Source organism: Sceloporus occidentalis, unplaced genomic scaffold (genome assembly GCF_023333645.1).
Source record: "Sceloporus occidentalis isolate IW3139 unplaced genomic scaffold, rSceOcc1.0.p SCAF_123, whole genome shotgun sequence".
In the NCBI taxonomy this organism is placed as follows: Eukaryota; Metazoa; Chordata; class Lepidosauria; order Squamata; family Phrynosomatidae; genus Sceloporus; species Sceloporus occidentalis.
In genome coordinates, this window is record NW_028317103.1 from 274,963 (window position 1) to 378,558 (window position 103,596).

The following is a 103,596-nucleotide window of genomic DNA, read 5'->3' on the forward strand; positions in this document are numbered from 1 at the left end:
TTAAAGTGGGGGTGCGGCCTATATTCTATTCGGGGATTTTTTGTTTTTTTTTTCTTTTCCATTTAGCCCTGCTGCGGGTAAGCAGCAGGGTTAGGATCCAGAAGTGCCAGCAGCGGATGTTGTCTGCGCGCATCGCACAGACGTCCACCAGCCGTCCCCACTAGACACCAGGGAGCCTGGGGGTGCATTGGTAAGTTGGAGGGAGGGGTGGTACTTCTAGGAAGCAGGGAGTGGGATATCAGGGGGCAGGTGGGCATTTCTAGGGGACAGAAAGCATATCTTGGGGCAGAGGGGCATATCTATAAGTGTAAGAAATTATGACCTTCTTACAGGGTTATTCTTTTAGGGAATGTGCGACGAATAAAGCACAAATACAAGCGTATAGAAAAATGTATATTGATATTGCATTAGGTCACTGTTACAGGTTATAAAACATATAACATACAGAAAACATTTGATGATAATCCAAAACAAAAGGGATACTCAAGCACATTCTTGAGGAAACTGTCAGCTCACAGGCTTTTCCCGAATGCCATCCTGCGCAGCTTCGTTCGACCCAGCACTTCTGTTCACTGCGCTTGCTTTTCTTAGAGTCTGTGTTGCAGCCCCTAACTAGTCATCCCAGAATTTCTTGTACCTCCCAGAAAATAGTTCACCCGACCCCTCTGTCCAGAGATTTCCTGTATGACCCAATTATGGAGGACATAGACAGTCTATGTGAAAATACTCACCTCTAATACATCTTCTCAAATCTTCCCAAAAGCATTATGCGTAAAATGTAATATCACCTTTTACAGGTATCCATAATTTCTTACATAAGTAAGGTGCATTAAATGGCTATTTGTGTGTGTGTGTGTGTGTATGTATGTATGTATGTGTGTGTGTATATATATATATATATATATATATATATATATATTACAATAATAGTTACCGGCACTTCTGGGACTTCTATAAATGAGATTATATATATATATAATATAATTTTTTTTTTTCTTTAACTTTGGCCACTTACATGCTATCAGTTTTCAGGTATAAAAGGGAAAACGTAAAGAAATGTAGATGTGAGGAATTGTTTAAACTAAAGTCTAAATGTTAGAACTCTGATAGACTTGCTATTCCAAGCTAGGATTTCTCAGTCTGGTCTTTACAAAATCTTGATTAACTTGATTTTCACTGCTTCTGGAACAATATCCTATGGACAGAGACCAAAGTGGAGATGTTTGGACACAATGCACAGCACTACATTTGGTGAAAACCAAAACAGCATATTGGCGCAAGCACAGTGGTGGAGGGGTGCGTTTGGGCTTGTTTAAAAGCCACAGGACCTGGGAACCTTGCAGTCATTGAGTTCACCCTCATTTACTTCATTGCTGCTAAACGTAGTTCTACAAGCTTCACAAGATTAGTTTTCCACACGTGGCTTCTCCATTATTTTTTTTTTATTTTATTATTTTTTTATAAATCATGACACGGTGTAATATGGCATGTGTTCGGAGGCTGTATTTTAACTTAATTTTAGATCTGCTAAGGAACCATTGACCGTTATGTTTGTTGGAGTTGAGATGTTTTTTTGTAGAAATTAAGGCATTAAATTTAATATTTAAATATTAAAAAATTTCAGTTTTAATAGTGTATATAATATTGATAGATGAAGGGTTTATTTCTGTGAATTAGCATATGTCCAAATACACAGGGTTACACCAGGAATATACAAATGAAATGAAACAAAATGGAGAGGCAGGAAACCTTAAGGGGTATTATCCTAAGATAAGAATTTATATATGATCAAAGAAGGTATTCATGATCTAACAGATGCCTTAAGGGTATTTGTGTCTTCCACAACCTATACTGAATAGCTTAATATTAGGATTGGAATTTTTTAAATATTGTCGTTTGTAATGGCATATCCTTGTTATACCCACAATGTCCTAATATATAAAACCATATAATCGAAAGAGGGTGAACTTTCTTTTTCACATAAGTGAATATATTCACTGTGCAAATGAGTAAACATGAGATAACAATTTTGTCAGATTCAAAGAGTTAGAGCAGGGCCCTCCTTAACAATTTTTGAATCTTGAATGGGTTTGGGTATATTACGCAAGAGGTAAAAATGCCACTCATTGAGATGAACCTGTGACACTAGTTAAAAATATTGTTGGATATAAATCCAGGAGAACAAAAAAGGTAAGTTAGGTGAGAGACTGAAGTTGATGTGTCAGTTGTCCATAAAGAAGGGCATTTCGAGGGATTATTTTTCAAGAATTGAAGGAAAAGGGGTAGTCAGATAAGCCAGAGAAGGGTATTCTAGATTGTGGCTGCCTTTAAGAAATCTAAGCATAAATAAGAAGTAAAAGTCAGAGAAGGGGAGTTTATTTAGAAACGTAAGTAGAGGAACTGCTATAAAGAGCTTTGTATGTATTTGATTCAAAATCCTCACTTTCATACAGGCTTGTCAGGTTGTTTGGAGGGTAAAAGGCCACATTTGGGACATACACATTTAATTTTTTCATCTTCCACCCATGTTCTGTTTAGGGCATCTTTGAAGTAGGGCAATTTAATTTATCCCATCTAACCATGGGTTGTTTTCCAGGATTTTACCACCAGCCTTTGTCAAAGTTTATGGGGGTTGTGTTTTTATGTATAGTTGAAAGGGCCATTAACCCCTTCAGGACCGGGGCGTACCTGGTACTTCCTGGTCATACGTTGCCGCCAGACAGGGACGTACCAGGTACGTCATCGATGATGCGCGATCCAGCGTCGCTATAAATGCTGGGATCGCGAGGGGCGGCTGCTACTGACCGATGGGTATCCCCAGCGATCCATAGCAGCCACTCCCCCTCAATCGCCTCAAAGTGATCACGTGCACGGAATTAAAATATTTAAATAAAACTGCGGTCTTCAAGGGAAGACGCAGTACGAGGACGCCGGTCCTTAAATCATCCTGCTGGTTTACCCAAGGTAATGGCCCGTGTCGATTTGCTCATGTGTACCACTAATTCAGCTTCCACATTCAGCTAGCTCAGGGGTTCTCAAACTGCGGCCCTCCAGCTGCTGCAGGACTACATCTCCCATAATGCTCCTTCAGCTAAGGGGCTGGCTGAGGAGTATGGGAGATGTAGTCCTGCAGCAGCTGGAGGGCCGCAGTTTGAGAACCCCTGAGCTAGATTGTAAGCTTATGAGCAGGGAACTCTGATGTATCGGTTTGTCTTAGTCAGTGTTAGTTTTTGTCATATCTTTTTTTAATTTATGTACTAAAGTAAATGATGTGTGATTTGTTGGTGCTGTATAAATCATGGTTTGTAAAGGGTTGTCAGTATTATGATGAATGTTTCTATTACAGCAATCTTTGTCATCAACATAATAATTCAACACATTGACTGCAAAATTTAACAGTAGTTAATTTTTTTTAACCCCTCTGCTCCCTTCAGGTACCCGTTCTCTAAGAAAAAGAAAGCCATCTCCCGAACCAGAAGGGGAAGGATGTTCTGTCAAGATAAATGGCGAGGGACAACCATGGTTGGTATCTGGAGATAGGCTAAAGATTTCTTCAATGACTTCTTCGTTTACAGAGTCTCCTCATTTTAGTCGTACCACACCACCTGACACAGCACAACATGGCCAGTCTCCAATGTCTGCTCTAATGTTGGTGGCTGATAGTGCTGGTGGCAGTCATTCAGCTAAAGATTCTAGCTATGTTAACGCTACAACCAGGAGAGGTTGCAACAGCCCTACATCACCCCCCTCTATGAACCAAAGAAAAATGTTTCCCAGAGATGCACAAAGCCAGTTTCCCAGTGTAGGAACATCATCTATTTCAGGATTAGAATATGCATATCCCCAAAGCATTCCTGACCCTTCTGTACAAAACAGTATACCATTATGCTGTACTCTGTGCCATGAACGTCTTGAAGACACACATTTTGTACAGTGCCCTTCAGTACCTTCTCATAAATTTTGTTTTCCATGTTCAAGACAAAGTATTAAAAAACAAGGAACATCTGGTGAAGTGTATTGTCCAAGTGGAGAAAAATGCCCTCTTGTGGGATCAAATGTACCATGGGCCTTCATGCAAGGGGAAATTGCCACCATACTTGCTGGTGATGTAAAAGTCAAAAAAGAAAAAGACTCCTGACTGATTTTTGTTTCATTTGTTTTAAAGATGTATACTCATTTCTATCTATAGTATGGTATGTATATACTTATATACCCAAAACTAAGTGGTAACCAAAAGCATATTGGATATGGAGATATATAATATTTTTAGAGCACTTGGAAGAAACATGCTTTTAACTTTATTTGTATGCACTTGTGAAAAAATGCTTTGGCAATTTGAACCACTATGGGACATTTATTAAAACAATGTTATTCACTAATGGACTTTCTGTTAACACAGCAATCATTTATAGTTTCTTACGTATAAAATACAAAATTATGTTGAAGGTAGCAATAAGTAACAACATATTGGAGACCCTTTTATATGAATGCTGTGGGCAAGGCAGAAAACAAGCATAACTTGGTGTTTGTGAGATGTTTTGTGCTGGTCCTCAACTTTACTGTCAAAAAAAACATTTATTTTCTCTACAGAAAAAATTGGAGGTATTTTTTCCTAACTTACAAACACTGCCTTGAGTTCTCATATCTGCTTTCATACTATCTCTGTGTACACAGACTTGTGACCTTGAGAATTGTCAGTCACATTGAATGGGGCTCAAAGCTAAGTGCATTATGATTGGACCTTTCTCAGTATGGAGAATAATTCCCATCAAGCTTCATAGTTCAGCATGCAGGAGACGAGGGGGTTGTCGGCAAGTTGTGTGTGTATGTACTGTGGCGTTGCTGCATGATTGTGCTTTTGGGAGGGAGGCTACATGTTGTACAAGAGAAGTGAAAGAAGGAAAGAAAATAAATGCATCCCGTTTTAAAGACAGGCCCACATGATAGTAGTTGTCCTTTACGACTGAGAACATTTAGGATTTTTGAAATATACATAAATATACAACCTATGTATACGTATTAAGACACCTTACCAATCATGCTGGAATAGAAAAGGCCCTTTCCCAAACTGTTCCCACAGTATTAAATCATCAGTAGGGTGAAGCTAACCTGTTTCAAGACAGTCTAAACCCAGCTTACGTTCAAAATTGGGTAAACAATCCTTGCTCCAGTGATGGGAGGAGCGGACATCGAAGGATCAAAATAATTTCTTGGTATCCCTTCAGCATACCGAGAGATTTTGGACGATGCTGTGCTGGGAAAGGAAAGTTAATCCAGAGCCGGCCTTAGGTGTTCTGGCGCCCTGTGCGGACTACTCCTGTGGCGCCCCCCCTCATCCCAAAAAAAGAAAGTGACAAGATTTTTTTCTTATCTACCACCTCTGCCCCTTCTCACTGCCTCCCCCCCCCCGCCACTTCTCATTATCCTTACCTTGTTGAGTCCTGCGGTGGGAGCGGTGCGCGCTTCACAGCTGAGCGTGAAACGCTGGCACCGAGACGGAGTCACGGAGAGTGAGGGGCGCCGAGTGGTTGCTGAAAACTTCACGAGCGACCGCTCGACGCCCCTGCCCGGGACTTAAATTAAAACGGGGGTTTTTTTGTTTGTTTTAACATCCTCCATGTTAAAGTTAAAAAAAAACAACAACAATAATTTAAGTCCCGGGCAGGCGCCCCTGTTGCCATGGCACCCTGTGCGGCCGCACAGGTCGCACACACCTAAGGCCGGCCCTGCGTCCATTTGAATAGGCCTGCGTTAGTGAATTTGCAGGAACAGTTTAAGAAGGTCCTTTTCTGTTCCAGGATGACTGTGCCCCAGTGCCCAAAGACAAGGTAGGATGAGTTTGTGTGGAAGAACTTGCCTCACCTCAACCCCATCGAACTCCTTTTGGGTGAACTGGAATGACAATTGCAAGCTACTCCTCGCCAGTGCCTGATCTGATGGGTTGAATGGGTAACAATTCCCACGGAAACACTCTTAATGGAAACAATCTTATGGAAATTCTTCTCGGAAGAGTGGAAGCTGTTATAGCATTTATATATTATTATAGACATCAAAGAAGAATGGTTTTGGGAAAGGGCTTCCAAACTAATATTACTTGTGCAGTGTGTTACAACATGGTGGTAACAGAAGTTTAGCGAGTGTTAGGAGGAAGGAGATTTGGGTTTTTAGAGAAAACTTGCTGTTGGCTACAGACAGAAGCTATTATAATGTGGAAAAGATGGTTGTAGGGCATTTGAAACTAGAATGAAGTGGGGAAGATGGAGAGATTTAAATAAGTAGCTACTGTCAGAAATTTTATATATTTTGGGGAAATACAGGGTTTACATATGTCAACACACCTCAGTCAATCCATGTAGCGCAAATACTAACGAAAATCCTTCTTTGAAAAGAAAATGGAGGGGCGATGAAGCCCATGAAAGGCCAATACAGTAGGCATAATTAATGATACGGTTACAATGATGTATCAGAGACACAAAGTTCTTATAGGGATAATGACTATATAACATGTTTTTTCAAACCTTTAAGAGACAACTAAGATTTTGCATGTTTACAGCTGACCTTTTTGTGAACAGACTATTTTTACTAATACCTTGAATGCAGTCTTCGAAAGTTACATAGTACATAAGGTTGAAAAAGACCTAAGTTCATCAAGTTCAACCCTTCTACCTAACCTTCCTACTTCTACCTACCTTCCTACTCTTGATCCAAAAGAAGGCAACTTTGAATTCTGCCGACTCCAAAAGGCAATCAGATTTCTCCTTGGATCAAGAAGCTCTAAAATATTCTATTTGTAGCCCTGTATGTCATGCCGTTCCAAAAAAATATCCACGCCCCTTTTAAAGGCATCTAATGTATTTGATAAGGCCACCTGCCTTGGCAGTGAATTCCATACCTTATTGTCCTTATTGTAAAGAATCCCTCTCCGCTCTTCCAGTCTCAGAGGGTGAACGTTTGTTCTCGTACATTTCTGTTAATGAACAGGTCACTGGAGAGCTCTTTATATTGGCCCTGCATATATTTAAATAACTTATATCCCCTCTAAGACGCCATTTTTCCAGTGTATATAATTTTAACTTTTTTAGTCTCTCTTCATAACTAGTATCTTCCTATCCCCTTTTGTAGCCCTCCCTTGCAGTTTTTCTAGTTCCATAATGTCCTTTTTAAGGACCGGTGCCCAGAATTGTACCGCATATTCAAGGTGAGGTTTTAACATTGACCTGTAAAAAGGCAAGATGATATCCTCATCCCATGGATCAATACCTCGTTTTATGCATGCCAAGACCTTATTGGCCCTTTGCGGTTGCCTGCTGGCAATGTGCACTGTTGTCAAGAATGTTGTCTATCATTATTCCTAAATCCTTCTCATTGGTAGTTTTCCCCAAGGGTATACCATTCATAGTATAGGTTGCATTTTTATTATTTTTACTGTAATGCACAACTTTGCATTTATCTATGTTAAACCTCATCTGCCACTTGCATGCCCAGTCCCCAACTCTGCCTAAATCCTCCTGCAAAGAAGAAACATCAAGATCAGTCTCAATCAGTCTATTGTAAGATCTCCATACTGTTGTAAATAGTGATCTATAGTATTTGTTTTAGGTGGTCATCATCTGTCTTCCTCTTGAGCATGATATATCTGGTATAGACCAAATGTTCTTTAGAAAAGGTCAATTTATATGAACAACTTTTTAATATTAAGATTTTATCATGCCTGACATTGTCTTCATGCTATTCCCACAGCGATCATAGATTTATGCCAGGGCTTAGCTTTCAAAAATGGTGGAGGTAGAAGTGGGATCATCACTGGGTAGGTGCAACATGTTAAAAAGTTGATTAACACAAAGCAAATTACCAGAGACTAGTAGTAACCTGACCTAGACCTAGAAAATGCAAAAAGCATGTTGAAAGAAGGGAGTTATAGTTAATGGCAAGTGGCTAATAGCTTGACTTAATTGGCATCACAGAAATGAGGATTGTAACTGAACAATAACTTTGTGGCAAAATACATGTTTTAGGAGGGACAAAACAAATTGGAAAGGGGAGTGTATTATGACATAGTTAGATTACATAGGCTGAAAAAAGCCTACCCATGTGACCATCAATTTCAGCCTTTCCCATTATTATGTTTTAAGGAAAATAAATTCCAAGGTAGGGAATTTGCCACTTACCTAATACTAGGCCTGCACTAGGTAAGGAATTCTTACCTTCTTGGTAGCACAGATGACAGCATCAAGGAGGGTTGGAAAGAACTCTGCGCCCAAACGTGGACAAGGAACAATTGACAATGACAACAAAGACAATGATTGACTGGAAAAAGTCTGAAAGATATAACAATACCAAACCAATCCAATGGCACAAGGCCGAACTATTGCTGATTTGGATTGAGTTTTCAGCCTAAGAGCATATATAGGCTTTTCTTTTTTTTTTATAAATCAAAGTTTATTGTTTTACAACAAATATACAATACAGAAGGGAAAAACAAGGGAACAAAAAAAGGGGGGGTGTACATCTCTGATGAGAGCAATAAGAGATCACAAAAATCCCTGCACAGCAGGGAAATGCGTAATACAATGCGCAGAACAATGACATGAAACATAACAGCATAACTCTCAAGAATGACGCAAGAGAGAGCAGCTCTGAGACTAAGAAAGAGAACATCAGCCAAACAGCAGCCTAGAGGAGGGATCCGCCAGGAACTGGGACCAGTAAAACCAGGTGCGACAGTGTCGCTCACTAAGACCCTCGGACCTGGCCACTAGCTCTTCCATTTCACGAACATGTTCAACCCGCATCACCCATTCCCGCATGGCGGGCGGAGATGACTCACCCCAATGAAGGGGAATCAGAGCTTTAGCTTCATTCAGCAGATGTCGAACTACAGAGCGCCGATACATGGAAATGGGTTGAGAAGTAAGGTGTAGTAAATAGTTAGCAGGGGCGAAAGGAGGCGGGGAATCCGTGAAACGGGGAAGGAGACCACGGATAGCGTCCCAAAAAGGAACAAGTAGAGGACATTCCCACCAGACATGAAGCACTGTCCCCAGCGATCGCCCACATCTCCAGCACTTATTAGAGCTCTCTGGGAACATAGCATGTAACCGAACCGGTGTGCGATACCAGCGCGATAAAAATTTGAAGGACATCTAGGCTTTTCTTATGGCTAAAATGGTACAGCAAATATCGGGTTACAGAGAAGGCGATTAACAGACTAGGAATTTGATCTTGCCAAATAAAGTTGAGGCATTCTCCCCGACCACTACTATTATCATTTGTTCACAGTTACAGGGTTCCTAATTGTATTGGTCTAAAACGAACATTTGCAACAAGTATCATTAGGCCATGCACTTAAGTATTGAAAACTGACACTTGTCTGATCAAGTTTTGCAATAAATGTTTCCCACGTTTTAAAGAAATGTTTGGTCTGTATATTTTTTGCAAAGTTGGTTCTAAAATATGATGTCATGCAGAGCCTATGTTGGGCTAACACAGAGGTTTGGCATTGGAAGGGTTAACCTCGCCAGATGTCTTCTACAGCCAACAGCTCGCCCTCTTAAGCCACACAGACTGACCAACACCTTGTACGTATCAGAGCTCAGCCTCTGTGAATTTAGGGGTCACCCCAAATTCCATATCATAGGGGAGTTACCACATATGGTCACTGAGGCTGAACGTGAGTGAATTTATGGCAGAGCTCTGGAATGTACACTGTGTTGGCCTGTCTGTGTGGCTTAAGAGGGCAAGCTGTTAGCTGTCTTCTATGCTGGGTTTGGGTCATCTTGGGATCTGCCAATCTTAACAGATGTATGTTAAGATGTAGTTTGATATGTGTGTGATACTAAGGGCTAGGCCTGTGACTTTTCTCTGTGATACTGGAGGGGCGGAACATCTCACCAGGGGATAAAATTAACTGGGTTTTTTTTGGGGGGGGGAATCAGAGAACCTCTCTTTTATAAAGCAAGGTTGTATTAAACTACTGGCATTATATCTGAAGCAGATAAGACTACAGCAGTGGTGACGAGGATGGGATTTACAAAGGCCCTACTCAGCCTGAACTAGAAAATAACAAGGGGTATTGTAATCATTACACACTGTCATCCACAGATCATGGCACTGATAGGCACATTATGTGAGTTCGATGGAGAGCAAACCTCCTGGAGTTCCTGGACTGAAAGATTAGAACATTACTTCAGTGCAAACACCATACCACCTGAAAGGCAGGTAGCTGTATTCCTGACAGTGGTGGGAGTTAAAAACATGACACTGTAAGAGACCTTCCCTGCCATCCCAGGTGACACTGATGGGAGACTCCTCCTCCGTACCTGAGATAGGGCAGGACTCAAAAGGTTAAAAGGCCCCTCCCCTCCTAGCACCCTCAGTGTTTTTTCATGCCCTACATCAGGTAGGGAGGACTCGTCTCCCGTTTGTTATTTTTATACGGCTCTAGGTTGAGCCGGTTCTCCCTAGGGCTAAGCCCCCCCGGGTGGGGGTATTCCTGCACCGTAGCCGGATGGCTGGTGCCGCGCTGCCCCCCGCATACTCACCTTGGCTGTGCGGTGGTCCGTCCGGCTTCCTTCTCTCAGCTCCCGCTGCTTCCACTGCCGCCGGTGCCTTCTGTATTCTTAGATGCCGCGGTCCGGCGTCTTGGCGTTTTTCAAGATGGCGTCTCTGCTTCTTTTGGCTAGGATTTCTAGGCATGTCCGGTATGCGTTCCTAGCCTCGTTTTCATGTCAATTCAAAATTTTGGCGCCAAATTTGCTGCTGTTGCAGCTTGTAGCCTGGTATGGCGCTATTTAAGCAGTGTGGTTAGTTGAGAATGGATTGTTATATATTTTTCTAAAAGTGCTGTCTGCTCCAGATAATTCTGAGCCTGTTGAGAAGAGACCTGTGTTGAGGAGAGACCTAAAAAGGCTTTAGCTAAAACCAAGCATGCGCAGTGTTCTGGTTGTCACAGACCTCTGCAGGATTCCAAGAAAAAGCTCTGTTCCGCCTGTCTAAAGTCCATTGCGGATTCTGAAGCCTCTGGTGGGAGAGAGTTTTTAGCCTGGCTTAAGGAAGAGATGCAGTCTACCTTTTCTGCCTTTTGTCAGTCGGTTCCTGCTCCTTCCCATTTTCCGGCAGTGCGGGAACCATCTCTCCTGGGTTACCAGCAGTTCTGACTCAGAGTTCGATTACCCTGAGCTGGAGGAGTATTCTTCAGAGGAAGGTGAAATCCGGGAGGAAAGTTCCTTTTTGTTCCCGGTGGAAAAAATTGATACTCTCGTTTCTGCTGTAAAGTCTGCCATGAACTTGGAGGATACAGCGACACCTAAGAGGGATCACTTTTCCGGCTTCTCCAAGCAGTCACCTTCTTTTCCTGTGCACCCTGCTTTATCCAGCATCATTAAGCAGGAATGGAACCATCCAGAGAGGAGAGTTAACCTGTCCAGGCGGGTGAAACGCCTTTTTCCGTTTGAGGAGGACTTTGCCAAATTTTGTACAACCCCGCTGGTTGACACCGCGGTGATGAAAGTTTCCAGAAAGACTGCCTTGCCGCTGGAGGATGGCTCTCATTTCTCGGATCTAATGGAAAAGAAGGCTGAAGCAGCCGTTAAGAAATCTTTTGAAGCTTCCACTGCTGCTTTTAAACCTGGCATAGCATCTGCCTCAGTGTCTCGAGCTGTAAAAATCTGGCTGTCGCAGATCGAGGAAGATGTTGCAGCAAAAATGCCTAGAGAGACTATCCTCAAGAACATTGTTGCTCTCAAGTTGGCCGTGGATTTTCTCTGCGATGCCTCGATTGAAAATGTCAGGATGTCAGCCAGGGCTTCTGCACTTTCTGTGGCGGTCAGATGGGCCTTATGGCTTAAAGCCTGGGGGGCTGACAATGCCTCAAAGAACAGACTGCTTAATATCCCTTTTAAAGGATGGTCTCTGTTTGGCGAGGAGCTGGAGTCCCTGCTTGAGAAAACGACTGGTGATAAACATTGGATGCCACAATGCAGAACTGCTTCCAGGAGACGGCAGTCCTTTCGTCCATACTTTCCAGGCCAGTCCAGGGGCTATGGTTCCGGTTTCTCTCGCCCTGCAAGGGAACATGCCTTCCGGGGCAGATTTCATCGTGAAAGGGGTAGACATGACAGGTTCGCCTTCCCCAAAGTGGTCTAGGACCCCAAAGGTTTTGCATGACTCGGCATGCATCCCGGTGGGAGGAAGACTTCGGCATTTCATAGACTATTGGTTCTTCATCACCCAAGATTCCTGGGTGAGATCCATCATATGCAGACCAGTTTTTTATTTCCTACCTTCCTCAGAACCTGGAACAGCGGGGATTCCTGTTGTCTGCCGTCCAACAGTTTTTAGATACAGAAGTCCTTATTCCCGTGCCCCTGCAGAACAGGGTCAAGGGATTTATTCTCGTGTCTTTTTGGTTCCAAAAACACCAAAGGGGTTTCGTCTCATTATAGACCTACGTTTCCTGAACCGTCACCTTCATTTCCTAAGGTTCAAGATGGAGACCGTACGATCAGCTCTGGACTCTCTAAACCTTCAAGACTTCATGGTCTCCATAGACCTAAATGATGCGTATCTTCATGTCCCTATGCACCCCTCCCATCAACGGTTTCTGTGGATAGCTATTCCTTGGTGGTGTGGTCGTGGCCTGTTTTATGCAAAATTATGCTAATATTTATACACAATTTAGACAAAACACATCTAACAATACAACAATAAATTTGATTCAGGAATACAGTTAAATTATGTAAAGACGAATACCAACAGATGTTATGATATATAATGATATACTTTATTAATACCTCTAGCAGTAAAAACAATATATCGAAAAAGGTTACCATAACAAAGTTACAGACAGTCAACAATTATATTCTAATAACATATGTACTTAACTTCAGAGAGTATCAGCATATCAAATGTCTCCTTTGGTGTTCAGTTTCCAAAATGGCTCTAGATACCAGGTTCATATAAAAGACTTTAAAGGATTCTTTCAGTAGTTGTTTTCTAATTCTTAGTTACAATACTAGGCACTAAACTAGTCCTAGCTTCTTGGCACTTAACTAGCCCAAGATGGAAGAGCAGCTTTCTATTTCATGCTTTTTCTCTGGCAAACTTTCACAGCTCCCTTAGCTTCTGCCATGCTGCTTCCTTCCTGTCCTTCCAGTCTCCTCTGCTCCTCCCCCGTCTTCCTGGAGTTCCTGATATCCCATTGTTCCTGGTATAGCCCACATAGCTTTTCATGTAGGTAGCCATTATCTATGGTCTTAGATAAACAATAGATGTACACATCACTCACTCTCTAGTGCTACCTGGTGGTAGAGGTAATGCACTTCTAAAACAATAGAAGTATAAACAATAGAACTAATTGATATTGTAATATATGCCACAGTTAGGGGAGTGGTTTATCCAAAGGGAGATACAGATGTTGCGTCTGTGACGTGAATCACTAATAATGGACGACGCAATCCATGTCCACAACACTTGGGGTTCAAGAATCAGACATTTTCAATTTCAGGCCCTTCCATTTGGACTGTCTCCAGCCCCCAGAGTGTTTACAAAACTCCTTGCAGTGGTGGTGGTCCATTTCAGACGTCAGGGCATTTCGGTCATCCCTTACCTGGACGATTGGCTGATTCACACTCATTCAGCAGCTCTCCTTCAGTCTCACCTTTCCCGGGTGCTCCATACGCTTCAGGATCTCGGCTGGATTCTAAATTGGGAGAAGTCCAACTTAGTTCCTTCTCAACAATTGGTGTTCCTCGGCCTTCGCCTGGATTCCTGCAAGGGAAAAGCTTTTCTTCCTTCAAGCAAGATCAGCGGTATTTATTCCCTAACCTACAAGGTGCTTTCTGAACGCAAAAGTCCACTAAGGCTATGTATGTCTCTTCTTGGCAAGATGACTTCAGCAAGGTATGCAGTTCCCTGGGCCCTGGCTCACATGAGGGTCCTTCAGAACCATATTCTTCATCTGCTGGAGGAGAACCCATTCGCCCTGGACAGACTGGTTCGTCTTCCTCCGCATGTCAAAGCATTCCTCTCCTGGTGGCTCCTACGAGACACTCTGGCCTCAGGAAGACGTTGGGCCTGGTCATCCAAGGAGCTCCTTACCACGGACGCAAGCAGAACAGGCTGGGGAGCCACTTATCGGGACAGCTTTGTTCAAGGTCTCTGGTCGCATGCCACTCAGCTCCTACCCTCAAACTGCCTGGAGCTGCTGGCGGTGGAGAATGCCCTACATCACTGGGAAAAGCAGCTCTTCAGCAAGAACATCCGTCTTCGTTCCGACAATCGGGCGGTAGTCGCCTACATCAACAAGCAGGGAGGTACGAGAAGTCCTCGCCTGCTGCGCCTAGCTCTCAGGATTTCCTTTTGGGCAGAATCACGTCGAATGACTTTGTCCATGGTTCACATACAGGGGGCTTTGAATTCCCAAGCCGACTTTCTGAGCAGGACTTCCGTTCAAAGCAACGAATGGGCTTTGCATTCTGCAGCCTTCCACATGATTGTCCAACGGTGGGAAATGCCCAAAATAGATCTTATGGCCTCCAGGGACAATGCTCAAGTTCCAGCCTTCTTTTCTCTCAATCCTCAGGACCAGCCACTGGCGGTGGATGCCTTCGCCCAGACTTGGAGTTTCAGCCTCGCCTATGTTTTCCCTCTGTTTCCTCTAATATCCAAGGTTCTGCAGAAGATCAAGTCAGACCGGGTGTCTGTTATACTGGTAGCCCCAGACTGGCCCAAACGTGTCTGGTACGTGGGCTTAGTCTCACTCAGCCACGCACCGCCCCTACAGCTCCCGGCCTGGAAAGACCTGCTTCACCAGGGTCAGTTCCTTCATCCAAATCCTGCGGTATTTCAGCTGGCGGCTTGGAGGTTGAACGGAGAATTCTGAGGCTTCTCTAAGTCAGTTACGGAAACTCTTCTTCGCAGTCGTAAGAAGGTCACATCCCTCAGATACATTAAAGTATGGAAGAAGTTTTGTAGCTGGTGTGGATCCAGGAAAATTCTTCCTTCAGACAGTTCTCCGGCTGCCATTCTGGAATTTTTACAAATGGGGTTTGACCAGGGACTTCAGCCTTCTACCATCAATGTCCAGATTGCTGCCATCAGTGCTTTACTTGGCTTCGATTTGATTTCTGTTCCAGTCATCAGGCGTTTTTCCAAGGCTATGGTGCGTATTCGTCCTCGCCCTGTCTCCAAGATGGTGCCCTGGGACCTGAACCTGGTCCTTCGCAGGCTCATGTTACCACCTTTTGAGCCTCTTCAATCAGTTTCCCTACACCTGTTGTCTCTGAAGACGGCCTTCCTGGTGGCCATTACCTCTGCGAGGCGTATTAGTGAACTCCAGGCCCTTTCGATGAAGGAACCGTTCCTGCGGGTTTTTCCGGATAAGGTCATCCTCGCTTTGCCCCCAGAATTCTCACCCAAAGTACAGACGGCTTTTCACAGGGACCAAGAAATTGTGTTGCCTACATTCTTCTCATCCCCTCAATCGGCGGAAGAAGAAGCGCTGCATACTTTGGACTTAAAAAGATGTCTTTCAATTTATCTGGAACGTACGCAGCCTCTGCGCAAATCTTCTAGTTTGTTTATAGCCTCTTCTGGTCCCAGTAGAGGTCTTAGCATTTTAAGCGTACGATGGCAAAATGGATTGTGTCAACTATCAGCTTGGCTTACACAGCAGCTGGCGGGGTTCCCCCTCCCGGGATTCGTGCCCATTCTACCCACGCAGTTTCCACTTCATGGGCTGAACGTTGTCTCATCTCACCTGAACACATCTGCAAGACATCTACGTGGGGAACCCTGAGTACTTTTGTACGACATTATAGACTCGATCAGATGGCGCAGGAGGATGCGCTGTTCGGTCGTACGGTTCTTGGGGCTGTTCTTTCCCCCTGAGGTGTTTTGTTTCCCACCCTTCTTCTTTGTTATATCTCTCATCAGTGTCACCTGGGATGGCAGGGAAACATTAAGTTCTACTTACCGAGAGCTTCTTTTCCCTGCCAATCCCTGGTGACACGTTTGGTTCCCTCTCTTCCTTTCAATAAATGTTTTTTGCAGCAGTTCTGTTTTCCTGTGTGGTCTTTGATATTCACTGAGGGTGCTAGGAGGGGAGGGGCCTTTTAACCTTTTGAGTCCTGCCCTATCTCAGGTACGGAGGAGGAGTCTCCCATCAGTGTCACCAGGGATTGGCAGGGAAAAGAAGCTCTCGGTAAGTAGAACTTAATGTTTCTGTTTCCTGAGAAACCAGCAAGCAAAACACTAGTGGAATTACTAAAATTACAAGAGGATCATCTCCAGCCAAAACCTCTGGAAATTGCAGAAATATTTCGCTTTTATCAGCGGCAGCAGCAATCCAGGGAAGATATTAAGGCCTATGTGGTGGCCATTCGCAAACTGGCCTCCACCTGTTCATTTGGGGAGTACCTACCCATAGCTCTTAGGGACAAGTTTGTCTTGAGACTGAATAGTGAAACCATTCAAAAGAAACTTCTGACTGAACAAGGACTCACCCTTCCAATCATGGAAATGGCTATCAGGGATACTGAGGCATAAAACCACCATGTTCACAAAGGAGTGAAAGAGGAGGTTTTCAGAGCAGCAGTTACTTCTGCTACAACCAACAGGAAATACAGATATCCACCCAAACCAAATCAGCTTGCTACCGGTGTGGCAATATAGACCACGACTCCAAAACCTGTCGATTTAAAGGACCAACCTTGTTACCATTGCGGAAAAATGGCCCACCTCAGACGGGTCTGCCGTAGTAAGAACGTAAGGGAAAACAACCGCGGTACACCAAGAAGAACACGTACAGAGTTGAGAAACCTACCTCTTCATCTGAATCAGACAACGATTACACAGATTAAATATACATCGCCTACACTCGTCAAACCCTGCAATGACGGTAGAAGTAACCATTGAAGGAAAGACATTGCAAATGGATGTTGATAGAGGAGCTGCGGTTTCAGTCATCACACAAAGACACTGGAGACAACTACATATTCAGGCAACTATCCACCCAACCCCAATCAAGCTGCAGACATAATACATGCAAGTACTCCACCCACTTGGTTGTGCAGGTACAGGTATCTTACAAGGGTCAGACAAAGAGACTGCCATGGACATGGAGGACCACCTCTCTTCGGAAGAGACTGAATTGCTCATCTGGGAATGCCAGACATCATCAAGAACCCTTGCAACACCATTAAAGTCCCATCAACACAGAATGATGGATCGGTGAATCCTTGAAAAAGCGTTTTCCTGAGAATTTTAAAGACCAATTGGGAAAAATAAAAAATGACTGTGTGAAGCTCAAGCTGAAACCAGATGCCCATCCTAGATTCTTCAAGGCCCGGACAGTACCATTTGCCCTTCTGTAACATTCCACCCTTCGCAGCCTGGTATACACACAACCTGGTGCTGCTCATTTCCGTCAGCATCCACTAGTGGCCGCCCTTGTCACTCTGAAGCACTCAGAGTGATTATCAAGTCCAGCTGCACTCAGACCTGATTGCCATGTCCAGGTGCACTCTGTGTCCTAGTTAACACAGCCTTTATAAACCTGCCCAACCCTTCAGTCTAGGCATTGACATTGACGTTTTAGGACTGCCTGTTTTGGTTCCTGATCTGCTCCTGTTTGGTTCCTGATCTGCTCCTGTTTGGTTCCTGGTCTGTTCCTGAGTTGCGGCCAGCGACCCACAGGTGGACTCCACAGCTGAGTGCCCTACAAGTGGGATATCTGCCGTGTGCCCCATCCAGAGCCATCATGCATCGTGGGGTACAGACAGAGCCTCTCGTATCTCCTGCACCTGGGCTCCTATCAGACCTGATAACCGGTCCGTGACACCTTCGAGCAGGAGTGGAAGCTGAACAGGGCATAATTTCCAAAGTAGAGCACAGTGAATGGGCATCACCTATTGTGCCAGTAAAGAAATCAAATGGGGATTTGCACATCCGCGGGGATTTTCGCATGGTACTGAATGGTCAACTGGATGTAGACCAGTATCCTCTACCCAGAGTAGATGAGATCTTTGCCTTACTTGCTGGGGGACAGAAGTTCACTAAGATTGATCTCCGACAAGCCTACCTACAGTTTGAGGTCTACCCCTCTTCCTGGAAATACCTCACCATTAACACGCACAAGGGCTTGTACGAATACAACCGTATGGTGTTTGGCATAGCATCTGCACCAGCCATCTGGCATAGGAAGATGGATACAATCTTAGCAGATATTCCTTTCACACAGTGTCTCTTAGATGACATGCTCATCACTGGTCATACGGACCAAGAACACAAGCAGAACGTAGAGCGTGTTTTACAAAGACTTCAGGACCATGGTCTTAAGGTGAACTTAACAAAATGCAAATTTATGGTACCACAATTGGAGTTTTGTGGCCACCTAGTAGATGCTGAGGGTATACACACCACTGAAGCCAAGGTTGATGCTCTGGTCAAAGCGCCAGCCCCATCAAATGTCCAACAACTAAGATCATACCGTGGCCTACTCAACTACTATAATAAGTTTCTTCCAGACCTAGCATACACCTTGTTCCCACTGCATAAACTTCTAATGGGAGTGGTCAGCAGAATGTCAACAGGCTTTTGAGATCTCCAAACATAAACTATTGGCCTCACGTATGCTTGCACACTTTGACATCCACAAGCCTCTCACTTTGGCTTGCGGCGCCTCACCTTATGGTCTGGGTGTGGTACTTTCCCACCTCCTACCAGATGGTTCTGAGAAACCAGTGGCATTCGCCTCGAGATCTTTGACAAAGACAGAAAGCAACTATGCCCAAATTGATAAAGAAGCACTTGCGTTGATATGGGCAATTTGAAAGTTTCACCTTTACCTCTATGGAAGAGAGTTCACCATATTAAGGGATCATAAACCTCTACTTCAGATCTTTAGCCCAGACAAAAGAAATCTTTAACTGCAGCCCGTCTACAACGATATGCCCTGTTCTTGGGTGCATATAGCTACCGTATACAGTATCGAAGCTATGATGCAAATGCCAATGTGGATGCAATGTCCCAGTTGATAGAAATGCTTCCAAACTCTTCTCCTTCTGTCAAGGTTTGTGGGTACACCACCACACACCTCCTGACTTCTGGAGAGAAAGCAGCCCATTCGATGAAGGATACTGTTCTGAAAACAGTGTTTTCCTTTACACAAACAGGCTGGCCAGTGACTATAACAGAGGATTATGAACCTTACTACCAGAAGCGGAAGGAATTGACTATGAATGACACTTGTGTCTTATGGGGAGAACGAGTGATCATTCAAAAAACCCTACAGAGACATATCTTGGACTTACTACATGATGGTCATCCTGGTACCACACGGATGAAAAAGAACGCACGAGGCAATGTGTGGTGGCCTTGCATAGATGCCGATATCACAGCCTATGTCAATGCTTGTATAGGATGTGCACAAACTGCCAGAGACCCACCACGAGGATGTATTCAGCCCTGGACTTGGCTCACGGTTCCTTGGGTTTGCTTTCATCTGGATTTTGCAAGTCCAATAAAAGGGCAAACCTTCATGGTTATAATTCATGCCCACTCGAAATGGCCCGAGGTGTTTCCAATAACCCAGCCAACTACAAAAGCTACAATTGTCATATTATTGCATCTCTTTGCCACGTTTGGATACCCTAGAGAGATTGTCACAGATAATAGGGCCCAATTCACAAGCCATGAATTTAAGAGTTTTGTTAATGTTCATAACATCAAGCACAAGTTAACCGCGCCTTACCACCCAGCGACCAATTGCCAAGCGGAACAGTTTGTACAGACTTACTTTCAAGAACTACTTTAAGGCCACAGTGGCTTCAACTAGCCAAAGGTCCCTATCTCCTCAGAAGTTAGACTCTTTTCGCTTACAGAACAACACCGCATGCTACTACTGGTACAACACCAGCCAGTTGCTTTTAGGCAGATGGCCATGGACTGCTTTTGACATGCTTTATCCTATGACCATGTATTGCACTCCCAGGAGAAAATGGTCACGTCCAAAGAGTCTCCCATTTTTGAAGTCCACCAAGCGGTCTGGACACGATCTTATGGATCTTCCAACACTCAGTGGCTTCCCCCCACCATTGTGCAATCTTTAGGACCCAAGATGTGCACAGTCCGTCTGGAAGATAGTTCTGTTACCAGACGACATGTAGACTGATTAAGGTCCCGTTCCCGGTTACCCGAACCCTTGAACCCCAAACTTCCCGATTTCAAATCCAGTGAGACAGAGGACATCTTGAATGGTGTTTGGGTTGGCTCTGAAAACTTGAATTCACCTTCTGGGGTGGCCTGTGATTCTGGTTATGAGGTTCCTCATGGTTCTGAGGTTCCCACCTTGAACCCACCATATACCCCTTCTTGTCCTGCCACCTCTGACACCCTCCTGACCGCTTACAACTAACTAATACTTCCATCTCGGTTTTTAGTGTACCTACACTAATCTTATCTTACCCTTTTCTTATTGAAATTGGCCTTTTTAAAATTATGTTTTAGTATTTCCCATGTGCAATTTATTTTTTGAGTTTAATTCAAAAAACACCGTATTGTAATATACTATTACCCAAGTGCTCCCCCACTTGAATGTTTGACAGTAGATCAATATTGTTTGTAATAACAAGATCCAGACAAGTATCATTTCTAGTTGGTGCTTGTACCAGTTGTGACATGAAGGTGTCATTTAACAAGTTCAAAGACCTGAATCCCCTTGCAGAACTACTAGTCCCTCTATCTCCAATAATTAATGTGTTACCCAGATGTGCAGCTTTCTCAATTTGCTCTAACAGCTGTTCTTCCTCATCAGTATTAACATTAGGTGGTTTATAACATATCCCAACCAGTAGTTGATTTCCTTTTTTTTTGCCCCAAGCTGATATCTACCCATAAAGCTTCTACATTTTCCTTGTCACATTCAAGTTGCTTAATATTAGACTTTAGCTCATTGTAAACATACATGCATACACCATCACCCTTCTTGCTTTTTCTATCCTTCCTAAATAACGTGTAACCATTTAAGTTGACTGCCCAGTCATGCATCTCATCCCACCATGTTTCCATTATACCTATTATTTCATATTGCTTAGTGTATGCTATTGCCCCTAGTTCCCCCGTTTTGTTATTTAGGCTACTTGCATATATTTAATATGATTATGAGTCTCTTGTACTTTATGTGAATGTTTATTATACATACCTCCTCTGTTCTGATCTTGCCCCTCTCCTTTTCTGTGCTATCTACCTTTTCAAGAATTCTGCCCCCCCCCCAACTAGTTTAAAATCCCCTCCAACCTTCTAGCACAGCAGACCCTCTTCCATTTAGGTGGAATCCTAAAGCGCAAAATCACCACCCAGCCTTGTCTACCTTAACAATATTTAATTGCTAGACACTTTTTCTTGCGTCAGCCCATGCCATGTTGTACCATATGCTGTAATGGTTCCTTGAAATTAGCCAGAAGGGGCTCTCTGTCCTTACTAACCCATTTCAGATAATAAAGGACCAATGTTTTTTACCTTTAACTTTACATACTTAAAAAAAATTGTGGGATTAGTTTTACTCTCCTTGGCAATTTGTTTCTCATTCTCCAGTTTAGCCATTTTAATCGCCTTTTTGCAGGCTTTGTTGGCATCTTTGTATGGCATAAATGATACTGCCGATCCCTTGCTTTTATAATGCTTAAATGCCATTTGTTTATTTCTTATTTCTTGTTTTACTTTCCTGGTAAGCCACATTGGTTTTGATTTGCTTCATTTGTTTCCCATAGGTATATATTGGGATGTGTAATTTTGCAATGTGTGCTTAAAGGTATTCCATTTGTCCTCTATGTTTAGTCCAGAGAATAATCCATCCCAGTCTATACATTCCATAGTTGATCTTAGCCCGTCAAAGCTTACCCTTCTGAAATTGAGTGTTTTGGTAGAGTAATTGCCCATTTGCTTTTTGGAATTAATCTTAAAAAATAATGAACAACTTTGCCCAAGATTCTGCACTCTCTGTATACCATAGGAATTATATTTCATACTCCAATTGGTACAGCATGGTAAAGAATCCAAATGGTCACTATTCCCCAAGTGTTCTCTTACTTTGATGTTTGAGATAAGTTCCTCATTGTTAATTATTAACAGATGCAGATAGGCATCCATTCTGGTTGGGGTCTCTACTAACTGTGACATAAATTGATCATTAAGGAGGTTCATAAACATGCTGTCCTTAATGGAACTAGTACACTATTCCAATCTATACCTGGGTAATTAAAATCTCCCATGATTAAAACTTAATTCCTATTTGTAACCTTTTTAATTTGAAATAGCAGTTGATCCTCCCCTTCATTGCTAATGTTTGGTGGCTTGAAGCATACACCTACAAGTAGTGTATGACTCTTTTTACTATCTAGGCTAATTTCCACCAACAGTGTCTCCACATTACTACTGTCATCATTTCTTAATACTGGGCTTTAGTTTAGGATTTGCATATAAACAAATCCCTCCCCCCTTTTTATTCACGCTGTCCCTTCTAAAAGTGACTAACCTTGTAAATTAACTGAGCAGTCGTGCGTATCATCCCACCACTACTTATCAATATTTTCAGCTCACCCATTTTGTTTGCAAAGCTTCTCGCATTTGCTAAAAGACATTTAAGGTTACTACCCATTTTCGGTTCACCGGTTGACAAATAGTTCATGACTGCAGGTTTTGTACTGTGTAGCTTCATATTGTCTATGCTAACCCCATCACTGCTCTCACCCCCTTTTTCCATAGTTATACCCCTTCCCAGTTTACTCTAGCTAACACTTAATTTCTGTCTTTATCCTCCACCCTAGAACCTAGTTTAAAAGATCTTTGATTCCTCTAGCCATCCTCTCCCCTAGCACTGCAGCCCCCTCTTCATTGAGGTGCAGTCCAACCCTGCTACAAAACCCAAATCCCTCTTTCTTACACCACACTCTTAGCCATGCATTGATCTCCCTAAGATGTAGCATGTGGTACCAGTAATATTCCAGAGAATATTCCCTATGTTTCTGACCTAGTGCCCTAAAATCATTTTTAAGGACCCCCACCTGCCCTTAACTTTGTCGTTAGTTGTGTATTAGTTGTGTGCGTAGTGTGTACTAGGTTCGCTGGATCATCTCCAGCCCTCCCCCAAATCTGTCTACCCGCTCCACAAAATGTCGAACCCGAGCCCCCAGGAGACAGCATACTGTTCAGCATTCAGGGTCCTGGCGACAGATTACCCTATCAACCTTCCTTATAATTGAATCCCTTACCACCAGCACCTGTCTAGCCTTCCTTGCCTTATGGCTCCCCACTATGCCTGGCTGCTGGGAGAGTCAGCCTGCCCTAGAAATGCTTCCTCTGAGCTGGTCTCCCCACAAACGGGCAAGCATGTTGGGGTGATCTAGCCCAGAAAAGGGCTCCCTAGCTCTCTGACCACTGCTGCCCCTTACACAACTAACTCAGCTCTCTGCCCTCGAGACCTCTTCTACCCCATCTCCACCCACTTATACTGGCCCCAGCCAATGCTTGCTCCGTAAACAGTAAGCTCCTCTCCATGTTGTCTATGTCCCTCAGTTTTGCCAGTTGCCTCTTTAGATCTAGTATAGTACATTCCAAAGTTGCTACCTGCTCACACATGCCCCCCTGGGGACCTTGCTCCAAGAGCACATACATGTTGCAGGACATGCACTTAGTGGCATTATCCAACATGCTCCCAACATGCTCACACTCAATATGTATAAATATATTCATATGTAATTACAAGGATTTATACTGTAGTCTCCTTATTTGCTTGTAACTTGTCACTTAGGAGATTCGCCAGTTTGTCCAACCAAACACCACACAAACACAGTGCTCCCCCTTGCAATACAGATAAAAATACTCTCCTTCTTTGCTTGTAACTCCTCACTTAGAGATTGCTTGTACATATTATTCACTTAACACAATAATAAAAAAAACACAGTTTAAATTGGATAACAAATGACCATAGCTTTATTAAATGGTATAAGAGGCATAACAAATATTAACCATTTAAATTAACACACAATTAAATATAACCCTTCCTTTAGCCAGCTAATGATGTTTTTGGCCCCTTCCAAATAACAGTAACCATTGTAAGCCGTTAATATAAATATCATTACCAATATCCGATGAACCAATATGAGATGAACTCCAGCTCTAAAATACTCACCAGTGCATCCACATGCCTAAAGCTAAAGCAAAAAGGTCTGTGCTAAATGTTTTTGTTGGTAGTGGGTAAGCCGTCCAACGATAGTTAGTTGCTGTTTGTCAGTAAGTGCTAAGAGAGCAAGGTTTTTCTTTTTGTTTGTTTTATTTATGTTTGTTTACAGACCTTTTAATAAAAGGACTACAATTTCTAAAAAGAATTCAGCCTTATGTGTTATTTCAAACCTTAAGACTGTGTGGTTACATGATCCCAGCTCACAGTAGATTATATATATATATATATATATATATATATATATATGTGTGTGTGTAAGGGCAGTATATGTCTGTGTATGGACAGGTGTGTATGTGTATATGTGTGTTTGTAAGCTGGTGTATATGTGTGTAAAGGAAGGGTTGTGTGAGGGCAGTGTATTTCTATACATGTTAGGGAGAACTGACCCACCCAATCCAAGCAGGCTTTGTATACAACAACCAGCCAATCACCGGTAAGGTACATTGCTTGCCGTGATTGGCTGGTTGTTGTATACTGGGTAGAGGGGTAGTCTTATACAGCGAGTATAGCCCAAACTCTATATTTTAACCGGAAAAGTTGGGAGTCATCTTATACGCCCAGTTGTCTTATACGCCGGAAAATACGGTACATCCTCAATTTCAAGCTCTGATGGCCTGAATTGTGAATGTGCTACTAACTCACCCAATCTTAGCGTGGCAAAACAGGAATGCTGTTTTGAATAACAGGAAATCATAGAAATCATAATGCCTTTATTAACTGTTTCAGAAGCTGAAAAGATACTGGTTTTCAAATATCTCTGACCTTTGTACCCCTAACATAACCTTTCAATAATTGTTTTTTAATAAAATTGTTCAGCGCCGGCTTAATACAAAAATGTAATTAATTTCCGCATTTCTTGAAGCATAAAACATGTAGCTGCTTCGAAATTCATACATACTCTCCAGGCCTTGGTATAGTTACCAAAGTGGTCTTAGCCACTCATGCCAACAGCAATTCATTTAACAAGGTACGATCAATTCCCACACGTAAGATGGCACTTGAACTGGCTCTTTCTCTGCATTTGGTGCCACCTTGACCACTGCAAGCTAGAAATAGCATCAGCTATGCAGTTAATTTTTCCTTCAATATGAATTGCCTTGAGCCAAATATTATTGCATAAACATCCAGTGAAGGAAAAAATAATTAGATTTTATGGTAGGTTGATTTGAACAGTGAGAGACAGAATAACAACTAAAAAATCCAGAATAACGCATTTCAAATAAATTATAAATTGATTTGCATTTTACTCAGTGAAATTAGTATTTGACCCCTTTGCAAAACATGACTTAGTACTTGGTGGCAAAACCCTTGTTGGCAATCACAGAGGTCAGACGATTCTGGTAGTTGGCCACCAGGTTTGCACACATCTCAGGAGTGATTTTGTCTCACTCCTCTTTTGCTCCTCCTCTCCAAGTCATTAAGGTTTCGAGGCTGACGTTTGGCAACTCGAACCTTCACCTCCTTCCACAGATTTTCTATGGAATTAAGGTCTGGAGACTGGCTTGGCTACTCCAGGCCTTGTGCGTGTGTTTTGGGTCATTGTCATGCTGGAATACCCATCCATGACCCATTTTCAACGCCCTGGCTGAGGGAAGGAGGTTCTCATCCAAGATTTGACGTACATGGCCCCATCCATCGTCCCTTTGATGCAGTGAAGTTGTCCTGTCCCCTTAGCAGAAAAACACACCCAAAGCATAATGTTTCTACCTCCATGTTTGACAGTGGTGATGGTGTTCTTAGGGTCATAGGCAGCATTCCACCGCCTCCAAACACAGCAAGTTGAGTTGATGCCAAATAGCTTGATTTTGGTCTCATTTTACCACAACACTTTCACCCAGTTCTCCTCTGAATCATTCAGATGTTCATTGGCAAACTTCAGACGGGTATGTACTTTCTTGAGCAGGGGGACCTTGTGGGCGCTGCAGGATTTCAGGACGGTGTAGTGTCTTACCAATTGTTTTCTTAGTGCAGGGGTCCTCAAACTTTTTAAACAATGGGCCAGTTCACGGTCCCTCAGACCGTTGGAGGGCCGGACTATAGTTAAAAAAAAAAAAACTATGAACAAATACCTATGCACACTGCATATATCTTATTTTGAAGTGAAGAAACAAAACGGGAATAAATACAATATTTAAAATGAAGAACAAGTAAAGTTAAATCAACAAACTTACCAGTATTTCAATGGGAACTATGGGCCTGCTTTTGGCTAATGAGATGGTCAATGTCCGGTTCCATATTTGTCATTGCTAGTCGTAACAAGTGATGCAAGTGTTCATCCGTTAGTCTAGATCTGGTTGGAGATTTCAGATGTTTCATTCTGGAAAAAGTCTGTTCACAGATATAAGTGCTGCCAAAGATGGTTGCCATTTTGAGTGCATGGTTCCTGAGATGAGGATATGTCTCAGAGGGGAGAGATGCATAGAAACTATGAAGGCTGCTTGAGTTAAAATACTGGCATGTTAAATGCCCATGGGGTGTCTACTTTTTTAAAAAAAAAGAATGTTTTGATGGGGTTAATTGAATTGGCCAGGTTCAACAATGTCCCAATTAACACACGGAGAAGGATGACCACATGTCTAGTTTCCAATTTGAAAAATGCACACGTCCCAAATGTAGCTTTTGAGCCCCCAAACAACCCGACAAACCCATGCATGTTCTCAGGAGATATTACTGAAAACATATTGGGGTGTTGTGTGACAGTGGCATATGCCAGGAGCTATAGATTTATACCTACAGTACAATATGTATGTGAAAAATACACACAAAAAAATACTACTACTAACTATGACAAAGGCTGGTGGTAGAATTAGTGCATGGAAAGAGTTAAAATACCAGCATTTGAAATACCCTCGGGTGTCTAGTTTTCAAAAACATATGGTTTTATTGGGCACACTGAATTGGCTGGGCTCACAGATGTACCAAATAGGGCATGGGATCACCAAATAAAGTTCAACATTGAAAAATGCACATGTCCCAAATGAGGCCCTTTTGCCCCCAAACAACCAGGCAAACCCATGCATGGGTAGTATCACTGCACTCAGGAGATGTTACTGAACACATGTTGGGGTGTTGTGTGACAGTGGCATATACCAGGAGCTATAAATTCATACATGAAGGAAAATGTGTGGGGGGAAAAACACAATAAAATTACTACCACAAAGTTTGACAGATACTGGCAGTAGAATTAGTGTATGTAAAGAGTTAAAATACTAATATTTTAAATACCCTGGTGTGTCTAGTCTTCAAAAATATATGGTTTGATGGGGTAAATTGCATTGGCCGGCTTCAAAGATACCCGAAATAGCACATGGGGAGGAATTACCAGATTTGGGAAAAATGGTTTTCAAATAGCAAAAATGCTAAAGATTTTTCAAGTAAGAGTCAGAAAAAGTTCTTTTTTCACCATATTTTATACTTTATTGTAAATGATATGATACAATCAAAATAATGACATCTAAAAAAGCCCCTCTTGTCCTGGAAAAAACAATACATAACTTGTGTGGGTTCAGTAAACAGGACAGAAGAAAATTACCGATAAACACAAGCACCACAGGAATGTTAAAACGTTTTATGTCACGAAGGGGTACAAAAATAAAATCATTGTCACGGCATGGTGGCACCCCCATGATGAGCGGAACCCAGGGCGGACTGTGCCCCCCCTAGGTACGCTACTGGCTGGAACACTTGCAGGGGGCATTTGGGGCAGCGACTTTTGCCGCTCCCCTTAAATGTCCTCTCATATGTTTTGACCATGTGCCTTGTCACCCACTGGTGGTTATGATTGCCAGCATTGCCAACTGTGGTGCTAGGATCTGATATCCAGCAGGTTTCAGCCAGAAGTCAGGGAACTGCCGTTTTTACCATCCTCCCCACAGTCTACAATAGTGACCCCCTACTGGGCTGTGGTGGGCTGAGTGCAAATACTGAGCCGTGTGCAAAAGAGGACCTGATGGAGAACTGTGTGTGGTTTGTTGTGTCTATTGTATGTAATTTACCCCTTTTACTGTTTAAATATTGGTGTGCTTCCAAATAAACGCCTAAAGCCCTATTTTTACCTCAACATGAGTGCTGTCTGATGCTTGAGGTGGGCTGCTATGATACTTTATTGTCCTTTTCAGAACAATAGCCACACTGTGTAGCTAAGTTTCCATTAGCCACAGTGCCAGTTCAGCTCCGATCCAGCAGTGTCCCCCCTTCTCTCAACAACGCTGGTTCTATGTGTCGCTGAAGGGGTTAATTGCTGGTGTCTCGGCAGAAGGAAGCAACATTTGGTGGGACTACCTAGCGGCAGCTACAGAGCGTCCCATCACAGGTGGGGTGACCTGCCTTGGGTGCAACTCATCAGGCAGGCTGTTTCACAGCAGAGGTGGCACAGGCAGGCTGCTTCAGGGGCAGAGGTGGTACAGGCAGGGTTTTTCAGGGGTAGAAATTGGACAGGCAGGCTGTTTCAGGGGCAGTGATGGCACAGGCAGGTTGTTTTAGGGGCAGAGGCCTACCACCATCAATGTCTGGCTTAGCGTATAGTGATAGAGGTAATGCTGCACTACCGTCAATGTCTTGCTCAGTGTATAGTGATGGGAGTTACGCTGTACCACCATCAATGTCTGGCTCAAAATACTGTCATAGGAGTTTTTCTGTAGCATATCTTTTTAGTAAATTTTATTTATTTTAACGTATTTAATTTATTCATGTTAATTTAAAACTTTTTTTTTTTACTCTTTACAAAATTTGTGAAACAAATATTCTTGCCAACATTATTTTTTTTTTTGTGGGGAGGGGGGTGCCACATACAGAATCTGCTTGGATGACAACTACTCTCGGTACATCCCTGGGTGACATGGTAACTGTTTGGAAGATCTTCACTCATTATTACTGCCCTTGTTACATTTTGTCTCATAGGCAACATTTTTGTATAATACAATAAATAAGGTGTAATTTATTCATACAGGAATTTTCACTTAAATGAGTGAAAAGGGGTTATACGAGTAAGAAAAATAAAGATGTGGAATTCACTACCTGGAGACATTAGAGGATGGGCCTTTCCTGAGCCTACTAAATAGGTAGGTAGTGTAAATTTATATGTGTGTATATATAACTGGTGTGTGTGTGTGTGTGTGTAAGTGACTGTTTATAAGAATGTGTAAATGCATGTGAATGCAGTGGTGTAGGGTCAAAACTGCAACAGGGCCTGTCTGGAGCTGGGTGACCCCTACGAACACTTGTTCCTGTCTCCTCTCGTCGGTTCAATTGTTCCGCAATGGACCTTCTGACCTGGACCTCTCGGTCCGAGTCAGAAGGGCCCTTTCTAAAGAATTTTGAACCGACAAGGGGAGATAGGAACATAGTGGGGTCATGTGGTGAAACTGAGGCTGTGAGGTCTGTTGTTGCAGCGTGTGTGGGGGGGTATGCATGTCTGTGTACAAGTGTAGGTGAGCATGAATGTCCATGTGTAAGTGTATGTGAGATATATTATAATATTGTTTTTAATTAACAAAAAACATGTAAGCAGTAAACAAAAGACATGTTACATCCATTAAAATGCTTTATTCTTGCAGTGTGACAAGAACATGCTAACAAGGAAATTCAGTAACCAGAACACTGCAATATCTAGAGAACATCACCATATTGGTTATAACGACCAAGGTACCAAGGATCAGAAAAGAGACAGGAATACTAGTTAACACACCTTTATTGGTAAAAAATAAGCCAAATCAGAATCCAAAAGCATAAACCTAAGACGAGCCAAGGTCAGGAACCAGAACAGGTAGTCATACAAGACAAGATCAGGAATGGAAAGGTACTTGTAGTCAGGAACAGGCGGGAGTCAGTATACAGGAATCAGAAACATCAGCCAGGCAAGAATCAATACAATAACCAGAAAGTCTGCTGATCAGGTGTGATACCACAAAAGGGCAATGAGCAACTGACTCAGCTTAGCAATTATAGCCGCAGCATGAACAAAGAGGAGGGGTTAGCTGGGTTCAGAGGCTATAAAGGGAAGTGGGTGTTGCCTAACAAACAGAAACCATGAGGCAAGCATTGCAGCTAGGCCACAACCCTGACAATACCCTTATCTTAAATGTTGGCTTTCACTCTGATTACAAGCAACCCCCAAGTCCATTGAGACAGTCGTACAACCATTTTATGGTTTCAGAAACCACATCGAATACATAACATCTGAAATAAAATGTGTTTCCGTGAGTGTTTAAAGTGCCCTATTGTGTGATCTTATGACTGAAACCGAGTAGACAAGATAGGTAAACATTAGTTAAATGATATTCTCGGAGATATTACCTGTGCCATGCGCTACACCAGAAAGGCAGCGGGAGATTAGGCAGCTAAATGCATGGCTGAAGTCTTGGTGTAAGAAGGAGGGCTTTGGGTTTTTAGAGCACTGACTTTTCTAAAATGAGAATATGTGTAGAGGAGTCATTATCAGACTGGGGCAATTTAAATGGAGTCCAGGAGAAATGGGCTTATTTAAAAGTTGTATTATTGAAGATAACAGAAAGTTGTATTAGGCTGGTCAGTAAGAGTAAAAAAATTAACGAAACCGCTGTGGTACTCTGCAGAAGGGGCCAAAATCGTAAAAGACCAGAAGTCAGCCTTTAGTAGATACAATAATACCCAAAGTGAGGAAGATAGATGGATCTATAAAATTAGGCAGGAAGAAGCAAAGAAAGTTATAAGAGCTGCAAAATCACATGCAGAAGTCAGTAAAAAATGGAGATAAAACATTTTTTAGATATATAAATGAGAAAAGGAAAGTAAAACAAGAATTAGTTCGATTAAAAAGAAAAGGAATGTATGTAGAAGAGGATAACGGTCTAGCTGACTGCCTTAATGAATATTTCTGTTCAGTTTTTACAAATGAAAATAAGGGCAATGGAACCTCAATTAGGAAAAAAGACTCAGTCATTTGAAATATGTGAGTTTATCGAGGCGGAGGTTCTACTTCAGTTGTCTAAGGTAAAGACAAATAAGTCAATGGGGCCTGATGGGATACACCCCAAGTTATTAAAAGAGCTTGGGGGTGTACTAGCAAAACCGTTAACTGATATATTTAACGAATCATTGGTAACGGGAGTCGTCCCAGGGGATAGGAAAGTAGCGAATGTTGTGCCCATTCACAAAAAAGGCAGTATGGAGGAGTCGGGCAACTACAGGCCAGTTAGTCTTACATCTGTAGTGGGGAAATTAATGGAAACAATATTAAAGGAAAGGATTGTTGAACATCTGAAGTGACATGGGTTTCAAGATCAAAAACAACATGGGTTTACCTCAGGAAGATCATGCCAAACGAATCTTATTCATTTTTTTGATTGGGTGATTAAAGTAATTGATCAAGGTGGTGCTGTAGACATTGCGTATCTGGATTTCAGTAAGGCCTTTGACACTGTGTCACATAGAAGATTTATAAATAAACTGCAATCTCTGAGTTTAGATCCCAATGTTGTTGAATGGATTAGGGAGTGGCAGAGTGACAGACAACAGAGGGTTGAAGTCAATGGCGTATATTCAGAACAAGGTCTTGTAACCTGTGGGATACCTCAGGGATCTGTACTTGGACCCATTCTCTTTAATATTTTTATTAGTCATATTGCAGATGGTCTTGATGGAAAGGTATGTTTTTTTGCTGACGACACAAAAATTTACAACAGGGTTGATGTTCCTGGAGGAAGAAACCAAATGGCAAATGATTTAGGTAAACTGGAAAAACGGTCAGAGTGGTGGCAACTAGCATTTAATGTGGATAAACGCAAAGTAATGCATCTAGGGCATAAAAACCCAAGGGCAGAGTATAGAATACTTGATACTGTCCTAACCTCAATGTGTGAGGAAAGGGATTTAGGGGTAATTATTTCTGAGGATTTAAAGGTAGGTAGACAATGCAGTAGAGCAGCAGGTAATGCTAGCAGAATGCTTGGTTGTATAGGGAGAGGTATTAGCAGTAGAAAAAGGGAAATGCTCATGCTGTTGTACAGATCACTGGTGAGACCTTACTTGGAGTATTGTGTACAGTACAGGAGACTGTATCTCCAGAAGGATATAGATATGTTGGAGAAAGTTCAGAGAAGGGCTACTAAAAATGGTTTATGGATTACAGAATAAACCTTACCAGGACAGGTTAAAGAATCTTAACCTATATAGCCTGGAAGAAAGACGTGACTGGGGGGAGGGTAAGATACAAACATTTAAATACTTAAAGGGAATCAACAATATAAAAGAAGAGAGTTTATTTAAAAGGAGAAATACTACCCCAACAAGAGGACATAGTCATAAGCTAGAGGGGCAAAGGTTTAATGGTAACATCAGAAAATATTACTTTACGGAGAGGGTAGTGGACGCATGGAATAGCCTTCCATCAGAAGTGGTAGATGTTAATACAGTAAAGGCATTTAAGCAAGCATGGGATAGGCATAAGGCCAAGCTAGATATAGGATAAGGGCAGGTACTAAAGGAAAGTACTCAGAGGTTGGGTAGACTGGATGGGCCTACTGGTTCTTACCTGCCATCACTTTCTGTTTCTATATTTAACTATTGTCTGACTGTGGGTCACGGTGCTGACAGGAACCACTGCATCAACCCCTAGGTGAGTTGGGCGTCTACTAGATTTGTGCATTCTAAATCATCGGAATTGCAAATTTACAGAATTTTGGTAAATTCTGTGATTTGTAGGAAGCCCCCAAAACAAGGATAGACTCCCCCACACGAATCAGACGAAAACTAAGCAAAAAGATGTGATTTTTTTGTCTAAAATTCGTGGACCCACATTCACTCACACTCTCTCACACATTTTTGTTCAGTCTCTCTCTCATGCTTTCTAAATGTTTACCTACCATCTCTGTTTCTTAACACCTTAAGGACAATGGGCGGTCCCTAAACCCATTGAAAACAATGCATTTTGAGCCTGTACATGTACAGGCTTTGTCATTAAAGGGTTAATCTTCTAGCTTCTCCCTTGGCTTTAATCTACTATCTTTTATCTGCGTCCATATCTCTGCGGACATAACCTGGAGGAAACTTCCACCAAATTGGAGACATCCTCTCCCCTATCCATTGTTGAGGACGTCAATGACAGTCCTAATTTAAACTCATTGCAATATGGTGGAAGATCAGGGCAATACCAGGGTATCGGGAAAGGACCGCAAGTGCCGCCATATTGCCATAGTTCAAGTTAGGGTAAAAATTCCCCCAGTCCGCAGAGGCACAGACAATGATAGAAGATTGCAGATTGCAGATTAAAGATAAAAGGAATATGAAGATGATGCAGAAGTGGTTGCTGGAAGTGGTTAGCAGAGAGGGTAGGGAAACATTTAGAGAGTGTAAGAGAGAGAGAACGAGAATGAGAGTGTGAGTTTCTATGATGAAACCTCTTTCACCTGGCAGGAAGGAAAGCCAAGCAACTGCTTGTACATGGGAAGTGTGTTTAACAGGTCAAATGCCTGATACTGCTGATTTAAATTACTATTCAACTGATAAACGCTTAATAAATTAAACAATGAAATTGAAAATGTACCCTTTATTTTTTTTCTGTAGCTTGAGATAGCTATGTTAGTCCAGTAGAGTAGTGTAAAAGAAATTGGTATAGGATTATGAAATGTCACGAGGCAATACTATACTATTTTGTATATACTCAGGAAATTGCTTTGTGGGCCAATATAAACAACCAAATGTTACAAGTGGGAAATGTTCTATAATTAAACCAATGGTGAGTACAAACTATATTTTGAGATATTCTACTACAAACACTTGAATCATTTTGCTGATGTTGTCAATAGTATCAGGATGAAGATTTTTTTCATTGTCTTCCATTGTGTGCCAAACATTTGGAAACGGAGAAGGAATAAGGTGGAGAACCGGAACACCTATATAAAACAAAAAATATTTATATGGTGAAAAATCTATGATCTATATACTTTAGCCCCCAAAAACTATTTAACATTAAATCAGTGCAAATGTGGTACAGCAATCACTCCCTTTACAACTGTCTAGAAGCAAGACTGCATGATCTGTTTAAATGGTACAAGAGGTACTTTAGTCACTTGATTAATAAATAATAAATAATGGCCATTTTTATTATTCACTAAGCCAAAGTTGGACAAAAACATGTTTCTCTAACAAAAGGTGCCACGTAAAGATGAAAGTTTTGTTCCCTTTCGCATTAACTCCAGTTATGTCTTTTTTTATATAGCATGACTCTTTCTACCTCATTGTGGAAATATATATTTGCACTTTTATATTCCAACTAAAATTTTGAAGTCTGCAGGAAGGCTGAACTGCTTCATTAAACAACTACATATCATCCAAAAGTAGTCACTTATTGAGATTTACACATCTCTCAATAAACACAACTAGCTGCCTTCACCTCTTACATAATTAGTTGAATAGAATCATCTGTAAAATTGAAGTGTCAAAATTATGTTATAAACCATGTTTCTGAAATGCAAATCAGACATGATGATCAATGAATTCAGAGAAAGGAGAATCAACCATATATTTATACCATATAAAGGCAACAAGGTCTAGAAATGGTTAAGTAGAAAGTACAAAATATAATTATATTATACTCTTATCCAGAAAAGAGGTGGTATCCCATCACAGCTGGCTTCCCTCCTTATAATCTACTTAATTTGATACATGCTGGACGCTAATGTCAGAAAGTAAATGTTAATATATGTATGTCTTACCTCTTTGTAAGAACGGTACATGATCATCATCAACTGGCCGTGCACGCAAACTACTTTGAAAATACTTGACATCAGGAGAATGATTTTTTAGTAAATTTAAACTGTGAAGTCTTTTTTCTAAAAACAAAGCAAACAAACAGATTGCTATTACAATAAATTCAAACAGAGAGCTTTTTAAAATAACTCCTATTATGAGACAGCAAATTCTGATAAAATATAGATGCATAATAGCATTTTGTGAACACAGTCATCTATTTAACCTTGGAGAGATAGCAGGTAAATAAAAACACATGGTGATCTTTAAGATCAGTTTCCCACTTCTAAATATATTTTTTAAAAGGTAGAATTTAAATACATAAACTAATTCAATACAACAATAAGCATCCCAAATTAAACAAATAATTATCCTGAACTATTTGGTTTGGGTGGGATTGCAAGTTGTGGAAACTAATGCAAACAGTAGGGAGTAAAATAAAATACAGCTTTTTATTTGCCATTCTGACTAGATGTTACATAGTAACAGTCTATTCAATCTATCCAACATATCCTTAACCCTGTAAGTGCTGGAGGATATTTCCACGGGATGCTAGGATACTTTCACATCCCTTTGCTTAGTCACAAATCCTGGGAAAAGTTTAAATTTTATCCATGGAAAGCGTGTTTTTTTCCATCAGAGGTTAATCTTTTTATTGTTAGATGACTTAATGTGAATTTTGCATTGTAGTACATGATATGAAGTCTTACATACCAAAAAACAAAATGACCCCCACAAACGATGTACTCCCTGAAAGTGCACCCCCTGTGGATTTTAAAGAACTCCTTTCTAGACAGCCTACAGCAATAACAAATCTTCCAAGAACTTTTTTTCTTAGCTTTTTTACATTTCAGGATGAATCCTTGGCTAACCCGAACAAGAAAGAAACTAAATATCAGATTGGTACTTTTAATATAGTGTGTGCACTTTCATTCTTGTTTGTGTGTATACGTTGGTCATGTCAACAGCACATAAAAATCACAGTTCATATGCTTTTAAGGGTAGTTACCCCACCTACCACACAGGTGCCTCATTAATAGAGTTCAGAGAGGGTTTTAAATAGCATGTGAAGTCTCACTAATTCAGAGAGCCCCACGGCAAATAGAGAAAGTGGCAGATGCAGATTGCTACTGCAAAAATGCTTAGATGAAAAAGTTAAATTTTATTCATTGGAACAAAACAGTGATCACATTATTCTTCACAATATTCTTGTAAGAAACTTCTTTTTCTAGCACTGCATCATCCAATGAATACCTCATCTGAGATACATTATTAATTTATTTTTTTTAAATTGCACACAGGTCATGGTGCAAAGTGGTCTGCCAGTATGTTTATGTAAAAGGTCCTCTCTTAAGGGGGAAGGACTGTGAAACCAACAGGAATTGTGTGATTGATGGGGTTAACGCTGCACTGTCGCTCTCATGGGGACCCAATCAACAAACAACCCTCCATCCCTGAAGCTGCCTGTGGCAGCTGAAAATGCGATCGTTGGTTTACCTGCAATTGCATTTTTGAGCCTACATGTGGCTTGGGGTGGCTGTGCTAGTCTACCCAGACACCTGGGCAGACAACAGCAGTGCCCTCGCGAACACCAAAATTGTGGTGACGTGGGGGCATTTTTTTGGGATGAAGTACTGGGTACGTCACAGAACTGTTGAGCCGACTTGAGCATGGCAGACCTGGTATGTCACCATGCTAAGGGGTTAAACACCTGCCCAAAAATGTGTACAGTAGTTGGAGGAAGGCACATTCCTGATCCACATGACTGTGTCCCGGAGTACAAAGCAAGATACATAAATACATGATTTGATGAGTTTTGTGTAGAGGAATTCCAAGTGGCCTGCACAGAGCCTCACAGAACACATCTGGGATAAATTGTAAGCTAATTATACACAAGGTTGCCAGAGAGGAGGATCCAGGTCCCCTGCATCGCTGTGGGGGATCTGGATCTTAGACTTGTAGTCAGACCTCTATAAGACGAGGGGTGTTTTTCAGAGCATTTGCTCTGAAAAAACCTTGTCTTATATTAGAGCAAATACAGTACTAATGGAAAAAGGATATACCGTATTTGCTCGATTATAAGACGTGTTTTTTTCAGAGCAAAATACCCCTCATCTTATATTCAAGGTGGTCTTATAATCAGACCTCAAATAGTCTGACTACAAGACTAAGATCCAGATCCCCCGCAGCTGCCTGGCAGCCAGTGGAAATCAACCTCTGCTGCTGTTGACACTTCTGCCGGGGCTTCTATGACAACCTCGAATATTTGCTCTGAAAAAAACCTGGTCTTACAATCGAGCAAATACGGTACTAATCACCCCCTATTAAACATATAAAAACAAAGTATATCTTACCAATACTTTGAAGTTTCTTGTGCCATCTGTGGGTATTTTTAAAATAACTTGGAAAAATTGGGTTTGCTGCTCCAATCAAATCAAGCAGAACAAACAAATCCTAGAAAAGGAAACAAATTTGCAATTTATTTAAAACAATATCTGCATTCCTTTCATACACACTTAGTTAAAAAAAAAAGCTAAACCATTCTTTTCAGATTTTTCAAACTTTTCAGATTTACATTGTTTAAATGAAAGCAGACAAGACAAAACAAAATTAGATACATTTCCCTGTATTAATTATGCAGCCTTCAGTCACATCGAACTTATGAACAACCAAAACTGAACTGTTTTCTACATTGTACCACCATGTAAAATATGATGGAGGTATATAAATATATTAATTATATAACTTATGCTTTATTAATAAACAAGCATTGCTATTATTGCTCGGTTAATCCACACTTATAATTTATAGTAGCTGCTGGTTAACATAGTAAACATAAACATAGTAAATCACAACCTCGGAACCTTGTCCGTCACTTGTAGCTCTTCTGGACTGCCGCACGTCTGCTACCATGTTTTCAGATCTCATTTGCACTCTGCTTCTTTACCAATTCATTTTGGCTGGCCATCCATATAGCCTCATCAAGTGTCATTTTTTTCTCAGCTCCAAACTCACAGAACTCTGCTAATTTGTAAAGGCTGTGATTCCGCAGATTCACCTATACACTGGGTGCGCTTGTAAACAGGCTCTCTCATGAATCACATTCCGCCTGGGCACAAAATGGGCACTGAGCTTATTCATGACTATATCAAAGTCCTGTTCTTCCTCATCCCGAATGTAAAGATATTATACACTGGCTCCACATCTTTTCCCATAGAATATAAAAGAGAATTAAGTTGTACTTCACCAATCTCCTTGCCCAGTTTGGATACAATCCTGAAGCATGCAAACCGCTGTTTCCAGGTAGGCCATGATGCAGGCTAGGTGAAGTCAAATGGCTCAGGTGGAGTGAGGTGCACAGGTGAGTACTTCTGACACCATGTCATGAAACAGATACAACACTGGGCTGCTTTCAACACTTGTTTGATGCAGAGGTTAACTGGAGGGCAGACATAAACTGCGTCCTGCTTGAGTCCTGTCTTTGAGGACTGCCCTCCGCGGGCTGCCCCCTACTTTGATATCACTTAGGCACTCATCACTCTACCTAACAAAATGAGATCCCTGTGCTAGACACTGTTGCCTCCTGCCTGGCTCATTAAAACGAATTACAAGATCACTAAATGTCCCAAATGTTGTACCCTTATAAATTTGTATGTATCTTAAATGAAATGTATAAAGTAAGCCAATATACTTACAATTCCATCAAGCTGATTTGTGTCTTTGGCACCGGGTGGGTGAGGAGTATTTTCCATTTTTTGTGCTAAATGCTGTGATCCATAGAGGGAATCATATGGTGACCATCGATAAAATGCTTCCTCGCCATCAAAGAAAATCAGCTTTAGTGAAAGATCTGTGTTTTTCTGCTGAAAAAAACAAAAAAAATCTTTATGTTAAGAAATTGCCTGAATTTACTTTTAGGTAAAAAAAATATTTATCATTGAACCTTGTTTGTAATTGAATTCTGGAAATCGATGTTAAGGATTTAATTAATAGATTATATCTTTAAGATATTTCATCACTGGGAATTTGGATTTTTAAGGAAACCGCTAATTCATTGTGTCTCCCAAGTAAGTCTTTTAGATGATAAGTCCTCACAAATCCCTTTATTATTTTTCCCATCCTAATATCCTTTTTTCCTAAAAGCTCATAATGCTTAATGGTTATGGGCATATGAAGGCGCTCTACAGACCAGAAAGTAGCAATGATAAGTTTATAAACATGGGTTAATGAAGCAACCAACATTAATTATTTTTACTGGTTACATAATGTTTTGGTAAACCCTTGAATCGTTTTGCCAGGCTTCTTGCTGCACCTATAACAAAAGGTCTTTGGTTATGTAATTGTAGAAGGTTTGTGTCTTGGGAATTGCTTATTATTTGTTTGCTAAGAGATGCTGTCAGACTCCATGCTTTATGTGCTGCCATAGTATGCATACGGTTCTTTGTATGTATTTATCTTAGTTTATGTATTTTTACACTTTGAGGAAGAGTGTTCTCTTTGTGGGTAGCTGCGGTCTTATTTGGGGAATAATATATATTTTCACTTTTGTCACTTATTCACCTTAACACATCACACGTGATTTTAGGTTTTTTTCACGTTTCTTTGTATTTAACCTGCTGTACCCTGTGCCACGCTGTGTAGCAAAGCTTCGGATAGCTACCGTGCCAACGCTGCTCCGGTGCAGCGACGTCCCCCATTCTATCTACAATGCTGGTTCTGCCTGGCTCTGAAGGGGTTAATTGTTGGTGTCCCTGCAGGAGGAAGCAACGTTTGGCGGGAGTACCCAGTCGGGGTACAGGTCGGTCCCGTCACAAGGGCACGCATATACAATAAAACCCTTATTTCTTCAGAATGAGAAATCAGATATTAAAGTACATTTTGTCACGTTCACTAGCACCAAGGGCACTCACTGCAGGAGTTCTTCTGCCTAGAGAACCGCCAGGTAACTCAGGACTTAGACGATCCCAACAGTGAGGAGGCCGCCCTGCTGGCAGAAAAAGGTAGGTACTGAGCTGAAGCAGCGAGGCGCAGCAAGATGCAGGTAAGTAGAACAGGATAGCCGAGTCCTTACACAACACAGATAGTCAGAGCAGCAAGGGTTCCGCTAAACTATGCAGGTAGTCGGACGAGCCAAGAGTCAGGTACTCGATGCAGGAAGTCAGACGAGCCAAGGGTCAGGTACACGATGCAGGAAGTCAGACGAGCCAAGGGTCAGGTACACCATGCAGGAAGTCAGACGAGCCAAGGGTCAGGTACACCATGCAGGTAGTCAGACGAGCCAGGGGTCAGGTATACTAAGCGGGTAGTCAGACGAGCCAAGGGTCAGGTACACCATGCAGGTGTCAGGTATACTAAGCGGGTAGTCAGACGAGCCGGGTCGGTAAACAGGAGTCACAGGCAGAGGTACAGAATCAGCAGGCAAGGGGTAGTCAGGCAAATGAAGGTTCAAAAAGTAGTGCAGCAACAACTAACTCAGAGAAGGTAAATGGACCACAACAGCGTGACTGTGAAGAGTACTGCCGGATTTTAAAATCCATTGCCACTCAAAAGCCACACCCTCAACTTGCGTCAGGGGCGTGTCCTTAAACTTCCCTCTGACCCACGGCTCCAGCTGTGGGAAATAGCTGCACCCCCAGTGGATCTTCTGGAGACCGGCAAACCGGTAAGTAACCTCCTCTGGGGATTCCTGAGTCCGAGATCTCAACCTAAGGCCTCCGTGAACCACAAGCGGACCGCCGCACAATAGGGCCCGGGACCGTGACACATTTCTTCTTCATGTAGAAAAAGAAAAATACAAAAAAGGATACCAATATGGTATTGTATTTTTTTATATATAATTGCTATCATGAATTACCATATTTGCTCGATAATTAGACGAGGATTTTTCAGAGCATTTGCTTGTAATCGAGGTCGTCTTCTAATCAGACCTCAAATGAGGTCTGACTATGAGACTAAGATCCAGATCCCCCGCAGCGCTGCAAGAGACCTGGATCCTCCTGTCTGGTAACCTCAGCTGCTGCCGGCACTTACACCGAGCGTCTATCACCGAGCGCCGGCGAAAGTGCTGGTAGCAGCCGAGGTTGCATACGCGCATAACTTCCTACTGCCGGGATAGCAGAAAGCAGAGCCCGAGGCATTTCTGGGGGCAGAGTGGCAAGCCTGGGGGCAGATGTGCATAACTGGGGTCAGGTTGGTAAATAAAAGGAAATAAAAACAAAAAAAATAGTTTACACGAATTAATATTTACTAGTCAGCGAGCAGGGGAAGAGAGGAGATACTGCGACACTGGATCCCGGGAGCGCGTAAGTAGTAGGTTTATGCCAGGTTTCTGTATCTCCTTCCGTGGATCTGGTGTGTTTTCATAATCTTTGCCTCGTTCAACGGTGGTCTCTGCAACGCTCAATAACAAGGTTCAGTAGGATTGATTAGTGGGCTTTTCACTGTCTCTCCACTTCCCGGATTACGGATATTCCCACTGAGGGTAGTGCCTAAAAAGAAGGTGAGCAAGTTCTGTTTAATAGATCCCGACCTAGGTGCTGTGCCCTATACCTTGTTTAATACGGCAGCTCATTGGGTCCTCAGTTTCTTGGGTAGTTTTTTTAGTGTCCTGTTTTCTGAGGTTGTCTAAGGTGTCTCTGCGGCAGGTCCAGTCTTTGGTCAGCAAACTCAATTTTGCATGCAGGGTCCTTTCTATGGAGCACGTTTTTTCTTGAAGGTTGTCCTTGGCTATGGCGAGGGTTAAGGCACTGCACTGTTTTGTCCATTTGACCAGGTGTTTGAAGGAGGACCTGCGGGTGTGGGCCTTTTTCCTGCAGGATTATAACGTGAAGTCCTTATTGTTGGGGTTCCCTGTCGCGAATAAGGACACTGAGTTGTGTACTGATGATTTGGGCTGCATGGGTTTTGGGCCTATTTTCAAGGATATTAGTGCATTGGGAGTTGGCCACCCTGGGCTTAACTGCTCTAGTGGCGGTTGAGATTTGGAGGGAGGGCTTGGTTCCTTTTTGGTGCGATAATTTGGCTGGTGGTTCAGGCAATGAACAACCTTACTTCTTGTTATGTGCCTGTACTTTGGTTGCTGTGCCGCCTTGTGCTCTGGTGTTTGCAGCTTAATCCGAGTTTCAGATAACAGCATTGCTAATTCTCTCTCTCGTTGGCTCCGATGAGGTTGGCATCCAGTTTCCCATGTGGATGTGGCAGCTGGGAGAGCTCCATGGACCTGCTCCATAGACTTACATGGGCGTTACAGTGTGCGTCATCGGCGAGTAGGAGGAGCAATCGGATATCCCAGCAGGGTCCTGTCCTACGAAGATCTTCCGGGTGAGATCAGCAATGCTGTGACCCGGAAGGGAATGCCGGATCGCACGGATCTCCCACTTGTGCCGGCAGTCGTTACAAGCGATCGGGCAGCAGAAAGCCTGGCTTCTGCTGACGAGAGGGAGCCCAGACTGTCAAACAACAGCCTTATCTCCTATGTGTCGGCAGGGATGTGTCCCTTTACAAACACATGTTCTGACATGTTTGTACCACGTGCTTATCACGTGTTAATGTTATTTAAAAAAAAATTATTATTGTATGTGTCATGGTGCAGAAGGCGAAGCGGACTGCGCGGTGGCCAAAATTATCCAAAGTTGACTTTAATTCAATATTCCAAGTATTATCTTGTTTATGTTACATAGTACATAAGGTTGAAAAATGACCTAAATCCATGAAGTTCAACCCTTCTGTCACAGGAGCCTCCGTGCCATGGGCTCCTGGAGGGGACTAAGTGCCAGCTTCCTTCCTACAGACTATGGGCCCTAGTAAGGAGTGCCAGGTTATCCAAATCGTAAGAGACTGTAAAGACTGTGGAGCTTGGAAACAGATTTGGGGTTCCTGCATTTTGGGACTGTGACGGTTCCCAGAGTCACCCTACCCCTCAGTTAATGTTATCCAGTGACACAAAGCCCTTTTGTGTGTTATTAATAAAAATTTATTTTATTATTGCCTTATTTCCTAACTGTTTACACACAGCACACTAAACTATTGAGATAATCTAATTAAGACAATGTGTATTCCTTATTTTAGTGGTGTGTTTAGGGTCATTGTTGTGCTGGAAAGTCCAAGAGTCTCTCATGAGCAGCTATTGTGCAGAAGAATGCACTAGTTTCTGACAACATGCTGCATTCATCTTGCCATCAATTTTCACATGATTATCTGTGCCTTTAGAGCCCAAAACATCAGTGAGCCACCGCCATGCTTCACAGTGGGGATAGTATTTTTTTCGCTATAGGGCTTGTTGACCCCTCTCCAAACATAGCACTTATGGTTGTGAATATGAAGCTCTATTTTGGTCTTGTCACTCCAAATTACAGTGTGCCAGAAGCTGTGAGGCATGTCAAGGTGTTGTCGGGCATATTGTAACCAGGCTTTTTATGGCATTGGCACAGTAAAGGCTCCTTTTTGTCAACTCAACTCGAGCAAGTATCATACTGTGCTCCTTGAAACAACCACTTTTTCCAGAGCAGCATGTATTTCTCCTGGGGTTACCTGTGGGTTGTTCTTTGGTATCCAAAGATACCCATATTTTCTACTTCTTAATACGTGATTGACAGTAGTGACTGACATTTTCAAGGCTTTGAATATCTTTTTATATCCTTTCCATCTTTATAAAGTTCCTCTACCTTGTTACACAGATCTTTTGACAATTCTGTTCTGCTCCCCGTGGCTTAGTATCTAGCCTGCTCAGTGCATCTACGTGAGAGCTACCAAACTCATTTACTATTTATACACAGAAACTAATTTCACTATGAAAAAGCCACAGGTGTGGGAAATTAACCCCTAATTGTCATTTTAACCCGTGTGTGTCACCTTGTGTGTCTGTAACAAGGCCAAACATTTAAAAGGTATGTAAACTCTTGGTCAGGGACAGAGTGATCAATAAGCAGGGCTCCTTTGCTCTGTATTGCTGATCTTAGTACCTGTGATCAGCCAGCAGGGTGGGCTCATCAGCGGTCACATGAGGGTCTGGGTAGACTCTCTTGGTACTTTTTTATTGTCAATATTGTTGCCGGTTGGGTGTTCTCAATTACTCAGGTGCACATACCAAAGCATGTATTAGTATGTCCTCGGTCATCGAGGGCCTGTTTTATAAGACCTAAAGGGTCACCTAAGGGTCAATATAGCCCCAGCAGTTTCCATAGCACTGTTACAGTAGGGAATACAGACAATTTAATATAACATCAACAGACAATATAACAGTGGCACAGAAGTAGAAGATGGCTTTTCTCTTGCAAGTTTACAATTATTAGGTGGTTGCTGGGGTGGGGTAAGAGAGTAGGACTGCTTGGAAGGGGTGAGTTGATTGTAGTGACTATGGTAAGAGTCTGCTGTAATGGTCTGTTCATGGTTTCATGAGATGGATATAGGTCTGCTGTCCATACCTGCCTCAAAGTGTGTCTCCAGAGAACAATTAAAATTGTAGCACCCAGGTGGCAGGGAGCGGAGGAGATAGGAGCGCCGAGCAGTTGCTCATGGAAAGGTTTTCAGCAACCGCTAAGCGTCCCTCTGTATCCTCTGATCCCTGCCGCCGCCCTCCTCGATGCTGCACTGACTGCGTTAGTGGGAGCACAAGGCCTCCGTCTCGGTCAGAGTGCCGTCAACTTCATGCTGGACGGCAAAATATGACGTCATCTTCCGAGGTTCACTTTGGCACAGTGCAATATTGAAATAAAGAGGAGCACACAGGGGAGAGATAATAAGAGGAGAAAGAAAGGTGGCAGTTCCCATGTGTGCAACCTGATGTGATATTGGGAGTTATGTTGTACCATAGTTAGTGTCTGGCTCGATATATAGTGATAGGAGTTAGGGTGTATCACTGTCAATGCCTGGCACAGTATATAGCAATGGGAGATATGCCATACCACCGTCTGTGTCTAGCTTGCTATAATGATAAGAGATACACTGTACCCCCTCAGTGTATGGATTACTATATAATGACAGGAGTTATACTTTTGTGGTTGTCAGGGTCCACTCTCTGCTCCCTGAACCATGGCTGAATCATACATCAAGCTAATACATCTGCTACCACTAGTGGCCACCCTCCTCCCTCTGGAGTGAGCTGAACCTGATTATCAGGTACAGCTGCGCCTCATGAACTGAGTGAAGCCTGCCTTTATAAGACCTGCCCTGCCCATCAGTCAGGGCCTTGGCATTGTAGTTGTAGGACTGCCTTTGCTCTGAGCGGCTACCTGTACCTGAGCTTGCGCCTGAATCCGTGCCTGAGCCTGAACCCGTGCCTGAGCCTGAACCCGTGCCTGAGCCTGAACCCGTGCCCGTTCCTGTACCCGTGCCTGAGCCGATACTCGTGCATGATCCAGTACCCGAGCGTAAGTCCGTACCCGTGCATGAACCTGTACCCGTGCCTGGCCTAGCGGTACTCCGTTCCCGTCCGCCCTGCCAGTGGGCCTCCGTTCCCGTCCGCCCTGCCAGTGGGCCTCCGTTCCTGTCCGCCCTGCCAGTGGGCCTCCGTTTCCGTCCGCCCTGCTAGTGGGCCTCCGTTCCCGTCCGCCCTGCCAGTGGGCCTCCGTTCCCGTCCGCCCTGCCAGTGGGCCTCCGTTCCCGTCCGCCCTGCCAGTGGGCCTCCGTTCCCGTCCGCCCTGCCAGTGGGCCTCACCTGTACCTGTACCTGTGCCTGAACCTGCCTGTGGGCTTACCTGCCAGTGGGCCCGCACCCGAGCTTGTACCTGAGCCTGAACCTGCCTGTGGGCTTACCTGCCAGTGGGCCTGCACCCGAGCCTGCACCTGCACCCGAGCCTGCGCCTGCACCTGCACCTGCACCCAAGCCTGTACCTGCCTCAGCTCCCGTCTCTCTGCCTCAGCTCCCAAGCCTGCACCTTCCTCTGCTCCCGTCTCTCTGCCTCAGCTCCCGAGCCTGCACCTTCCTCTGCTCCCGTCTCTCTGCCTCAGCTCCCGTCCTTTCCAGTTCTGCTACTCTGTCTGTACCTATCTCTCTGTCACCATGCATAAAGGAGTACAGACAGAGTCCCCCATATCCCCTGCACATGGACTCCTACCAGACCTGCTTGCTCGGGTCCTGACAGTGGTTGTGGTAATGGAAGTTGTGGTATACCACTCAGGCCATATATATATGGCCGTTATACTGTACCACTGTAAGGCTCAGTACAAATTGATGAGTTATGCTGTACCACCCTCCTACAATGCTACAACTTCAACATGCCCCTCCTCCCGCAGTCTGGGCACAAGCCGCAGCACAAGAGAGGCACTGAACATGTGCATCATTCTTTGCCCTTCCCTGCCACATTGCTGAAACACCAGGGAAGTAACATAATTATGCGCACAGCTGGCCTTGCATGCCCCCATTACGATACCCCCACTGCAAGGACACCCCAACTCTGGTAAGCAGCTGCAGGTATGTTATGCCTATAGTAGAAAAAGCTATGCTTTGCTCAATCCCAAGCTTTTGAAGCAGTCTATATGGTCTGTCATCAGATACCGTCCCTCAGTTCCATATTCTATACAGATGTAAATATAAAAGTACAATGAAAATGTATCAATCTTCAACCCAATATGACTTTTACGTATCTCCAAAAGCAACACTAAAAAGTATGTAAAAGTAAAAGTAGGTTAAAAAAATGTATAGCTAATTTTTTAATTGCTTGTGCATAAGAAGCCATTAATGGAGCTCCCATGTTGAAAGTCAACCGTCATTTTAATCTTTTTTTTTTTTTTTTTTTTTAAAGAATATCCGTTAGAAAAATAATTAATAAAAAAGGAAATGAAACAAACCTTTAATTGTTGTAAACGATGGTCTAGGACTCGTGCTACTTCTAAAATCATCGCACAAGGAACAGCAGAGTCAGTTGCACCTATAAACACTTTGCGATCCCATTGCGGACTGAAGTATTTTGAATCATAATGGCAAGCAAGAACCAAATGACGCTCTGCAGTAGGATTAAGAGTACTGATAATGTTGGAGAATGTCACATATCCATAAGGAGTTTGACTTTCAAAAGAATCTTCCTCTATCAACCATCCCGTCAGTCTTTGTAAACGTTGCTTTATGTGCTGTTGAGGAAAATAAATAAATAAATAAAAAAAAATATATATATATATATAGACACAAACACACACACACACACACACACACGTATACATTGGTATTGTTGCTCAAACAAATGTGCACAAATAAATCCATGATAAATGTGAGGCTCCAACACAACAAAAATCCATTGTCTGAACACCATGAAAGCACCTCCATATAAATACAAGTTTTTTTTGAGCGCCCATACCAGTGCCAGGCGCATACCCCACTTCCCAGGGCAGTCGCTTCTGGCTGATATAGGCTACTAGGTGCTCGTGGCCATAGTCCCCCACCTGGCTCAGAGCTGCTCTCAACCCAAACATGGAGGCATCTCTGGCTTGAGAGTCAGTCCTGTAGACCTGAGCCAGTCCAACACCATTGTGTTCCTTCCAGGTATCACTGTAGATCACAATGTCATCCAGCTATGCGCGGGCACTGTCCTGGAGCCCATCGAGGAGCTGATCCACCATCAGCTGGAAGGTTGCCGGGCATTCTTCATCCCAAAGGGCATAACCTTAGACTGGTATAAGCCTTATGGGGTGATGAATGTCAACTCCAGCGGAATCTGCCAGTAACCCTTGCAGAGATCTATGGTTGCAAGAAAGTTACCCCAGCCAATGCCATCTAATAGTTCATGTACTCGGGGCATAGGGTAAGAGTTAGTCCTGGCCCAATTATTAGCTTTGTAGTAGTCCACACAGAAACCGATCTTACTGTCCCGCTTTGGTACAAGTACTACTGGGTAAGCCCATGGACTATTGGATAGCTCAATGACTCCTAAATCGAGTATTTCTATTAGTTTGCGGCGCATCCCTTCCCTTACTTCTCCTGGCACCCAGTAAGCAGGCTGTCACAGAGTTCCCTGCCCTGGAGTCTCTACTCTATGTACCGCTTTATCTCGCCCTGGATGGTCTGGTAGGGGAGGGCTCTTGAGTCGGGAGTGCAGACAGCAGCTATCTCATCTAGCATGTTCACATGAAAGGTTCTCTGGATCCATTGATCAGAACGTTTGGCTACCAGGTATGTGGTATCACAAATCTGCAATGTCTCCATGTTTGTAAGGGGAATTGCCTCTTGAGTAACACACCGACTTTTATGCACACAGTAATCTTGATAAGAACATGATCCCAGAATTCCATGGCCATGGCTAGGAAACCCCAGTCTTCAGATGACGAGGGAAAACCAGGGTTTCCGAACAAGGTTCCTCTTTGGAACAACCCCAGCCTGCGCCCTAAATGAGTCCAACTTATCCTCAAAAGGGCGCTCAGATAGGGCAACAGGCAACTCTAGCAATCATACTCAAAGTTCCGCGGTTATTCCCACAGGGACCAGTCACCAAACAGTGGGGAAACATGCTTATATTGATAAAATTACATTAAAATCACTATAAATTGCCTTTACCGGCCTATATCCATGACAAGTAGTCTAACTAAAAAGCCACAGTCGATCGCTTTCTAAGCTCGTTCATCCCCATGATGTGCCAGGCACGTTGTCCGTTGTCATGAACTTTTCTGTGGTGTAGCTTGCACGTCAGATGTTATCAAGGGTTTCAAAACAGCTTAAAAAAGCTCCATGGTGGCAGGCCTGCAGGTCTCATCAAGCTGTGGTAGACTGATGTCTTCACTTGAACGGACACTAGAAGTGTCACATATAGGTTCAATGTCTGAGGCACATAGCATGTCATCGGACACTGACAGAAAAAGTGTATGCCAACTCGGTGTATACAGTTTAGCCACTTATTGTATTTACCAGTTGATATAAAAGGTTCCATAAGCAGAATATATCTCAGATGGTACAATAATCATCTTCCACACAGTGCAAAAAGAATCAACTTAGAGGCGATTATTCCCCTTTCCTGCGAATAGTGTACCTATGTAAACTATATATTGTTTTTGTTTTTTTTCAAGTAGATAGAAGGCTTTCTTTTGATACTATATAGTTAGATAATTAGCTGAAAATTTAGGATGAGAAATATGAGAAACAAATTTTAGTAAAACTAGCGAAAATTAGGGGAAAAAAAACCATTTATTTTTTTTATATATATTTTCCCCTCTGAATCCTCACAAAATTAGGTAAAGTGACGGAAAATCCCCTCCTAATTTGTCAATTCAGGTGTCCTGATTTCAGAAACACCTCATTTATATAGAATTTCCTACTTTCCCAGCACTTATAGGAACATACTATAAAGGTGTGCATTATTTTTTTTTCAAAGCCGTAGAATTGTATACATTAGATATGATGGGATTGAAACTCTAATTTTAAACAAATAAACCAAAAATACCCATAAAAGTATATATTTCTGTAAAGCAACCCAAAATCAGGAGTATTTGGGCACTCTTTATGCAGCTATACGGCCACAGAAATTATTTCCTGCACTTTTTAATTAAATTTCATTGCACGGGGTATATGTTACAGCAGAAAAACCCAGCCAAAATTGTTTAGCTGCATCTCCTCATTACGGAAATACCCCACAATCATAATTTTTTTTTTTCTAGAGGGCCATATCCATCCCTTACATATAGAACCCTATAGGGTAGTATTTCTCATACTTATGGCTTAACGGGTTTGGGGGTTGTTAACAGGGGCAGGGAGTTATACCTTTTAGATGTTGTGCTAGGGTAATGGGATGTAAGGGTTTTTTCTATTTTTTTATATATTATCTTTTTTATAACTTTCTTTGTATTTTTTATTTGTTGTATTTTTTTAAATTTCTTCACTTTTATCACTGCAGTACGGTTAGAGGTCCACTTAGCTCACTTTATTGTTTTTTTTTTATTTATTATATTTTTGTGTTTTATTTTAAAAAAAAAAAATCATTAACACTGCTTCTTTTTGTTTATTTTCTCAGCTTGTGAAAAGAGAAACATGTCAAACTTTGTGGTAGTACTGTCATACAACATACCAATATGTGTTGAGAAACGTCTCCTGAGTACAGTGATAGCACCTATGCATAAGGTTTGTCAGGTTGTTTGCATGCGGAATTCAGTTTCTAAACTTGGAAGTTTGACATGTTGAAAATTCTGCATCATGTCCTATTTGGGATATCATTGAAGCCGGCCAATCCAATTCACCCCATCAAACCATATACGTTTTAAAACACTGGACTGGAATATGTCAAACAACACACCAATCAGTGTTCAGCAACATCACCCGAGTACAGTGATAGTCTCCATGCATGGGTTTGTTGGATTGTTTTGATACTAAAAGGCCACATTTGGGACGTTTGCATTTCTCAAGTTGGAAATCTGACATCTCATGCAATTTCACCCACGTATCGTGGGGCCTGATAATGTGTTATCAGCTCAGGGAGATTAGCAAACGGTGTATGTAAAAAGCATAGCCAAAGACCCATCTGATGATAATTCCCATTCATTGTCATTAAAGAAAGGCGTAGGGAGCAACAAGTTGATTGCGTGTTTCATCAAATCCGCCATGCTTTAAAACAATGGGATTAGCAGGTTTAGCCCCATCTGCATGTGACACTGTTAGAGACGCACCAGGCTAATTCTTGCTTATCTAACCACTCCTTCTAGGCATTAGCCGTATGACAAATAATGTGGCCATTTCCCAGAATAACGAATAGTCATCAACATGTTCTGTTTTGTCATCTATGAAATTGTCTCAAAAACCATCTGACTTGGTGACATAAGCAACAGCCAGTGTCTAGTGTAGTGAATGTTCCAGTGCAACACTAAAGTTACAGGAGCGTGGTCAGAAATTTGTGTTGGGATATAAGGAAATAGTCTTTGCGGGAAAAGGAACCATGAACTCCAGAGACAAAATCAGATTTTTATTTACCCAGGGGTTCATCACCCTCCATGGATCTACTAAACTAAAATTAGCCTTCAACACTGCCACCTCTTCCTGAAACTGTACAGCGGGGCTGTGACGGGAATGTCCTGTACCCCCACTGGGTACACCTGCCAGATTATGCTTTTTTCTGCCCATAGCCACTAGGAATACAGAACTTCGGCATCAATGGCCATCTCTGGCCCCTCCCCAGGGCGTCAACATCCGCCAAGGTTTAGGAGGCGATCGTTGAACTTCAATGGTGTCGCTGAAATGCCTTCAGCAACACCGAACACGCACACCAGGACAAGTTATTTTGCCACTCGCAAGATGGCGGCGCGTCCACAGTCTCTTGTTGGAAATATGTTATCCAACCCAGGGGTCCACAATATATAAATGGAAATGCCTCTCAAGTGAGGCTCCCGTGACACTTCTACCCCCCAAAATATAGACTAACCAGGCACCAGACCTCCAGCCGATTGGTTCCTGCGTTAATCAAGCAGATGTTCCCACAGGTCCAGGGCTTGTACGGCCGCTGGGGAGCAATGTCATTCTCTCCAACTGGCGCTGGGGAGGGAGGACAGGTTCCTCCGATGCCGGAATTGGGGTCTGCCGGTGGGGAGATGGACCAGCTATCCCCATTTCCGGTCACGTAATCGCGGGAGCTTGCTTTCGCATCTGTGACGTCACTGAAGCCAGGAGGCTGCCCATACTTGCCGGTTTCCAGCCAGTTACCCTTGGTTGGCGTATACGTTGCTATTGCTCTGGCTCCAGTGGACTTTTGACCCGCCTTGTTTGACCCTGTGTTTGATTCCTGATTTGGCTCCACGGACATCTGAAGCTCAGACTGTTTACCTTGTTTTCTGCCTGCTGTACCCGATATTTGCTGGTCTGCTCAGCTAGCTTTTTCTCCTGTGTCAAGCTGTGCCAGTTTCTGCCCCTGGGATCCTCTCATCTCACCGTAACAGGTGACGGGCCATCTGCAACATTTTCCGGTTGCTCCCACTGCCGCTGGTGAGGGAGGACGGCTGCCCCTGCGGGGGAGTTTTAATTTTTTCCCTAAATTGATAATCACATTTTGAGGGATTGTCTTATAATTGAGCAAATATGGTACATCTCTCTTCTCTGGAGAAGACTATACACGTTACCCTATACCAAAGAGAAATTTCCTCTGTGTTGAATGACCTTGATGCTGAAAAGGCCTTTGGACATTGTCAATGGGACCTTGGGCCTCTGGCAAGAAAAGGGTTAAGCCCAATATGTACCGATTATAAGACGACCCCCCAAAATTTGAATATTAATTTAGGAAAAAAATAAAAAGCCTGAATATAAGACTACCCTATAAGAAAAAAGCTTTACAAGTAAATATTAATTCACATGTAAACTATTTTTCATATTTAATAAAAACTGTGATTGAGAAAAATGCATTTTTTATTTCCTTTTATTTGCCAACCTGCCCCCAGTTGTGCACATCTGCCCCCAGATATGCCTTATACCTCCTTATATGTCACTCTACCCCCCAAAAAATGCCTCATACCCCCCTATATACCACTCTGCTGCCAGATATGCCTTATACCCCCTATATGCAACTCTGCTTCCCAGATGTGCCTCTAGACCCCCTATATGCCACTCTGCCACCAAGATATTCCTTTTAGCCCCCTATATGCCACTCTGCCTCATGTCTGATGAATGTAAACTTTTCACTAGTGATCCAGACAGGTATGAGGAGTGTGCCACAAGCTGTCCAGACCAAGCTCTGGTTCTCCAAGGTAACACTCTGGGGGTCTGGCCTCTTTGAAACAACTGTGGGTTATCTATATTACATGGATCTTGGGAAATACCAAAGATAACTTCTAATATACAAGGAGAACTTTAACATCTGAAGTTCCTGCAAATATACATAGACTAGTAATTGTATGTTGGGATTTCTTGTGTTTCTCCCATTTTATTTTATGGATTGTTTTGCCAATTTGTAACCTTTATTTCTGTATGCCATTTTTTCCTAGATTTTTGGTACACAGCACTAGGAAAACTTTGTTTGGGTTAAGTGTTCAATTAGCTTTGGTATTTGTTCTGTAATATAAACCCACTACTTTGAAGAAAGCTATAAAAGGTAGAACACCTTCAAAAAGGCGTTTATTATATATTTCTCATTATCATCAACATGGCTTGACATACGCAAACATTTACAAATTGCATGAAGCTCACATGTTTTTCCATTTGGTTTGGGACTATAAAAAAAGCAAAACATCTTGGATTGTATAATATAAAAAAACTTGAAATGTAATGATACTGACCAATTTCTTTGCTTTTGGGTCAATCCAGTATACTTTAAATGTAACCAATACAATTGTTTGGATCTGGTGATAACAAACAATGTTGATCTTGTGTCTAACATTCAAGTGGGGGAGCACTTGGGTAATAGTGATCACAATATGATCTCTTTTGAAATAAACTCAAAAAAGAAATTGCCCATGGGGAATACTAAAACGTATAATTTTAAGAAGGCCAATTTCAATAAGATAAGGGCAGCTTTACAATTTATTGACTGGCAAAAACTCTTCAGGGATAAAAATACTGAGGAAAAATTGAGTATTTTCAAACAAATATTAGCAGGGTTCACTTCTCAGTATGTACCACTAGGAAAAAAATATACAAAACAAATTGAAACCGATGTGGCTTAGTGGGGACGTTAAGCAGGAAATTAAAAATAAGAAAATGGCTTTTACAGCGTTTAAATTAGACGAATCAGAGGCATCCTATATAAGATATAAGGAAGCCAATAAAGCATGCAAAAGGGTGATTAGATGGGCTAAACTAGAAAATGAGAGGGTGATTGCCAAAGAGAGCAAAAATAACCCCAAAAAATTAATAAATTCTAAAAAAACAAAAAATGAAAACGTAGGTTCATTAAAAACAGAGAGGGGAGTGTTGGTTAAGGAGGACCAGGAAAAAGCAGAAACTTTAAATGACTATTTTTCCTCTGTATATATTAAGGAGGAACCTATGGCAATGGATATACATAGGACCACTGAGAAAAATTATCGGTCAAACTGCGAGTGGATGGCTCAGGACAAGGTGCTGCAGCAACTAAAGAAAATTAATGTTAACAAAGCTCCGGGGCCTGACGGTATTTACCCACGAGTACTTAAGGAGCTGAGTCAGGAAATAAGTGAACCTCTGTTTCTAATCTTCCGGGATTCTTTTCTTTCAGGAATTGTACCAGAGGATTGGAGGAAGGCAGATGTGGTTCCTATTTTCAAAAAGGGTTCAAACTCTGTGCCTGGAAATTATAGACCTGTGAGCTTAACTTCCGTGGCTGGGAAAGTATTTGAAGGGCTGTTTAGGGATAATATTCAAGAATTCCTTGGGAAGAACAGTATTATTAGCAAAAATCAGCATGGTTTTATGAAACATAGGTCCTGTCAAACTAATGTAATTGCATTCTATGAAGAAGTAAGTAGAAGTGTCGATCAGGGTGTTGCAGTGGATGTAATCTACCGTATTTGCTCGATTATAAGACGAGGTTTTTTTCAGAGCAAATGCTCTGAAAAATACCCCTCGTCTTATAATCGAGGTCGTCTTCTAATCAGACCTCAAAATGTCCGCTGGGGCCAGGCTGCTTACCGGTGCTTTGGTCGCGAGCAGCAGGAGAACAGGAAGCTAGAAGAGTGTCACATAACTCTGCCTCCCCCCTCCTTCCTCTGGGGGCGGGGCCAGAGAAGTTGCTCGCACAGCTGGGCCCCTGCAGAAGTCCTCGAGTGAGAGATCTGCAGTTCAGGTAAGGGGGTGGGGGAGGGTTTTTGTGATTAATGTATGAAGTATGTGTGATTAATGGAATGAATGAGTATTTAAATGTTTGTGAATGAGAGTGTGTGTGATAGCATGGATGTGTAAGGGTGGTGGTGGTGGTAGTAGCATGGCATAGGGAGGCTGTACTCACACTCCTATCATCCCCAGGTTCCAGCATGTACTGGCTGCCTTGGCTTAATAAGAGTGTGATTGCTGTTAGCAGTTATATATATATATATACCTCCAGAAATGCATTTTAACCCCCCATATGCCACTCTGCCCCATGATATGCCTTTTAACCCTCTATATGCCACTCTGCCCCATGATATGCCTTTTAACCCCCTATATGCCACTCTGGCATATAGGGGGTTAAAAGGCATATCATGGGGCAGAGTGGCATATAGAGGGTTAAAAGGCACATCATGGGGCAGAGTGGCAAATAGGGGGTATAAGGCATTTCTGGGGGCAGAGTGGCAACCCTGGGGGCAGATGTGCATAACTGGGGGGGCAGGTTGGCAAATAAAAAAAATATATATTTTTCTCAATCATAGCTTTTATTAAATATCCAAAAATTGTTTACATGAATTAATATTTACTAGTAAAACTTTTTTTCCTATAGGGTCGTCTTATATTCCTAAATTAATATTTAGATTTTGGGGGGTCGTCTTATAATCAGGGTCGTCTTATAATCGACCAAATACGGTACTTGGATTTTGCCAAGTACGTTTGACACGGTTCCACACAATAGGTTAGTATTCAAACTGAAAGAAATTGGTCTAGATGTAAATTCTTGTTCTTGGGTAGAACATTGGCTTAGAGATAGAGAACAGAGAGTTATTATAAATGGTAAATTTTCAAGCTGGTCAAAAGTGGTAACCTGAGGGTTCTGTTCTGGGACCAATTTTATTCAACATATTTATAAATGACCTGGCAGTAAGCGTTGAAAGTCATGTTTCTGTGTTTGCAGATGACACTAAACTAGGTAAAGTTATACAGGGCGAGCAGGATATTACTGTGCTGCAGAGGGACCTAGATAGACTGGGGGACTGGGCACACAAATGGCAGATGAAATTCAATGTAGACAAATGTAAAGTTATGCACTTCGTGTATAAAAAGGGGCATCAAGTCGCGGGATAAAGATATAATTTTGCCTCTGTATAAATCAATGGTAAGACCGCACCTTGAATATGCTGTGCAATTTTGGGCACCTATTCTAAAGAAGGATATCATAGCACTAGAAAGGGTGCAGAGGCGGGCTACAGAATTAATAAAAGGAATGGAGCACTATAGTTATGAAGAAAGGTTAACTAATTTAGATCTGTTTAGTTTAGAAAAACGTCGCCTCAGAGGGGATATGATAGCATTATATAAATATATTCGGGGTCAATACAAACCATTGTGTGGAAATCTGTTCATAAACAGGACTATGCATAGGACACGTGGTCATGCGTTCAGACTGGAAGAAAGGAGATTTAGACTAAAGCAGAGGAAAGGGTTTTTTACAGTAAGGACAATAAGGATGTGGAATTCTCTGCCTGCAGAGGTAGTTTTATCGGAGTCTGTACAGACGTTTAAACTGCAACTGGATGGATACCTGGAAAAACATAATATTCAGGGATATAATCTTTAATTATGGGGAAACAGCTTATTGATCCAAGGAAATTTATTTCCCTGGTTAGTGAAAAATTGGAAAGAGCGGAACCGGGGGTTTTTTTTGCCTTCTTTTGGATCAACAGCAACAAATTAACAGATATAGGTTAATTTGATCCAAGGAGAAATCTGACTGCCATTTTGGGGTCAAGAAGGAATTTATTTCCCTGGTTAGTGAAAAATTGGAAAGAGCGGAACCGGGGTTTTTTTTTGCCTTCTTTTGGATCAACAGCAACAAATTAACAGATATAGGAAAGGCTGAACTTGATGGACGCATGTCTTTTTTCAGCCTATGTAATTATGTAACAATAATGAATGGTATCCTGAAGGTCATGTATAAAAAAAATAAATGAAAACAGCCGGTCTACCCCTATTGATGCTCTGCCAATGTATATAGAGAACTTAAGTGTAGGAAGGTGTAAGGTCACTTCTCGATTCTAATACTATTGGATCTCTCTGCTGCTTTTGATACTGTTGATTACCACCTTCTTCTTGACTCACTTGCTTCTACAGGCATTCGAGATACAGCTCTCTCCTGGATCTCCTCATATCTGTTTAACCATTCCTTCTCTGTCAAGACATCACCCCTTCCACTTTTGGTTGGCGTCCCCCAAGGTTCAGTCCTTGGCCCTCTGCTGTTCTCTCTTTTTTCTTCATCTCTTGGCAAACTAATGAACTCATTGGCCTCCAATATCATCTATATGCAGACCCAAATCTACCTGTCTTTTCCTGATCTCTCTCAGTCTCTCAGGCCCCGTATTACTAACTGCTTGTCTGCTATTTCTTCATGGATACCACAATGCTACCTGAAACTTAAGCTTTCTAAAACTGAACTCATTATCTTCCCTGCTTCCATCTCCACTCTATTACCTGAATTCTCTATTATCATACCAAATACTACCCACTCGATCTTTACGTTCTTCCCATGGGCTAAGACTCTCCTCCTCACTTATCACTTCTTCCTTTTTCCCGTCTACAAGATTTCACTTGGGCTGTCCCATATCTCTGGAATCTCCTTCCACCAAACCTTCAGAATTCACCCTCCCTCCCAACATTCAAGAAACATCTCAAAACACACTTCACAGAAGCATACCATCTTAGCTGCTAGAACTTCCCTGTCACTGATATAACCCCACACTACCTCGCCCCCCCCTTCTCTGTGCCTTATGTTTGTCCTCACCCCATTCCCTCAAGAGTGTAAGCATGCGAGCAGGGCCCTCTCTTCCTAATGTTTTGGTTTCTCTTAATCTGTCAATTTTTGTCTTGTCATACCCCTTGAATATATATGTATTGTTTTAAGCGCTACGTAAATTGTTGACGCTATATAAATAAAAGACAATAATAATAATAATAATTATAATAATTAATAAACAGGACCTAAAACCTGATCTGACTTATTTAGTGAAAACCAGTTTAGATCTTCTGAGATTTTACAACAAAAATATAACCTTCCATCTGGTTAATGCCTTTTTAGAATTAATTAATTTTAGAATTAGAAACGTTATTATACTCAATCCACCTTCCAACTCTACTTGTACCTTATTAGATACTCTCATGATTATTTCATGGAATATAGTCATACCTGGGAACTTCTGGGCTCCGGCTACCCGGAGCCTTCCCTTGCGGGACGCGGCCAGGACTGCACACTGATTAAGTTGGTTTGACAAGATCTTCTTGTAGTAAACCTGTGGTGTTTCTGATCAAGCAATCCATTTACTTCCAGATATTTAACAATTTCAACAATCCTTTAGCATGGTTTCCATTAGTTTGCCAACTACCGATATGAGGCTTACTGGTCTATAGTTGGCAGAGTCTTCCCTACTACCTTTTTTATGCAGTGGTACTATGGTTGCCAACTTCCAGTCTTCTGGAACTATTCCCATCATTAGTGACTGGTTAACTAGATCTGCTAGTAGTTTTGCCAGGACACATAGAAACATAGAAAGTGACAGCAGATAAGAACCATTAGGCCCATCCAGTCTGTCCAACCTCTGAGTACTTTCCTTAATACCTGGCCTAATCCTATATATAGCTTGGCCTTATGCCTATCCCATGCTTGCTTAAATGTCTTTATTGTATTAACATCTACCACTTCTGCTGGAAGCCTCTTCAATGTGTCCACTACCCTTTCCGTAAAGTAATATTTCCTGATGTTACCTTTAAACCTTTGCCCCTCTAGCTTATGACTATGCCCTCTTGTTGTGGTAGTATTTCTCCTTTTAAATAAACTCTCTTCCATGAACCATTTTAGTAGCCCTCTCTGAACTTTATCCAACATATCTATACCCTTCTGGAGATACGGTCTCCAGTACTGTACACAATACTTCAAGTTAGGTCTCACCAGTTGTCACGGAGCTGGTTAGTCCGACTGACTACCTCCGCTGTCTTGTGCTCCCTTAGCCTGGGACAACACACACTTTCCCCGGTTTCCCAGTCACTAGCCGAGACTCGGTGTAGGGTATAACATTAAGAACGCTTTATTGTACACAGGCACAGGTATATATATCCATATAATCACATCAACACACAGAATGAGACGTCTGAGTAACATAACCGCCCCCTTTAGCTGGGGGATTCAGGTCTCCCAGGAACAATAGGGGAGATAACGGGATTAGCCTCTGATATCTTCCACCGATAGTCAGGCAGGAGCCCTGGCTGGGCACCCTGTGGAGATAATCCTGTCTGGTACACATAGTGGGGCAGGAGGCTATTCTAGCTGCCCAGCAGTTCCAAAAGTAAAACCTGTATGTCCTGGTACTGGGCCGTGCGGTGTGGGGGTAAACATAGAAACTGGGTTCCAGGGGAACGGGTGGTTGGGCTGTATAATATCCACAGCGGTGTGCCTGAAGGGACGAGTCCGTCACAATGCTCCCCCTTGTGGAACACCTCGACCTACCCAGCGCGACCCCAATCGGGTCCGCTTGGGATGGTTCGAAGCCCTGGCACCCATCGCCTCCCAAACACAATCACCCTGTTAGCTCCGTTTGTCTGGACAGCCCATCCGCATTCCCGTTGAGCCTCCCTGGACGGTACTGAATGGTGAAGTTGAAGGGCTGTAGAGCTAGGCTCCACCGTAATAACCTGCCATTGTCCCCGGCTACCCTGTCCAGCCATACTAAGGGGTTATGATCCGTAAGGACGGTGAAGGATCGTCCATACAAATAAGGTTGAAACTTGCGGAGAGCCCAAACCAAAGCCAGGCATTCTTTTTCAATGGCGGCGTAGCTCACCTCCCGGGGAAGTAGTTTGCGGCTGATGTATGCCACTGGGTGTTCGTCGCCATCGTCTCCGACCTGGTTTAGTACTGCTCCCAACCCGAACGTAGAAGCGTCTGTATGGACGACAAAGCGTTTGGATGCGTCGGGTGCAGCTAGTACAGGAGCTTGCACTAAAGCCTGTTTGAGTTTGAACGCCGCCTCGCGCTCTGGAGACCACAGGACTTGTCGGGGCAAATTCTTTTTGGTCAGGTCAGTCAAGGGTTTCGCAATAGTGCTATAGTTGGGGACAAACTTACGATAATAACCCGCAGTCCCTAGGAACGCTAGGACCTGTGTTTTAGTACGGGATACTGGCCAGTTGGCAACCGCCTCTACTTTAGCGGGCTCTGGTCTCTGTCTCCCACACCCCACCCGGTGTCCTAGATATTGGACTTCAGACAGACCAATGTGGCACTTGTCTGGCTTAATTGTCAGCCCTGCATCGCAGATTCTGTCTAGCACTGTCCGTAGATGCTGGAGATGTTCCCCCCAGGTGGCACTATGGATGGCTATGTCATCTAGATAGGCGCAGGCATACTCCTGCAACCCATCCAGCAGGCGGTCTATCATCCGCTGGAAGGTAGCCGGTGCATTCTTCATCCCAAACGGCATGACTTTGAACTGATACAAGCCATATGGGGTGATGAATGCAGACTTCGGCCTAGCCTCCGCGTCCAGAGGTATCTGCCAATAGCCCTTACATAAGTCGATAGTGGTGAGGAACCTTCCTCCTGCGATCCGGTCTAATAATTCGTCTACCCGGGGCATCGGGTACGCATCAGTCACGGTGCGGTCATTCAGTCGCCTATAGTCAACACAGAATCTGGTGGTGCCATCCTTCTTAGGGACGAGAACGACTGGGGAAGCCCAGGGGCTTACGGAGGGTTCGATGACCCCGAGATCTAGCATCTCCCTGATCTCCTGACGCATGCTTTCTCGGACAGCATCAGGGACGCGATAAGCGGGTTGCCTTAAGGGATGGGGGTCTGTGGTCTCCACTTTATGAACCGCAAGGGGGGTGTAGCCAGGTAGCGATGAGAACATTGCTCGTCGTTCCTCTAAGATCTGGGTGACCTGGTCCCTTTCTGAGCGGGCCAGCCCTTCTCCTAGCCTAACACTCTCTATACTTTTCTGGGTTTCAATATCCCCTGGTAAGCCGGGCAGGGGCAGACCCTCCCATTCCCCTACAGCGGGGCTGCATATGGCGACCACCGCCTCCTCCCTTTCCAAGTACGGCTTCAGCATGTTCACATGGAAGGTCCGCTGGACCCGCTCATCTGAACATCTGGCCACAATATAGGTGGTGTCACAGAGTCGTTGCATTATCTTGTAAGGACCCTGCCAGGCTGCCTGCAGTTTGTTTTGCTTGACCGGACGGAGAGCCAATACTTTTTGCCCTATCTGGAAGGTGCGATCCCTAGCCGTCCGGTCATACCACCTCTTCTGTCTGCCCTGAGCTCTCTGGAGATTGTCCTTCACTAGGGTCGTGTATCTCTGAAGCCTATCTCGGAGCCCCAATACATAGGTAACTACGGACGGGTCGTCCGTTGGTACCGTGCCTTCCCAGTGTTCCCGCAGGAGATCTAAGGGGCCTCGAACCCTCCGGCCATATAACAGCTCGAAGGGGGAGAACCCTGTGGACTCCTGCGGGACTTCCCGGTAGGCAAACAAGAGATGAGGCAGGTGGCGCTCCCAGTTCTTGTGCTCTGCGGTAAAGGTCCGAAGCATCTGCTTCAGAGTGCCATTAAATCTCTCGCATAACCCATTGGTTTGCGGATGGTACGGGGAGCTATAAAGGGGTTTAATACCGCACAACTTGCAGAGCTGTTGGGTTACCTCCGCGGTGAACTGTGTCCCTTGATCGGACAGCAGCTCCTGGGGAGAATATTTGCAACAGCGCCTCCGCTATGGTTTCGGCTTGGATGTTGCCTAATGCTACAGCATCAGGATACCGGGTGGCATAGTCCACCACGGTAAGTATATATTTCTTCCCCGTTGGGCTTGGCTTAGCTAACGGGCCAATAAGATCTACTGCAACCCGGCTGAAGGGTTCTTGCACTATGGGCAGGGGTCGTAATTTAGCTTTCAGATGATCCCCTTTCTTGCCTACCCGCTGGCAGATCTCGCAAGTGCGGCAGTAGTCCCTAATGTCCCCGGAGATACCAGGCCAAAAAAAGTTCTGGGTGATTCTATACCTCGTTTTTCTCTGTCCTAAATGTCCGGCCAAGGGAATGACATGTCCGATGCGTAGTATGTCTGCCCTATATTTCTGGGGTATCACTAGCTGCGGCCTGGGCGCTTTACCAGTCTGTTTCCCCCCATCCGAGGCACTACGATAGAGTCTGTCCCCTTCCCAATGGAACCAGTAGTCGTCCATCCCCCCAGGCTTACTGAGAGCCTTCTGTCGGTACGCTGCTAGAGAGTCGTCCTGTTGTACTTCCTTACTGAAGTCTGTCGGGGAGTCCCAGGTGAGGAGGTCGGGGCCAGAGTCAAGGTCAGTGGGTCTTACCTGGGTCTCTTCGGAGGGAGGTGGCTTGGTTTGTTGGGCTTGTAGCCGGGTGGTTACAGGGTTTGCTTCCGCAGGCTTAGAGGGGCCAAATGTGGAGGTGAGATGGCCTAAGTCGTTGCCCAGTAGAATTTCCTCTGGAAGCCCAGTCATGAGTCCCACTTCTAGGGTGCGGGCAGCTGCCCCCCAGTCCAGATGCACCTGAGCCGTGGGGATTCTATATACTTTGCCCCCTGCGACTCGTACTGCCACAAATTTTCCAGTTGTTACCGGGACTGGTACCCTCTGGGGATCCACCATGGTTAAGGTGGCTCCGGAATCCCGGAGCCCCCTGGCCGGTTTTCCATTGAGTAACACAGGCTGGCAGTGATGATGGCGGTTGTCCCCCGCAATGGCTTGTACGATGTCAGCCTCGTGTAAAATTCCCCAGTCTTCTTCCTGACCAACACATTGAACCACTGTGCGCCGGGGCCTTCCTCGATATGGTCCCGATGGCTGGGGTTGCTGGGGACAGTTCAACTTAATGTGTCCCGTTTGGTTGCACGAGAAACACCTCCGAGCGTCGGCTGGTGGGGGGTAGCGAGGACTTCCCATGGCTGTAGCTTGCTGTGGGGAATGGGCTGGCAGATACCGAGGGGCTGGCCGGGTGTTGGTCGAGTTAGCCCGGCGCGTGTCCTGGTACTCATCTGCCAAGCTGGCGGCTTGGGCTAGGTCTCGGGGGTGACGGTCCCGGACATCAGGGGGAGTGTGGTTAAAAACTGCTCCAGAAGCAACAACTGAGTCACCTCTTGAGCGGTCACTGCTCGGCTCCCTGTGAGCCAGTTTTGCACTGCTTTCTGCATCCGATGCCCCCATTCTTGGTACGTGTCTTTCTCCATCCTCCGCAGGCTACGGAACTTGAGTCTTTGTGCCTCCGGGGTGATGGCGAAACGAGCTAGTAATTGTTCTCGTACTCGCTCATAGCTGTTACAGTCCTCGTCGGCCACTGCTCGGTAGGCTTCAGCCGCCCGGCCAGTGAGCTTGCTGGCAAGGATGGTTACCTTATCTGCGTCTCTCACTTGTTGCAACAGACATTGCAGCTCGAAGTCTTGGAGATATCCTTCGATGTCCCCCTCCGCCTCGATGAAGGATTTGAAGGCTGCATAGGGGAGCTTTCGGCGGTTACTCGCCTCAAAGTGGGAAATTTCATTTCTTTCCCCTGAAGAACGTGCTTGTTGGGGAAACCTTAGTGCAGTCACCTCTGCTATCACCCGGTTCACTATCTCTGCGGGTGGATGGGGCCCGTAGCAGGACAGGCGGAACAGAACATCCCTCTGGAACTCATCCTGGTCTGCTGGGGTAACAGGGTCAGCTTGAGCCTGGTCGTTCGCCATAAGTTCCGCAATGAGGGTATCCCTGGTTTTGTTGCTGGCAACCTTTCCACGAGCCTCCACGAGGTCTTTAAAAGTATTCCGCTTAAGTTTAGCATACCGCTGGTCCATGCACTCGTAGGGTGCTCTCCGTCTCGGCTTCTTGGTCCTGGTAGTGGTTTGGATGTCCCGTTTAGCTAGGAGCAAATCCCACCGCTGCCACCAATGTCACGGAGCTGGTTAGTCCGACTGACTACCTCCGCTGTCTTGTGCTCCCTTAGCCTGGGACAACACACACTTTCCCCGGTTTCCCAGTCACTAGCCGAGACTCAGTGTAGGGTATAACATTAAGAACGCTTTATTGTACACAGGCACAGGTATATATATCCATATAATCACATCAACACACAGAATGAGACGTCTGAGTAACATAACCGCCCCCTTTAGCTGGGGGATTCAGGTCTCCCAGGAACAATAGGGGAGATAACGGGATTAGCCTCTGATATCTTCCACCGATAGTCAGGCAGGAGCCCTGGCTGGGCACCCTGTGGAGATAATCCTGTCTGGTACACATAGTGGGGCAGGAGGCTATTCTAGCTGCCCAGCAGTTCCAAAAGTAAAACCTGTATGTCCTGGTACTGGGCCTGGCGGTGTGGGGGTAAACATAGAAACTGGGTTCCAGGGGAACGGGTGGTTGGGCTGTATAATATCCACAGCGGTGTGCCTGAAGGGACGAGTCCGTCACACCAGTGATCTGTACAACGGCATGAGCACTTCCCTCTTTCTACTACTAATACATCTCCCTATACAACCATACACTCTGCTAGCATTTCCTGCTGCTCTACTGCAGATTGATCCTAAATCTGGAAAATAAGTTTTGAAGTGTAACCTTACACTGGACATGAAAACCGACTGGTTTAGCTGCAGGTTTTGGTTTATTCCTGCAGCCTATGTGCTTTCTTTTATTTGTTACTTCTTTTTTTTAGGTCTACAATCAGTAGCATACCTAGCGGGGGGCGAGCGGTCTGCACCGGGTGCCTCTCATCAGGGGGGTGCCAACTTGCTGGCACCAGGCACCCCTCCAGAGACGGACAGTAATGTCCACCGCTGGAGGAGCAGGCTCCGTTAAGGAGATCAAGGATCTCCCTTTAACCGGCTTAAAATCACTCAAGGGAGCCGGAGGTCTGTTAAAGACCTCCGATACTGCTCCCTTGCGATGCGCGCGGCAACTGCTGCTGTGCGCCGGGATGTTGTCAAATCCCGGCGCACAACACTGAAGCCACGCCCACCGCCGTCCGTGCCCTCTGAACCGGAAGGAGACAGAAGAAGAGCGAAAAGGAGGTGACTGCTGGAACGAGAAAAGTGAAAGAGGAAAGGTAGGAAAGCATTCAGTAAGAGTGACAGTGAGAGTGGATTAGTATGTGTGGATTGGTAACAGGGCCGGACTGGGAATAAAAAGCAGCCCTGGAAACATTTGGAGACCAGCCCCATGCAGTTTATCTCGCGGTCGCGCTCTTATACCCACACGCACCCTTTATACATACCCGAGTCACACTAATTGCCATACAAAAAACTATAAAACATTATTTGTATTAAAATGCCAGAAAGCAAAAGTGTTAAAAGGCCCTAATAAATGAAATACATTAGACATAATGGAATCAAAATATTTGCTACTGCAAACATTTTTAGATGAAAAAGTTCAATTTTATTCAGTGGGAATGATCACATTATTCTTCACGATATTCTTGTAAGAAACTTTTGGCTATTAATACCACCACAACTGTTCTAGCGCTGCATCATCCAATGAAAACCTCAGCCCAGAAACATTAATTTTTTTTTTTTAAAACGCACACAGTTCATGGTGCAAAGCGGTCTGCCAGTGTGTTTATGTAAAAGGTCCTCTCTTAAGGGGAAGGACTGTGAAACCAACGGGGATAACGAAATTAGTCTTTACAACTAAATTGGGTTACACTCTGAAGATCCCAACCACAGATTAAAATAAGAGTAAATAACACAATAACATAAATTCAGGAGGGCGTTTTATCTCTGGATAAGTAAACATTAAATAAATCAATTTATTACTACATTAAGTACAGTGCACACCGACACTCAGTCACACACACACCAGGATAGCCTCTGCCACACTGAAGCATAAAACATGTATGTTCTACACTGCTTTGTCATTAACTCCCCCTGTCATTAATCCCCTTGTCTATTGATGCCCCAGCCAGGTCCCCCTTTAGTATTGATTACTGTCTTCCCCTCACAACACAACCTTGTGCATTGCCCCCTTTGTGCATTTATTCCTCCACACCATTGTGTATCGCCCCATTAATTTATGTGATGCCCCAGCTAACCCCCCCCTTGATGCCCCTAACGCTTTTGTATTGGTTAATGTGAAGCACACTTGTCTGTTGTTGATGCCCCCCACTGCCATGTGTATTACCCCCAGCCACCCCCTCCTTTTGTATTACTGTATTTGCCCAATTTTAAGACGACCCTAATTATAAGACGATCCCTAAAATCTGATTATTAGTTTAGGAAAAAATGAAAAAGCCTGAATACAAGATGACTCTATAGGAAAAAAGTTTTACCAGTAAATGTTAATTCATGTAAACTTTGTAAACTATTTTTTTTAATAAAAGCTATGATTTAGAAAAATATTTTGTTTTTATTTCCTTTTTTTTTTCCAAATACCCCCTATATGCCACTGTGCCCCATGACATGCCTTTTAACCTTCTAAATGCCACTGTGCCCCATGATATGCCTTTGACCCCCTATATGCCACTCTGCCTCCAGAAATGCCTTATACCCCTATATTTAGGGGTTAAAAAGGCATATTATGGGGCAGAGTGGCATATAGGGAGGTATAAGGCATTTCAGGAGGCAGAGTGGCGTATAGAGGGTTAAAAGGCATTTCTGGGGGGGGCGGAGTTAGCGCTCGAAGAAGATGACCGCTTAAGCCTCGAGCTCCGTTCACCGTCCGATTTTTAAGCTTACTTTGTCCGCTTGCCCCGGCCGATGGGGAAAACTAACCGTGTGGGGAGCACCCCACGATCTTCTGGGATGCGAGACAGACCGTCTAATCCCTCTGTCCGGTCCTACTTCAACGGTCCGCCCGATCAAGACTCCCGAGACTCGGAGCCCAAGATGGCGCCGTCTCCCGCCAGCCAACTGAGCGAATGCTCGGAAGAGGGCTTTCGTGACCGAGCAGCGGGCTCTCCCCCTCCGTTGGCGGCTGGACCATCCTGGCAAGAGGCTCTGAAAGCGCTTCCAACAAAAGCGGACTTAGTAGCCGTGATCGACTCCTCGCTGGACCAGGCCCTTCAGGGCGTGCGGGCCGACCTCGTGGTTATCAAACATGACCTGAAGCAACTGGGCGACCGTGTGCTTTCACTCGAGGAGACATATACGACCGCCTGTGCCCGCATCGACTCTCACTCTACCACTCTACATGCACACACAGACACCATCCATCAACTCAGACGGCAGCTGGAGGATCTCAACAACCGGGGGAGACGAAACAATCTCCGCATCCGCGGCTTACCCCCGAGCAAATTCGCCAGGTGCTGCAGCTGGTGTTCAACTCTCTCCTCGGCGTGTCCGAGGACGCACCGATCCAATTTGACAGGGCCCACCGTGCCCTACGGCCGAAGGGTTCCCCATCTTCGCCTCCGAGCGACGTGGTGTGTTGTTTCCACGAATACTCGGTCAAGGAGGCGGTGTTGAAGGCTTGCCAAACCGCCAGCGCTGTGGAATATGACGGGGAAAAGCTCTCCATCTATCAAGATCTCTCACCGCTCACTCTCCAAAAGCGCAGAGCATTGCAGCCTGTCACAGCTGCGCTTCGGGAGGCTGGCGTGCCCTACCAGTGGGGCTTTCCATTTATGCTGATCGCCAGACAGAATGGCGCCACCTTCACCCTGCGGCACCCGGGCGAGCTGAAATTTTTCTTGGAGGATCGGCGGTGGAGGCTCCCGATTGGGAAGAAGCTCCTGTGCCCTTGCCGCCTTTGTCGGACCCGGCTGCCTCCTGGACCCTGCACTCCAACCGACGGAAGAGGTCCCGCCGCAACCCTGCAACTCCAGAGGACGCCGGCTGAGCCCCTTCTTTCCGCGGCATTTTGATGGACTCACCTTCATCGTGGCACTTTTCGGCGCATGAGTGTTAGGCGATCTTCTCCTGCTGAACTTTGCTCCTCTCCGGCTGTCGTCATGGACTGGACTTTCACACTCGTTTGGGTATTTTGTTTATCGGCCTTTATGTTATTGTTTTTCCGCTATTTTTCTACCCGTCTCGGTTTTCCGGCGTTCGTTTTAAGTTTCACACACACTACACATTTGCCAGCGGCTCCCTCGCTGCGTGCCGCTTATGCTTGACATCAATTGCCACTTAAGCTTTCGATATCCGCGACACACACATATATGCGTTTATTGGCCTGCTGGCCTTCTACAGTTTTGCCTGTTCGCCTGTCCTAGACAGCAGGCTTGTGGTGCCCCTCATTTTGGGGATCACCTCATTTATTCTGTTCCTGACCTGTCTCACCTGTCTCCTTCCTTCCCCTGTTCTCTTTTCCTTTCGCTCATTTTCGTTACTCTAGTCCTGTGTGCCCCTTTTTTTTTCTTTTTTTCTTTTCCACCATGTGTGTGTCGACTCTTCCCCACACGGCGCCTTACGCACCCGTACTCTGGGGTTGCGAGGGATTGCTTGTCCCTCTCCCTAGTCCCGTGTCCGGCGGGGGTTTCCCCCTCCTTATTTTATGCCCTCTCGGACGGTGGTGCGGTAGCAGAGGCCCTTTCCTTTTTCTTGCTCTTTCCTACTCTCCCGTTCTCTCCCCTTCCCCGTTTGCCTTTCCTACCTACCCGCTTTGGTGGGCCTTCCCCCCCCCCGAGCTCTCCTGTCCTCCTGTGGACAGCGATTTCGGGACTCTCCGTAGTCCCTCTGCTCATTAGTTGTCGACACTTTGTGTCGTCATGGTAGGTGCTTCCAAGACCTACTTACACTCCACACATTACATCTCACACGTTTTTTTTTTGTATTTTATTGTTTTTTGTTTATTTGACCTGTGGTGGCTTAATATCCTACTCTTGTGCTATACCAGCTCCAACTTTGTCCTCTAACCACCTAAACTTTGTGACGCTTAATATAAGGGGCTTGAATAAACCAGAGCAATGCTCTAAACTTTGCTCCTTTCTCCGTTCTTCTAAATCCCACATTGCCTTCATTCAGGAGACCCATTTTAAACGGGGCACCGAACATAGGCTTTATGATAGAAACTTCTCTCACATGTTTTTCTCTAGCTCCCCTTCCTCGAAAACTAAAGGTGTTGCCCTCCTTATACATAAAGTGGTCCGTCCGCTTCCAACTCTTAGACGAATGGACGGACGACGAGGGGCGCTGCATATTTGTCAAAGGCTATGTGGGCTCCCAGAAGGTCACCCTGGCGAATCTATATGCCCCTAATAAATCTCAGGGACGATCCATCATTGCAATACTTAATAAACTGGCGGACTTCAAGGAGGGGGTTACTGTCCTGGGTGGGGACTTCCATATGGTTTTTGACCCTCTAGTGGATACTTCCTCTGGTAGGTCGCACCTCCCGTACTCTAATATTCGCAAGGTCCTCAAACACCTTAAATGCAACCAGCTTATTGATGCTTGGCGTACCTTGCATCCCGAGGAGAGGGATTATACCCACTTTCCACCTACTCCAGGATAGATACCTTCTTCATTTCCCACTTCCACCTCTCCTTCCTGCGCTCCGCTGTGATCGGCCCTTCAACCATTAGCGACCATGCCCTGGTGTTCATAAGGCTTTCCCTGATTGCTCTTCCCAGGCCCCGGTGGAGTTGGAGGCTTAATGAGTCTTTGTTGGATGATCCCGGCATTTTGTCGGCTCTGTCATCCCATATCACTAACTACTTCACTGACAACACCACTCCGGACGTTCCCACCGCAGTCGTATGGGAGGCCCATAAGGCAGTCGTACGGGGGTGTTTGATTGGTATGGGGGCCACGGCTAAACGGCAGCATTCGGATGCTGTCCTTTCTCTGATTAAACAAATTGAGTCACTTGAATTGCGGCACAAGGCCACTCTCCTCCCGACGCTTCAGCTTCAGCTTACCACTCTTCGCACTTGACTGGCGACTATGCTAGACACCCGTATCAAACGTAACTTTTTGCTGACACGGCATCTTTTTTATGAGTTTGGGGACAAGCCGGGCAAGTTGCTGTGTTTCCAACCCTTTTCCTCCCTTTATAACCTTCCCCTTGGAATCCCGCCCTGGCCTGGATACCCATACGGCCACCACCGACTTTTTGAACGCCCACCTTACCCGGGTTCTTGCTGCGGAGGATAGTGTGGCTTTAGAAGACCCGATAACTTTATCGGAAATTGAATTCGCAGTCAAAAAATTGATGTCAAGTTGTTCGCCAAGGTCCATGCCAACTGCCTTTGTCCCCTTCTGCCTGGCCTGATCCACCCGGACCAGGTGGGGTTTGTGCCAGGGAGGGAGGCGCGTGATAACATTATCAAGGTCATTGATTTGCTGGCGCATGCACACCACTCCGGTACCCCTCTAGTTTTGGCCTCGATGGACGCCGAAAAGGCGTTTGATAGGGTCTCTTGGCCCTATCTGTTTCGAGTCCTGGAGGGTATTGGCCTGGGCTCTAGGTTTCTGACGTGTATACGCGCTTTGTACTCCTCCCCGTCTGCCCGGGTTACAGTTAATGGCATTCAGTCTGATCGGGTCGCTCTCTCCAACGGTACGAGACAGGGCTGTCCCCTCTCCCCCCTTTTGTTCCTCTTGGTGGTTGAACCCCTTGCGGCAGCGGTCCGCGCTCACCCGGATATTGCAGGGGTTGACGTATCTGGTTGCTCTCATGTGATCTCCCTGTTCCCCGATGACATCCTGGTGACGCTCTCTGACCCGGGTCGCTCCCTCCCTGCGTTGCTGTCGGTTCTCGACCGCTTCTGCTATATATCCAACTACAAGATTAATCTCTCGAAATCGGAGATGATGGGGTTTCGCTTAGCGCCGGAGTTGTCCCTCCGCATTCGTACCACTATGCCAGGGGTGTCCAAGTTTTTTCTGCAGTGGGCCACTTCATCAGAATTGTATACGTGCGAGGGCCGCACTCATTTTTCACAGAGAGAAAATATGGCCTTTAATAAGATATGCAGATTAAAATAAAGTAAATGACACAAAACCTTTACTTTTCTCTCAATGATTTCTGGGATTTCTGGGCCTACAAATTCAGGATTCTGGATAAGTAAAAATAAAATAGTTCTATTTATTTTAGGGATGCACTAAAATGAAAATTCTGGACCAAAACTAAAAATTCAGGGTTCACTTAGCCGAAACTGAAAATGACCCCCCCACACACACACTTTTAATAAAAGTAAGTTACACACCAAAATTGTACAAAAAAATTATATATTATGATTGTTAACAGCAATCTCAGGCATACCCAGATTCCAGCATGTACTGGTTGGCTGGGCATTGTATTTTTTGTCCAATTTTAGTGTGTAACCACACTTTTGTTAAAAGTAACACACCAAAATTGGACAAAAAAAATCAACAATATGACTTGGCATGATAGGAGTGTGATTGCTAACAGCAAACACACTCTTTTTATACCCAGGCAACCAGTGAATGCTGGAACCTAGGCATGATGAGACTGTGATTGCTGTTAGCAGATTGCTGTTAGCAATCACACTCCTATCATCCCAAGTAAGCCAATACATGCTGGTACAGGGTGGCTGTGAGTGCAGACCCCATACTGCTGGCAGCCTCAATACACAAGGGGGGCAGCTAGCCAGGTTTCAGCATGTACTGGCTGACTTGGCATGATAGGAGTGTGATTGCTAACAGCAATCATAGTCCCATCATGCCTAGGTTCCAGCACTTACACATCCATGCTATCACACACACACAAATTCATTCATTCACAGATTCATTCCCTCAATCAGACATACTCATTCCCACAACCTACCCCATCCCCTTACCTGCTCTACAGCTCTCGATGCCGCTCATAGACTTCAGCAGGGGGCGCAGCCTCCCTCGTTCTCCCCACAGAGGAGGCAGGACTGGAGCAGAGAATGGACCCTCCCACAAGTAAGCAGCAGGGCTCTTATGATCCTGGCTGCCGATCTCACGCGGGCTGCACCTCGAGGTTCCGCGGGCCGCATGTTGGATGCCCCTGCACTATGCCTTTCCGTTGGAAGGATGATTATATTAAATACCTGGGGGTTATTATACCCGCGGATCTGTCTCTGATCCGGTCCCTCAACTTTGACCCCCTTTTGAGCTCCCTCCTTTCTGATCTCCACAAATGGGCCTTCCCCCATGTGTCCTGGTTCGGGAGGGTCAGCGTCCTCAAGATGAACGTTCTCCCCCGCTTCCTGTATCTGTTCCAAAAGCTGCCTATTTTTCTCCCCCGCTCTTATTTCCGTAAATGTCATGGCTACATTTGGAGGGGCAAACCGCCTAGACTTTCTTTCTCTTATCTGACGAGACCTAAGTCATTGGGGGGGATGGGTCTTCCTAACCTGGAGCTCAATTGGAGGGCTGCTCATCTCCGTCGTGTGGTGGAGTTGTCTGTTGGCGCGCGCCGTCTATGGGTGTCTGTGGAGGCTGCTGCGTTATCCTGCCCGATCGCCGCTCTCCCCTGGATTGCTAATCCTCAGCGCTGTATCTCTCACGCTTCACACCCCTTGATTGGCCCCACCCTGAGAGCCTTAGGGCATGCTGCCATCTCAGGTCACCCGGATTTCGCCCCAGGCCACGATGTGACCCGCCTAGCACCCTTTACACCTGCCGGTGTCTCCACTCTACGTATATGCCATGTGATGCGGGGCCCTACCCTCAAACCTCTGACAGAGTTGACGGGGACAGCGACTAACTCTTTCCTGTCTCTTTTTCTGTACCACCAGCTCAAACACTTCCTCTCCTCCACCGGGGCCCTGGGTGGGGGCTCTCGTCCACCCACTGTTTTTGAACAACTATGCATTGAGGCGCAGGAACCTCCACACCTGCTCTCTGCTTTATACGCTACCCTGCTTTCCCCGGCGGTTGTTACTAAACCCTACTATTTCAGCCTTTGGGAAAATGACCTGGGCCTTTCCTTTTCACTGGAGGATTGGGAGAGGATGCTTCTGATTGTTCACAAGGGGACCGTGTCTAGCAGGATGCAGGAAACCCTCTTCAAAATAGTTGCCCGGTGGTATAAGGTGCCCCTTGATCTACATAGGTTTCTGCCTCAAATCCCCCCGACGTGCTGGCGTTGTAACTCCTATCCGGGTTCCCTCTTCCACATCTGGTGGGATTGTCCTGCTATTAGGCCCTTCTGGGACAAGGTAGCTGAGGTTATTCGGGAGGTGTCGGACCCTACATTTACGGCTACTCCGGCCGCTATCCTTCTCCACTATAACTCGGTCCCGTGTCAGGCCTATAAGGGCTCAATTACGTTCCATTTGATCAATGCTGCACTCACTACCCTTCCCCGTTCCTGGAAGTCCGTCGTTCCTCCTTCTATATCTGCCTGGTTCCGCCGGGTGGAATTTATCTACCAGATGGAGGTCCTTTCGAGTGCCTCCAAGGGCCAGGACCATACGGTGGAGCTCAAGTGGTTCTATTGGCGTTAGTTCATATCTTCCCTGGATGGTCGCTCGGACCCCTCTCTGACTTGAGTTTTTAGCCACTTTATCACCACGCACCTGGTCTCTGAATTGATTTGTTCTACTTTTGCCTTTCTATTCCTTTTTACCTGCGCGCCACACAGGTTTTTGTTATGTTATAGTTTGGTTTACTTTATTACACTAAGTACCCGCCTTACCTGGGTTTTATGATTCGATTCTACTGCAGTTTGGTATTGCCATATTTCGGAGCTCGTTGCTCTTTTTGGGTACTGTATTTACCTGCTGCTCCGTATGCTCATATTGTTGCCACATGTCTGTTACACAAATTTACCTGCTATTGTCTAACTGTAACCATCTGTTATTTGGCGCCTTGTTGTGATACCCTCTCAGACTGTATCTAAACGGGCAATTGTCGCTCTTATCGTGCTGCTCTCTACCTACCTCATTTGTGCCTTACTATTGCTGTGTTGCTGTGTACTGTCATGTTGTTCTTCAATAAACGGTGAATTGGGGGGAAAAAAAATAAATAAATAAAAAAGGCATTTCTGGAGGCAGAGTGGCATTAAGGGGGTTAAAAGGCATTTCATAGAGCACTTTGCCTACAGAAATGCCTTATGCTTCCCTATATGCCACTCTGCCCCATAATATGCCTTTTAACCCCCTAAATGCCAGAGAGGCATATAGGGGTATAAGGCATTTCTGGAGGCAGAGTGGCACGTAGGGGGTCAAAAGGCATATCATGGGGCACAGTGGCATATAGAGGGTTAACACTATATTTTGGTAATACCGGTACTTACATTTTTGTGGGTTTTTTTTTTTGTCCTGCTCTCCTCTCCTCCTTTCCCTGTCACGAGGAACACTTCAGAGAGGCTGAGCCCGCCACTTGAGTTTCACCGCGCCGCCCAATGGCCGTGCCGCAACTCTTCGTCCCACCCCACAACACTTTCAACACAGCCGCCATGCGGCTGCAGCATAAGACAGCCGCTGAGCGGCTGCGAGCAAAATTTAATCTTGCAACGTAAGAGCAAGATTCAAAGCGGCCATTGCGCGGCCGTCAGTCCGCCTCCACCGGCCACTAATGAAATAAAAGCGGCTGGTGTGCAAGCAACGCGCCGCCCAATGGCATTTGTCCCACCCCACAAAAGGGGTGCTCTTACGTTGCAGCCGCACGGTGTATTTACAACACTTACGGCTGCTTTGAATGTTGGCCGACCAGGCGGTCCGGCCCACCGAGAAATTTCCCGGTATCCCGGTGGGCCAGTCCGGCACTGATTGGTAAGTGTGGATTGGTAAATATGGATTAGTAAGTATGGATTGGTAAATGTGTGAGAGTGATGGGTGTTATGCTGTACCATTTCCAATATCTTTTTCATTATATAATTTGCTCTGAAAAAAACCTCGTCTTATAATCGAGCAAATATGGTAATAACCCCTAAATCCCTTTCCTCGCACGTCGAGGTTAGGATAGTATCAAATATTCTATACTCTGTCCTTGGGTTTTTATGCCCTAGATGCATTACTTTGCATTCATCCACATTAACCGCCAGTTGCCAAAGCTCTATTTTTCCAGTTTACCTAAATCATTTGCCATTTGGCTTCTCCCTCCAGGAACATCAACACTGTTGCACAGTTTTGTGTCATCAGCAAATAGACATACCTTTCCATCAAGACCTTCTGCAATATCACTAATAAAAATATTAAAGAGGATGGGTCCAAGTACAGATCCCTGAGGTACCCCACTTGGAACAAGACGTTGCTCTGAATATACGCCATTCTGTTTTCTGTCATTCAGCCACTCCCTAATCCATTCAAAAACATTGGGATCTAAACTCAGGGATTGCAGTTTATTTATAAGTATGAGATAAACCCATGTTTTTGATCTTGAAACCCAAGTGAGTTCAGATGTTCAACAATCCTGATGCCCACGGGGGGGGCAGCATGGGCTATAGTGGGCCCTGACTGTTGTGCGGAGGAGGGGTAGGCTTTTTTCGGGGGTGGAGTTGGGGGAAGATTATATAAGTGGCTGCTTTCCCGGGCTCAGGAACCATTCTTGTGGTTAGCTTACCTGGTTGTGTGTCGGTGCGCTGCTGGGCTTTAGCTGCCTTTCTCTCTTTGCTTTTCTGTTCTGCTCTCTGGCTTTGCTTCCCCCCTCCGTTGTCTTTTTACCACCCCTGCAAGTTGGCGGATGGACCGGGACATGGAGGAGCTGCTCGCCAGCGTGAGGAAGGCTGCGTTGGAGTGTGGATCTGCGTGGCTGAGGGAGCAGCTGGGATCTGCGCTGGAGCCGGGTTCGAGGGTCTGGAAGGCCGGTGAGGAGGACCCGTCCGCCGCGTCGTTTGAGCCCTGGAGAGGAGGAAAGGCCCGGCGAAGTTCATGGTGCGGCCTCCGGTGCCGGACCAGGCCGGAGCACCGTTGTTTCCCAGGATGGTGGCTGGGATTCGGAGCGGCGGAGGGGGCGTCCGCCGCGAACGGCGGCATCCGGACGGCAGGCGACGGATGGACGTTCCCGAGGTGGTGTCGTCCGGAGCAGAGTCGCCAGATCTGGAGGCAGGGAGGAAGAGGAGCCGGGTGCGGCCTGCATCACGGTCTACACGTGCTGGTAGGATCGGATCTGCAGCTGTCAGGCAAGTACCCAGGGCAGCAGGGGGTGCTGGGCTGTACTCCGCTGTTGGGGGGGGCCCGGGTGCTGTTGCAGGGGGGTCCCGTGAGGGGTCCCCCTTTTCCCTGGGGTCACTAGGGGGGGTGGGTTCCGTTAGGGGGTCGGCGGGCAGGTCTGTTTCCCCTGTGGGTAGTGTAGTTGGGCCTTGGCAGCTTCGCGGTGCGTCAGGTTCTCCTTCTGGTTCGGTGGGGGCCAGGGGCGCTAGGCCGGAAGGTGGTTCTCCTGGGTCCGTAGCCAGCGGTCGGGGGTCTGTGCGGTCTGGTGAGGCGTCGGGGGTTGTATTAAGGGCTGGGGTTCGTCGTCGCTCCCGTAGTCGGTCGAGCGGTGTATCTGGCCGTTCTCGGCGGGTTAGGTGTTCTACGACGCGTCGTAGTCGGTCTGTTCGTCGTTCTTCCCGTGTTAGGGGGGGTTCACGGTGTTCTGGTCGGGATGTTCGGGTGGTGCGGGGCTGTTCTCCTGTTCGTCGAGGGGGGTCGGCGGGTTTCTCAGGATAGGGCTTCCGGGGTGCAGGCTCCGGGGGTTGTTTCGTCGGGGCGGCAGGAGAGGTCGTCGGGTTCGCGCTCTTTGGCTGCACATTCCAGGTGTCTTTTTACTTCCAGGAGTCAGCGGGATGTTGAGGATCAACGGCAGCCGGATTTGCAGCCTGGGAACGCGGCTTCGGTGGCAGCCACTCCACAGGTTCCCTCGACGTCCACACAGGATTCTACGGCCCAGCGGTTCGGTGCAGCCGGGGGATCGGTTGGCGAGTGTCTTTTGCAATTGATAAGTGCGTTGCCCGGGGCGTCGGTGGGTAGTGGGTCGGTTCGGGGTTTGTTGCAAGGGCTGCAGGTTTTGGTGGAGGCGTGTGGGCAAGGGGCCAGTTCGGCCTCGGGGGTTCAGGGTGCATGAGAGCCAGGGGCTCCGGTGGCAGGTGGTGCTGGGGAGCGTTTGGCGGGTGAGGTTCCCTCACCAATAGGGCCGGTCGTGGGGGGTGCAGGGGCGTCTGCTGAGGTTGCAGACAGCGAGGTTGTGGGTGATAAGGGGTCCTTGGCCGGTGCGGTGCTGGATGTGGCGCGGCAGACGGCGTACGTCTCTTTCGCGTGTCCTTTGGGGGTGCATTTAAAATCTGAGGTGAAGGAGAAAATCTGGAAGCGGGAGTATGTGGAGTTATTTTCTTTACTTCCTCTGGAGGAGTCCCTAGACACGAAAGAGGATGAAAAGAAGGATAGTAAGAAGGAGGATGAGGAGGAGAAGAAGAGGAAGAAAGTGAGGAAAATTCCGAAAACCTTCAAAAATTGGCTGCGGGCCTTTTGTATTTTGGCGAGTGTTATCGGGGAGACAGGGTGTACGGGGGTTGGGCGTAGTGGCGTTATGACGAGCAGTTTCGTCAGCGCTTGGTGGCAAATCCTGGGATGCGGTGGGACCAGATGGACCTCCCGCTGTGGTTAAAGTTGATGATGGCGCAGAAGGCCTTTCCTGGGGGGGCCGGCGGGGGTTCCCAGGGAGCTTCGTCGGCCGCACATAAAAAAGGCATCTGCTGGCTGTTTAACGACAGCCAGTGCAAGTGGGGTGCCTCGTGCAGGTTTAAGCATGAGTGCTCCGGATGTGGGGGTAATCACAGCCTGTCCAAGTGCTTTAAGCGCGCCAAGGCAGGTGCAGGCTCGGGTCAGTCTGGGTCTAAAGGGGAGAATGCCGGTGAACCGCGACGCGATGCTGCCGTGGCTAAGCCGTTACGGTAGGTGGGCAGACGCGGCGTTTCTGGACACCGGGTTCGCGCAGGGGTTTCGTATCCCCTTTGTTCCGCGGGATTCGCGGATATTGCGGTGTAATTTGAAGTCTGTGTCGGCGTATCCTGAGGTGGTGCGGGAGAAATTGGACAAGGAGGTCCAGTTGGGCCGTATGGCGGGTCCTTTTGGGGAGCCGCCGTTGCTTGGTTTTCGTGTGTCCCCCTTGGGGGTTGTCCCGAAGCGGGAGGTGGGCAAGTTTCGCCTTATTCACCATCTATCGTATCCGAAGGGTGCGTCTGTTAATGACGACATTGATAGGGAGCTGTGCTCGGTTTCGTACACTTCGTTCGATAGGGCAGTGGATTTGGTGCGGGAAGCGGGGCCTGGGGCGCTTATGGCGAAGGCGGACATTGAGTCCGCTTTCCGGCTACTGCCGATTCATCCGGAGTGCCATCATCTGTTGGGTTGTTGGTTTGACGGGGCGTTTTATGTTGATCTGTGCCTTCCGATGGGTTGTTCCATTTCCTGCGCCTATTTTGAGAAATTCAGTTCTTTTGTGGAGTGGGTCGTGCGTGAGGAGGCAGGTTGTCGTTCTTTAGTTCATTATTTGGATGACTTTCTGTGTGTGGGGCCAGGGGATTCGGATGTGTGTTTGCGCTTGTTGCGCACGTTGCAGGTGGTGGCGGCTTCTTTTGGCATTCCCTTGGCCCCGGATAAGACTGAGGGCCCATCTTCTTGTTTGAGTTTCCTGGGGCTGGAAATTGATTTGGTCCTTGGTGTGTGCCGGCTTCCGGCTGATAAACTGGCCGCACTGTCGGCGGTTGTGCAGGAGGTGCGGGCTGCTAAGAAGGTTACTTTGTGCTGCAGTCGTTGTTGGGGCGGCTTAATTTTGCTTGTCGGGTTATTCCGGTTGGTCGGGTGTTTTCTCGTTCGTTATCCAGGGTTACGGCTGGTGTTCGGGCCGCTCATCATAGGATTAGAATGTCTAAGGCGATGCGGGCTGATTGGCGGTGTGGGAAGTGTTTTTGGCCCGGTTTAATGGGATGGTGTTTTTTCAGTCTGCCATGGTGTCGGCCGATTCTTTGGAGTTGTACACGGATTCCTCGGGCAGTGTGGGTTTTGGGCTCACCAACCGGTCCCACTCTCTTTCTCGCTTTCAGTGGGATCGGTTTCAGCGGGAGGCTCCTGGGGCGGACGCCGTGGGCTTCCCGTGCCGGGAGGTGATGTGGCAGTTCGGGACCGCTTGCTTGCGGGATGGGTGAAGTCGTCATTGGCGCCTACGACGTGGGCGGCTTATGATAAGGTTTGGCAGGAGTGGGACCGGTTGGTGAGTTGTGTGGGTACGGTGGAGGGGGATGGCGCCCGTTTGGATGTTTTGTTATGGTATCTGACTGGGTTGGCTTTGGAGGGTGCTTCTCCCTCTAGGGTGGATAAGGTTTTGGCAGCTTTGGCCTTTTTGTTTAAGTTACAGGGTTTGGCTGAAGTGACGAAGCATTTTGTGGTTCGACAGGTCTTGAAAGGGATTAAGAGAGGGCGGCGGGTTCCTGATGCTAGGCGTCCGTTGTCTGCGGGGCTGCTTCGTCGGTTGTTTGGGGTGCTGCAGGGTGTTTGTTTTGAAGGTTTTGAAATGCTTTTGTTTCAGGCAGCTTTTGCATTGGCCTTTTTCGGTGCTTTTCGGGTGTCGGAATTGGCGAGTCCCAATAAGTCTGTGCAAGGTGGTTTGGCTTCGCGGGATGTCACGTGTGAAGGTGATTCTGTGGTTATCTGGTTGAGGTCTTCTAAGACGGATGTGTTGGGACGTATCTGCCTGGGGATGTCATTTGCCCTGTGCAGTGTGTGCGGCATTATTGGGATGTTCGGCCGGCGGGTGGGGTGTCGTTTTTGGTTCATCGGGATTTATCTCCAGTGTCTCGATTTCAGTTTTTGCGTGTGATGAGGCTGGGGCTTGGTAAGCTTGGGTTGGCGTCGGCTGAATTTGGGATGCATTCGTTCCGGATCGGGGCGGCTACGGAGGCGGCACGTTTGGGGTTGGATGATGGAGTAACCCGGAGAATTGGTCGGTGGGAGTCGGCTTGTTTTCGGAGGTATATCAGGCCGTTGCGGTTGGTGAGTTGATTGTGGCTTGTTTGGTGGGTTTTGGTTATTTCTTTCCTCTGCTCGTTATGTTTTTTCTGTTTTGCTCGTTTCATCGTGTGGATCATCAGCCACTCCTTTGTGTACTGGGCCCGACGGAGAGCCGTAGTTAGGCGCAACGGCCTGTAGCTGGGCTTCCCCATGGACTTGGTGCATGTGAGGTGGTTTGGGATACGAGGCATGGTGTGGGATGGAGTGTTGTTGGAGGTGTTGAAGTATTCGAGGTTGGGTTTCCGGCCCTCAGTGGTGGTTATCCACGCTGGGGGTAATGATATGGGGGCTACGCCTCAGCGCGAGCTTGTGTGGAAGATGAGGCGTGATGCTGAGCGTTTGTTGGAATTAGTGCCTGGCTTATTGTTGGTGTGGTCGGAGATGATTGCGAGACGCAATTGGCGTCATGCGAGGGATAGGGCGGCTATGGAGCGTAGCCGCGGTAAGGTTAATAAGTTGATGGCGAGTTTTGTGCGCCGGCATTGCGGGGTGGTGGTTCGCCATGTTGCGTTGGAGGAATTTTGCCCCAGTTTGTTTAGTGGCGATGGGGTGCATCTGTCGGATTTAGGGCTTGATTTATTTAATTTGGCTATCGCGGAGGGGATAGAAAAGGCCTTGTTTTTTCTTGGGGGGGAGCCCATCCGGCTTAAGGTGTCAAGGGACGGGCTCTTGGCGGCAGCTTGCCAGGTATCCAGGGGGTTAATGCGGTGGTAAGTGAATGGTTGGTAACATCTGGTGGGAGGTTCTTGGCTGTCAGTGCTGAGAACCTCAGGTCTGGGTGGGGGCATCTCGGTATGTCCCTTCCTTAAGTGGTGTTTGGTTATGGTACCTGGATTATTTGGCAAGCTTGGGTGTTTATTGTATATATTTACATGTTGGTGTTTTGAGTCATTGTCCTTGTTAACGCACCTATGTTTATTGTTTCAGGTTTTGGCGTGACAATGACTCTAATAAATAAAATTGGCTGTGGCCTTTTCTTATCCATATTCTGTGGTGTGGTGTCATTATTGGGGGTTTTAATGGGGAGTTAAGCCTAGCCCGGAAAATCGAAGCTACAACAGTCATGTCCTTTAACATTGTTTACATTCATTTCCCCACTACAGATGTAAGACTTACTGGCCTGTAGTTGCCCGAATCTTCCCTACTGCCTTTTTTGTGAATGGGCACAACATTCGCTAATTTCCAATCGCCTGGGACGACTCCAGTTACCAATGATTCGTTAAATAAATCAGTTAATGGTTTTGCTAGTACACCAGCAAGCTCTTTTAATAACTTGGGGTGTATCCTATCAGGCCCCATCGACTTATGTGTCTTTACCTTAGACAACTGAAGTAGAACCTACGCCTCGATAAACTCCCATTTCCTCATTTTCATTTGTTTTTTACAAACGGAAATTTGTAAACGGGAACGGAAATATTAATTGAGGCAGCCAGATAGACCTTTATCCTCTTCTACATACATTCCTTCTTTTGTTTTTAATCTAACTAAGCCATGTTTTACTTTCCTTTCCTCATTTATATATCTAAAAAGGTTTTATCTCCCTTTTTTACTGACAGGGCAATTTTTTACTTTTACTGAGCAGCCTAATGCAATTTTCTGTTATCTTCAATAGGGCTGCAACAACTAATCGATAATAATAGATAATGAAAATTTCATTATCGATTAGTTGAATCGATTTTTATCGATTATAAAATGAGGGTTTTTTCAGAGCAAATGTTCTGAAATAAATGGATTATAAAATGAGGGGTATAAGTGTGACTCACAGCAGCAGTTCCTACTTACAAGTCCCTCCCTGCAGTCACTGCCGATTGGCCCGCCCACTTCCTTCTTCCAGTCCCTCCCTGCAGTCACTGCCGATTGGCTGCAAGGAGGGACAGGGAGAAAGAAAGGGGCGGGGCCAACATGTCAATTTGCCCCGCACATTTCCTATAGCTTCCACATGGCTCAAGAACTCATCTAACTGTGAGTAAAAAATTTATATTTGGGCTGCTGAAAGTTAGGGGCAGTTAACCCTTTATTTATTTATAAAAGTATTGTGTCTGTGAACGAGTCAGCAAATCTATGAGGGAACTATGGCATATCAGGGGGGTATACAGCATACCTTGGGAGGACGGCGTGACATATCTGGGGGTATAAGGCATATAGGGTATATAAGGCATATGTGGGGAGGGCAGTGTGGCATGTTTGGGGGTATGTGGCATATCTGGGAGGCAGTGTGGCAAGCCTGGGCTCAAATGTGCATAACTGGGGGGGCAGGTTGGGAAATAAAAACAAGAAATGCATTTTTATCAAAGTTTTTTATTCTGCTGTTTGTTTTTAACATCCTACGTTACGTTATTAAATTATTTTAAACAAATGAAAAAACTTAATTAATCGAAAAAATAATTGGCCAACTAATCGATTATGAAAATAATCGATAGTTGCAGTCCTAATCTTCAATAATACAACTTTTAAATAATCCCATTTCTCCTGAACGCCATTTAAATTGCCCCAGTCTGATAATGACTCCTCTACACCTCGAAGCTCTTTAATAATTTTGGGTGTATCCCATCACGTCCTACGGATTTGTCTGTTTTTACCTCTGTCTGTAAGCACAGCTGTGTCACATGGCACCCCATGTCTCTTGGTTAACAAGTGTCCCTCATCGTCATCTACTGTGTGTATAAAAGAACATATTTATTTAAGCATTCAGCTAGCTCTTTGTCCTCATTTACATAATTATTTTAATTTGTCTTAATTTTAATTAATCCTGGTTTATGTTCTCTCACTTATATATATATATATATATATATATATATAAAAAAGGTTTCATCACCCTTTTTTGTTTCTCCTCAGTGTGCTCATTTGTGCATCTAATAATGCGCTTTGCCTCCCTAGATTTAGCTTTGTATTTGCTCCCATCTTCCTCATTTTGTGTCTGTTTATATTTCTTAAAAGTCCTTCTGTCATGCTCCTGGCCGCACGGGTACCCAACATAGGGGTTACTCACCCATCCCTGTGACCTCGGGATCCTCATCATGGCGCAGGAACACCGTGTTAGCCTGCATCCTTGGACTCATGTAGTTTGTGCGGTCTGCTCGGCATGCACCTCCTTCGCGATGCACAGCGAATGCCCCGAGAGGCAGGGCCAGGGGCTCAGAAGGGGGTAGAAAAGGGGTAGATAGCTGGCCACGTCAGAAAGCGGGAAAGGCTTCCCCCCTCTCTGCCTATACTAAGGAACCAAAGAGGGAGGGGCTGGAATCCAAGTGGGAGGCTCCCACTCGCAAACAGACTATTTAAGCCCTCCTCTCTCCACTCTCATTGCTTGAATGTTTTGCAAGCTACAGAGTGTTCTCCCTGAGTGCTCTCATGCTTATCCCTTTCTCCTTTCCATTTCGTATTGGATTCTCCAGCTTTTGACTCTCGGCTCGATTCCTGGTTTCTCATGATCGTCTGTTGTCCTGACCTCGGCTTGTCCACTACTCTCTATTTGTCTGCTGCCTGCCTCAACCCTTTTTTGACTTTTTGATTATGATATCTGCCTTATCCCTTGCTGTACCGTGTCATTGGTGAATACCATCTTCCCGCCAAGTGCTCCCAACTTGAACCCTCACACTTTTATTTAAAGCTAATCTATTTTACATTTTGTTGGGTGGATGTCAGTCTGATCTAAGAAAATTGCGCTGAGAGATCCTTATTTGGAAATTTGAGTTGAAGGGTTGAAATCAACTCACATTACCTGATTCAACAAAACTTTTAAGAACTCTTTATCTGGGAAATCTACCAACTCCCACTACATCACCTTTACTAGTCTCACTCATAGTCAACATGTGTGTCTAGTAATAGTTAAACAATGCTTACCTTGTGATACAGCTGCTTTGTTGGCCCACTTCCTTCTAGGAGTACTGCACTTACACAATAACCTCTCTTTCAGTGCACTGTTTAAGTGTATTTTTTCTAGTGGTATATAGCGTAGAAGTATCGAAGAACAGCAGTCCTGGTAGAACAGTTTTAGAGTCAGTATTGATCCCAGTTATGTGGTAATTTGATATTACATAATAGGCCTATCTGATCTAGGCTGTAGGAAACCAGAATCCATAGTGCAGATATAATCACCGTTCAAGGTGCGGGTTAGGAGTGAAACCAACCCCAGCAGGCAAAGGTGGAGGACACAGAAGAGAGGGAGTAAAAAATCCAGAAACAGCAACAGAACGGAACCATCAGAAGGCAAAGTCAAGAGCAAGCCAAGTCAGAAGCCAGAATAAGCAGTGCATGCAGGGTCAGACAGTAGTGAAGTAGACTTGGCAGGCCAGTGATACATGGTAGGATGATCCAAACTGGGAAGGGTAAAAGGCAGGAAAAGCTAGTAAAGCAGGAATTTAATTTAAGGAACAGAAGTACAGAAAACATTTAAGTTGCGCTAAAAAAAAAACAAACCCAAAACTGAGCACCATCCCACAGATGTCAGAGAAAGTTGCGTGACAGGTGGAGTTAAAAGGCTATGGCTTATTTGAGACTCTTTCCAGTTCACATAGGGGCGGTACATTCTACACATCTCATGCTCATAGCCCTTGCCAGAGAAGAGGACTCTTGCTGCCACTGTAACATCGACTGGCACCAATGAACCACCACAAAAGGGAGAGCTGTCACCCTTGGAGTGCCACCAGAAGAACCATCTGATTCCAAGGTGCGGCAGTTTCTCTGTGAACACTCTGCAGAGGTAAGCACTGACATCCTTACTGGGACATGTCATCTTATGGTGTAAATTATGATGCACTATGTTAAATTTTGTGCATAAGCAGGGAGGAACAAATAACGTGGCACACAGCCAACATATAGGCTTGCAATTACACAGACCACATCTCCTTAGATGGAAGAGCAAGTGTGTGATTAAGACTCCTGATCCCAGCAGGTGAGGCCATGATATTTCCCTTTTGCATAGCACACACAAGCCTTTGTTGTAGATCCCCTAACACAGCTATACAGATTAAAAAGTATGTAACCATGATGTTAGATACAAACTATTAACTGCATAAAACTTATGCAGAGACAATTTTGAAATTAAATAGTCTATAGGATGTTAAGCACAAGTCAATAGAAAATGGTGAACATCAGCCTAAATGCTCAGCATAAATGTAGGGCTGCAACTAACGATTATTTTAATAATCGATTAGTTGGCCGATTATTTTTTCGATTAATCGATTTATCGGATAAAAAAAATCAATATGCAAATTTTTTGTTTATTTAAAATAATTTAATGAACTGGATGTTAAAAAACAACTTAAAATTTACATTAACATTCTTATTTTGTTATGATGTAATAAAAAAACAATATTTTCAAAGTACAAAAACCCAAACACAATATTTATGAAACAAAATAACCCCAAACATTCTGAAAAGAGGTGGACTATTACTGTTCAAGAAACTTTGCCCCAGCCCTGGTACTTTGCACCCAGCACTTTGCACTTTGCACCCGGCACTCAGCACTTTGCCCCACCCCTGGCACTTTGCACCCAGCACTTTGCACCCGGCACTTTGCACCCAGCCCTGGCACTTTGCACCCAGCACTTTGCCCCAGCCCTGGCACTTTGCACCCAGCACTTTGCACCCAGCCCTGGCACTTTGCACCCAGAACTTTGCACCCAGCCCTGGCACTTTGCACCCAGCACTTTGCACCCGGCACTTTGCACCCAGCCCTGGCACTTTGCACCCAGCACTTTGCCCCAGCCCTGGCACTTTGCACCCAGCACTCAGCACTTTGCACCCAGCCCTGGCACTTTGCACCCAGAACTTTGCACCCAGCCCTGGCACTTTGCACCCAGCACTTTGCACTCAGCACCCAGCCCTGGCACTTTGCACCCAGCACTTTGCACTGTGCCCCTGCACCCAGTCTCCAACTCTGCCCTGCACCCAGCCCTGCCCCCACATTCTGCCCTGCCCCCACACTCACACCCTGCCCCCACACTCACACCCTGCACCCACTCTGCCCTGCACCCACACCCTGCCCTGCATCCACACCCCCACTCTGCCCTGCACCCAGTCTCCCACTCTGCCCTGCACCCCCACCCCCACTCTGCCCTGCACCCAGTCTCCTGCCCTGCCCCCACACTCACACCCTGCCCTGCATCCCCACCCCCACTCTGCCCTGCACCCCCACTCTGCCCTGCACTCAGTCTCCTACCCTGGCCTGCCCCCCCACCCCCACTCTGCCCTGCATCCCCTGAAACCCCACCCCCACCCCCGCGAATCGCTCTGTGCGAACGGAGCCACTCGCACAGAGCGAACCGCTCTGTGCGAACGGAGCCACTCGCACAGAGCGAACCGCTCTGTGCGAACGGAGCCACTCGCACAGAGCGATTCGCACAGACATGAAGAATACTTACCTCCGGAACGCGTCACATCCGTCACGCAGTGCAGAGCGTGTAGCGGAAGCAGGGAACGCTCGCGGAGGTAAGTAAAAGGAGCCAACAACGAATCGATCACTCGATTAATCGATAACGGAAATCGTCGACAACGATTTCCGTTAGATTATTATCGATTTTATCGATTCGTTGTTTCAGCCCTACATAAATGCATAATATATTGGCTAGCTCATGTAAAAATATGAATGAACCATGTACAATATAAATGAGGGATGGCGACAATACCAAACCTGATAAAATAAACATACCAATAATATAAATATGTCTATTTTGTACAGCGGTTTAAAATCAGACTGTAACCAAATGCTTTAATATTTACATTTAATAGCTAATAGTTATATGTGGATTTTAAGTACACAACTGAACATGACTTTATCTCCACATAAAGCGTTATGTTTTATTCATTTTGTAACACCTATTTTTTGAATGGTCTGAATATAGCAATTTATCCATTCACATGTGAAACTGTAATGTAGTTTGAAGCCCAAAATGCAGGATAGATACTAGCAGCAACAAGGGGTCAGCCAGAGAGATATCACTATGGAATAGCAATCCATGTTCAGGGACATCAGCGAGACAACAATATGGAAAGGCAGACCAAGGTCAGAGGCCACCAAGGAGCAAACAATGAGTCCTAGGTCAGAGCAAACAAGGCAAGTAACAATCCAGGTTGAATACCAAAATAATAGCAAAGAAAAAAATTGCTAGGTACTGAGACAACTGAACACTAAGCAGCGAGAAGCTTTTTAAATGTTTGATTTTCTGTTTGTGATGTTTGGACTTTATTTCTGCATGGGTTATACTTGTATATGTAGCGAATATTGTTATTTTCTTCTGGATTCTGACTATTTTTTTCCTCGCTGGTCATCCCTCACGCTCCGGGATATGGAGTGCCTTATATTTGTGATAAATAGATTACACTTGTACATGGATTATACTCGTATGTGGGACAAATGATAAATTGGAAATATTTTTTCTTACATATTTCTTTTTTTTATGTCTGTGCTGTACAATTTTTATTTCTACATGGGTCACACTTGTATATGTGGCAATATTGTTCTGTTCTTATGGGTTAGGAATGTTTTGGTTTTTGATAGATTATTTGAGGATTGCAAAATAAATTACTGCGAGTGGCGGCACTTATTTTACTTGTTTTATGTTGACACTGTTTCAATTTACCTTGTGTGGTTGACTGTGATTGCTCTGCAATCTCAGTAGGCGTGACTTGTGTATTACACAGCCTCTTGGCCAATTAGTACTCATCCCTTCCTTCCACCCTCTCTCTCCCTCCTCGCTTGCTTTCCCTATACTACCTTTTCTTGCATTTTGTGTCTCCTTACTCTATTGCTCCCTGTCTCTCCCCTCACTCTACTATGACGTCTCCTCCGCACGCTGCAGCCCTCACTTTGCTCTCCATTAACGCTCATGGATTTAATATACCTGAGAAGCGTTCAAATCTGCTTATAGAAGTAAGGCGGGAGAGGGTTGACGTAGCCTTTGTACAAAAGACCCATTTCCGCAATCACCAATCGGTTTTATCCCATGGGCTTCTTTAACTATAACCTACAGCAAAAACTAAAGGTGCGGCCGTTCTTATCTCAAAATATTTACCTTTTGAAGAATTGCATGTTTGTGCGGACCCGGAGGGGAGATATGTACTATTGAAAGGGCTTATTGCGAACCAGAAATATACTAATCTATCTACCCAATAGGGGGCTTTCGAGAGGGAATCCTGGTATTGGGCGGGGATTTTAATGAAGCTCTGCATCCCGCTCTAGACACCTCTGAAGCAGACAGGACTATAACACCCCTCTACTGCGTCAAGCTCATATTGGCCTAACTAAACGGTCAGACCATGCCCCAGTGACCCTGTCTCTAGACTCGCCCCCCTCTGATGAATCTAGATAATGAATCTATATTAGCTGATGCGCTGGTTGGAGTGGACACGGCCCAGACTCTGACCAATTATTTTAAGGAGAATCTAACAGCAGACATTCCACATCTAACGGTGCGGGATGCTCATAAAAGTGTAATAAGGGGCCACTTTATATGAATTTGCTCACAACGTAGGAGGGCGGAGGTGGAGAAAATCAGCTCCTTGTGTGACCGTATAGCGGTAGCAGAACAGCCCCACAAAACCTCCGCCTCTGGGGACGACCTGCAGCAGCTCATGTCACTGAGGGAACTGGCGGCCATTCTAAATTGTAAAATGGACAAGACTTATATAAGATCCAAGGCATTATTCCATGAACACGCCGATAAACCGGGAAAATACTTGGCAATGGCTCTCAGCCAATCCTGGAAATTTACCTATACCCCCAAATTTCGCTCTGCCGCTGGCCAAGCGTGTCTCCTTCATTCCGATATTTCCCGCAGTTTCCTCCTGCCTCTATGATCTCACCCCCCCTTCCGCCTCGCCCAATAGAGATGCGAGACTGGTGGACTAAATGAAGCAGAAGGTACGCGGGGGAATTTCTGCTGAGGAGACGGCGGCACTTGATGTCTCTAACCCTCCCAGAGCTGTTGTTGGCTATTAAGTCGTTCCGAGACGGGCTGCCTAAAATATTATTCACATTTCAAGGAATTGTTGGGTCCACATTTTGTGGAAGCCTCTAACTCCATTTTAGGCAGTAATCAAATCCATACTCATACTCTGTCTGCCTCGATCACTCTTATGCCCAAGGACAGTAAGGACTAGACTTGGGCACCAGGGGGCTCTTCGTGTTCGTCTTCGTGCTCGTCTTCGGGGGGGGAAAAACCTTCGTATTCCGCGAATATTCGCCCGTTCCTGTCTTCTCTTCGGGCGAATATTCGCGGACATTCTTCGTGCTCGTTTAATCTTTGTTTCCTTCCCGGTTGCCTTGCAGGGGTTAATACGGGGTTAACAACACATCGGAGCAGCAGCAGCTGCCGTGAAGGAACGTGTGTGCAACTCTATTGGTCGTTTCGGCAGGGGGCTGGTCTGGCATCAACTAGTGAATTGCAGAACGCACTTCATTCGTTGATGGCAGGCCAGCCCCCTGCCGAAACGACCAATAGAGTTGCACACACGTACTGAGGTGTACTGTACACAAAATGACCTAGAGACAAATGCTCCAAGGAACTTGGCCTCCGTTTATCATACACAATCACACATCCATAGATGTTTAATAAAAGAATAGGGATTATTTTACATTTTTACATTGATTTTGGACCACTTGTAATACATGCCTAACATTTGCTACCTATTTACAATGGCATACTTTGCAACAACCCAACTTTTACTGGACAGGACTGGAAAAAAGCAGGACTGTCCACCAAAATCTTGGGTGTGTTGGCAGGTATGCGGATGGAAAAATGTTGGACAAGAACTAAAAAATAGCTTAGGGTTAATGTACGGTTATGTTTAAGATTAGTAGCAGTGCACTGCTTTGGTTAAAGATGTATTATGTCTAAATAATAATTTAATTTTAATGGGTTTTAAAAAAAAATTAGGGGTTTATTTAAATGTATTTTAAAGTTAGATTTATTATTTAGTACTTTATTATATTTATTTAATGTTTATACTAGTGCTACCTACCGAGCTATAACTACCAACGTGTATTTGCATACCTAGTTTAGCTAAATTAGATGGGACAGGACTGGAAAAAAGCAGGACTGTCCCTGAAAAAGTTGGGTCTGTTGGCAGGTATGTGGATGGAAAAATGTTATAGTATGAAGTGTGAGTTATAGCGTTAATGCTAGTGAGTGTAGAAATGAAGGCCAGGACAAATAACAAGAGGAAAGGTCCTTGTGATTTTTGCATTGTACGTGTATGTGTTATGTGTGTTATGTGTGTTATGTGTTATGTCACTGTGTTATTTGTGTTATTGTGTGTGTTATGTTTGGTTGGTTGTGTATCAGAAGGAAAATAATGAAATGGAAATGGAAAAGGAAATGGGAAAGGCGAATGAGTGGGCAATTGGCGACCCACTCACCTGTTTCACCCCAGGGCAAAGCACCCAAACACTGTCAGTCCTAGACGTTTGGCAGCGGACTTCCAGAGCTCAGACACAAGGCCCTAGCGTAAGCTGGCCACTCCGGCGGAGGTAGCAGGCGTTGCCACACCGCAGACAGAGGCAGCCAGGGGGGAGAAACTGCCCTTACCATTAGGGACATTTGAGGCATGACACTAGCCAGGAAGCGAACTGGCATCGAAGAGACACTGGCACCACCACCAGCAGCAGCAGCAGCAGAATTGGGAAAGGCGAATGAGTGGGCAATTGGCGACCCACTCACCTGTTCCACCCCAGAGCAAAGCATCCAAACACTGTCAGTCCTAGACGTTTGGCAGCAGACTTCCAGAGCTCAGACACTAGGCCCTAGCGTAAGCTGGCTACATTGGTGGAGGTAGCAGGCGTTGCCACACCGACCGCAGCAAGTGCAACCAGGGGGGGAGAAACTACCCTCTCCATTAGGGACATTTAAGGCATGACACTAGCCAGGAAGCGAACTGGCAGAGAAGAGACGCTGGCACCACCACCAGCAGCAGCAGCATTGGAAAAGGTGAATGAGTGGGCAATTGACGACCCGCTCACCTGTTTCACCCCAGGGCAAAGCATCCAAAAACTGTCAGTCCTTGGCGTTTGGGAGTGGACTTCCAGAACTCAGACACAACGCCCTAGCGTAAGCTGGCTACATTGGCGGAGGTAGCAGGCGTTGCCACACCGCAGCAAGTGCAACCAGGGGGGGAGAAACTACCCTTTCCATTAGGGACATTTAAGGCATGACACTAGCCAGAAAGCGAACTGGCAGAGAAGAGACGCTGGCACCACCAGCAGCAGCAGCAGCAGCATTGGAAAAGGCGAATGAGTGGGCAATTGACGACCCGCTCACCTGTTTCACCCCAGGGCAAAGCATCCAAAGACTGTCAGTCCTTGGCGTTTGGGAGCAGACTTCCAGAACTCAGACACTAGGCCCTAGCGTAAATTGGCTACACCGGCGGAGGTAGCAGGCATTGCCACACCGCAGCAAGTGCAACCAGGGGGAGAAACTACCCTCTCCATTAGGGACATTTGAGGCATGATTTCAGCCAGGAAGCGAACTGGCAAAAGATGCTGGCACCACCACCAGCAGCACCGTTGGAAAAGGAAAAAGGTGAATGAGTGGGCAATTGACGACCCGCTCACCTGTTTCACCCCAGGGCAAAGCATGAAAGTCTGTCAGTCCATGGCGTTTGGGAGCGGACTTCCAGAACTCAGACACTAGGCCCTAGCGTAAATTGGCTACACCGGCGGAGGTAGCAGACGTTGCCACACCGCAAACACGTGCAACCAGGGGGAGAAACTACCTTAAACATTACAGATAAAAAAAATTAACTTTCCAAGCTAAGAGCTGGGTAACCCAACTTGGGCAGATTGAATTTAAGGAAGGCAATCTGCTCCATCAGATGAGGTGCCATGCGTGAGCGCTGTGGACTCAGTATGTTTCCAGTCATAGAAAACACGCGCTCACTTTGAACAGTGGTTGGCGGACATGATAGTAGCTGCTGCGCAACCCATGAGAGTGCAGGCCACACACTCTTCTTTTCATCCCAGTAGCTAAGAGGATCAACATTAGGCGCAGAAGGAACTTCACAGAGGTAAAGTTTGACCATTTCAGCAGCACTACTCTCCTTTCTGCTGCTAGCTCTGTCAGATGGTCCAACTATACTCCCAAGTGCCTCTTCCCAAAACGCAGCTGCTCCACTCAGCTGTGTTGTGCTGCTTGTGGCACTGCTGCTGATGCTGCTGCTAGGAGTAGCAGACCACATCATCTCTTCCTCCTCCTGCACCTCTCCCTCCTCGGACAGCATTCCCATTTTACGCTGCCAGTCACGCACCTTGTTGACCAATTGCTCCCGGTAGCTACTGAGAACATTAAATTTCAAAGCTAGCTTTCCCTTAATTCTTGGATCGCAAAGGCACGCTAGCATCATTTCGGGACTCTCTTCCATTCGTTTGCGAAGGTGTACTTTTAGCAGATCCTTCAGCTTCCTGACTATGGCTGCTATGTCAGGATGTAGAGTGCCACCTTGAACAGCCTCACGGTTTCCAAGGAACACATCCATCTTGCTGCCTAGATGGGAGAACACTGGGATTACCTGGGCCAGACTGGCAGTGTTTGAGCTTAAATTTTCTGTGGCATCCCTGAATGGTTTAAGGACTGCCACTAGCTGGGCGATCACTGTCCAATCCTCCCTATTCAATGGAGAGGTAATCCCAATATTGTGCTCTGAGGCAAGATTATGGATTGCCCTCTGCTGCTCCAAAATCCTCTCCAGCATGTCTAACGTGGAGTTCCACCGTGTACTGACATCCTGGCGTAGGCAGTGTACGGGAAGACCTGACCTCTCTTGCTCTTCCCTCAAAAGTTGGCTAGCCTTAACACTATGGTGAAAGTGCCCAGCGATCTTTCTGCAGCGGGACAGAACTACTGCTGCCACATTAGTTCCTTCTGACATTGCTGCCTTCACTACAAGATGGATGATGTGGGCTGCACAGCGCACACCAACAATATGACCATCTCGCAGCGCTTTCACCATATTGGCACCTCCGTCAGTTACCACAAAACCAACTTCAACATTGGTGCCCGCCTCTGCTCCCACCCAAAGGCTAAACATTTTCCTCATCGCATGCAGAATGTTTTGGGAAGTGTGCTTTTCATCCATCACTTCTGCATGGAGAAGGAAAGATCGGTAGCCTGCTGCAGCAGCTTCCTTAGACACACCGGGCTGCCACCAGTGTGCTGTCAAAGAAAGAAAGGCATGCTGGCCGCTAGGTGCACTCCACAAATCTGTAGTGAAATGAACAGACTGACCAGCAGCCTTGGAAAGCTCCTCTTTCACTGCTGCAACACAGGACCGATACAATGAGGGGACAATGTTCCTGCTGAAAGTGGAACGTGACGGAACTGTATATTGTGGAGCCACAGCCGCCATCAATTGTTTGAAAGGCTCCCCTTCGATCATAGAGAAGGATGCCCCTCCAACAGCAATGAACTGACCAATCAGTCGCGTTACTTTATTGGCCTGCTGTTTGGGCATTGACCTTTTGGATTGGAATGCCACAAATTGTTCCAGGGTGGGTTGGACATGCAGTGCTCCAACCTGCCTTGGTCTCTGGCTGCCAGCACTAGTTGCTGCTGCTGCTGCTGCTGCTATTGGCTCAGAAGAAGAAGCTGTTGGGGTTTTTCCACGGCCACCAGCTATGCTGCCTGCACTAAGTTTTCCCTCTGCATCTTTCCCCAATAGCACAGCGTTGTGTTGAGTGCTGAGGTGATGCTTCATGCTAGCACTGGTAAAATGGCCAGACACTTTCCCTCTGCTTATTAGCTTCCCACAATGTTTGCACTTTCCATAGCGCCCTTCTTCAACATTTTCAAAGTGCTCCCAAATTGGGGCGCGCATAGCCTTGGAGTGTGCCTTGGGTGCTGCTCCTACTGCTCGGGGTGGATGAACAGAGGCAGAACTAGTGGTGGTGGGACTGGTGGTAACAGTACTGGCCATAGTGGGACTGCTAATTGCTTTAGATTTGCTAGGTTTTGCTGCTGCTGCTGGTGGTGGTGGTGGTGGTGATGATCGTAGCGGAGAAGGTGGAGGCTCAGGGGAAAATTGTGCACTAGTCATTTGGACACTGCTCCCTGAGGAATCTGATTCCTGACCACTCATCTCCTCTACTTCCTCTGGCTCATAGTCTAGCTCTTCATTAGCCAGATCGAATGGAATTCCTGCTAGGCTGGAGCTAAGACTGATATCGTCGTGAGACTCGTGACTAGTAGTAGTGCGAGCAGGAAGAATAGACTCTGCACTTGGCCTCTCAGTCTCAGGCTCCTCTGCTACCTCGCTAGGTGGAGTTCCACTATGTGTAGCCCTCTCTCTAACTGTCTTTACAAAAATTTTGTAAGGACTTGGTGGCTTGCTAGAGGTACTAGGAGGACATGGCGTGGCGGTACCAGTGGGAACAGTAGGCGCAGCACTAGTGGTGGTAGAGGCGGTAGAGGTGGGGGTGGTGGTGGTGGTGGTTTTCCCTACAAAGGAATGAGATCGCTTTGGTTTGGGACCCCTCTGAGTCTTGCTGCTAATTTGGCTCTGCTTGGTACCTTGCATGCTGCTGGTGGATGGGGAAGATGCTGCTTGGGGCAAAAGGCACTTCTTTTTAGTCACTGGGCTGGTACTACTTGTGCTACCCTTTAACTTTGAACGTGCTTCTGGTGCTTTAGGCTTTCCGTAAAAAACCATAGAGCTTGTGGGCCTAGCCGCACTACTACTGCCTGCTTTTGGTGCCTTTCCTTTACTTGATGATCCTTCAAGCAATGCTTCCCCAAATGATAAGCGAGAGCTTGGCCTACTTGGCCGACTAGACTGACGCAAAGGCTGCATCTTAGAACTGGTGGTGGTGCTGGTGGTGGCGGTGGTAGATGGAGCTTGTCCCTCCTTAGTCCCAAAAGGAGGATCCATTTCAAATTTTGTGTTGTGTGTGTAGTGTAGTGTAGTGTTTAAAAAACTATAAAAAAAATAAAAAAAATAAAAATAAAAAAAAAAAGGAAAAACGAATTAAAGACAAAAAATTAGAGGAAGTTCTCTTCAGTGCTACTGCTTAAAAAGTAAAACTATGCACTACTGCACTGTGCTGTGTGCAATCTGCCAAAGTGCTAAAGTTATTTAAATTATTAACTCAAGATTAACTATTTAATAACTAGCAGTATTTTATTTTTAATTTGAATTTACACGGGCCTAAGAGCTTAGCCTACTACTATGCTAGCCTAAAGCTATATTTCCTTACTATAAGTCTACCTCTAGGCAGACGCTCTCAAACCCACTAAGCTAAAGTGAGGTTAAATCAGATTCAGTATATGATTTATTAATTAATATTAAGTTATATAATATTAATAGATTAGAAATTATTTACTTATATATTATGTATTATAGATAGAAGAATATAGATTATGAATTAGAATTTAGAATTAGAATTACTTATATTATAGATTATGAATTAGAATTTATATTGTTATATATTATTTATAATATATTATAGATTAAGATTAAAGAAGATTAGAATTATTTTAGTAGCTTGAAGCTTTGCTTAGTACAGCTCGTCACAGTCAATTTTTCTTGAAAAGAATTAGAAATAAAATAAAATGTCACAGCAAAACAGTTAGCTTCACTGCTGGCTGCACTCACTAGCCCAACAAGTTCCCTTCACTGATGGACTGAGGTGAGCAAAACACTAAGGGTACTTTTAATAAAATTGAAATAAAATGTAAAATAAATGAGAAAATCTTTGCAAAACAGTTAACGTCACTGCTTGCTGATCAAAAAAAAACACAGCACTTATGCGGCTGCACTCACTAGCCCAACAAGTTCACTTCACTGATGGACTGAGGTGAGCAAAACAAATGAAATAAAATGAAAGATTAATTAAGAAAAATTTACTTGGTCTCTTGCTGTTGCTAAAACAAAGCGCAAACTATAGAGCTGCAGCACCAGTACTAATAAGATTAGCTGAACTATACGCTAGTAGTAATTATTTAATATTATTACTTTTACTTATAGCTAATTTAACTATTAAGACAAGAAAGAATTATAGAATTATTGATATTACTGATTTTAGATTAGACACTAGTAGATGTCTTGAATGTCTACAGTACACTCTACACTAGTATACTATTACTAACTATAACTGACAAATATATATATAATTTTATAATGAATTCAATTATTAATTATATTAATTAATATTACTGATTTTAAATTAGACACTAGTAGATGAATGTCTACAGTACACTCTACACTAGTATACTATAGAATATATATATATATATATATATATATATATATATATATATATGACTGACAAATATATATATATATAATAATGAACTATTAAATTATAGATTCTATTAAATTATTATTTATAAATTCTATTTAATTTATTTAAGCAGGACAGGCAATAGGCACTAGTGCCAGCCCAGGGCAAGGGCACCCCAGTGCCACTGAGGCACTGGGTGCACTGTCAACTCAACAGCACTTACACTACAGTTGATGACAAATTAAATAAAACAAATTAAATTAATCAAATTATTATTATTAATTATATTAAGTAGCACTGAAGTGAGGATGAAGTACACTGTGAGAAATGGCAGGCTAAGGCTTACCAGTCTCACACAGAACAGAACAATCTCTCTCTGTAACGCTCGGATGCAGCACAGCAGTGTTGCCAAAGCAGTCACAGCGAAAAATGAATGGATCTCTCAGGCAAGCTCTGGTCTTATAAAGGCGCCTTCAGAATTAAAAAAACAGCAGCACAGGCATTGGACGAGACCCTTAGCGTGACGTCACAAGAGTGAGCTGATTGGACAGACGAGATCAGCTCACTCCTGTTTGAAATTTTGGCGGCTGCGCGGCAAAAACGAAGACGATCACGAAGAATCTTCGATTCTTCGTGGTTGTGAGTCTTCGTCTTCTCCTACGTTTTGCCGGCACTGTATTCTCTTCGGCGTGTCTTCGGAACGAACAAAAAAACGGCCTCTTCGTGCTCGTTTTCATGTTCGCCCGAAGACGAATGCGCAAGTCTAGTAAGGACCCAGAAAATTGCAGTAGTTACAGAACTATGTCGCTCCTCAGCTCTGACCTAAAGTTATTCGCAAAAATCCTCGCCAATCGTATTAAGCCATTCATGCCCACACTGATCCAACCTGACCAGATGGGGTTCGTCCCAGGACGGGAAGCCCGTGACAGTATGATCCGAGTCCTCAATTTGATGCACTTTGCGAAACACTCCACCCATCCCTACTATCTTTCTCTCTACAGACGTGGAGAAGGCCTTCGTTAGGGTGGACTGGTAATTTATGCTAGCCACCCTTCGTCACATGGGTTTTGGCCCCGGGCTACTGACCTGGATCCACTCCCTATACTCAACCCCTACAGCGCGGCTCTGCATTAATGGATATCTCTCTGACCCTTTCAGTATCTTAAACTGGATCCGCCAGGGGGGCACTTGTCAACCTTGCTGTTTGTGCTTTCGTTGGAGCCGTTGCTGCAGGCCATTAGGCTGAACGCAGACAATAAGGGGGCTAAGCGTGGGGAACGGCTCATCGCAAGGTTCTAGGGTATGCCGAGGATCTCCTGTTTGCCACCACACACCCTCGAATCTCCTTACCGGTCATCTTGAAGGAGATCACTGAATATGGAGCACTCTCGAATTTTAAAATATGTCTGAAATCCTTGACATCAATATGCCCTTGACAGACCGTAGTCAGCTAGCGACTTCTTTCCCTTTCGACTTAAGTGGTCGAGACTTACGGTCTCCTGGCTGGGTAGAGTTAACACCATTAAGATGAATATCATGCCTTGTCTCATATCTATTTCAAACCCTCCCTATTCTGGTTCCACCCTCCTTGTTTACTTCCACCCGATCTGCTTTTTTACAGTTTCTGTGGAGCCCCAGCCGCACATTAAATTTAATATGTTGATCCTTCCCAAATCTAAGGGAGGCCTTGCTCTGCCCTGCCCACGCACATACTATAGAGCGTGTCACTTCCAGACACATCCTTTGGCTGAAAAAGGATAGTTTCCAAAAATGGATTCAGAGGGGAGCAGAGAGAGCTAGGAAAGGAGGCCTTAAATTAGAGGAATGGACAGAGCTGTTAGAGTAAGCTATGGGCCCCATAGCTAGTATATTACTGTGATTTAATGGCAGTGTGAATCTGGTGCGCGTGCCTGTAGCTTTAGCCTGTACGGAGCCTACCGAGGTAAGTGGGGGATATTCGGGAGAGGCACTGCATGTCTGGGCCTGATGGGTGTCGCCTTACAGAAACACTGTACCCAAAAATTCCAGGTTTATCTAACAAAAGGTACTTTTTTTTTATCTGCATTACCATTTTTATAACTTGGTTAAAGTGTTTGTAAATTCCTCTAGAAAAAAACATATATGATATATAATTCTGATTTACTTACTTGACGCACTACAAAATTCCCTAGTGATCCAGAAACTCTTTCAATGAGCATAGGTTGCAAGTCCATTTTCCACATTTCAGAAACATCAGCCTGGGATACAATTTGACGGATGTCAGCTGCACTCAGAACTCGAGAGCGGGGATAATTCTAAACATAAAAAAAATATATAAATATTAAGAGATCAATACTAGCAACTGCATCAGATCAGGGAATTATACACCAGAAAATTAAAAAGCCCCAATAACTTAACGTGTCTCTCCAATTGAGTATGTCATGGACTATGTCTGTAACCTAATTATTATTATTATTATTATCTTTTATTTATATAACGCCAACAATTTACGCAGGGCTTATCCCTGGTAATACAGTAGCAGGAACTTAATATATGAGGCAGTATCTCTTTCTCTTTACATTTCTTCCTTCATCCTTTGTTTTAAAAAAAAGTTTCTTGTGTTGTTCTCTGGTCACTTTACCTTATTACATTTTGAATTTATATCCGGTGGTGGTAACACAGCTAACCACCTTTTTTATACAAAAATTGTTTAATTAACCCCTTGATGACAATTGCCGGTCCGGGCACGTCACGGAAAATCAAGTCGTTAACGACAAGTGACGTGCCAGAACCGGCAAGACTTTTTAAACGGGTGCAGAAAGTGATCTACTTTTGCTTTCTGCACCCAAACGGCGTTGCTGTAATGCCTTTTTCAAGTTGAAAAAAAAAATGTTAATTTTTTTTTAAAAAAAGGCAAAAAAATAAATAAATATATATATATATATATATATATATATATATAATATATTTTTGTGAGCAAGTCCTAAAATTAGCATATTAGCTTAAAACAATTCTCGCATGGAAAGAGTTAAAATACTGGCATATTAAATGCCCATGGGGTGTCAAATGAATTGGCCGGGTTCAACAATGTCCCAAATAACACGGGGGGGGGGGGGGGGGGGGGGATGGCCACACATCTAATTTCCAATTAGAAAAATGCACACGTACCAAATGCGGCCTTTTAGTTCCGCCAAAAAATGACAAACCCATGCATGTGGGGTACTCAGGAGATGTTGCTGAACACATATTGGGGTGTCGTGTGACAGCGGCATAAACCAGGAGCTGTAAATTCATACATAAAGTAGGTGTGTAGGGGAAAAATACACACAAAAAAAAATACTACTGCAAACTTTGAAAAAATTCTGGTGGTAAAATGTGTGCATGCAAAAAGTTAAAATACCAGCATTTAAAATACCCTGGGGTGTCTAGTTTTCAAAAATATATGGTTTTTTTGGGCATACTGAAATGGCCCAGCTCAAAGATGTACCAAATAGGGCATGGGCAGTGGATCCCCAAATGCCAAAGTTCAACATTGAAAAATGCACATGCCCCAAATGTGGCCCCTTTGCCCCCAAACAGCGAGGCAAAATCATTCATGTGAGGTATCGCTGTACTCAGGAGATGTTGCTAAACACATATTGGGGTGTTTTATGATTGTGACATATACGAGAACCTTTTAATTCATACCTGAAGTAAAATGTGTGTGACAAAACAAATGCAAAAAAATGACTACCACAAAGTTTGACAAAGACTGGTGGTAGATATGGTGCATGGAAAGAGTTAAAATACTAGCATTTGAAATACCCTGGGGTTTTTAAAAAAAAAAAAAGTTTTAAAAAATATATGATTTGATTGGGTAAATTGCGTGGGCCGGCTTCAAATATACCCGAAATGGCACATGGGGGGAAGAATTACCAGATTTGGAAAAAATGGCTTTGAAATAGCAAGACGCTACCTGTACTTATTGCCCCATAATGTGTAGAAAAAAGCAAAAAAACATTGGGTATTTCTAAACTCAGGACAAATAGTAGAATCTATTTAGCAGGTTTTTTCATTACCTTTTATAGATGAGTAAAAGATTTTTCAACTAAAAGTTAGAAATCAGCCTTTGTCACGAAGGGGTTAAAAAAACCAACATACATTTATTGACGACATCTGTCATTCAGAGGTGCATAATGTCTTAAGTATGTTATACTATTTGTAATGCATAACCCACCAAACCCCAAGGTAGATCCGCTAAACCCACTTTTAGGACAAGACCGAGAATTCTTGTATTAGTTTGTTTATATATAAAGCATCCCTAACAAAATTGGTACTAGCGCAAATATTGGTTGTTCGTCTAAAATGGGTCTGTAAAAGAAAAAAAAAATATTCAAAAGCTTATTCTCATTTAACCCCTTGATGACAATTGCCGGTCCGGGCACGTCACGGAAAAACATGTCGTTAACGACAAATGACGTGCCAGGACCGTCATTTGTTTAAAACGGGTAAAAAAATCGATCCGTGATCGATTTTTTTACCCAAACGGCGTTGCTGTAATGCCTCGACCTCGAGGCATTCAGCAACGCCATGATCCGAATCAGGGGCCATGTCTGGCCCCTCCCCGGGGCGTCAACATCCGCCATACAATGTATGGCGGCGGACGCCCGTTTTAAAAGCGTTTAGGAGGCGATCAACGATCACCTCCTAAACTTAAATGGTGTCGCTGGAATGCCTCGATCAGGAGGCATCCAGCGACACCAAACACTTACCTTTGGATGGGCTGTGACCGCTCCGGAGAGCGGTCACAGCCGCAGCTGCCGGTGATCTTCGCCATCAGCAAGATGGCGGCGACCCGGGAAAAAAAAAAAAAAGACGAAAAAGTTCGCTAGACGGTCTCCTGACCCTCTAGAGAACTCTGGCTCCACTTGCAGGTTGAATACAGGTACTGCATTCAACCATGCAAGTCAATGGAGCTCAGCTTTCTAATCACAGTGTGATTAGAAAAAAATAAATTAAAAATAAAATAAAATTAATAATCATTAGAAAAAAAATAGTAAAAAAACAGTAAAATGTAAAAATAATTTCCCTCTGATGTCACTATCAGGGGAACCTTCAAGTTGAAAATAAATCTTAAAAATGTTTTAAAAAAGGCAAAAAAAAAAATATATATATAAAAAATATATTTTTGTGAGCAAGTCCTAAAATTAGCACATTAGCTTAAAACAATTCTCGCATGGAAAGAGTTAAAATACTGGCATATTAAATATTAAATATTAGATGGGGTAAATTGAATTGGCCGGATTCAACAAGGTCCCAATTAACACGGGGGGAAGGATGGCCACAAATCTAATTTCCAATTAGAAAAATGCACACGTACCAAATGTGGCCTTTTAGTTCCCCCCAAAAATGACAAACCCATGCATGTGGGGTATCACTGTACTCAGGAGATGTTGCTGAACACATATTGGGGTGTCGTGTGACAGCGGCATATACCAGGAGCTGTAAATTCATACATAAAGTAGGTGTGTGTGGGAAAAATACACACACAAAAATACTACTGCAAACTTTGAAAAAATGCTGGTGGTAAAATGTGTGCATGCAAAGAGTTAAAATACCAGCATTTAAAATACCCTGTGGTGTCTAGTTTTCAAAAATATATGGTTTTATTGGGCACACTGAAATGGCCCGGCTCAAAGATGTACCAAATAGGGCATGGGCAGTGGATCCCCAAATGCCAAAGTTCCACATTGAAAAATGTGCACGCTCCAAATGTGGCCCTTTTGCCCCCAAACAGCCAGGCAAAATCATTCATGTGGGGTATCACTGCGCTCAGGAGATGTTGCTGAACACATATTGGGGTGTTTTGTGATAGTGACATATACCAGAACCTGTTTATTCATACCTGAAGTAAAGTGTGTGAAAAAACAAATGCAAAAAAAATGACTACCATAAAGTTTGACAAATGCTGATGGTAGAATTAGTGCTTGGAAAGGGTTAAAATACCAGCACTTGGAATACCCTGGGCTGTCTAGTTTTCAAAAATATATGACTTGATGGGGTAAATTGCATTGGCCGGCTTCAAAGATACCCGAAATGGCACATGGGGGGAAGAATTACCAGATTTGGAAAAAATGGCTTTGAAATAGCAAAACGCTACCTGTACTTTTTGCCCCATAATGTGTAGAAAAAAGCAAAAAAAACATAAAAACATTGGGTATTTCTAAACCCAGGACAAATAGTAGAATCTATTTAGCAGGTTTTTTCATTACCTTTTATAGATGAGTAAAAGATTTTTCAACTAAAAGTTAGAAACAGTCATTTTTTTCTAAATTTTTCACCATATTTTATACTTTTTTTAATAGTAAATAATATGATACAATCAAAACAATGTCATCTAAAGAAAGCCCTTCTTGTCCTGAAAAAAACAATATCTAATGTGTGTGGGTTCAGTAAACGGGAAAGAAGAAAATTACAGCTAAACACGAGCAACGCAGAAATGTTAAAACGGCCATTGTCACGAAGGGTACAAAAAGTAAAATCAGCCTTTGTCACGAAGGGGTTAAAAAGGACATGCCTATATTTTCTTTTCCACCATCAAATTAGAAATCTCTTCAAATAATTATATATACATATACAAACAGGATAGTCTGTTTACTGAAGCATGAGTGCTTGCGAGTAGGCAATAATGTGAGTTTACAAAAGTAAAAACGATAGGTAAAAGCATACATACGCTACAACACTCTATGGGAATCTCACAATAACAATAGTATAAACAAAGGTAATGGTGGTGCGACCCACCATCAGTGAGTGGAGTGTAAAATAAGGACTCACCCTTGTAATATTCTTTGAAGTCAATACAACTGACTCCAATCTATGTCGCCTAGTGTGATATAGGAATCACACACCCATCTATATCTGGAATGTGGATATCTGCAATGGATAAAACCCTCCATAGAGCAGCACAGCACCGATATTTAGTAGCATAAACAGAAAAAGGTGGCCAAAATGGGCTCTCACCTTGCCAGGCTCCAGGTGTAAACAGCACTGTCCTGACTTAGGGCAGCACTCCCCCTTTAGGGTGAACAGTTTGGACAGCAAAGTAGTGGATGGGGTAGGGGAGTATAAAATGCACAACTTGTACCCTCAAGATATATTTAATATTCATATACAACATGAATATATTATTAAAACTCAGTGCTAAAATTAATACTCAAGTGTCCTCTCCCCAGTCACTGCATTTCGCCCGTGGGCTTCCTCAAGTTGGTACCCACGGGCTATATCACACTAGGCGACATAGATTGGAGCCAGTCGTATTGATTCCAAAGAATATTCTTTAAACCCTACAAGGGTGAGTCCTTATTTTACCCTCCAATCACTGATGGTGGGTCGCACCACCATTACCTTTGTTTATAATAATGTGAGTTTGCAGCAGCAAACAAGTCAGATTTGCTAATTTGTAACGTAAAACACAGATTAGCACTCACAATATAATAAAACACTAACATACAGTTGAAAGCAAGAGATACCAGTGTATGCAAGTTTATAAAAACAAGTACATTCTTGTAAATTGCAACTTTCGCCCTTCCTTGCTACCTGGACCAGGTTGTTTTTTATTTTTGCATGCTCACATTTTATATTGTTATATTTTGGGGCCTTTTTTTAAGAACAAGAAGGGCTTTCTTCAGATTATATCATCTAATTTTCTATTACAAAAAAAAAAAAATCAAAAAAAAGTTAATGGGGTTTTTTCACTTTTATTTGAAAAATATTTTACTCATCTACAAAAGCTAAGGAAAACACCTGTGAAACTACTACTAATCCTGAGTTTAGAAATACCCAATGTTTGTTTAGGCCAATAAGTACAAATACCGTGTTGCTATTTCATTTTTATTCCCAAATCTAGTAATCCT

The 103,596-nt window shown here is 44.5% G+C and overlaps 2 protein-coding genes across 2 annotated transcripts in view; one reads left to right on the forward strand and one right to left on the reverse strand.

Annotated features, from left to right (window-relative positions):
- LOC149282076 (interferon regulatory factor 2-binding protein 2-like) overlaps window positions 1-4,138 on the forward strand; it is a 12,336-nt gene extending 8,198 nt beyond the window's left edge. Inside the window, exon 2 of the mRNA XM_089498642.1 lies at window positions 3,435-4,138. Within this exon, the coding sequence (XP_089354768.1) occupies window positions 3,435-4,138 (704 nt within the window). The remainder of the gene's footprint in view (window positions 1-3,434) is intronic.
- Window positions 4,139-33,961: 29,823 nt separating this feature from the next.
- On the reverse strand, window positions 33,962-97,995 carry LOC149282077 (glutaminyl-peptide cyclotransferase-like). The gene is made up of 7 exons (XM_089498631.1): window positions 97,873-97,995; window positions 46,751-47,029; window positions 46,018-46,029; window positions 38,659-38,826; window positions 37,318-37,417; window positions 34,930-35,046; window positions 33,962-34,107 (listed from the first exon to the last, which is right to left on the reverse strand). The coding sequence occupies exons 1-7, from the start codon at window positions 97,945-97,947 to the stop codon at window positions 33,962-33,964; spliced, it is 897 nt and encodes a 298-aa protein (XP_089354757.1). The 5' UTR covers window positions 97,948-97,995.
- Between the last annotated feature and the right edge of the window lie 5,601 nt (window positions 97,996-103,596).

Bases quoted from the DNA above. Each gene is read 5' to 3' on its own strand.
- LOC149282077 (XM_089498631.1), bottom strand. From the start codon at position 97,947: ATGTGGAAAATGGACTTGCAACCTATGCTCATTGAAAGAGTTTCTGGA. The intron at 37,418-38,658 runs GTAAGTATATTG...TTCCTTTTCTAG, and splicing joins CAAATCAGCTTGATGGAATT to GATTTGTTTGTTCTGCTTGA. The intron at 34,108-34,929 runs GTAAGACATACA...TGTTTTATATAG, and splicing joins TGTACCGTTCTTACAAAGAG to GTGTTCCGGTTCTCCACCTT.